This window comes from Cetorhinus maximus, chromosome 8 (genome assembly GCF_964194155.1).
Source record: "Cetorhinus maximus chromosome 8, sCetMax3.hap1.1, whole genome shotgun sequence".
NCBI classification, from domain to species: Eukaryota; Metazoa; Chordata; class Chondrichthyes; order Lamniformes; family Cetorhinidae; genus Cetorhinus; species Cetorhinus maximus.
The window spans coordinates 125,711,606-125,855,784 of record NC_135886.1 but is presented as its reverse complement, the minus strand read 5'-3'; the positions used below and the strand labels follow the sequence as shown (position 1 = coordinate 125,855,784).

At 41.5% G+C, this 144,179-nt stretch overlaps 2 protein-coding genes across 2 annotated transcripts in view; one reads left to right on the top strand and one right to left on the bottom strand.

Annotated features, from left to right (window-relative positions):
* The window catches only part of col4a5 (collagen, type IV, alpha 5 (Alport syndrome)), a 260,823-nt gene extending 252,080 nt beyond the window's left edge, over window positions 1–8,743 (top strand). Inside the window, exons 51-53 of the mRNA XM_078547577.1 lie at window positions 370–484; window positions 2,909–3,081; window positions 5,277–8,743. Coding sequence (XP_078403703.1) covers window positions 370–484; window positions 2,909–3,081; window positions 5,277–5,358 — 370 coding nt within the window. The 3' untranslated portion in view covers window positions 5,359–8,743. The remainder of the gene's footprint in view (window positions 1–369; window positions 485–2,908; window positions 3,082–5,276) is intronic.
* A 58,703-nt stretch (window positions 8,744–67,446) lies between these two features.
* Window positions 67,447–131,104, bottom strand: irs4b (insulin receptor substrate 4b). The gene is made up of 2 exons (XM_078547576.1): window positions 127,280–131,104; window positions 67,447–67,721 (listed from the first exon to the last, which is right to left on the bottom strand). The coding sequence occupies exons 1-2, from the start codon at window positions 130,902–130,904 to the stop codon at window positions 67,717–67,719; spliced, it is 3,630 nt and encodes a 1,209-aa protein (XP_078403702.1). The 5' UTR covers window positions 130,905–131,104; the 3' UTR covers window positions 67,447–67,716.
* Window positions 131,105–144,179: the final 13,075 nt, after the last annotated feature.

Below are 144,179 nucleotides of genomic sequence, written 5' to 3'. Positions count from 1 at the left end.
GAAATCAGTCATCATCTCAGACTTTAAAAGTACTCACTGTAGGTTTCTCCATTAATTATCCTTCCGAGTTTTTTTTTTCCTGCCTAACTTGGAGTGCTACACAGTTGCAGACTTCTGTTCATGGGGAAGGAAAGCTTTCAGAACCAGTCCTTCCTCACAGAAATCTACCAGTCTTAGAAACCTATTCATATTGAATGGCGGAGCAGGCTCAAAGGGCCGAATGACCTATTCCTGCTCCTATTTTCTATGTTCCTAATGTTTTGTCAAATGTGTTGGCCAGTTTGGCCTTATGGCCTTGCCTAAAGGAAACACAGCAAGAAGGAGAAAAACAGGTTCTGCAAATTTTAATCCTGATTTTACTTATTATAGGTGCAGTGTGTGTGAAGCCCCAGCATTAGTAATAGCGGTTCATAGTCAGACTATTCAGATCCCATTGTGTCCAGACGGATGGGCCTCGCTGTGGATTGGATACTCCTTCATGATGGTATGCTTTGACTTGACCTTTTTTTGGTTTTTTTTCTTGTCTACCCATCACACTTACCCCCTTTTTTCAGGACACTCACCACATCTTTTAACAAGGACTGCAGCAAAGACTAGCCTTGAAGCTGGTCATAGTTGTTGAGGTAACAGGGAGCACAAAGAACAGTAAGGACAGCAACTCTTGTTCAAGTTTAAACTGTGTCTGATGTAGGCTTGGCCTAAACCACGATGTACCCATAAAAGGACATCATTGTTTGAGCTTTTTCCCCAACATCTTTCTCATGTTGAGTTACTTTCTATTGGGGAAATTTTCCTGGGTTAAAGCCCATATGGTGTCCAAAAAACAGGCAAATGCAGAAGTGAGGGATATCTAGAACTAGGGGGTACAGTCTGAAAATAAGGGTCTTCCATTTAAGACTGAGATGAGGAGAAATCTCTTCTTTCAGAGGGTCATTAATCTTTGAAATTCTCTTCGCCAGAGAGTAGTGGAGGCTGGGTCACTGAATATATTCAAGGGTGAGTTAGAATGATTTTTGTTCTACAAGGGAGTCAAGGGTAATGGGCAGCAGGCAGGAGACTGAAGTTAAGGCCACAATCAGATCAGCCATGGTCTTACTGAATGGCAGAGCAGGCTCAGGCTGAATGGCGTATTCCTGCTTATTTCTTAAGTTCTTATGAAGCCCCCAACCTGCATCTCTGCACTTGACTGAAGAGCTATGTAGGAGGAAACCACACTGTTTCCAGGCTGCCATAGGGGCAACATTGGTGAGTCAATCTGTAGTCCTTAGAAGCATCATGCCGTGTCTGTAAGAGCAAATGCTTTTATCACTTCCTGAATGAACACCCGCAAACAGCAGAATTGTATTTATTCAGATTATAGAATTCCTCAAGGTTCAGGCAATCATTGATTGAACATTCTTACTTTCAAGCCTCCATGAGTGGCAAAGTACTGCATCATTCTGCAGCAAGTGTGCACAGGTCAAGCAGGTCATTTCCCGCCATGTTGCTGTTATTACAGTATATTTTTGCCTACCATTCCCCCATTGTTTGACCCTTGAAAAGAAGTACGGGGTTGAATCATTGGGCTGCACTGCTCAACACTAGTACTATGAGGTCCATAGTTAGCAACACAGTAGAAGTTGCAACATAGGCTATTTGACCCAACCATTCCTTATCTGCACTTACCGTCCATCTGAGCTAGGATTCAGCGCGTTATGGGAGTCTGTAAAATGACAATTTTAATATTTCAGTGGATCTGGGCCTTTCTCTGGTATAGCTGAACCAAAGCGTTGTGCCTGATCATGTTGTGCTGCATGTGAGATGCAGAGTATACATGGAGCTGTCATGGGAGGAGGGCCTTCAGCCTCCTAAGGGAAAAGATACATGTGAAATTGAAGAGCCAACTGTCAAGATCTGGCACGTTAAATACACCATGCAATGTCCCCTAACACCCTTGCATTCACAGTTTTGTGAAATAGTCCCTGCAAATATGCAGCCTCGACACTAAAAACAACCTGCTCCACACCAGTAAGAAAGAGCAATGTTGCATCTTCCTCTCTCTGGACTCCAGGTCATTTGGTAGACAGAGAGAAAGAAAAGAGAAATGAGCATTAGGATGTAGCTTGTATGACATTACAATAGGCCACTATCCATGCAATATGGTACAGAGGTTTTGGTTGAGGTGACAATATGGCCTGGATTTTCACAGAGTCGTATGAACTCCAGAGCCATTTAAATGGGAGAGGCAATGGCGTAGTGGTATTGTCACTGGACTAGTAATCCAGAGACCCAGGGTAATGCTCTGGAACCTGCGTTCAAGTCCCGCCATGGCCAATGGTGGAATTTGAATTTAGTAAACATCTGGAAGTTGTCATTAAAAACCCCTCTGTTTCACTAATGTCCTTTAGGGAAGGAAATCTGCTGTGACTCCAGATCCACAATAATGCCCTCTGAACGAGGGTAATTAGGGATGGACAATAAATGCCTGTCAATTAATTTTTTTTTTAAATGATGGGTGGGACCCAATTCCAGGATTCCCAGTAAGTTAAGTTCAAAAGAAAGTGGGGGTTCTCTATCTCAACACACCTCGTGAGGCAGCTGAATTTTTTTTCACTGTAGCCAGGTCCTGCTTTATATGTTGTTGGAATTGCATTGGTTAGCAACCTCCTACCAAACATCTCTAAATCACTGTGGGACATACCACCCATGTGATGTCAGTTGTGTAGACTTATTTAACATCCCTGCATGCATTGATGATGCTATGCTTAATTTAAGCAGGTGCAGCTCCTATGATGGTGCTGCTGCCTGAGAGTTGGGCTTAAGTATACACCTTAAGTATCATTCAAAGATCAGCAACATTAGCAATGAGATTTTAAGTGGGTTGAAACGTCAAAAATATTCCTCTGCTTTGTTTTGTTCCTTTTCGCAGCACACTAGTGCTGGTGCTGAAGGATCTGGCCAAGCTTTAGCTTCTCCCGGTTCCTGCCTGGAGGAATTCCGATCTGCACCCTTCATCGAGTGCCATGGCCGGGGCACTTGCAACTATTATGCCAACTCGTACAGCTTCTGGCTAGCTACAGTTGAGGTGGCGGAGATGTTCAGGTGAGAAATAGCTAAAATTGTCGCAATCAGTTGCACCTTTGAATGCAAATGTCCTATTATTTGGTTTTAGATAATGGTACAATCGCTAAACTGCTGCTGCTTAATTTTGTTAATTTTTCATAAACGAAGCTGTCACCTTTTGTTGAGTCGCGTTGCCGCATCACCAGGAGTTCTCTGGTACCTCAACCAAGTGGTCATTCTTTATATGTGAATCTCAACAGCAATTGTTGACCTACTGTTTGGCTGCAGGGCTTTTTATTTTGAAGCTGTATTAGATTTTCCACCGACAGCTAGTCGCAAGTAATCTTGACACTGAAATCTCACTTCCATCATTAAAGTTAAACTGACCCTAGACATTCCTGCATGGGCACTTCTCCAATCAGGCTGGTGAAAATCCTAAAATGGCTGCCTCCCAGGTCCATGCACAGATCTGAAAATTGATCCTGTGATTTCTGAACTTTTATTTTCTCCTTTATTTTTTGATGGGACATGAGCATCACTAGAAAAGCCATCATTTGTTGCCTATGCCTATTGCCTTTGAAAGGTGGTGGTGAACTGCCTTCATGAACTGCCAGAGTCCATGTGGTGTGGGTGCATCCACAGTGCTGTTAGGAAGCGAGTTCTCATCAGCAAATGATAATTCTAAGTCAGGATGGCTTGAAGGGAAACCCGCATGTGGTGGTGGTGGTGTTCCCATGTATCTGCTACCCTTATCCTTCTAGGTAGTAGAGGTCATGGGTTTGGAAGATGCTGTCGGAGGACCTTTGGAAAGTTTCTGCAGTGCATCTTGTTAATGGTATACACTGTTGCCCCTGTGCACCACCGGTGGAGGAGTGAATGCTTAAAGTGATGTATAGGGTGCTGATCAAATGGGCTGCTTTGTCCTTTATGGTATCAAGCTACTTAAGTGTTGTTACATCTGCACTCATCCCTTCACATTTCTGACTTGTGCCTTGTAGATGTTGGACAGGCTTTGAGGAGTCATGAGATGAATTACTCGCCACAGAATTCCCAGCCTCTTACCTGCTCTTGTAGCTATGGTTGGTCCAGTTAGGTTTCAGTGGTAATCCCTGGGATGGTGGGACTTAGAGGAAATGGTTAGGTTCTCTCTTAGAACCATAGATAAGTAATGGTGCAGAAAGAGGCCATTCAACCCATCATGTCTCTTGTTGGAGATGGTCATTGCCAGGCACTAAAGTAGCAAGTAACATTTTCACTACGCATCAGCCCAAGACTGAATGTTGTCCAGGTCTTGCTGCATGCAGGCATGGACTGTTTCAGTATCTGAGGAGTTGCAAATGGTACTGAACATTGTGCAATCATCAGCGAGTATCCTCACTTCTGACCTTATGATGGAAGGAAAGTCATTAATGAAGCAGCTGGAGATGTTGGGCCTTGGACACTACCATGAGGAACTCCTGCAATGATGTCCTGGAACTGAAATGATTGGTCTCCAACAACCACAATCATCTTCCTTTGTGGTAGATATGACTCAAACCAGTGGGGAGTTTTCCCCGGTTCCCAGTGACTTCAATTTTGCTAGGGCCTGGTGCCACACGTGGTCACATGCAGCCTTGATGTCAAGGGCAGTTACTCTCACCTCATCTTTTGAATTCAGCTCTTTTGTCCATGTTTGGACCAAGGCTGTAATGAGATCTGGAGTTAAGTGGCCTAGGCAGAACTACTGGGTTTGCCTTGGCTCAATTATTATATCATTCAAAATATCCAGATGCCACTTCCCAGGGCTCTGATGGGTAGAAAGTGACTGTGAATGGGGCAATTCTAGTGAGGGTGACAGCCACAAATTTAAAATGATTATTGGTGTGCTATTGAGGAATAAAGATCTAGACCTGTAGTGAATTAGCAGCAATGATAGCTACAGCTGGTCTCAAGAGTTTCTGAGCTAGGGAGGGGAAATCAAGAAATGTTCCTCATGTCAGACCATTATGTTATATGCCCTTCTGGAAATGCATGCATGGATATTGCATGGTGCTATGACCTGGCTTCACTGTGGCAGCAATTGTGAAGCTTGCAACACTGCAGGGCCTGTTGCCCAGTGTATGCCAGTGCCTTCAAGAGAGGAGGGGTGTGGTCGTGTTGGGATGTAAACAATGGGTAACTTTATTTGTGTAAGTGTCTCTCTTACTTTTGGTTAGTTAGGTTTTACTTTCTCATTTATCCCTTTTGTACAACAGGAAGCCACAATCTGAAACACTGAAAGCTGGAGAACTCCGAACACGTGTGAGCCGCTGTCAAGTGTGTATGAAAAGGACGTAATGCATTGGCTTCCGGCATTGAGACAACAACCGAGGTCGGCTGAGAAGAAGAAAACCAGCTCAATAAATAAAAAACTGTAGGGCGCTCTGTCTTCCATTTACAATGGTGCTACTGTGCGAAGCAAAAACAAACATAAAAACAAAACAAAAAAAAACTGTTCACACATAATATTCGTTTGTACGTACCTCATGTAAAGAGTAATCAGTGCATTTTGGAAAGTAACAAGCGAGGAAACTGCAGCGTTGTGGAACGAGAAACAGTGGTGCCTCCTATTCTTCTGTTTCATTAGCGGGAAGAGGTGACCCCCGAAATGGCACTTTCTGTCAATTTAAGAGTAATGCACTGAAAACGTTACAACAAGACTGCTTACATCTTCATTTTATTTTTGTTTGTTTTTGAAAGCAATTTTTTCTCATGGTGCTACTAACCAACTACTGCATCCAGGTTCTTAAATATTAATAATTAATAATCAACCTGTTACTTCCTTGGTTTTTTTTGTAAGTACTGAAAAATGTGTATATGATGTATCCAGGCTTTTATCACTTGAAGAATCTCAGCGTCACAATTATCACCAGTAACATCAAGTTGTGCTTCACATATTACCGGCTCAATTAGCATTTTTACCTATTTTGTTAAAAGTAGTAGAATTGTGGAAAAAAATTGCAGTATTTTATACTGTTGGATTCACTTTACGGGATTCCCCACTTTACTATTGAACTACTGATTTGTTTTTTTTTGCAGGCAAATTCAAAATATTCTCTTCTCCCAACCCTTTGTCCTCCCTTTAAAACATTATAAGCTGCAGTTTTCAATTATTAAAAGTTTTTTTGGAAATTGTAAAAAGTTGTATTTGTAGTTATGATCAGGGGTTTTTAATATGCAAAAATATACACTGTGCTACATAATTACAGCTTTCCGGAGGGGCCTTTAAATGTTAAATATACTTTTTTTTTGTATTGTCTAAAATTATGTATAATGATTAGCCATAAGAAGTGCCTGTGAAGAGAGATTAAACTGTGTTTATAAACCATTTGCAATCAAATCAGATCTCACTCTGTCCTAGTTTTCTGCATTTCTCCCACCATCGTTACCATAAAGCGACACAGAAAGGTTACCAAAGGTTCATTTATTTTACTTTAGCAAAGATGTGCCTCTCTCCAAAAGTGTTCTTTCTTGTATATTATCCAGGACAGTTCCAAACGGCTTTATAAAACAAAAAAAAATACAAATCTGAAATAAAAGAAATATTGACTTAAAAATACATGTCTTTTAACTATTCTTTTCATTAACTTATAAAAATGATTTTTTTAAAGTAATTTTATTTTCCCGTTTTAGCTGTTAGGTAGTTTTCCCCTCCCCACCCCCCTTCCACCCCAGATCTCTCCCACCTTCATGCACCTACTTTCCCATGGCCTAGCAGATCTTGTTTGCAGCCTGTTGATGAGTGACTAGAGAAATCCAAAGTCCCACTTCTCAAGACATGGGCCAGGATTTTACAGCCCCTCCCACCCAATGGGATATTATGGTCCCGCCAAACTGAATGGAGATTTAAATGGCTTGCCGCATCCGTTGGGGGGAGACACCGCGTCGGGGCCATAAAATCCTGACCATGATGTGCCAGTCTCATGGTGTGTCAGTCCATAGTGAGCTTATCCAATAGTGCTACTGTTTGCCATACAGCCTCTAACCTGCAGCCTGTCAGAGAGCCTTTGCTGCTCCTTAGTCAGCTGGTTATGACTGTATGATCCAGAAATTGGTTCTGGTCCATTTTTGTGCACGTAGCCATTGATGGTGCACTGATGGCTATCACCTGAAGTTGGGTCTCATTTACATTATTCGGCACTGGTGCTGGCACTGTTCAGTATCCACCCATTTTACAATGTTGCATGTTGAGCTTCTGCCTCAGTGCCACTAACCCTAAGGTAATTCCCATGGGCTGGGTAGAGCTGGAGCAGCAATGGGATGAACTGATAATGTGTAGGTTGGAATCAGTGGGAGCACCCCTGTCATCAGAACAACAGCTTCTGTTTCACACTGCGCTATCCAATTTAGTGCAGGCATCTTAAAACAGACATTAGTCTCCCATTTGACATCTGTAGGGGCCTAATGCCTGCTTTTGGCAGCCACAGGGGATGCCTGAAAGATGACCTGACTCATGCCTAATTCACAGAAGTCACAGCTTCTCCCCTCCACTCAGTTTTAAAAGGTTCTTGAAAAATGCTGTAAATAATCTTGGATATCTTTATATGTAATCATTGTGATGGTGTTTTTAGTGTTGCAGGAGCATCATGAAGATCAAATAACTTCAGGCTACTTGCAAGTCTCATCACAAAAATTAAATTTATCCACCGTTCTTCTGGGCTGTTCTCCTCCAGTGGTGACTACTTTTCTTTTAAAAGCCAAGATGATAAAAACAATTGAAACAAAATAAAGACTTGATTTGAAAATGCCACATAATTTTAACGCAGAGGCAATATGATTATGGTTTGCTACTCACCAAGTTCTCAAACGACATTTAGACCATAGGGCAATTTTCCTCATCTGTGGTTTTCTGGAGACCTGACCTTGCTTGGATCTCTACATTTCTATTTGGAGCCTCCCAGCACTGGATGAATCCAGCCCTTGGTATACTAATGTGTCACCCTGCTTTAAACCGTTTTAATCCAGATCCCAGCAGACACAATTCTACAGAATGGAACTGATTGTAATTCAGGACCAGTTGGCCAGCTTTGCTGGGAGAAACCAAAGGATTCGATATAGGGGTTCCAGACAAGTGCTGTACCAGTCATCTGCTGTTGGAATTAAGATTATATTGTTGTATCTTTTGGCATGCTATATTTGAATCCATGCATGCTTCATCAGCAAAACTGTGAAGTAAAGAGAGTAATGTATATGTGTAGTTGGTTAATCAAGCTAAATGTGTGGAATCAATTTATGGAAGTATGCAAAAAGAGCAATGAAAGCCAGTTCTGTACCCTTTTCATCTATGTAGCCAATTCACTGGGATGAAGGCAGTGTGTTACATGGTTTAGTATACTGACTTTATGCACATCCTCCAGAAGAATGTGGAGCAAATTAGAGGGTCTGGGATGGAGAGATTTCATTTCTTTATTCATTTTTTTCCCCATGCATACTGTTCAATATTGGGGCCAGTAGCTCTATTGCAAATAAGTGTTTCAGGAGGCAGGACATGCTTTCTCAATAAAAATTGGCTTCTGAAATACATTTTACTTAGCAATTCTACATTATAATTGCTACTGATTAGATTGTTCCCATTGTTTAGCCTATGACAATTTGTACCTGGACATACCTTAAGGCTTGTATTGTATGGTAAAGTGTATGTATTTTAAAAAGCTTCAATAAAACTACAGTCTTTAAACGAAAATGGCATTCCGCTCTTCAGCACGTTGTCCATCTCTGCATCAGTGTGCACAGTTTATACAGAAGGATTTTCAGTTGGAAATCTGAATGGAGTCTTGGAAATCCTGACCCATGTTTCTGGCAAAAATGAGTTATCCATATCAGGATTCTGTGGTAATACTCTTCCTCCTACGTGCAAACCTCCTATGAACACATGTAACCTTCCAGTCTATACGATATATCTTTTTCCTTAACCGAAGACTCCCCCACCCCCACTATGGTTGAGGGGGCCCTTGACAGCATCCATTTTATTTCCTACTCGCACCCCTTCCCCCTCCTAGAATCACGATGGGATTCTCATTGTCCTCACTTTCCACCCCATCAGCCTACAAATTCAATGGATCATCCTTTGCTATTTTCACCACCTCCAGCATGATACCACTACCAAACACATTTTCCCCTCCTCTCCCTTTTCAACATTCTGATTTACTCATCAGTCACGCCCACACTTCCTCCCTGTCCTCCACTCCCCTTTCCATGCAATTGCTGGAGATGCAATACTTATTAATGTTGGAATAATGCATGCTTTTAAGTTTGTAATGGAGAGCATCCGCCCACCAATTGGGGAAAGATTAGGGAATTATTGCGAGTGGATAAAAACCAGTTCCCACTGAGTGTAGGGGGAAACAAAAGGATTTTGTGCCTTTCCTCTGTAGTCTTGGGAATAAACCTGGATTAATGAAAAGACTAGCTTCAGGGTCATCACTTGCTCAATGTATGAACACCGAGTTTAACAACACCTGCCCATTCACCTCCTTACCGTCCAAGGCCCCAAACACTCCTTCCAGGTGAAATAGTGATTTATTTATACTACTTTCAATTCAGGCTTCAGTACTGGCCTGGATTTTCATTGAATCGGAACGACTGGGGAGACTTTTAAAAATGGTGGCTGGGTCCCGATTCCAGGATTCCCAACCCCATTCCTGGGGTGTCTAGTTTTCAGGAATGCCTTTAAAGGGTCCAGTTCGGTTCCTCTCAAAAGCTTTTTAAAAGCAAGGTCAAAAGGTCCTCCTCATGACCCCTATGCCAGGTCATTCTCCCCTATCCACTCCTATGGCTTTCATACCCCCAATGCCAAGCACTGTCCTTCCACCCAGTCCCCATGGCCCCTCACATTCCCAATGCCAAGCTCTGCTTTTCCACCTACATCCATGGCCCCTCATGTCCCCTCCCCCCACCAACTGCCAAGCCCTACCCTTTCATTAACCACCCCCCACCCCCTCCATGGCCCCTCATATCCCCAATGCCAAGCTATGGCATTTCCATGTCCATTGACCCACTATACACTGCATAGAACCAATGAACTCTATAGTGTCAGCAGTATGTGTTTTAAAAAGCTTTTTAAAAAGTAATTAATTCATAACTTTCTACCATGTTAAAAAAGTAACTTCACTAGAATGTAATAAAAGTATCAATCATCCAGACCCTTCAAAGTATCAATAACAAAAAAATGACATGCCCTTTGAACCATTTGACCTTGTGTAAATAAGCATTTTGAAATTGACCGCAGATTACTTGATTGACAGCTCAGGCTATGTTTTTCTCTGGGGCACAGCTGTTTCAACAAGAGTAATAGTTGCTTGGGCCAAGCATACATAATGAGGCTTGGATGAAAGCTCAGACGACCATTATTCTTGCTGAAATACCTGCACCCCAGAGAAAGCATTGTTTGATTGACAGCCCAGACTCCTTAACCTCTGTGGTTCAATTTCACAATGTTTATTTACACAAGGTTAAGTGGTTTCAAGCGCTGGGTTTTTTTTTTATTGATACTTTAAATGGTCTGGATGATTAACACTTTCATTGTCTTCTAGTGAAACACAGTAGAAAGTTATGAATGAATTACTTTTTAAAGCTTTTCTTTTACACATACTACTGTTACTATAGGGTTCATTGGTTCCATACAGCATATAGTGGGTTGATGGGCATGGAAATGCCATAGTTTGGCATTGGGAGTAAGAGGAGCCATGGGGGTGGTGGTGGGTGGAACGCCACAGCTTAGCATTGGGGACACGAGAGACCATAAGGGGTGGGTGTGGGGACAAAGCTTAGCATTGTGGGTATCAGGGACAATCGGGGTGGGTGGAAGAGCAGAGCTTGGCATAGGAGTATGAGTGCTATGGGGGTTTTTTGCCATGGTGGGCCGAGCCAGGAATTTTCCTGACTCCCACTCTGCCTAGAGGATGAAAATTCAGGCCAATGTATTCACTGCTCACGATGTGGTCTCTACATCACGATAACCAAATGCATCTGAGTGACTGCTTTGCAAACTGAGATTCCTGTTGTCAGCCATTTTAGTTCTCCACCATGCTTCCACTCTCTGACTTTTCTGTCCTTGTTCCAATGAAGCTCAAGTGTTAAGATCTCTATAGAAATTGATAACTTAAAAAAAAATGAACTTCCAGTTAATAACTAAAAGAATGACATGACACAATTTCACATTTTAAAACATTTACTGTAACACATGACTAAAAAGTACTATTAACTAAACCTTATTTTCTTTTTGTAGGCAATTTATGCTTTAAATTACAGAAAGGAATGTTCCCCTTTTATGCTTGTCACATATCACATTCTCCACAGAATTACAGTCCTTATAGTAGACAGTCCACAGTTGCTCCCCACTTCCAAGGGGTTTGCATTTCTCCATTTCGCCCAGTAGTAACTTTGAGTGACCACCTCCAGGCACTTCTCTTGGTTTTCAGAGAGTTTCCTAAACCAACCACCAGCAGTAAAGCCTGTCCTCCTGAGAGACCCTCTGCCTCCCACATTCAGCAATGATAGTTTGTAAAGCCAAGCAGCCTCATATCTCTTTTGACCACACAAATTTGCTGTCTGTCACTTATATCCTTTGATTTATAGGGAACCCTTAGTAACCTGGCTTGCTCTGCACTCTTCCCCATGGCAATGTGATACACATTAGTTTTGCATCCAGGTAAAAATGCTGATTTGCTATTCTTGACCCCAACTCTCTTTCACCTTGGAACTAAATGGACAGTTTAAAACACAACTGTTTACAAATTAACATTATCAAGACTTTTCTGGGACTTTAGAGACTCACAGTCTCCACTATTAACACACAGACTGCCGCCATTGTCTCCAAGCATAAATACCTTGCACCTTCTTCCCAGTAAAACAATCTCAGCCTTCCATTGATCTCTAATAATCAAACCACACAGGCTCACTGTCAGGCAGCCTTCAGAACAGGACGCACAACCCTCTTCATTTTACCTTAAATTTAAAGACACTGTCCCAAAACATAACAATCTTATAAACTTTATAATTCTAACACAACGCAAGCACAACAGCACCTTGTCTTTCCACCCAGCACTCTACTGCTTTCTGGACTCAACACTGATTTCAACAATTTTAGATCATAACCACTGCCCCATTTCTTCTATTTTTCTTTCCTGGTTTTTTTTCTCTTATTTCTCTCTTATACCCTTTGCTTTTCTTTTGTATGGCAGCCATTCACACCTCCTCTAGACACATCTTTGTTTCTTTATCACTCACTTTGGCCCTGTACAATAAAATCTTCTGTTATTTAATCTCTCCTGCTCTCCACCCTATCACAGACCTTCCCTTTTGTTCTTCATCCATGACCGCCTGTTTCACATGCTCAAAAACCTATTATATTTCTAACTTCTCCCAATTCTGATAAAAGATCACACCATTAACTCTGATTCTCTCTCCACAGATGCTACCAGATCTTCTGATGTAATGAAAATATAATAATTTTCATATTATTGTGATTTATTGAAAAGTGGGTTAATAGTGGGTCTAATTGGATTGGAGACAGCTGGTCTGGAGGCTTTGAGTCATCAAAAAGGAAGCTAGGTTTGAAATACTAAATACGTAAACATGGATGTTTTAGAATGAGAAGTGTAAACTAATTTGCATTTTTAGATAAAACAGAGGAGTTTGAATTTCAAAGAGATGGTAAGATGTTACATCTAGCCAGAAGGAGCTAAGCCAAACAGTGTGTTTACTTTTCCCAAAGGTTACTGATAAAATTAGTACTAAGAAAGATTTATATTATGAGAAAAGTAAAATTGCAAAAACATATGGGAGCAATGGAATTTTTATTAAAAGGGAGAAACATGTATAAAGATGAGGCTATGCGTAAGAAGGGAAGGCATTCTAAGATCTAACACAAGTGTGAAAAGCCTCCAGCCTCTGTGCATCAAGTTGCTGTCTACAGAAACTGAAGCTGAGAAAACTCATTTTGGATGCAACTGTCTAGGGCATTGTGTTGCTTTGCCTGGGTCTGTTTAAATCTAAAACAAAAATAAAAATACCTGGAAATACTCAGCAGGTCTGGCAGCATCTGTGGAGAGGAACACAGTTAACATTTCGAGTCCGTATGACTCTTTAACAGAACTAAGTAAAAATAGAAAAGAGGTGAATATATTCATCTCTTTTCTATTTTTACTTAGTTCTGTTGAAGAGTCATACGGACTCGAAACATTAACTGTATTCCTCTCCGCAGATGCTGCCATATCTGCTGAGTTTTTCCAGGTATTTTTATTTTTGTTTTGGATTTCCAGCATCCGCAGTTTTTTGCTTTTATCTGCTTAAATCTATTTGTTTTTACTGTTGCCTTAACAGAGGTGTAATTGGGAGCCAGTTACTTAGGGGTTTTAGGAGTTATTATAGTAGTAATTTGTAGACCTATATATGTGCTTGAAATCTCTTCTTTTGTTAATAGACATTTAATTTAGTTTTGTTAAAAAAAACCTCTAAGGCTGGGTGGACTCATTACCATTGAATTCAAGGCACGCATCTCAAAAAATAACAAATTGCAAAATCATTGTGACCACGTGATCAAGTTTCTCTTGTGGGTTTGATCCGCTTGGCTCACATCATCTGCCACATCATAACCCTGACTATTTCCAGAGTTTCCTGTTTTTATTTCAGATTTCCAGCATTTGCAATATTTTGCTTTCCTGTTACTAGAATCGTTAAGCTTAAGGGTGAATAGTTCAATATTCTCCTACTCTATAACTCATGAGGGTAGGTTTAACTCCTAGTCATGTCTGTGGAGCACTCGGTTCCGAGTGACCGTGAAGAGGAGATGCAAGCGAAGCCCTGCTATGGCGGGGTCTCACAATACTGCCCTGGGATTTATGCATGTTTCCAAAGAGAGCAAACTACACAAGTAGGCGCAGTTAGAATATAAAGGAAATGGGTGGGATTGTTCTTAGCCTCCCATCTCACTTGTGGGCCTACCATACTCCATCCAAATGGAGGTGTGCTCCAAAAGGCTGGCATTGAAGTTTGCACTGGGGTGTCTGCATGAGTCTCATAAATATTCCAAACGACAGTCAGTGCCTGCAGATGAGTTCTTTACCTACCCACCCCACCCTGTACTGTATAGGTTTTGGGTCAAAGGGCCTGGCAAATACCAATAGCTAAAATGTAACTGCAGGCCTCTCCCAGCTGAAACTGTACTCTTGTTTCAGTGCATGATCTGGCCAGGACCTAGGCCAGGAGTTTTAACTGCATTGATCCTACGTGCCTCATCTCCCAGGTACCTTGCATTATGGCCCCAAAGGAAGTTTGGCCCTAGTCTTCCCCAGAATCTTAAAATTGTGGAACTCCACACATCTCCTTAGTCTTAACTTTCCTTTACAATTTTCAGGCTTTTAAAAGGTTAACTCAGGATTCTTTAATCATTACTTCTTGATTTATTTCTTCTTCAATTTTGGTGATGGCCTTTCACCTACATTTCTCAATAGTTGAAAAAGCACATGTGAGAGGAATTCCAGAAATGAAGTGGTATTTTCTGCAAAACCAATAACTTATAGGGATAAATTTTCTGAGTCTAAACCGGCAGCAAGTTACCTCATCAACAACATGGCCTTAGAAAAGTTAGACTTTAATACAAACATTATTCATGCACAAACCCTCCAAGGAATTTTGGTAAATGAGCAATCTGTCTGAGTCATTCAGAAGATTCAAACAAAATGTAACATCAGTGCCAAAAACTTGCTACATTCGGAATGAAACCTTGTGGGATGTTGCAGTGCAGATTTCTTAGCATTTGTGTGATTCAGCACTTAGCCAGGTTCTGTTCCTTATCATCTGCCAAGGACAAATATGAACTTTACTCAAGTTAATGAATGGTAACAGGGGTCTGTGGAATTGTATCCAAAATGAACTGGCATTTTCAAGAGAGAAGAATCGAAAAGTTCGAAAAGAGAAGTGGAAGTTTCTTCAGAAAGTGTTTTCAGTTTCACTCATAGGATGATGTCACTTGCCTCCAATATCACGCACTCAAAATAACAAGAGGCAATCGAGTTCTTCACCTTGCAATGGACACAGTATCTATCTGAAAATGTCAATTTTTTAAAATTGGAGCATTAAAAACATTTCAAAATGCAATGTGATTTACCTAAATTTTTACTTCTGATATAATTGAGTACAACCAAACCCAAACATGGAAGCTGATCTAGCACCCGCGATCATGCATTCCAACGTATAAGTCAGGATGTAATAATGAAATATGCCCCAATTATTTGATTATTAACATTTAGTATGGGTGTGAGCAAATTCCAGGGATACTTAGCCTTTGCGTGAGGAATATTTTTCGGTATTTTCTTCTAGATTAGGCTGAATTGCTCATACCATGATTTATATATTAGACTTTTTTGACTTATTTGCAGTTTACATAAATCCTGGTTCACATGAGGTTGCTTCACAAATCAATTGTATATTTACCAAGTTTGAGCTGTACTTGGCTACACTTAATTCAACACTGCATTGGGTTTATACAGGACAGCTGAGCAGACGTACTAGAGATTTCAGCTAAGGGGCTCCTGTGTCCTATTTTGGCTCTTTACTGTTTTGGTCTCCTTAAATGGCAGGCTGATTGTGTTTGGAAAGGGAACAGGTTTAGGGTGAGCTATTTTTTTTCTAAAACATTAAGAGTCTGAGTTTGATAGGTGCGGAAGGACAGAATGGCCTATTGTAGGCCAAATATGCTACAATAAATGATGGAGATCTTCCACACATTGCATGAGTCACTGTCACTGGGTCAAAATCCTGGAACTCCCTCCTTAGCAGCACTGTGGGTGTACCTGCACCACATGGACTGCAGCGGTTCAAGAAGGCAGCTCACCACCACCTTCTCAAGGGCAACTAGGGATGAGCAACAAATGCTGGCCCAGCCAGCAAAGCCCACATCCCGTGAATGAATAAAAAATAAAAATGATGTTTAAAAGTAAAATCTGTTTTGAAATGTGGCCTCACAATCAAGATCAGCATCATTTTTGGTGTGAGTTATTACTTCTTTCACTTCTTTGCATTGCATGTGTCTCACTGGAGGAGTTGCAACAGTGACTAATTATGACCTGGCTAAGCCCAACAGTACATGAGATTGAATTAGCATAGAGATGGCCATGAACCTGGGTTGATTCAATATCGCTGGTCTGGATTAGCTGAAATTTCCATCCTACTAAGAACGACAGACAGGTTCCTGAGACTGGAGGCCTAATTGGTTGACTTGCAGTAATGTCAAGTGGCATCCCCATTGGGAGAGGAAGGTGCTGCTGAGGCAGGCAGGCGCAAGGGCTCCTCACCAGGGAGGGGCCCCTGGTCGCCTGCAATGAAGTCCTCAAATAATGAGGCCTGAAGCCAATGAGGCCATCAAAGTGCAGGGGAAACTCCTCCACAGGATTGTTTTCAAATACAATTGCAGCCTTTCATTAGCCCTGTCATTGGGGCATGGAACCTCTGACCCCAATATCCACCTGGCCGTCGGATAGGCCACCTTGATTAATTTGGCAGACTCTGTACATGGCAGGGGGTTGCTCTGACTGAGGGAATATGCCACCGGCATCACAAAATGAACCCTAAATGGGGCCTTAATTGGCCGCCTACCTCTGTGGAGAGAGCAGCTGACCTGATTCCCAGGTTGCCCCTGGGAAAGCCCCCGAAGTAAGAATGCATTGGTGAGTCATCCTGACGTGGCTCCCCTCATCCCCTCCTGACCCCCCACAACGCCCAACGCCTCCCCCCCCCCCCCCCCCCCCCCCCCCCCACCACCACCACAACCACAGCCTCCAAACTTGTTTCCTCAGGGCCAGGAGAATTCAGCCCTCTTCATCTCTACAGCCATCTCCAGCAACCTTTTGGGCCTAATCACTTTCACACCAGGACCTTTGGGGCTACTTGCAGATTAAACAAAAATATAAACTGAGACAAGGAAGAGCTTGTATGTGAATAACACCTAGGATGTCCTAAAAAGCTTCACCGCTAATTCATGCTTTAGGAAGTGTAGCCACTGTCGTAACTGAAATTGTGGAAACAAAGCAAAAAGAAATTCAAAACGAAATCAAATATTTTAAAAAATGCAACTGAGATTTAAATTATTGTACAAATGAAGCAATAAAAATTAAAAATTGAAGAATATTTTTAGTATTTAAGTTTTGATGTGTTCGGGGATAAAGAAATCTTAGTAATGTTAAAACTGCTGCCACTAAGTGGCAGATACGGGTGGCTGATGACTGAATTGACACGTGCTGTACAAACCCAACTTCACTTGTTACCCAATAATTACGGTTCCTTGTTTTCTTCTACCCTCTTAAGTCAAGGAGGTCACAGATTCAATCACTGGTTTGCAAAGGAATTGGTGTATGTAGGAATTTAGTTGCAGCCCTCCAGTAACTCACCCAGTAAACCACTCTTTGTGTTTGAAACCGGATAGTGAATGAAGGTCAGTAGGCCATTTAAACATCAAGGCATCACAGCTGGCCTTGACACTTAATATTCGCGGAACTGGAGGGGATCAGTGAATAGAAATCACCATCAACAACTTGCATCTTTAATGTGGTAAGATGTCGCAAGGTACTTCACAGGAGCATTATCAAACAAAATTTGATGGCAAGCCAGGTAAGGAAATATTAGGATAGGCAACCAACAGCTTGATCAAAGAGCTAGGTTTTAAGGAATATTGTACGGAGGAGAGGAAGGTCAAGAGGCAGAGAAGTTTGACAAGGGAATTTAGAGCTCAGGGCCCATGCAGCTGAAGTCATGATCACCATTGACAGAGCGATATTAATCAGGGATCTGCAAGAGGCCAGAAATGGAGGAGTGCAGAGATCTTGGAGGGTTGTAGGGCTGGAGGAGATTACAGAGCTAGAGAGGGGCAAGGCCATGGAGGGATTTGAAAACAAGAATGAAATTAATAAGGCATGGGAACGTGTTGATTTCTTCACCCTCCTTAGCACAATAATGCTAACCTTCGTATCCCATTGCTATCCTGACTGAGATCAGCTAGCTCGGCACAAATCAGAGGTTGAATCTGTGACCCTCTTGAGCTGTCTGTCCAAAAGCAGTGCTATAGTGCTGGTTATTGCAGGATTTTCCAAGAAAATTATTGACTAATTCAATTAAACATTGTTGCAAATCCTTAATTACTAGCACTAGATCATCAACACTAATGCTAAAACTAGCCCAGTGAATCATTATCAACACAAGGCTGTTTAACTTCAACTGGTACCTAGCTCTTCACCTGGGACAAGCAATCATTTTCCAGAACTTGCAGCTAATTATCCCACCTTCTCTGAAGGTGAAACAGAAATGAAGGCAAGAAGATAATGTGTAGATTGGCTGCGCACCTCAGCAAACAGAGGAATCTGACATTTCCATGTACTGGACTCAGTGCATTTCCATTGACGAATTGAACATTGGCAATGCTAGCTAATTGAGTATCTATAGATTAATGGTCTCACTAAGAAACCCAAAACAGTGCCACAACCACATGATGAGGGGTAAAAATTACTCCCCTATTCTACCACTCCAAAGACAGCTGCAAACAAGATATGAAGATGGCAGCCACCAATTGATATGACCTCTGGAGGCTGACTGTTTAGAGAGGCATTGGAAAAGGTGAGGAGGACTGAAAAACTGAGCCAGTTGAGAAGAGACCCAGAGTAAAAAGAGGCCAGTGAATCATGCACCTTCTCAGTCCAATGTCTTCCTCTGCAGTAAATGTGGCAGACATTGCTATGCCAAAGTGGGACTCCTGAGCCACACCTGGAAGTGTTCAACATAGAGTTGGTCACCAAGGTGCAAACTGTCATATCACGAGATGGAAGGTGCCAAAGAAATGGAAGAAGGACTTGGACCTACAGAGCATCATTTCAAAGTTTGTGGTTGACATAAAACTCAGAAATATAGTAAGCTGTGACAATGATGTCAACAGTTTTCAGGAGGACATGGACTGCTAAAATGGACAGTCACGTAACAGATGAAGGAAGAAAGTGTGAAATTATTCATTTTGGTGGAAGAATGTGGAGGGGCAATATCAATTAAATAGCACAATTTTAAAAGGAGTGCAAGAACAGGGAAAGTTCAGAGGAAAATTACTAGAATGAAACCAGAGATGAAAAATGTCATTTTTGTCATGGAGAGGCTAGACATCCTGGGTCTGCTCTCCTTAGAGCAGAGAAGGTTAAGAGGAGATTTGATAGAGGTGTTCAAAATCAGGAAGGGTTTTTAGAGAGGAAATAAAGAGAAACTGTTTCTATTGGCAGAAGGGTTGTTAACCAGAGAGCACAGGTTTAAGTTGATTGGCAAAAGAAACAAAGGCAACATGAGGAAAATAAATGACACAGTGAGTTGTTATGGTTAGGGATGCACTGCCTGAAAGGGTGGGGGAATAACTTTCAATAAGAAATTGGATAAATACTTGAAGAACAAAAAATCCCAGGGCTATGGAGAAAGAGGAGGGGAGTGGAACTAATTGGATAACACTTTCATAGACCTGGCACAGGCACGATTGGCAAAATGACCTCTTTCTGTGCTGTATGCTCTGTTATATCAGTGAGTTTGGTAGCACATAAATGGTCTGGTTCATGGCTGCCCAAGTATTCCCAAAAACTCACCATATAGGAAGAGGGAATTAAAAGCCAGAATAACCTTGTTCAGCTTCCATGGGCAGAATCTTTGGCTCAGAGAGCAGGGGGTGGGGCCCGCTCACCAAGGCGTAAAATGATGCAGGGTGACGTTGGGCGTGCGTCCCAATGTCACCGTGCCTCATTCAGATTTTCAGTCGGCTGCGCGCCCACTGAACTGTCAAAGGCCTATTAAGGCCATTTAACAATCATTGACCTGAGCTGCCAACCTTGAGGTTGGCAGGCAGGCGAAGAGCCCAGGCGGCCTTTGCATTTTTCATGGAACTTCATCCAAGGGTGGGATGAGGTTTCGTGAACGTTTTTAAAGTGTTGGAAATTTTTTTATTAACATTAATGGACGTGTCCCAGCTCATATGACAGTTTCAAATGAGGGGACATGTCCTCAAAATTTTTTTCTCCCTTTATTCCATGTTTTATATGTCAAACTAATCTCCCTGAGGCACCTCTGCCTCAGGGAGATTTCTGCGCTCTTTCGCGCGCATGCGTGAAAGAGCGCACTCCCCAACTCAGACTACTCCCCCCACCCACACAAGAGGCGCTCAGTGCTTCCGGGCACGTGTCACGCTGGGTGGGCCTTAATTGGCCCGCCTACGTAAAATGGCGGCACCCAGCCAATCGGGGGCACCGATCCCACACAACCCCCCCCAAAGGGGAGAAAATCCTCCCCCATATCTATTATTGTCATGGCATCATCAGTGTAGAGAAACTCTGACGAGTATTTGCTCCACATTTGTCTTGAATCTCAGGCAGACGAGGCTGAGCAGCTCTCCATCTGTTCAGGTATCTAAGTACAGACTAGCTGTGGATGCACTGAAGGCGTATGACAGAAGCAAAGAGAAGAATATGCTAAAGAGGGTCAGCACCAGAACACAACCCTGCTTGCCCCCACTGAGGGTCTCAAAGGGTTCCGATGCCTCACCATCATAACTGACCTTACCCGTCATATTATCATGGGAAGAGGAGATCACATTGAGTAGCTTCCACGAGCAGGCAGTTTTCTTCAGCGGCTTAAATATGCCACCTCCGCTCATATGGTTGAATGCCTTGCTGAGATTGATAAAGGCAATATATAATGGTCTCCTTCGTTCATGGCATTTTTCTTGCAGGCAGGAGAAGATCATGTCAATTGTAGATCTTCCAGTTCTGAAACCACACTGGGATTCGGGATAGATGCATTTAGCCAAGATCTGCAGTCTGACAAGGGACAACACAAGCAAATACTTTTCCCACGATGCCCAGCAGGAAGATACCTCGATAGTTGTTGCAATCGCCCTTGTTCATGTACATCACAATCCTTGCATCACACACATCCGAGTGCACTTCCCCTTCCCCTTTCCTCCAGCAGAATCAGATGCTGGAGTGCCAGTTTCCTGCTTGATGAATTTAGATGGTAAAGCATCAGCACCTGGAGCTTTGCCAATGGCAAGTGAGTTCAATATCCAGCTTTTCAATGACGGATGGGCTTTCTATGGTGTCCAGAGCATCATCGGTGACAGTGTTCTCCCTGTTTAGGTGCCTGGGGGCAGGCACCCAGCAGCAGGCCATGGTGGTGGGGGAAGGGAGGAGGTGGGGGGGCAGTATTTCAGGCACATCTAGGACCCCTGTGCATGCGAGAGCAAACAGATGCCACCCTGTAGAGGGATTCCCATCTACCGCACCCCCCTCTTCTACCACCCCCACAGTGGTGGCCTGGCTACAAGAACCATTTTTAATTTAAAGATTTAAAAAAGTTGGTGGGAAGGTACCTCCATATTAAAGCACCCTCTTTGTTACTTAGCTGTCATCGCAGCCTGCTGCTCCTGTCAAGCTGGGAAGCCTCTAATCAGCCCTCCAGCTTTTGCAACTTGTCCACCACCCTTAATTTGATGGAGAACTTGTCTCCATGCCAATTAAGGGACACCCCCTTGAAAACCCCAATGAGTGATTACATCCCCCCAGGGGAGGTTCAGGATCCCTAAACAGTCCCGACACCTGTTACCCACCTCGAAGGGAAATCCAGCTTGAGATGCCTGTAACTTGTGAGCGAGGGAGAAAGAGAGAGAGAGAGAGAGAGAGGGAGAGAGAGAGAGAGGCAGAGAGAGAACACACAAGCAAGGGAGGCAAAGGTAGTGGATATATGGGAATTAAGAACAGAATGTGCTGGAAAAACTCAGCAGGTCTGGCAGCATCTGTGGAGAGAGAAACAGAGTTAACGTTTCAAGTCCAATATGACTCTTCTTCGGAACTGAAGAGAAGTAGAAATGCAATGGTTTTATGTTGTTGGAAAAGTGGGGAGGAGCAGGTGGAGCAAAAGAGAAGGTCTGGGATAGGTTAGAAGGCAGGTGATTAAATGACAACTATGTCATGGAACACAGGTAAAGGGAGTGGTAACAATGGTATTAAAGACACAGGGCATTGGTTAGAATAGGTGTCCATAGCAGAATAAAGGTCAGTGCTATCTGAAAGTAAAAACATGAGAGTAAGATACAGGTTGGCACTTGGGGGAAAGAAATTCAAAATGGATAACAGGATTCGTGGTCTGACGTTGTTGAACTCAATGTTGAGTCCAGAAAGCTATAGAGTGCCTAATCGGAAGATGAGGTGCTGTTCCTCCAGCTTGTGTTGGGCTTCACTGGAACATTGCAGTAGGCCGAGGACAGGAATGTGAGCTTGAGGGCAAAACGGTGAATTAAAATGGCAAGCAACAGGAATTCACTGTCGAGCGAAGGTGTTCTGCAAAGTGGTCACCCAGTCTGTGTTTGCGGTCCCCAACGTGGATACATGGAAGTTACCCTCTGCATGGAAGAAATTGCTTGAAGAACAGGATGAAACCAACAATTCTATGCCAGTATGATACCAATGAGTCCAGCTCAGAAACAGTTCTGGCAGCCATCTCACACATAATGGAAAAGAGATACAACCTCTTTTTCACATTAAGGAAGGCTTACCTCAGTTGTCAAAAGCAACTAACGCATAAAAAGAAACAGAAATGAAAGAAGCCACAACTTTAGTTGACAGTATAGTGAGCATCCTTTGTCTTTGGCTTTCTGAGAAATGAACACTTCTAAGATTGTCTCTAGACCACACAGCTTAGATACTTGTGACACACAATCACCACCTTGAACTTAAACCTTATTTTTGGAGTCACAAAGTCATCCTCACACAGCTTTCTTAATCATTCACGCTTTATCAAGCACAAAAATAAAAACAGAAAATGCTGGAAATATTCAGCAGGTCAGGCAATACCTGTGGAGAGAGAAAGAGTGTAAAAGTTTCAGGCTGTTGACATTTCAGTAAAACTGAAGGAACAGCAATATATTTTCAAGTCAGGGTGGTGAGTGGCTTGGAGGTGAACTTCCAGGTGGTAGTGTTCCCATCTATCTGCTGCCCTTGCCCTTATTGATGGTAGTGGTCCAGGGTTTGGAAGATGCTGTCTAAGAAGCCTTGATGAGTTCCTGCAGTGCACCTTGTAGATGGTATACACTGCTGCTACTGTGCGTCGGTGGTGGGGGAGTGAATGTTTGTGGATTGGGTGCCAATCACGTGGGCTGTTTTGTCCTGGATGGTGTTGACCTTCCTGAGTGTTGTTGGAACTGCACTCATCCAGGCAAGTGAAGAGTATTCCATCACACTCCTGACTTTGTCTCAACAAGAGCTAGTTCATCTGCTAGTCAATTTAAAAGTAAAGCTTATACAACTGATATGTGTGTGTGGGTGTATGTATACTTGTCCTGTGAATGTAGTTATGGACTCTCCAGGATAACTTTTTTTATTATTCAATTGTGGAATGCGAGTGTGCTGGCATACTCGATGGAGTTTAGAAGGATGAGGGGGGATCTGATTGAAACTTACAGAATACTGAAAGGCCTGAATAGAGTGGATGTGGGGAAGATGTTTCCATTAGTAGGAGAGACTAGGACTCGAGGGCACAGCCTCAGAGTAAAGGGAAGACCTTTTAGAACTGAGATGAGGAGAAACTTCTTTAGCCAGAGAGTGGTGAATCTATGGAATTCATTGCCACAGAAGGCTGTGGAGGCCAGGTCATTGAGCGTATTTAAGACCGAGATAGAAAGGTTCTTGATTGGTATGGGGATCAAAGGTTACGGGGAGAAGGCGGGAGAATGGGGTTGAGAAACTTATCAGCCATGATTGAATGGTGGAGCAGACTCGATGGGCCGATTGGCCTAATTTCTGCTCCTATGTCTTATGGTCTTATGGTCTTAAGGCCAGAATTTATTAATGATCCCTAATTGTCCTTGAGAAGGTGGCCTTGAACCGCTGTTCATTCATGAAAGTAAAACTAACTCTGGCAAACTTTGTTCTGTTTGAAAGCCATGTTTACATGGCAATTTTACTCATTGAGTCCAGAATGTGAGGGAACTGAAGAATTTTCACCACTTTATGTAGGAGAATAATTGCTGATTGGACACAAATGTATATTTAATTTTCCACAGAGAAGGTAGGGTGCTATGTGTTTGTTGTAGGGTGGCCAAGTTGTACTATTAGTGATAGAGTTGATCAGCAGACACTTCTTGGGCGGAAACTTTAAGTTTATTTACAATATACTCAGCAGCAAATACATGTGTGCTTTCAACTCCAACTCCATCTCTGCACTGACTGCTGAGGTAGCCTGCGCTACTCTCCTATTGGTTACTACAGATCATGTAACCTTCCTTAAAAAATATTATTCTTAAAGGTACATTACACAATAAATAAAACCATAATTATTACATTCCTCCCCCTTTAACTTAGTTATGCAAATTATATTTAAAAGTACATATTTTTCAAGACAACATAATATTTACACTGGGTAAAGAATTTACAAGTTCAGTTCTTTCAGGCAGTTTCCTGGTACCTGTGGAATGTCGCAGCTCCACAACTTCAGATTCTTTGTCAGGAACCTCCTTTTCCGGAGTTGCCTGAACATCAGGTGCTTCGGTGGGCACTTGCAGTTCTGTATCCTCAACTCTTACAGGAACATCAGACATGTCAGTCCTGGGTTGAGTATCCTCAACAGCAAACGCAGACCCGGTCTCGATCACTGGTGGAACCAAATCTTGATGATTTGTCTCTCTCTTCCTTAAATGGTCCACATGTTTACGAATGATCTGACCTTCCACCTCTACGTGGTAAGATAGAGGTCCAGGCACCGCATTTATTTCACCCAGTAACCACTTTAATCCTTCCCCAAAGTTTTTCACATATGCTGGCTCTCCCACGGTAAATTTCCTCTCACGACTATGCCAGTTGTGTCTAGTTTTCAGGCTTCCCTGACTCCTTTCCACCTTCCCCTCTAAATTCAGCATTATTAAGCTCAATCTCGTCCTGAAACAGCGTTTCAATAATAACTCCACAGATGTGACATCTGTTGTTGTGTGAGGGGTAGTCCTGTAATGTGAAAGAAAGCGTGCTAGCTTGGTTGCTAAGGGATCTCCAGTTAGTTTTTTCATGCCTGCCTTAAATGTTTGAAATGTCCTTTCCGCCAGTCCGTTTGAAGAGGGGTGGTACGGTGTAGTTTTCATGAGTGATACCGTTGAGGCTGATAAACCGTTGATACTCAGCACTTGGAAGTGCCGTGCTGTTATCAGAACTGACTTGCGGTCCGTGAATGACAAAACTCTGATGTAGTTTCTCAATTGTAGCAGCCGACGTTGGTGACTTCACCTCATATATGTCCAACTATTTTGAATGGGCATCAACAATGAGCAGAAACATTGTTCCCAGGAAAGGTGCAGTGTAGTCAATGTGTAACCGCACCCAGGGTCTACCCGGCCACTCCCATGGGTGTAATGGAACTGTCACTGGCAATTTTTGCATTTGCTGACATTGCACACAGTGCTTTACTAAACTCTCTATTTCACCATCCATCCCAGGTCACCATAGATACCTGTGTGCTATGGTCTTCATTCGGGAAATTCCTAGATGGGCACTGTGTAGTTCAATTAAAAGTGGCTCCCTTCCCTTTGGAGGAACTGTCACTCGTGCTCCCCACAATAAGGTACCATCCTGGCTGGTTATTTCATGTCTTCTGTTGAAGTGCGGTTTCATTCATTTCGTCAGATACAGGCTCCTGTGACCAATCATGTAGTGTTCGTTCTCATACCGGATATAGGACTGGGTCCCAACTTGTCCTGTCTCTGATCTGTTGAGCACATATTGGCAAGGAATCTAAGAAATTTAACAGTAAAACAAGTTTCTGTGGAACTGGGATGTGCTCATCATTTTCTTATAAAGGCAAACGACTAAGGGCATTGGCGTTTGCAATTTGATTGCCAGGCCTATGTATGAAAGTGTATTCGTATGCTGCCAGAATTAAAGCCCATCGTTGTATTCTTGCTGAGGCTATGGGTAGTATAGGCTTGTCCTCACTAAACAATCCTAGCAATGGTTTGTGGTCTGAAACAATTGTAAAATGGTGGCCATGTACGTACTGGTGAAATTTCTTGACATCAAATATGATAGACAGGCCTTCTTTTTCTAAATGCGAGTATCCCTTTTCCTCTGTGGTGAGCGTTCTTGACATGTAACCTATTGGCCGTCATCCATCCGATGAGAGAGCACTGCTTCCACTCCATGGGGAGATGCTTCACATGTCAGAACCAATTCTTTCATCTGGTCATAATGCACTAATAGATTGGACAAGTGCAACAATTGTTTCACCTTTATGAAAGCTTCTTTCTGGGGCACCTCCCAAGACCAACATTGGTTCTTTTTGAGTAGAGAATGCGGGGGGGCCAGCACAGTAGACAAATTTGGTAAGAACCACCAAATTACTTGATCACTCCTCGGAATGATTTGAGCTCTGAGACATTCCTTGGCACAGATGCCTCTCTTATTGCTCTCACTTTCTCCTCATCCAGGTGGAGGCCCTGTGAATCTACCCAGTGACCCAAACAGATCACCTCTCTTGCTTGGCACTTTTCTTTTTTCCAGCACAGGCTTTAATCTTGGCCTTCATTTTGTCTTCACTGTTGGCCAGATTTCTCTCAAATCCAAGCTCAACTTGTCTGAGCTCAGTGGCTGAGTGTCCCAAAATTTCATTATCTGTCTGCTTCTTGGGAAATTCTGCAGCTTTTGCTTCCAAAGCCTCTTTGACTTATTTTAGCTGATTCTTCAGGTCTTTGCTAGACAGCTAGTTTCACTGAGCTGGCACTGCCTTGGAGTTATCCAAACTCATGTTTCCTGGCTGTATCCAGCTATACATGACTCCCAGGGCTTCTTCTGAGCACTCTCTGATTACCAGGGCTTCCCCGAGCCCTCTCTGGCTACCAGGGTTTCCCCTGAGCCCTCTTGGATCACCAGGATTTCCCCTTAGCCCACTCTGAATACCAGGGCTTCTGCTAAGCCTTCTTCAATTACCAAGGCTTCTCCTGAGGCCTCTTTGCATTTCTTCTGCTGTGCTTTCATTCTACTGTTTGAGACAGCCTTCATTTCTTCATATTGCTGAATGGTTATGCATTCCTTTTGCATTTGATCTCGAAGAATATTCAACTGTTCTTTCAACCGTTTAATTTCTTGCTGCCCTCCCTCTGGGGTCTCTTGTTGCCTTCCACAGAGTTGTCCTCTCTGTGGAGTCTCTTGTTGCCTTCCACAGAGATGTCCTCTCTCTGGGGTCTCTTGTTCCCTTCAGCAGAGTTGTCCTCTCTCTGGGGTCTCTTCTAACTTTCTGTCCATAGCCATTTTTCTTGCATTTATGACTTTAAATGTATTGCTGCTTTAAGAGCAGTCACCATTTCTTTTTTAACTCAGGCTGTCTCTGCAGCTGTTTGCTTTTCTGCACTGTGTTTCCCATGCTTTTCAAGTTTTGGTGGGATCCCCATGATCATGGGCCTTCTTCTCTTTTATTTTTGTAAAACTTTGTCCCTGTTCGGAAAAAACACAGCAGAGATTTCTTCTCCCTTTTCTGGGCATTTCTGCAGGAGTTTTTTTTTAAATTTAAAACTGCAGCACTGCTTTCTGCTCTGATGGCCCTTTTATCTTAAACTTGCAAGATGTGTGCCAGCTTCTCTAACCTACTGAGCCTGCGGGGCCGCTGCCCATTTTACAATTCAAATACAGATTCTCTTTTTTTTTGTTTTGCTTACCCCACCTTGTGGATTCTCACTCAGGCATCTTGCAATTTTGGTATTATTTTCCAAATGTCAAGAATGCTCCAGGAGATTTCTTAGCCATTTGGATCGGGGCCTATTTTTTCTTTAACTTAAAGCACAGCATACCTGGTGAGTATATCTTTCTTTCTTTTTAATTATCTTAAACACTGACAATTGCCGGGCGAGAGAGACAGCACTGGATAAGATCCCTTCCTCGTTGCGAGCTTGTGATAGGGTGGCCGAGTTGTACTATTAATGACAGAATTGATCAGCAGACACTTCTTGGTTGGAAACATTAAGTTTATTTATAAAATACTCAGCAGCAACTATGCGTGTGCTTTGAACTCCAACTCTATCTCTACACTGACTGCGGAGGTAGCCCGTGCTACTCTCCTATTGGTTGCTACAGGTCACGTTATCTTCCTTAACAAGTATTATTCTTAAAGGTACTTTACACACTAAATAAAACCATAATTACTAGAGTGTACTTGTTGTCTTTTGGTTCCCAGATGTTGTTAATAACCACACTTTAAATTTGTAAAGATTAGAAACATGTTTAATTTTGCCACGCTGTCTGGTTCAAAAGAAAAAACAGATTGAACTGCTTATGTCCACATCACTTCAGTCTCTATTGCAGCTGTGAAATGTGGCCCCCTGGAATATCTACACATAACACATTAGTACCTAGCTAAGTAGCTCCTAGCTTTACAGATAATACAACAATATATAACATATGGAATAAATCAATAGACTTTCACATTCATGCTAGTTTGAGTGAAAAGTGCAATGGTGTGAATCATGCTTGCCCTGCTCTCACTATCACCCACACAAATTTGTTATGTCATTACTGGTTATCCCTTACTTGTTTCAGCAAGCAGATCTCTATGGCAACCTGTGCAGAATTATGAGGAATGTCATGGAAAACATTTTTGCATGTCTGAACATAATGTACAGGATCACACCATGCCCAATATCTTGCGTAAATGTTTCCTAGTATTAAAGGGGAATATATGAATTTAACCACAAAGGAAACAAAAAAAAAAAAAAAAAATTTTTCCCAGAAAATGAATTAAAACTCACTGACTCATTCAATGTTTTCAATGTAAAATAAAGGGTCATGAGGCTGAATTGCTTTTATTTGCACTTGGGCATAAAGGGTTTGTCTGGGCTTGGTACATAGTGAAAAACTGGGCAGGTTCCATTACAAGAATATGATCATCCCTGCCCAATTTCCCTCTATGTATTTCATGTCCAAACATAAGAGGAAAATCTGACTCCAAGGGCAGAATTTCACCCATGTCGGGCTGGCTCGGTGGGGGCGGTCGGGAATCCAACTACTGCCCGCGATCGGGGCCAGAAGGCAGTTTCATGCTGGCAAGCCCATTAAGGTCCGCCCAGTGTGAAACGCGAGCAGTAGCGCTCAGCGCTGCCTGTGCGGGCGGGAGGGGGAGGAGGGCGAGACTGGTGAGCATGAATGCACGCTTCATAATCTCCCTGAGGCACAGAGCTGCCTCACAGAGATGAAGTGTTATACAAAAAAAAAGAAAAATCTAATGAAACATCTCCCCTCATGTGACTCTGTCACATGAGCAGGGTCATGTTATTAATTCATTTTTAAATTTTAAATTTTATTTTTATTTGCTTTAGGAAACCTCATCCCGCCTGTGGATGAGGTTTCCTAAAAAGTGCAAAGGCTGCTTGGCCTTTTCACCTGCCCGCCAATCGTGAGGTTGGACGGGCAGCGAAATATTCAAGTTAATTGATCATCTAATGGCCTTAATAGGCCTTTTAATTGTTGGTGGTCTCCTGCCAAGCGAGTGCATGATGACATCAGGATACTCGCTCAACGTCATCGTGCGCTATTTTAGGCTCGGTCGGGTCGGGTCGGGCACGCGCCCCTGCCCCCACCCCCGCACCCCCCCGAGCTAAAAATTTTACCCCAAGTGTTTTACACAATTGTGTAAATTATGCATGTTAAAAGGCCTTATATAACTGCAAGTTGTTTTTCTGTTGTTGTCAATGATGCTAATTCATTTTGGCATATGATTCCACAGCCACTGGTGTTGCATCAGGGTTTTGATCATGCTAGTGATCACAAGAGGGATGGCTGATCATTTCTGCATTCTAGCCCAAAAGCGCTTAGGCCAATTACAGTACTTCTGCTATTGCCCTGGCTGAGATCGGTTAATCAATCATAGACTACGGTTCAAACCTGGTCTGTATGGCTGAGTGTCATGTTGGGCAATGTATTTACTCATTGATCCATTACTGGTGCTCAGCGGATTGGTGTTTTTAACCCCTCACCAATTCTGATATCTCATGCTGTTAAGGTATCTGTTACCCAGGCACCTTGAAGGCCACTTATGTCGCCTGTTCAGACGCCTCTATGTTTAATGCGTGGAAGAGAAGACAAAAATGACAGAAATGTATTTAAATGTGATTAAAACAAGATTTATTAACAGTCATATAATGCCACTCAAATGGGCCTTGCTCTGTTAGACTGTTTTAGTTTGGCTCCTTCACACATGATGCATTGTTTGTTCGGTATTTTTTCTGTTCGAGTGTGCTGGGAGACACACCACTCATGTCTTGGTGCATTCAGTGGGGGTACCCAAAAATCAGAGAAAAAAATGGCCAAGGTTAGGGCCATTTTGAACTTGGTGTTGAATTTTGAGCAAGTTAAGATAATGTGGGAAATGTTCTGTCGGCAACTTTTTAAAAAACTCATTAATGGCATGTGGGCGTCACTGGCTAGGCCAGCATTTATTGCCCTCATTCAGAGGGCATTTAAGAGTCAATCACATTGCTGTGGGTCTGGAATCACACATAGACCAGACCAGGTATGGACAGCAGATTTCCTTCTCTAAAAGACATTAGTGAACTAGATGGGTTTTTACAACAATTGGCATATGGTTTCATAGTCATCATTAGACTTTTAATTCCAGAGTTATGAATGAATTCAAATTCCACTATCTTCCATGGTGGGATTTGAACCTGGGTCCAGAACATTACCCTGGGTCTCGGGATTACCTATACAGTGACAATGCCACTACACCACCACCTCCCCATAACTTACTAACATTTAAACTTTAATCATTATTTTGACCCCATTGAGATTGATTCTGTACATGTGTGTAAGTATGCATGTCCAATCTCAATTTTATCCAAGCAGAGTGGATTAGGCAGTTTAAATAGTCATTTTCAACTCACATATATGGAGGAAGCTTTTTAGTTGTTGGTGGGGATACCAAAAGAGTTACTGGACATTCTGTCAAAAGAAAAAATACTTAACTTACAAGGTTACTTAATGTTTATTTAATTTTTTTAAACCAGATCTAGCAAATTCCATATTTACAAATCTGTCCAAATTCAACCTCAGCCTCTGAGTCAGGTCATAAACAGATTCTAAAGTAAGTGATGAAAACAGTGCACAAATTTAATGAGGAAAGCCAATGCATTTTATTTTTAAATGACCCCTGTTCTTCAACCTGCAGATCCTGCTGCTGCCGTCTGGAGTACATTCAGTTTTGGGTACCATACCTCAGGAAAGAGATATTGGTTTTGGAGGGGAGCAGGTTCACGTGGATGACACCTAGATTAAAGGGTTAAGTTATGAAGACAGGTTGCATAAATTTACCCTGTATTCCCTTGAGATTAGGTTAAATGGTAATTTATTTGAGGCAAATGGATTTGATGGATTAGATATAGAGAAGCTGATTCTTCTGTTGGAGGGCAATCCAGAATGAGGGAGTACAATCTTAAAATTAGAGCTAAGCTATTCGGGAGTGAAATCACGAAGCACCTTTTCACACAAAAGCTAATGAAACTCTGGAATTCTCTCCTCAAAAAACTGAGGTGGCTGGGGGGGTCAACTGAAATTTTCCAAGCTGAGATCGACCTTGTTAGGTAAGGGTATCCAACAGATATGGATCAAAGTGGGTAAAGATGAGGTACAAATCAATCATAATTTAATTGAATATCAGTACATACTCAAGTACCTACCCCTTTTCATACAAATGCAGGAACATAGGAGGAGGAGTAGGCCATTCGGCCCCTCAACTCTGCCATTCAACTAGCTCATGGCTGATCTTCTCACTTAATGCCATCTTCCCGCACTATCCCCATATCCCTTAGTGTCACTGGTATCTAGAAATTTATCGACCTCTGCTTTGAACAAACTCAATGAGTTGGCATCTACAGCCCTCTGGGGTAGAGGATTCCAAAGATTCACCACCCTCTGACTGAAAAAATCCTTCCTCATCTCGGTCCAATGTGGCCTACCTCTTATTCCGAGACTGTGTTCCCTGGCTCTAGAAACCCTCCCCCCCACAAGGGGAAAACATCCTTCCTGTGTCGACCTTGTCGAACCCTGCAAGAACTTTGTACACTTCAATGAGATCACCTCTCATTCTTCTAAACTCTAGAGAATACAGGCCCAGTCTCCTCAATCTCTCCTCATAGAACAATCTCGCCATCCCAGGGATTATTCGGGTGAATCTTCGTTCCATTCTATCTTTTCTTAGGTAAGGAAACCAAAACTGCACACAATACTCCAGGTGTGATCTCACCCAGGTTCTATACAACTTCAGCAAGACTTCTTTACTCCTGTACTCAAATCCCCTTGAAATAAAGGCTAACATACCATTTGCCTTCCTAATTGCTTGTTGCACCTGCATAGCTTTTAGTGATTTATGGACAAGAATACCCAGGTTCCTTTAGACATCAACACTCCCCAATCTCTCCCCATTTAAGAAATATTCTGCATTTCTGTTTTTCCTACCAAAGTGGATAACTTCACATTTTCCCAAAGTATATTCCGTCTGCCATGTTCTTGTCCACTCACTTAGTCTGTCTAAATGCCCTTGAAGCCTCTTTGCATCCTCCTCAAAACTCATTTCCACCCCAAGTTTTGTGTTGTCAGCAAACTTGGAAATATTACGTTTAGTCCCCATATCCAAATCATTGATATAGATTTTAAACAGCTGGGGCCCAAGCACTGATCCTGGCGGTACCCCACTAGTCACAGCCAGCCAACCTGAGAATGATCCATTTATCCCTACTCTCTGTTTTATGTCTATTAACCAATCCTCTATTCATGCCAATATATTACACCCAATCCTCTGTGCTCTAATTTGGCTTACTAACCTCCTGTGGGACCTTATTGAAAACCTCTGAAAACCCAAATATACCACATCCACTGGTTCTCCCTTATCTATTCTGCTAGTAACATCATCACAAAATTCCAACAGGTTTGTCAAATATGATTTTCCTTTCATAAATCCATGTTTCCTCTGCCCAATCCTACCATTTTCAAAGTGCCCAGTTATCACATCCCTCATAATAGGTTCTAGCATTTTCCGTACTACTGATGTCAAGATAACAAGTCTGTAGTTCCCTGTTTTCTCTCTCGTTCCTTTCTTAAATAGTCAGGGTACATTTGCTACCTTCCAATCCGCAGGCATCATTCCAGAATCTATAGAATTTTGAAAGATGATCACCAATGCATCCACAATCTCTACAGCCACCTCTTGCAACACTGTGGGGTGTAGATCATCAGATCCAGGGGATTTATCAACTTTCAATTCTATTAATTCCTCCAGCACTACTTTTTTACTACATACTAATTTCTTTCATGTCCTCAAAATCACTGGATCCTTGGCTCCCCAATACTTCAGGGAGGTGTTTTATATTTTCCTCCATGAAGACAGACACAAAGAATTTGTTTAGTTTCTCTGTCATTTCCATATTCCCATGATACATTCTCCATTCTCTGCCTGTAATGGGCCCACATTTGTCTTTACTAACCTTTTCCTTTTTACATACCTTTAGAAACTTTTACAGTCCGTTTTTATGTTCCTCACGAGTTTATTTTCATATTCTATTTTCTCTTCCTTTATCAATTTCTTGGTTCTCCTTTGCTGAATTTTAAAATGTTCCCAATCCCTCAGGCTTACTAGTTTTTTGGCAATCGTATATGCCTCTTCCTTTGATCTAATACAATCTTTAACTTCTCTTCTTAGCTTTGATTGGATCACTTTTCTTGCTGGCTTTTTGTGCCTTAAAGGAATGTAAATTTGTTGCAAACCATGTATTAATTCTTTAAAAGCCAGCCATTGCCTGTCTACCATCATATTTTTGATGCAGTTCTCCAATCTATCTTAGCCAATTTGGCCCTCATCTCACTCACTAATGTACTGATCCCACCCTTTATTAATAGCGTGACACTGTCTATTTTTCTTTTTGCCCATCCTTCCTAAATGCCAAATGTCCTTGAACTTTCAGTTCCAAACATGGTCACCCTGCAGCCATGGTCAATCATGGTCAACCCAACCATGGTTACTCTAATGCCAATTGGGTCATATCTGTTTACATCTATTTGTGCCATCAATTCATCTACCTTGTTGCGAATGCTCTGTGCATTCAGATATAGTGCCTTTAATTCTGTCTTATTATTTCTGCAATCTCTAACCTTAAGTCTTATATTTGTATGCTCTGTCCCTTTCTGCCACACTCTGATAACCATTTCCCTTATTGCTATCCTGCTCTCTCATCTTCTCTTCTCTCTTTAGTTTATCACATCTTCCCTCAACCCCAGTGTTTAGTTTAAAGCCCTCTCTACTGCCCTAGTTATACGACTCGCCAGAGCACTGGTCCCAGCATGGTTGAGGTGAAGGCCATCCCAGTGGGGTACAGCTCCCACTTTCCCCAGTACTGGTGCCAGTGCGCAAGGAATTGAAACTCATTTCTCCCACACCAATCTTTGAGCCATATAGTTAACCCTCTAATCTAATTTACCCTACGCCAATTTGTTTGTGGCTCAGATAATAATCCAGAGATTATTACCTTTGAGGTTCTGCTTTTTAATTTAGTCCCTAGCTCTTCATACTCTCTAAGCAGAACCACGTTCCTAGTCCTCCTATGTCGTTGGTACCTATGTGGGCCATGAGCGCTGGATCCTCGCTCTCCACTGCAAGTTCCTCTCAAGCCCAGAGCAGATGTCACGAACCCTGACACCGACAGGCTACATAGCCATCTGGCCTCTCGCTCTTAAGTATAGAGAACTCAGTCTATCCTGTTGTAGGGTGGCTGAGTTGTACGATGAGTGATAGAGTTGATCAGCAGATACTTTTTTGGTGGAAACATTAAGTTTATTTGCAGTATACTCAGCAGCAACTACACGTGTGCTTTCAACTCCAACTCCATCTCCATCTCTGCACTGACTGCTGAGGTAGCCCGCGCTACTCTCCTATTGGTTATTACAGTTCATGTGATCTTGCCTGACAAGTATTATTCTTAAAGGTGCATTATACACTAATTAAAACCTTAATTACTATATTCTTCCCCCTTTAACTTGGCTATACATATTATATTTACAAGTACATATTTTTTAAGACAACATAATATTTACACTGGGTAAGGAATTTACAAGTTCAGTCTTTCAGGTGGTTTCCTGGTACGTGTGGAATGTCGCAGCTCCACAACTTCAGATTCTTTGTCAAGAACCTCCTTTTCCAGAGTTGCCTGAACATCAGGTCCCTCGGTGGACACTTGCAGTTCTATATCCTCAACTCTTACAGGAACATCAGACATGTCAGTCCTGGGTTGAGTATCCTCAACAGAAAACGCAGACCCGATCTTGATCACTGGTGGAACCAAATCTTGGTGATTTGTCTCTCTCTTCCTTAAATGATCCACATGTTTATGGATGATCTGGCCTTCCACCTCCACGTAGTAAGATAGAGGTCCAGTCACTGCACTTATTTCACCCAGTAACCACTTTGGTCCTTCCTCAAAATTTTTCTTGTACACCAGCTCTCCCACAGTAAATTTCCTCTCGTGACTATGCCAGTCGTGTCTAGTTTTCTGACTTCCCTGACTCCTTTCCACCTTCCCCTCATATATGTCCAACCATTTTGAATGGGCATCAACACTGAGCAGAAACATTGTTTCCAGGAAAGGTCCAACGCAGTCAATGTGTAACTGCACCCAGAGTCTGGCCACTCCCATGGGTGTAATGGAGCTGTCATTGGCAACTTTTGCAGTTGCTGACATTGCACACAGTGCTTTACTAAACTCTCTATTTCACCATCCATCCCAGGCCACCATAGATAGCTGCGTGCTATGGTCTTCATTCAGGAAATTCCTAGATGGGCACTGTGTAGTTCAATTAAAAGTGGCTCCCTTCCCTTTGGAGGAACTATCACTCATGCTCCCCACAATAAGATGCCATCCTGGCTGGTTATTTCATGTCTTCTGTTGAAACACAGTTTCATTTTGTTAGATACGGGCTCCTGTGGCCAATCATGTAGCACTTGTTCTCGTACTTGAGATAGGACTGACTTGTCCAGTCTCTGATCTGTTGAGCACATACCGCCGAGGAATCTAAGAAATTTAACAGTAAAACAAGTTCCTGTGGAACTGGGACATGCTCATCATTTTCTTGTAAAGGCAAACGGTGAATGGCATCAGCGTTTGCAATTTGATTGCCAGGCCTTTGTATGAAAGTGTATTTGTATTCTGCCAGAATTAAAGCCCATCATTGTATTCTTGCTGAGGCTATGAGTGGTATAGCCTTGTCCTCACTAAACAATCATAACAATGGTTTGTGGCCTGAAACGATTGTAAAATGGTGGCTGTGTATGTACTGGTGAAATTTCTTGACACTGTCATGAAGCTATTAATGTACAAAATATTTTGGAAAATATTTTTCTTTTAAAATAGAGTTTTAGTCTGTGGGTGTGTCTTAATTGGACTAAAGCCAGCTAGTCTGGGTGCTTTGATATGTACTAGTTTTGATATGTAAGAGAGATAGTGTGCATTTGCATTTTTTGAATAGAGCATTCAAGAAGTGGGGTGAAAACCTGACGCCTTTCTAGCAGCTACCAAGCAATATGTTTATATTACTAATAAAATCATTACAATGAATGGGGTTTCATTGTTAAAAGATAAAGTTCAAAGAGACTGGAGAGACAATGAGAATTTGAATTCAATCAGTGGTGGTAGGTATAACCTCAGTAGTTTTCGGGTGTGCAGAGCAGAGGCAATGTAAGATCAAAAGGCAGCTGCAAGCCTCCAACTGGCTCCACAGTGAAAAGAACCTCATGTTGAATTTGTAAGGTGAAAATGCTTTGCCTGGTGTTTGGTTAAGTCCATGAGTTGCTGTTGCCTTAATGGAGATTAGTTTGGGAATTTGTTAAAAGTTATGATAGTAGTAATTTGTAGCCATGTGTACATACATTTTAACCTGTGTAAATTAATAAAATGTTTCATTTAGTTTAATGTAAAACCTCGAGAACTAGTGCCTGATTCCTGAGTGTCAAACACAAGATTTAAAATTATTGGTTATGGCAGTTGTTTAAAGTTTCCCTCTAGGATTTTTTTTTTTAAGTAACTCCGCTTTACCAACTGCATTGGTCATAAACACACCAAAGATGATGGACAGGCCTTCTTTATCTATCTGCGAATATCGCTTTTCTGCTGTGGCGAGTGTTCTTGATATGTAACCTATTGGCCGTTCCATGCTGTTGTCCATCCGATGAGAGAGTACTGCTCTCAATCCGTAGGGAGATGCATCACATGTCAGCACCAATTCTTTTGTCTGATCATAATGCACAAATAGATTGGACGAGTGCAACAATTGTTTCATCTTTATGAAAGCTTCTTTCTGGGATGCCTCCCAAGACCAATGTTGGTTCTTTTTGAGCAGAGAATGCAGGGGGGCTAGCACTGTAGACAAATTGGGTAAGAACCGCCCATAATAGTTGATCATTCCTAGGAATGATTTGAGCTCTGAGGCATTCTTTGGCGCAGGTGCCTCTCTTATGGCTCTCACTTTCTCCTCAACAGGGTGGAGGCCCTGTGAATCTACCTGGTGACCCAAATAGATTACTTCCCTCAATGGTACGTGCACTTTTCCTTTTTTAAATACAGTCCAGCTTGCAAGAAACATTTTAAGACTTCTTAAGTTTGCCAAATGCTCTTTTTCAGTGAATCCTGTCACCAATACATCGTCTAAATAAACAACAACCTGGGGCAGTCCCTGCAGTAAGCTTTCCATTGTTCTCTGAAAGATGGCACAAGCTGAGAAGACACCAAAAGGCAATCGTGTATATTGGTACAACCCTTTGTGGGTATTAATTGTGACAGATTCCCGGGAGGCATTATCCAATTCTAGTTGTTGATAAGCATGACTCATGTCAAGCTTTGTGTACATTGTCCCTCCTGCCAGCTTGGCATTCAGGTTTTCAATTTTTGGAATGGGGTGTCTGTCTAGCTTTATTATTTTATTAACTGTTAATTTGTAGTCTCCACAAATTTAGATGCTTTGGTCACGTTTAAGGATGGAGACTATGGGTGCTGTCCATTCTGAGAACTGAACAGTATATCACCCAGTTTCTCTAGTCTGTTCAGTTCAATGTCACCTTTTTCTCGCAGGACATTTGTCACTGGTCTCACTTTCATGAAGTGAGGGGTTGCTTCCGAATCCACATGAATTTTGGCCTGCAGGCCCTGGATTTTCCCCAGTTTGTCCTTGAAGGTGATGGTGTACTTTCTAAGTGGCTCTGGTAGCCCACTTGCTTGCAACTGGAAAACTTCAGATCATTCTAACTTAATTTCCTGTAACCAATTTCACCCCAAGAGGCTTGGCCCTTCACCTGCTACTACCATCAAGGGTAGCTTTGCCGACTGGCTTCCATAATGGACAGTTACTCTGCTCATGCCTTTTACTTGAATGTCTTCACCCGTCTATGTTTTTAGCTTGGTGGCTGTTTCTTCTAAACCTAATTGATGTTCCCCATTATTCAAATATCTGAAGGTATGTTCACCTACTACTGTAGTGGAAGCTCCTGTGTTGACTTCCATCCTAACAGGTTTGCCATTTACTTTCACTGTGACAAATATTGGTTATGTCTTTCCAACTTTCAAATTAAACAATGAGTAAATGTCTGAATTTGTTGTTTCAGGCTCTTCTACATTGTAGGTTTCATTGGGCTTCTTCTCTTGTTTACAAGCCTGCTTGAATCTTTCCTTGCATTGCCTCATCATCTGTCCATTTCTGTAACAATAGTAGCATTTGATTTTTTTTAAACTGCCAATTGCTAAAAGACTGATTGTTTCCACCTCTATTAAAATTATCCTTCAATTTCACTGCTAAGTTATTTTTCTTTATTCTTCGGCTAGCTATTTCCCGCTTTTCGGCAGAGTCTCGCTTTTTTGCGCCTCCTTCGGCTGAGGTTTCCCACCCAGTGTGGAGGACAGTGCCATTTTGTGCACCTTTTATTGCTTTTGAATCTCTTAGCACTGGCCGTGGAAAGCACTATCTTTAGCACGTTCTTGAAATCCAGATTCACGTCGGACAATAATCTTTTCAGATTGGAGTCCCCTTTCACACCACACAATCTCTGAGCATGTCGTTCAGAGTCGTACCGAACTCGCAATGTTCCATTAGCTGCTTCAAATTTGCCACGTAGCTTGCAATTGTCTCACCCGGGGCTTTATTTCGCGAATTAAACTTGAACCTCTACAGCTTGAAAATGACCCTTCACGAGGTCCACCAATTTTCTGAAATTCTTTGAATCTGGGGCACTGGGTGCCATCAAACTTCGAATCAAGCTGTAGGTTTTGCCCCATAAATACTCAAGAGGATTGCTCACCTCTTCTCTTCCCCCATGATCTCATTTGCTTAAAAAAAGGACATGAGGCATTCTATGTATTGAGACCCATCGTCTGTGATTGGTTCAAAAGGATCAGTTTTCCCTAATTGTGGCATTTTGAGAGGGAATAACTTCTTCAATTCCAATGGAGCTTGCTACTTACAATCACTGGGCGAGGTACAATGCTGATTCCTTGCTTGATTTCTTCTGTTCAATCCTGCATTATCCTCATTGCCAGTTTGTTATAGGGTGGCCAACTTGTACTATTAATGATAGAGTTGATCTTCAGACACTTCTTGGGTAGAAATATTAAGTTTATTTACAATATATTCAGCAGCAACTACACGTGTGCTTTCAACTCCAATTCTACCTCTACACTGACTGCTGAGGTAGCCCGCGCTACTCTCCTATTGGTTATTACAGATCATGTGATCTTGCCTAACAAGTATTATTCTTAAAGGTACATTACACACTAAATAAAACCATATTTACTACAATCCCCCTCACTATACTGTCCCCTACTACCACTACATTCCTGTTAGCTCCCCCTCCTTGAATGGTTTCTTGTACCATGGTGCTATGGTCAGTTTGCTCAACCATCCTGCAGTCTTCACTCTCGTCTGTACAGTTTCCTGTTGGGCAATTGTAAGGGCTGAGGCTCCTCCACTTAGACCTTCTTGATCCCCTTATCTGCCTCACTTCTTATCCAGATCAGTGACCAAAACAGAAGACCCTATACTAAGGGATGTGACCACCTCCTGGAACAAAGTGTCTAGGTAACATTCCCCCCGCCTTATGTGACACAGTGTCCACAGCTCGGCCTCCAGCTCAATGACTCTGAACCAAAGATCTTCAAGCTGTAGACACTTACTGCCTACGTGTTTGCCTTGGATCATACTGGCATCTAGGAGCTCCCACATCCTACAGTTGCAGCACATCACATGCCCTGCCATCCTTATTGCATCTTAATTAAGTCACAAAGTAATTATTTTCTTAATTAATTTTGAAATAAGTTAATGCCTCCTCTCACTCCACTTGCTGCATTAATTTAAACCTTAGTAATTCAATAAGCATTATCAGTTAAGAATAAAAGAAATATTAGACTCACTAGTTTCTTACTTCCCTTCTGCTAGTGTGTCTACATTAATTATTAGGTAGGTAATTTATGGTTATTTAAAAATTTACCTTTTTCTAAATTCCTGCTTGATACACACAGCCCCTAACGGAGTTACTCACCAACCCATCGACTTATGAGGTCACTATTCTCTCAGCTCCCTCTGAGTCAGTGACTTCTTAATAAGGCCTCGGCCTTTATTCCCCGCTCTCTTTGCCGAGGTCTTGCCCTTTATTCCCTGCTCTCCTTGCTGAAATCTCTTCTTTACAGCCCCCATGCAACTTCCTATGCAGTTTGCTTTCCAGAAGGTTCCTTTGCTCTGGGCACTGTACAGGAGCCAGTCGATGAAGGCTAAAAGAAAAAAAAGAATAAGAAAGTCATAAAAGGTTTCTTTGTGTGCAACAAATCCTACAATTAAATGGGTGAAATTCAATGCAGAAAAGTGTGAGGTAATGCAGTCTGAGAAGGAAAATGAGGAGAAACTATACAAATTAAATGATGCAGTTTAAAGGGCATGCAAGAACGGGGAGACCTGGGGGTAAGTGTACACAAATCATTGAAGGTTACAGGACGGGTTAACAAAACAGTTAACAAAGTATATGGAATCCTTTAGGACAGACATGAAGCTTTGGTAAGGGTACAGAAATAAACTACTAGAATGATTCCAGGAATGAGATATTACATTTACACAGGTAGGTTGAGAAGCTGGGGTTGTTTTCCTTAGAGTAGAGAAGGCTAAGAGGAGGTTTGATAGAGGTGTTTAAAACTATGAATGATTTATGCAGAGTAAATAAAGAGAAATTGCTTCCAATGGTAGAAGTGATAACTAGGGAGTACAGATTTAAAGGACAGGATATTCCCATCGGCGATTTGGGGGCAGGGCCCGCTCGCCGATGGGAAAATGACGCGGAATGACGTCGGGAGGAACCCCCGACGTCATCCAGGTCCCTTTAAATTTTTAGGAAGGCGGGCAGACAGCGAAATCAGCTGTCCGCTCACCAACCTGTCAATGGCTAATTAAGGCCATTGACAGGCTAATTAAGATCATTAAAGACCTGCCCGTCCTACCTTAAGGCTGGTGGGCAGGCCAGGAGCCCCAGCGGGCTCCTGATAATACATGAAGCCTCATCCACTGGCGGGATAAGGTTTCATGTTCGTTTTTAAAAAGTGTAATAAAGTTTATGTCATTTTTATTAACATGTCCCATCTCGTGTGACATTGAGGGGGACATGTTAATAATATTTTTATTTTTCTATTTTTTAACTTTTGTACACTGTCACTAATCTCCCTAATACAGCACTTTGTCTTAGGGAGCAGTGCGCTCTTTTGTGCGCATGCGCGAAAGAGCACACTTTGACAGTTGGGAATTCCCTCCCCACCTCGCACAGGAAGCGCATAGCGCTTCCCGTCAGATGGGCCTTAATTGGCCCGCCCACTCAAAATGGCGGCGGGCCCCGTTTTGGCGGCGGGGGTTGGCTGTCCGCCCGCCGCCGAGCCGGTGGGGCCCGCACGCCCACCAAGGGCAAAATTCTGCCCAAAGCGATTGACAAAAGAATCAGAGGCAACACCAGGAATTTTTTTTTTTTTTTTAAACAGAACGATAATTAGAATTTGGAATGCACTGCTTGATAGGGTGGTGGATACAGATTCAATTGTAGTCTTCAAAAGGGAATTGGATAAGTATTTGAAAGAGAAACAATTCCAGGGATATGGGGATAGAGGGGGGCTGTGAGACCAACTGGATTGTTCTTTGAAAAAGCCAGGGAATGGCCTTCTTCAGTCCTGTGCTATTCCAGGTTTCTTTGTCTTCTAGGAAATGATGGCATAATGTGCCAAATTGGAATGTTTGATCCACATTTATTGGCAATTCCCATTGGTCAAACCTGTTATATCAAAAATAGGATACGGGGAAGGGTAATAAATCACATTTATAATTAACTGCAGTGTATTTATTATTTCCTCAGCTTACCTTTTATTCATCTAATCACTGGAAAAATATTACTATGCAGGAGGTAACTGTGATGATTCCATGCATCAGGAATTTAAGTTATGAGGAAAGGTTAAGGAAATTGAATTTGTTTTCTTTGATAAAGAGAAGACTTTGACCTAAGCAAGTTTTCAAAACTATGAAGGGGCTTAACAACATTGGTGAAGGGTTTAAATATGACCGGTCATTAAGTTAAAAAAAAGTTAGGAGTAAGAATGGAAGTCAGGCAAATTTCTTGTTTACTACAAAAGGTATTAGTCAAATGGAACAGTCACCTTTGAAGAGAGGATATAATGAGCTCCATGTCACAATTAGATGTATGGCCGGAAAGAGATGGAATTGAAAGATATGGTGAGAATATTGATAGTTGGGTTGAGGTCTATGTAAAAAGGGTGCACTTCTTGGATGTACTGTTCTTCGTCCAAGAATTTTTTTAAATGATTTCTACTTAGATAATATTGTAGACATACCTTTGAGGTTGGCTGCTGCTGAAGTCTAATTCCATCACCAGTATGAAGAACATATGGTAGCTAATGAATGCCATTAGAACAAGGTTACACATTTGTTTCCCCTAGCCTAGCACAAGGAAAATTTATATTAATCTAGTGGCCATTTCTTGACAGCTACTTTTATACTGAAAGAATGTTTTGTACTCCTGCAATTGAGGAATTGAAGAAAATCAGTATTAGTAAAAAAAATGGTGCTAAAGAAATGAATGGGGTTAAAGGCCGAAAAATCCCCAGGGCCTGATAATCTACATTCCAGAGTACTAAAGGAAGTGGCCCTGGAAATATTGGATGCATTGGTGGTCATCTTCCAAAATTCTATAGACTCTGAAGCAGTTCCTACAGATTGGAGGGTGGCAAATGTAACCCCACTATTTAAAAAATGGAGGGAGAGGGAAAAAACCAGAGAATTACAGACCAGTTAGCGTAACATCAGTAGCGGGGAAAATGCTAGAGTCTATTATAAAAGATGTGGTAGCAGAAAACTTGGAAAGCATTAACGGGATTAGACAAAGTCAGCATGGGTTTATGAAAGGGAAATTATGTTTAACTCATCGACTGGAGTATTTTGAGGATGTAACTAGTAGAATAGATAAGGGAGAACCAGTGGATGTGGTGCATTTGGATTTCAAGAAGGCTTTTGATAAGGTCCCACATAAGAGGCTAGTGGGCAAAATTAAAGCACACAGGATTGGGGGTAATATACTGGCATGGATTGAGAGTTGGTTGACAGACCAGAATCAGAGAGTGGGAATAAATGGGTCGTTTTCTGGGTGGCAGGTTAGTGGTGTACCGCAGGAATCAGTGCTTAGGCCCCAGCTATTCACGATATATATAAATGACTTGGATGAGGAAACCAAATGCAATATTTCCAAGTTTGCTGATGACACAAAACTGGGCGGGGTGCTGGATTGTGAGGAGGATGCAAGGAGACTTCCAGGTGATTTAGACAAGTTGTGTGTGTGGGCAAACACGTGGCAGATGCAGTATAACATGGATAAATGTGAAGTTATACACTTTGGTGTAAAAAACAGAAAGGCGAAGCATTATTTAAATGGTGATATATTGGGAAATGTGGATATATAAAGGGATCTGGGTGTTCTTGTACACCAGTCAATGAAAGTAAACAGGCAGGTGCAGCAAGCACTTAGGAAGGCAAATGGTATGTTGGCCTTCATTGCAAGAGGATTTGAGTTCAGAAATAGGGATGTCTTACTGCAGTTATACTCCATACCTGGGCCTGAATTTTTCCCACATCTGGCAGGCTCGGCGGGAGTGGTCGGGAAGCTGACCGCCGCCCATGATTGGCTCCGCACCGCAATTTCACACGGGCGGGCCAATTAAGGACCGCCCTGCGTGGATCGCGAGCGGTAGCTACCTGTAAGGGCAGGGGAAGGAGAGTGAGCCTGGCGTACAATTTGCACATGTGTGCGAAAGAGCGCTTCAATCTCCCTGAGGCATGGAGCTGCCTCAGGGAGATTGAAGCGCTTTTTGAAAAAATTGATAAATACAATAAAAATTCAATGCAACATGCCCCCTCGTGTGTGACTGTGTCACATGAGATGGGACATGTTTTTAATTTCAAACGAAAGTTTTTATTCAATTTGTAATACCTTTAGGAAAACTCATCCCGCTCGTGGATGAGATTTCCTAAAAAACGTAAAGGCCACTTGGCCTTTTCGCCTGCCCGCCAACCGTTAGGTTGAATGGGCAGCGTAAATTTCAACTCAATTACCTTCTTAATGGCCTTAACAGGCCTTTCAATTATCGGTGGGTGTGCAGCCGTCTCCAGTGTGCGCCCGCCAAACGAAATATTGCGACGGTGCGTGGTAACGTCAGGATGCACGCCCGCGTCATCACACGTCATTTTACGTTCTGAGAGTATTGCATGCTGTTTTGGTCTCCCCACCTAAGAAAAGATATACTTGCCTTAGAGGGAGTGCAGTGAAGGTTCACTAGATTGATACTGGGGATGATACAGGACTGTCGTACGAGGAGAGATTGGTTTGACTGGGCCTGTATTCACTAGAGTTTAGAAGAATGAGAGGGGATCTTATTGAAACGTATAAAATACTAACAGAGCTAGCAGACTGGATGCAGGGAGGATGTTTCCCCTGGTTGGGGAGCCTAGAGCCAGGGGAAACAGTCTCAGGATATGGGGCAGGCCATTTAGGACTGAGATGAGGAAAAATTTCTTCACTCCCAGTGGTGGTCAACCTGTGGAGTTCTCTGCCACAGAAGGCTGTGGAGGCCAGGTCACTGAGTACATTCAAGAAAGAAATTGATAAATTTTTGGATATTAGGGGCATCAAGGGGTATGGAGAGAAAGCAGGAATGTGGCATTGAGATAGAGAATCAACCATGATCTTATTGAATGGTGGAGCAGGTTTGAAGGGCCGAATGGCCTACTCCTGCTCCTCATTTCTATAATTGGTTACATACCAATGTAAAGCAGAAAAGCTTCCCAGCTCCACTAGCATTTGGGACACATCACTTGATGGGTACCAAAAGCAGAGGTCTGGGGCATGGAAAACAAGTGCTTCAATCTCTTTGTCCTTCACAGGACGAGGATGGCACACAGGGACAGTGTTTGGAGATTCTGGGTCTCCACCTGGAACCCAGCCCATGGGCATGCTCTATGTGACAGTAACTGTATCTGTTCTAAATTGGACATAGGGAATTAAATTGAACCACAGACTCAATCTAGTTCCTAAAATAAAAGCAAAATACTGCAGATGCTGGAGTCTTTTTGAAATAAAAGCTAAGTGCTGGAAAAACTCAGCAGGCCTGGCAGCCTCTGTGGAGAGAGAAACAAACGTAACGTTTAGTGGCCAATATGACTCTTCTTCGGAACTGAAGAGAGGTAGAAATGTGATGCTGTTGAAAAGGGGAGGGGCAGGTGGAGCAAAAGACAAGGTCAGGCTTAAGTTAGAGGGTGGGGGAGATTAAATGGCAAAAATGGCATGGAACACAAGGCAAAGGGAGTGGTAATGATAATCTTAAAGACACAAAGTAATAGACCAGACTAGGTGTTAACAGCAGAATAAAGGTCAGTGCTGTCCAAAAGCAAAAACAGGAGAACAAGATACAGAATAGCACGGTGGTGGTGGGGGGAAATAAAAATCAAAATGGAGGACAGAGTTCACATGGCCTGAAGTTGTTGAACTCAATGTTGAGTCCAGAAGGCTGTAAAGTGCCTGATCAGAAGATGATGTGCTATCCCTCCAGATTGTGTTGGGCTTCATTGGAACATTGTAGCAGGCTGAAGACTAGCCCTAGTCCTCAATCTAGCCCCTAGTGGGCATGAGTCCAATGCATGCAATCTGCACAGTTTTATTTGGACCGAGCATTGGAATGGCTGGAATGAAAAAGAAAAATGTTAAATTAGTGGAAAGCAGATCAAATAGCTTGTTGATATTGTAACAATAATACTGATCCATTTCCATTGCCTTTGTAAGTAAATGCACCAACCAGTGCAGTACTGAGCTATACAAAACAGGAAGGTCTCAGGTTTAATATCCAACTTGTATTTTTAGCTGAGTACAGCCATAGTTTATTCATTTTTGGCACTATCAGTTTAATGTTTGACTCCCAGAAATTGGGTGTGGGTTACTGAATGGAATCCAGCTTTATTTGTACATCAACCAGACAGGTTTTCTTCAGCAGAGCACAAAACAATGGGGTCAACTTCTGAAACTGCCACGTTAACCATCAGTAAAAATTAACTTATGTCTTTACTATCTTAAGGAACTTGTAATCTTTCACTAAACTTGTTTCCTTAGGACTGTAACAATCCTAGTCATGTTCTCATGTTGATGCTCTGAAATGGATTTGAGAATGGGGCAGAAGAAGTAATCGGACTGGAAAGCAAAGTTAAGGCCAGAACAATGGGAAATAGAACCAAATACCACGAGCGCAAAGTTAGCTAACAATTGTGCAAATTCAACAACAGCTAACAGTTATATAGCGACTTTAACACCTAAAAACATTCCGAAGTGCTTCACAGAACTGTAATCAGACCTATGTACACAACAGAGATGGTGATATTAAAAGGCGCAATCAAAAGCTTGATCTAAAAGGTGGGTTTTAAGAAAAGTCTTAAAAGTGTTGAGGGAAGTGGAGAAGTAGAAGTGTTTAGGGTGAAATTTCTAAACCATGTTGCCTAGAAGGCAGAAGGCACAGCTACCAAAGGTGGGGTGCAGTGAGTTAAGGATGCACAAAAAAAAGTCAGCGGAACAGAGTTATGGGAAAGAAGTTACAGAGATAAGGTGGGCAAGGCCCCAAACTGATTTAAACACAAGAGTGATAATTGTAAATTGGAAGCATGGAGTCTGGCAGCCAACAGAGGTCAGCAAGGACAGGACTTGGTGCAGGATAGTATATGGGCAGCATGAGCTAAAGTTTACAGCTGAGGATTGATGGTTGGTCAGGAGAGCATTGTCTGGATGTGATGAAGGCACGGATGAGTGTTTTAGCAGCAGATGGGTTGAGGCAAAGGAAGGTTGATTTCTGTCAGGGTCTAACACAGCAGCAGCTCAGCGGGCTACCAGCAGTAGGTGGGAGGGTGGGTTCTTTAAGCTGAAACTGGTTATCTTGAATTTGGAAATGATTGAATGAATGTAATGTGATGAAGCTGAGGCATACAGTGTAGTGCAGCAGAGCTGTATGGTGTTGGTGACAGAGGCTTTCAGGAGTCCAGTAAATCAAATTATGTCCATAGATCCATGAGTTCTGAACTCTTCCCTCCATATATTGAAAGTATTGTCAGCTCTTATGTAGTGCTAGCCCACAGATCTTTCTACATTTGCATTATTTTACCCACTGAACATATCAGGGCACTTCCTTTTTTAAAATTTTTTCTCTGGCACACAACGTACAATGTTGCTTTGCCACCATGCATAGCATCACAGTGGCGCAATTTCTGAATGCTGTGACTAGAAGTTTAATAAGGTATGAGAACCAAGCTGAATACAGAAGGTTCAGAGGAAAGGTGAAGAAGCAAATAAGAGAAGTGAAGAGGGGTTATGAGAACAGACTGGCAGCCAACATATAAAGGGAATCCCAAAGTCTTCTATAGGCACATAAATACTAAAAGGGTGGGAAAAGGAGGAGTAGGGCCGATTAGGGACCAAAAAGAGGATTTACACATAGAGGCAGGGGGCATGGTTGAGGCGTTAAATAAATACTTTGCATCGTCTTTACAAAGAAAGCAGATGCTGCCCAGGCCTTGCTGACAGAGGAGGAAACTCTGTCACTAGATGCATTCAAAATTGATAAGGATGAGATATTGGATAAACTGTCAGTACTTAAAGTTGACAAGGCACTGGGACTGGATGAGATGCACCCAAGGATATTGAAGGAAGTGAAAGTGGAAATTGCAGGGGCACTGGTCATAATCTTTAAGTCTTCCCTAGACTCAGGAGAGGTGCTGGAAGACTGGAGAATTGCAAACGTTACGCCTTTGTTCAAAGAAGACTGTAAAGATAAGCACAACAATTACAGACCAGTCAGTTTAACTTTGTTGGCAGGGAAGCTTCTAGAAACAATTGTTCGGGATAGAATGATTAGTCACATGTCAAATATGGGTTGATTAGAAAGAGCCAGCATGTATTTGTTAAGGGAAAATCATGTTTAACTAACTTGGAGTTTTTTGAAGAGGTAACAGAGAGGATTAATGAGGGTAATGCTGTTGATGTGGTGTATATGGACTTCCAAAAGACATTCGATACAGTGCTGCACAGCAGACTTGTGAGAAAAGTTATAGCCCATATAATAAAAGGGACCGTAACAATGTGGATACAAAATTGGCTGAGTAATAGGAAACAGCGATTAATGGTTATTGGATATTTTTCAGGCTGGAGGAAGGTTTGTAGTGGAGTTCTCCAGGGGTCGGTATTGGGGCCCTTGCTTTTCCTGATATATATTAATGATCTAGATCTTGGTGTGCAGGGGATAACTTCAAACTTGGAAGTGTTGTAAACTGTGAGGAGGACCGTGTAGAACTTCAGAAGGGCATAGACAAGTTGGTGGAGTGGGAAGATAGGTGGCAGATGAATTTCAATGCAGAGAAGAGATGATTCATTTTGGTAGGAAGAACATGGAGACACAATGTAAAAAAGGGGTACAATGCTAAAGCTGGTGCAGGAGCAGAGGGACCTGGGTGTACATGTGCAAAAGTCATTAAAGTTGATAGGACAGGTGGAGAGCAGTTAATAAAGTATACAGTATCCTGGGCTTTATTAATGGGGCATAGAGTACAAGAGCAAGGAGGTTATGCTGAACTTGTATAGGACACTAGTTAGACCTCAGCTGGAGTATTATGTACAGATCTGAGTGCCACACTTTAGGAAGGATGCCAATGCCTTGGAGAGTGCAGAAGAGGTTTACAAAAATGGCTCCAAGGATGAGAAACTTCAGTTATAAAGATAGATTGGAGAAGTTAGGGCTGTTCTCCTTGGAGAAGAGAAAGCTAAGAGGAGATTAGTTAGATGTGTTCAAAATCATGGGGGGGCTGAACAGAACAGACAGGAAGAAACTGTTCCCGCTCATCAAAGGATCGAGAATGACAGGGCACAGATTTAAAGTGATTTGCAAAAGAAGCAAATATGACGTGAGAAAATATTTTTCACAGAGAGAGTGGTTCAGGTCTGGAATGCACTGCTTGGGAGTGTGGTGGAGGTAGGTTCAATCGAGGCATTCAAAAGGGCATTAGATGATTATTTTAGTAACAACGTGTGAGGTTACAGGGAAAAGACAGGAGAATGGCACTGAGTCATAATGCTCATTCGGAGAGCGGATGCAGACATGATGGGCTGCATGGCCTCCATCTGCACTTTAACAATTCTGTGGTGTTGGTCGGATGTGAAACTTTTGTATAATATTAAATTGTGCAAAATAACAAGCAGTAGAATTAGAGATTTTATCCTCCCAAAGTTGGGCAATTTCTAGAAAGAGCATTTTAAGCACCCATGTTTCCATGTGTTAGATTTTTCATTAATAGTGATAGCAGTCCTTGGAAGAACATGCTTAAAAACGGAACTGCATATTTTAATAACATGGTAGAGGGTCGCATTTTCCATTATTGCTGCCTTTGTGGTGGTGCACATTAACATCTGTACACAACAGGCATCCAACATTGGTAATATGGAACAGAACCAACATTTTAAATGGAAAATGTACTGGAGTGACAAATCTACATTTATCCAATGATTTCTTTTTGCACAGGACTGCCTGTCCTTTATGATGTAGTGAGTGACCGACAATGGCAAGTGTGCAGCTGCAGATAGGAATGCTGCAGACCACCCAAAAAAATGTAACATTGGTGTGAAGCAGGATCCATTTTGCACTGACACTATATTTGTATGATGCAAGGTCCATCTGCTGAGGTAGTCTTACTTTGCCCTGATTTCTGATTTAGGTTGTATCTATACCAACTGGAGCACCAGTGAAATTATTTCAGAACAACATATACAGCGGGATTTTTCAGTCAGTGTGCGGGGGCGGGGCTGACGTGTAAAATGACGCACGATGATGTCGGGCGTGCGTCCAGATGTCATAGTGCTGAGTTACGATGTTTCATTTGGCGGGTGCGCACCAGAGTCGGCTGCGCACCTGCCAATATATAAACAGCCTATTAAGGCCATTAAGGAACTAGTTAAGGTAATTGTAAACACTGCCCTTCCATCCTTAAGGTTGGTGGGCAGGCGAAAAGGCCAAGCGGCCTTCGTGTTTTTTAGGAAACCTCATCCATGAGCAGGATGAGGTTTCTTAAAGCTTTTATTAAATAAATTTTAAAAATTCATAAATATAAAAACCTGTCCCATCTTATGTGACACAGTCACATGAAAGGACATGTTTAAATAATTTTTTAAACCTTTTATTCAAACATTTCAAAAACCCTTCAATTCCGTGCCTCAGGGAGACCGAAGCGTTCTTTCTGCGCATGCCCCGACTCTCCCTCCTCCCCCCGCCCGCACAAGTAGCACTGTGCTACCGCCCGTGTAAAATGGCGCCGCAGAGCTGATCGCAGGCGGTGATCGGTTCCGCGACTGCCCCTGCTGAGTCTGCCCACCGCTTTTTTCCCTATGTATTTGTAAATAAACTGACAATACTAGACAAGCATCCCTTAAAGTGACAAATTCATTCCCTCCACCAGGAACGGCAATGCTGAAAAACAGTTAGCTAAGGGGATAAACCAACTCTAAAGATTTTTATTTGACAAGGACTTTGGTGTTGCTTTGCTGTGTTTCTCGATGACAAGAAGTTTGGTTTGTAAACTATCAACACTTTCTTGATAGAAGTCTTTTTCAGAAGGGCATGGTTGAACATTGTTCCTTTTTTTTATTACAGTTAACATGTTTGTTTAAAAAATGAAGCACTCCTTTTTATTACTTTTTTGTAGACAAGTGGTAGATTTTGATCCTAAAGCAAATAAAACAGTTTCTCTCTAAAATAAACTAATCTGGTTTGATTTACTTGACTCCAGGCATAATGCCAACTACAATCAAATTAGTCTTGGCCAAGCTGTAACTTCCGAATCAGATTGACTCAATTTGCTAAATGGGAACAGGAAGGGAGTTCCAGCACTCAATGACTTCCCTGTGTGCTCTAATCTGGAGTGGAGTGCAGAACACAGGATACAATTATCACTTTACAAGATTAGTAAAGAGAAGTTTGCCAGGGCCAACTTTGGTTGGTTCTGTCACGTTTATAGCAGTTTTTTTTTAAGGTATCATAAAACTTAGGACTGCTGAATGTCTGATGCTCCTTGCTGACTGCTAGATAACATGAACTGTAGGAGTTTGTGCACATAGAATGTTGGAAGTATACACAGTTACCAATTTTTTGGGCCAAGCGGTTCCTATAAACAGACATTCATGGACGCTTCATTCATGCAAAGGGTCTCCATCCTTCTCCACTTATATTTAGGGGCTTTAGAGGACTTTGACAAGACTACTTGCAATGGACAAGATGCTCTTCAAGTTTTAGGGGCAGGGGGGGTGAATTAGGTAGAACCCTTTGAAGAATTAATTGTTTTAAAACGTGTATAAGTGTAGATACTTCACAGCAACTTAAATTTTCCTTAGCCTTGGATAGAATTATATTAAGTTTACAGCACAGATACAGGTCATTCAGCCCAACTGGTTTATGCTAGTGTTTATGCTCTGCATGACCCTCCTCCCATCCTATGAGCATACCCTTCTATTCCTTTACTTACCTAGATTCCCCTCAGTAGAGTACATCATGAAACAAAAGGCAATTTCATGGAAAAGCTCGTTATGGATTCTATGCACTGAACAAGGCTAGTTATGGATTCCCTCAAACCATATTTTCATTTGAACAATTTTTAAAACTTACATATTTTTACTCATGAGGCAGCATTCACAGCATTTCGCACTTGGTAAGGTTTCCAGGGAAAGTTCAACAGATTTTCCTTAAACGAATCCTTAAAGAGCTTGGACATTAAAGTTTGTGGATGGTTGTTCGACTCCTCAATTGTTAATGTGTGTGTTGATGTTTATGGACTCAGGTCTCTTGACCTAGTGGCCAAAGAGAACCCAAGGGAGAGAATTTCTATAGCAGTTGTTGCTTTCTGTTGGCTAATACATCCATGATTGTGCTTGGGAGACAATTTTCAAGTCTTGTTGGCCCAATTCTTTAAAGGGTAAAATATCCCAAATTGTAATTACCTTTTCTTTCTCTGGTTGGTGCACATTTGAAGCAGAGGCACTGAGTTTTGGGGCATCAGCATGCCAGGGTGTAAAAGGTGTAGGCTTGAACTCATCCTGCTCAGTTCCCCATCTTGAACCACACAGGTACCAAGCAGCGATTGCATGTCTCTTGCCAAAGAGGTGAAACATTGGGGTAGTGCTGTGAACTGGCCAGTAGGACCATTGGCAGAGGACAGCATCCTTGCCAGTGGCATATCTGCTAACATGGCAACTGAGACATGAGTCTGGTGGCCGGAAGAAAGGGGAAAATTTACTGGCCAATATTAAAAAAAACTTGGAAAGAAGATAAGTTAGAACAAAATACCTCATTCTGCACCTGAAATACTAATACTGGAACAAGCACAAACCTATAATTTTGAACTATATTCTTTGATTTTATTAGGAAGTACAGCAATTCACTGTTGCTGTTCTAATTAACACCAATAGGTGGCAAGATTGATAACATCACCAGTGCATACAGTATTGTGCACCAACTGTACAGAGACTAGGGATGGTTGTGTCCATAACTTTGGAAACACAAAATTATGGTTTCTTTGAAGAAATTGGAGAATATTTTTCTCTATATTTCTTAAGCAAAAATAATTGTCTAACCCCATGTCTAACTTGTGACTACATTGAGAAAATTTGTAATAGTGTGTTAAGATTAATCTCATCGCTTTGCTTCCTTTGAATCATTACAACTGAATTTCATTTTTAATCAAATATTGTTGAAAATAAATTTATTTTAAAACAAACATTATAGCAATGAAGAGGGCAGAATATTAGGTGGAAAGTACTCTTCCTCCCACAGATCACCCATAAGGGAGCTTTTAAATGAATTACAGGGTAAGCTACCTTGCAGAATGGATTACACACTTTTCACTCCTCTGTTACATGTAATTCTTAATGGAACAAGACCACAACCCCATTACTCAGTATCAGGAATGTCCTAAGACAAACTCACCACATATTTTAAAAAAAATTCTTGGAATGTGGCCACCGTTAGCAACGTCACATATTAGACAACAACCTAGACTGTAAACCGGTCTTTTTTCCACTTGCTGAACACTCTTCCGTCGAAGCGATGGGAGAATCCATCGTCATCATTGCCTATCCCAGGTTGTCCTTGAGAAACTGGTGCCGAGTTGTCTTCTTGAATTGCTGCAGTCCACGTGGTGAAGTTACTTGATGTGGTAAAGTTACTCAGTGTTGTTAGGCCCAGAATTTTCATACAGTGACTGAAGAAACGGCAATGTATGTACAAGTCACAATGCCACACAAATAAGGGTTTCCCTATGGAGATGCTCAGAAGAAAGTGCTAACATTTATTTTTTAAAAGCTATTTTTCTTCCCAACAGGTCAATGGGAAACGGAATTGAATTGAGCTGTCCAGAGTAAGAAGGTCCCAGATTCATTCCCTTATCTGTGCTGGGTTAACAGATTCAACCAGGTGGCAGTGGACATGCTTTGACTGAGCTCTGTGCCCTAATGCTAGGGAATGAAAAAAGCCAATGAGGATTTCCAATCTTCAATAATGAACAGAAAATGCTGGAAACACTCAGTAGGTTAGGCAGCATCTGTGGAGAGACACGGTTAACATTTCCGGGCTGTGGCCTTTTACCAGAACTGGGGAAGTTAGAAATAGTAATACTGTAGGTTTTGAGTAAGGCGTGGTTGGGACAAGGACAAAAAGGAAGGCCAGTGATAGGGTGAAAGACAGGAAAGATTGAATGAGAGGAGTTAGGCTTCCAGGGCCAAAGGGAATGATAACGGGGCAAGAAAAGAAACAATCTGCATTTGATTTCCCAAATATAGAGTTGGCCCACATTGTGAGCAGCAAATAAGTAGACTAAATTGAAAGAAATACACAGGAATCGCTGCTTCACCTGGAAGGAGTGTTTGGGGCCTTGGACAGTGAAGAGGAGGTAGTAAAAGGGCAGGTGTTACATCATGCTTTTGCATGGAAAGGTGCCACAGGAAGGGAACAGCATGTTGGGGGTGACTGAGGAGTGGACCAGGATATCACAGAGGGAATGTTTATTAATTAGACACTTTACCGCCTTTCAGACTCAACATTGAGTTCAATAGTTTCAGACCATAATCCCTGCCTCATTTTGCTTCCTTTGCTTGTTTTTATTTTTCTTATTTTTGCTTGAAGTCAGCATTACACCTGCTGTAGGTACGTGTTTTGTTTTTCTTGCCCCATCGCCATTTCCTTTGGCCTTGGAAGACTAACACTTGTCATTTAATCTCTCCTGTCTTTCACCCTCTCACAGACCTTCCTATTGTCCTTGCCCCTTCCAGATGAAGGGGTGATTTATGTGTGGGTCTCCTCTATATTTGGGGGATAAAACGCAGATTGGGTGACTGCTTTGCGGAACACCTCTGTTCAGTCCACAAACATGACCCTGAGCTTCCACTGGCTTGTCATTTTAATTCTATACCTTGCTCTCACACTGACATTTCTGCCCTCTGCCTACTGCACTGTTCCAATGAAGCTCAAAATAAGCTTGAGGGACAGCACCTCATCTTTCGATTAAGCACTTTAGTCTTCCAGCCTAAACAAAGTTCAACAATTTCAGACCTATAATCTCTGTACCATTTTGTTTCCTTTTCATTACATGTTTTAGTTTTTCTCTTATTTTTTGTTTTCAGTCAGCAGCACACCAGCTCCATGCACATCTTTTGTTTCTTTTCTTGTTCTGTCACCATTCCCTTTGGCCCTGGAAGCCTAACTCCTGTCATTCAATCTCTGCTGTCTTTTCGCCCTATCAGACCTTTCTTTTGTCCTTGTCCCACCCACCCCTTGCTCAAAACCTACAGCACTGCATTTCTAACTTCTTCAGTTCTGATGAAAGGTCACAGACCTGAAACATTAACTCTATCTCTCTCCACAGATGCTGCCTTACCTGCTGAGTGTTTCCATCATTGTCTGTATTTGTTTCAGATTTTCAGCATCCACAGTATCCTGCTTCCTAATCTTCAAAATTGGGTATATCTAAACATCAACAAGGATAGGATCTTGGTGTTAGCTTTTGTGATCAAATAGCTTGCTGCCAGTTCTTGGTCTAACCTCAGATAAAACATTGGACACTCTAGTTATTAAAGAGCTTCCAGTTTATGAGTATCAGCATTTTGGGCAAAGGAGGGTAAAATCTCAAAGAAAATAATAGAAAATCTCCCAGAAGTACTTATTTCTTGCTCCTCTCCCACTATAATAAAATCAGGGAGGGAGGAGGTCAGGAGTCGATGCTTTAACTCACTATGCCACAAAGTGCAAGCTTGAATCTGCAACATCCTGAGTGAGTTTGTTCCTAATCTTTGCCAATTGGTTCTCTTCTACAGGAAGTTAGAACATGGTGAAACTGGAAACTTCAAATCACCTTGTGACATCACATACAAAGATATAAGGTGGTAAAGAAAATATATGGAATGCTTTCCTTTATTGGGCAAGGTATTGAATACAAAAGCAGGGATGTAATGATGGATCTGTATAAAATGCTGGTTAGGCCACAGCTGAAATCTTGTGTATAGTTCTGGTCGCCACATTAAAGAAAGGACATAATTGCTTTGGAGGGAGTAGAGAGGAGATTTACAAGAATGTTGTCAGGGCTGAAAATTGCAGCTATAAGGACAAATTAAATAGGCTGGGGTTGTTTTCCTTGGAACTGAGGAGGTTGAGGGCTGACCTGCTTGAGGTGTACAAGATTATGAAGGGCCTAGAGTAGACAGAGATGCCCTGTTTCCCTTAGCAGAGAAGCCAATTACCAGGGGGCACAGATCTAAGGTGATTGGTAGGATTTTTAAAAATTCATTCATGGGGTGTGGGTGTCACCAGCTGGGCCAGCATTTGTTGCCCATCCCTAATTGGCCTCAAGAACTGAATGGCTTGCTGGGCTATTTCAGAAGGCATTTAAAAGTCAACCACATTATTGAGAGTCTGGAGTCACATGTAGATCAGACCAGGTAAGGGCAGCAGATTTTCTTCCCTAAAGGGCATTAGTGAACTAGATGGGTTTTTACGACAATCGATAATGGTTTCATGTCATAATTAGATTTTTCATTCATTGAATTCAAATTTCACCATCTGCCGTGGTGGGATTCAAATCTGGGTCCCCAGGAATTTACCCTGGGTATCTGGAGTACTAGTCAAGTGACAATGTCACTATGCCACCGCATGAGGAAAACTTTCTCTACCCAGGGGGTGGTGGGTGTCTGGAATTCGCTGCCTGGTTTGGCGGTGGGAGCAGAAACTCATTTAAAAGATACCTGGATCTGCACCTAAAATGCTGATATTTGCAAGACTATGGACCGGGTGCTGGAAGGTGGGATTAAAATGGGCAGCTAGTTTATTTTTTCTTTTTCAGCAGCAGCAGACACAATCTGACTGGCTTCTTTCTGTGCTGTAACCTTTCTATGATATGGATGAGGGCTTCAGCAGGAAAAAGGATGCCAGGATTGTAAATAGTCCGACTCAGTCTCAGACAGTGACCAGGGGGATGCTTGGAGTTGGGGGCTAGAAAACGGGGTTTGTGTCAGGGACCAAAACCAATAATTTCAATTATCTCAATATTCATTGAAGGAAATTTCTGCTCATCCAATACTGCATGTCAGGCAAGCAACATGACAAATCACAGGCAGTGGAGGAGTTGAGAAAGCTGGGGTTAGTCAGCATACACATGGAAGCTAGTGTACTTTCAAATGTTGCCGCTGGGATACAATATGTAAATGATAGATAGGAGTGGTCCAAGGATAAATTTTTCAGGGGCTCCAGAGACAATGGTGTGGGAGTGGGAAGGAGAAGCCTTTGCAGGAGATTCTCTGGCTACAACTGGATAGGAATAAAACCAGACAAGGGCAGTCATTCCCCAACAGGCAGCAGAGGCTACAGGGGTCAAGAAGAACGGGAAGGTATATTAACACTCAGTCATGCAGGATGTCAAGTAAAGAACAGGATGTAAAGAACGAAATCGAAAATTTTTAAAAATTGAGAGTAAAGGAAAATGGGAATTGCAGCAACAATACGACGTTTGCAATAGCTGCAGAGTCTGACCTGCCTATAATCGCTAAGGTCAGCATACTGGTGATTTTGTAAAATATTTTTTTTCGATCACAGTCTGTGGGAGGCAAAACAATAAAGGGGATCTTGTAACTTCAGTTTCTCTAGAACTTTTGGAGGCCAGTCCTCATCCTGCTTCTTGTGCTGAAACAAAGAAAATGCTTGTCTCCATAGGAAACGACATCAGTTCCTTGTTATCTAACAACTTCGGTTACCAACATGTCGTTACTACAGCTTCTTCTACAAGCCAAGGAGAAATTACGTGGTTATATAAAGTTTCATAAATGCCACAACACAAGTGGTACATAACAAAATTACATACAGTACAAGATGTGCTGCTGATCAATTTCATAAATGTTCAGTGAGAATTGTTTTAACCCTTTGGCAGTACTAAAATATGTAGTTAAATCTGTGCTTGGTCACCACTGCACAGCAGTCGTTTGTGTACTGCTGCCACCCATTGTGATCACAAATGGCAGGTATGAATAGGAATTTTCTATTACAAAATGGCTACACTGTACACTGTATTGTGGCCCCTTAAGCTACATATTAAAATAGAACATTCAGGAATTACACAATTGGCGTCTGTAGGCTTAATAGCATTGAATAGCTAATCCTGCTAGGTGTTCACATTTACACCTGTTGACTTGGGGGAATGAAGATAGGAACCACAGCTCGGGAAATGACTGGGATAGAAGACAGTAAGAGTTTTGCAGAGGATGAGAGCATCAAAAAGGAGAGATGAAGGGCTGGTTCAACAAAAGCTGGTGCAGAGAAGATATTGTGATAAATGAGCAAAAGTTTTAAATTATATCTGCAAGGACTGTGGAAAGGCCTCTGGTCTTGCATTTTTCATTTATTCTTTCATGGGACATGGGCATCATTGGCAAGGCCAACAAGTGGCTTGCTTGGCTATGCCAGAGAAGAATTAAGGGTCAACAATATTGCTGTGGGTCTGGAGTCCCATTTAGGCCAGACTAGGTAAGGATGGCATATTTCTTTCCCTAAGGGGCATTGATGAGCCAGATGGGTTTTTACAATCGATGATAGTTTCATGGTCACCATTACTAAGACTAGGTTCCAATTTCAGATTTATTAATTGAATTTAAATTCCACCAGCTGCCATGATGGGTGGTCCCCAGAGCATTAGCCTGGGCTTCTGGATTACTAGTCCACTGACAATTACCACTATACCACCATTTTCTCCCCACCCCCCTTACATTGACATCTTAAATTGCCATCTACCTGGCAATGCGGAAAATTGCCCAGGTGTGTCCTATATGCAAAAACAGGACAAATAAAACCCAGCCAATTACCACCCCATAAGTCTAATCTCCAACATCAGTAAAACGATGGAAGGGGTCATCAACAGTGTTATCAAGTGGCGCTTGCTCAGCAATAACCTGCTCACTGACGCTCAGTTTGGGTTCCGCCAAAGCCATTCAGCTCCTGAACTCATTACAGCCTCGGTTCAAATATGCACAAAAGAGCTGAACTCCCGAGGTGAGGTGAGAGTGACTGCCCTTGACATCAAGGCTGCATTTGACAGAGTGTGGGATCAAATTGAAACTGGGGTAAATGGGAATCAAAGGGAAAGCTTTCCGATGATTGGAGACATACCTAGCACAAAGGAAGATGCTTGTGGGAGGTCAATCATCTCAGTTCCAGGACATCACTTGCAGGAGTTCCTCAGGGTAGTGTCCTAGCCCAAACATCTTCAGCTGTTTCATCAATGACCTTCCTTCCATAAGGTCAGAAGTGGAGATATTCGCTGATGATTGTGCAATGTTCAGCACCATTCATGACGACTCAGATACTGAAGCAGTCCCTGTCCAAATGCAACAAGACCTGGTCAATATCCAGGCTTCAGATGACAAGTGCCAGCAATGATCTTCAACAAGAGAGAATCTAGCCATCGCCTTTGACATTCAACGGCATTACCATTGCTGAATCCCCCACTACCAACATCCTGGGAGTTACCATTGACCAGAAACTGAACTGGACTAGCCATATAAATATTGTGGTACAAGAGCAAGTCCGAGGCTAGGAATCCTGCAGCAAGTAACTCCCCAAAGCCTGTCCATCTACAGGGCACATCAGGAGTGTGATGGAATACCTTCCGCTTGCCTGGATGAGTGCAGCTTTAAGAACACTGAAGAAGCTTACCACCATCCAGGGCAATGCAGCCCATTTGATTGGCACCCCATCCATAAACATTCACAAGGGCAGCAGGCATATAGGAACACCACCACCTGGAAGTTCCCCTCCAAGCCACACCCCATCCTGACTTGGAAATATATTGCTGCTCCTTCACTGTCGCTGGGTCAAAATTCTGGAACTCCCTCCCTAATAGCACTGTGGGTGTACCTACACCACTTAGGCTACAGCGGTTCAAGGCAGCAGCTCACCACCACCTCCAATTAGGGATGGGCAATAAATGCTAGCCTAGCCAGCAATGCCACATCTGATGAATGAATAATAAAACTGAAACGGTTGACTAGGAATCAAATCACGAGAGGTATTAAGTTTACCTGCCCACCCTCACTTCTTGAAACTTGTGAAAAGGAAAGCAATGCAAAAATGAATAAAACATGCTAAATTACACAGGAGATGTAAGCAATAACATGAACACAATTTTATTGCATGTAGCTCTATGGAAAGCATTTGTGATAAATATAAACACTATACAGAACTCTAAGCCAGTCTCCCATTCACAGACATGGTGGATTAACATTAAACTGCTAAACAATATTTACAGTGGAAGACACAGCAAGATAAAGTTAGATATTTTTAAACTTCTGTCATGTGTGGTGCAGGAATAGCAATATATAGAGTATCAACTGTCTGCTTTTCTGTACAGCCAAAAAAAAAACTATGTCCATTTGTCAAATTAATTTACAGAAGGAATACAATTGTTTCATCTTTGTTTTATTATACAGCAGCATACAATTGTCTGGAAGATGCAACTTTTATTTTGCATGTATGAGATGAGGGAAGATACCTGCACATGCCATAGTGGGAAAGGACATAAGCAATTCTCCTTCTCCACCAATGGTTCATAATAATTTTTTATTTTAAAATTAAATGCATTTTATAGCCAGTGACAGTAATTTTGAACAACATTTGAATAATGATCCTGGTGATTAATGAGAATTGTACTTCATTCCACTCCGCCCATTCACTTTTCCAGGATTTGTGTAATTTCCAACATAATGGGAAAAAAAGGCACCTTTTCATGCTCAAATATGAAAGGTACTGACCAACGTACTAAGAAAAGGATGCAAAAGTTACCAGACTTTGATAAAACCTACAAATTACTGACATCACTTACACCTTTTCCTCCACATGGAAGCAGGTACCTGCCCTCATTTGCTTTTATGTTGCTTTCCACCACTAATTTAAGAAATTATTTCTTCCGTACCTATCAAGTGATATGTAAATCCTTATCCGGAAATAGTCTTCCAGCACAATACTGAATAATTTAGTAACTCTAAACTACAAGTAGACTGAGGAAAAAAGAATTGCATATTGTGTATGCCATACCTATTTAGCCAGAAACTGGCTTTTGAGATTACTGTATGAATTCAGAACGCAAGGTAGTCAGTGCTCAGTTTCGTACACTAGTAGACTTCAGGATCTAGGTGTTTGATTTATTAGCTAAATTGCATGATGATGCTGGTAGTCATTTTTCAGCGTACGTTGACTATTTCATAACCATTAAAGAGAACTCAAAAAAAACATTAGTACCAAAATGTATCAGTCCAGTTAGATCTGCTACATTTTTCATTCAGTACCCATTGGTACTAGTATATTATCTCTACCTATACTAAATTTAGGAGACTAAATAGAATTCAAAACTCCTCAAGTTAGAACTATAGTGGTCTTACAGTGAATGCGTAGTGTGAACCCCATAAACCACCCCCCCACTTTTTTTTTTAAAAACCAGTATAGATCTCCTAACAGAATGGTATTCCTATCTCTATTATTACAGATTCATGCAGTATCTGGTGTCTATAAGTATCACTGAACCGTAAAGTACTCATTGGGATGGGTCAGTATCTAGAATTCGTAATTCCCTATTACAATCCACATAGTACTGTCTTGTGGTACAAAGCTAGCATGTATATTTGTACCTTTACCACAACTTGTGCAATCCTGCGTCACTGGTACAAGCCATAGAGCAGCACTACCCTGATAGGTCTAGTATCGGTTATTTGTACCAATAATATATACTGTAAAATTTACCAGTAATGTGATGCCAGAGAAAATAACTTAATTAACTTTGTTGCACAATGCAACATTGTTTCCCCTACTTCATAATTACTGTAACCACCTTTATTACCTCCAACAACAGATCTGCCTCTACCATGCAGTCTCAATTTAAAAATTACTCAGTACACATATATGCAGCAAGGAGTTTAAGTAAACAAATCTTACGGCACTGCTGACATTCACAGCAACTTTTCTCTCCATTATATCATCTGTACTGCTCAATTAAATGTAGGTTACGTTTTGCTATATGTATATAATATAAAATCCTTATTAATGCATAGCACTTACAACAACATTCTTGGTGGTTAGTTGAGGCTTGAATGGGAAGGCAAGTGTTCAATGATCACATTTTTAATTTCTAGTTGTGGCTGTGATGTAGAATACTTTTGTTTCTTCAATAGCTGTGTTGTTTCCATCTGAGATTTTCAGCATGCAATTTTTCTTTTCATTTCCTGTTGTGGACTTAAAACAATAGCGTGGACAGGTTGGCTGACACAAGCCATGGAGATGGAAATATATGAAATATCTAAATTTCCTAATGGAGAAGTCATTGCAATCAATCTACTTTCAGGCCACTCCATCACCCCTGATTGTAAAAAGTGCGAGTGGTAGTGATCAGTCTGGAAACTGCCAGATCAAAATCAACAACATCAGTAAAACAGATGCTTAAAAAGCATTAGCTTAAATAACTTTGGTGTGCCAATTTTGATGAAATGAATGGAGATACAAGATATCAGAAGGGAATCCTAAAAAAGAAATTTTTAAAACAACTAGACATAATAAAGACCCAAACTGGAGCATGCAAACTGGAGTATCCATTCCTGGAGCTACATTCCTCTAAATTGAAAAGCTTGGTACAGCTACTTCTAATTGGAAGTTATAATAATCATTGCAAAAGGTGACGATAATAGGTAAATATTTTTGGACCATTTGTTCCAATATGAAAATATTAAATACAAAAAGCAAGTATTGGAACATGGGGCAATGAATATGTTGCAGAATGGCTACACACTCTGAACAAGACAAAATATTAATAGAAATTGGTCATGTCAGATTTGACTGGCTGAACAAACCATATTTCACCTTAACAGTTACTAAGGAGTATTACTTACAATAAAGTTAATTTTATTCAGATCTGTTTGCAGTATTCTGAAACGTAGCTCAACACAGTAACGCCCAAATTGGTCAATTGTGTCAGTAGATAATAGGTTATCAATACAGTCAGCATGATACTGTAAATAGGTACAGTAAAGGGTAAATAAATTAAAGGTGGCCAATTTCCCATTTGTGGATATAACAGAGACAAGTTACTTAATCCTTTGCTAATCATCCAAATTGTTCTCCATATAATTTAAATAAATATTGCCTCCCAACCTATATACTATTTGCAAATCAAGGGGGCAAACAAATAGGGTATGTGCACAAGGTATGTACTACAAATGTGCAAAAAAGGGTCCACAATTCCAAAATTCCCTTTCCCTCCCTCTAGAGGAAGGGCTTCAGTTTTCCAGGCATCCAATGGCAGGACCATAAACCTCCAGTGCAGCTGTGTGGGGAAGTAGGGGAATCAAAGAGTATTAAAAAAATGAGAAAACTAGGCTCCTATAGCTTTATGACATGATAAACCGACTTATCTTATACCATGAAACAGCCAAACTCTCCTCCCCTTCTCTATATGCCCTTCCCTTCCAAATAAGACTAGCTTTCTTTATAACTAAACAGTAAATTAAAATGAAAATAGTCTACTTTCAGCAAGGATTTTGATGTAAACACCTTCAACTGGATAAATACATTGCTTTGAAACAAAAAAAAAATGCTGTAAATACCCAGCAGATCTGCGGAGAGAGAAGCAGTTAATATTTCAGGTCGTGACCATTCATCTGAACTGGGAAATGTTAGATCTATAAGTGAAATGGGGGAGGTGGGAAAAAAACAAAAGGGAAGGTGTGTGATAGGATGAAACACAGGGGACGTTAAACAAGAGTTGGTGGGGAAGAGTGAAATGGAATGGTAATGGAACACATAAAAAAGTGAATGATGGATCCTGAGGGGGTGCGAACAGCAGAATAATGAACAGCTGCTGTTCAAAAGCAAAAATGGAAAAACAAGATTAAGACAGACACATACAAAGAAAGGAAACAAAATGGGAAGCAGAGATTATGGTCTACAATTCAGACCATAATCTCTGCCCCATTTTGTTTCCTTTTCTTTGTATGTGTCTCTCTTGCCCCATTACCATGCCCTTTGGCTTTGGCCACATCAACTCCTATGCCATTTAATGTCTCCCACCTTTCACCCCATCACAGGCCTTCCCTTTTGACTCTTTCCACGTGTCCCCCACTTTACTTACTTAAATATTATTATATTTCTAACATTTCCCATTTCTGATGAAAGGTTACGAACTGAAATATTAACTTTGTATTTTTCTCCACAGATGCTGCCAGAGCTGCTGATTATTCCCAGTCTTCTGTTTTATTTCAGATTTTCAGCACCTGCAGTATTGTGTCTTTGGAAACATATTGTTTTGCTGTGTATCAGAATATTCCCAACTGAAACTGTGGGCCAGATTTTCGCCAAGGCAGGAAGCTTGAGTCAGGAAATTTCCTGACTCAGCAGACGTATCTCCTTTAAAAGGGATATTTTTGTGCCAAGGTGGGGCAGGTTGGAGTCACACCCTCCCCCTTTGGAGGCAGGCAAGTGCCAAGAAGGGCTGGTTAGAAGGCTCACCTTGGTTCTCTGGGGCTTAGTCCCAGTTGTATTAAAGGCTATTAAGCCTGCTGGCCCTCATTCCTCACAGCCCCCACCATGCCCCTTCCATGACCCCCTGTATCTTCATGCTCACTCACCCAGTATGTAGCATAGAACTAAATGAACAGATTTCCGAATGGGTGCTTTTTAAATGCATTTCAAGACTCGCCATTATTATATGGCTCATTAGCTCTATAGTGCATAGTGAGTGAGCATGGAGGGTGGGGAGGTACACGGAGTGGGCATTGGTAAGACCCTTTATGTACACCTCTGGAAAGGTGAGAGAATCCAGACTATGGTTCACTATTCACTTCTCTGAAGGACTGTGAAGTCCTTGTCCTTGGGAAAATGGTCCAACTCCACAAAAGTTACAGGGGCCAGTGTGATGTGCTTACTCCTGCAATGGAGTCGGCCAGGTTAGGAACGCAGGGTGCTGGCTTGTTACTTGTGCCCTTACCCGCACCAGTGAAAACTGCCGACACTGGGAATGGGGGCAGGAATCTTAGAATCAGGTCCCACCCGCCATTTTTAAAGGCCTCTGAAGTCAGCCCGACTCCATGAAAATCTGTCCCTGTATCTTTTGCTGACCTGGATTAATTGGATTTAATAAAACACACATACAATTTTACAGAAACCATAATTAAAATGCTGGATAATTATGTGTACATACGAACTATGAATTTAGAAATAACAAGTGTGAAATGAATATTACACCCAACAGCTTGGATTAATTTGAGCTTGGCGGGGAAATCATTGGTTGTTTAGACACGAGTGTTAATGCACCTTTTAAAAGCAGCCAGGGGATTCCATATTTTCCTATAGCTCAACACACTATTGAAGGGTTGCGATCATGGTCCACAATCTCTCAATATCATAAAAATAAACACCATGTCTCAATGGCTGGATAGGAAAATAACTAGATCTACTAAACACGATTTAAAACATTTTGATTGTTATGACTATCTAAGTGACATCCAGTATCTTTTGAATAACTGATGTATTTAAAAAGTGGCATTTTCTGCATTGGGCAGAGCATATCTTTTGTAGCTGCTACTTCAGAGCAGTCTATTGAACTTCTGTTTCAATTATACCCTTTATTACAGGCACTGCTAATGTGTTTTCTTAAGCAGTATTTGAAAGCTGCAATAAAGTTTGGGTGCAATTTTATTTGGAACCAAAATTTATTTTTCTAACCTAGAATAAATATAGTTCATTGTACTCCAGTAATTAAAGCTGCATTATTCCTTTACACAAAATACATACAATTAATTGCTTAAGCTTTCTCACAGTTCCTAGTTTTATACATTTAGAAGCATTTCTTCAGCCTAAGCTGTCCAAGACTGCACCCAATGTAAAAATAAATACACCTTTAAAATGACTAGCTACTGTTCTGACAAATAAAAAGGAAAGCAAAAATAAAAGAATGAAATCACACACTGGTCAAACTGAGTATATGAGAAAAGTGTACTGTGAACAAACTTGGAGGAACATGGAAAAGAAAATCACTGTTGATGGATATTTGGCATCATTCACTCTGCAGCTGTGCAGAGGAGGATGTGGAGATATATCAATGATATTACAAAGGCAGTGTGTCACAAAAGTTAATTAACCCTACAGAGGGCAACACAAGGAATACTATAACTGTTAATGATTACTTTTTAAAGTCATGCACCATGATAACTTCTGGGAGAATAAAATTTGCATATTCATGAAAGAGTAAATTCTAGTCAGTTGGGGGGAGGGGGGTGGAAAAGGATACTGAAAGTGGATTTTCATTTGCATTCACATAATGCCTATGTAGGTCAAGTGTCAACAACACCATAGCTTTAACATGAAATTAAGCAGCTTTTAAAGAACAGAAAATGTATCCTGGTAAAATTAAATTCACTGAGGTATAACTGGCAGTGAACATGTCAAACATCTGATAAAGGAAACTTAAATGGGTTTACAAATATTTTCATAGTTTGTAACATGGAGAAGTTATAGCTTGCCGATAACAGTTTAAACTTTGGGTCAGCCTATGCTGTATTCAGACTAGGTTTAACAATTTGGCCTACTTGGCTGGTGGCCACACAAGAGTTGCAACATGACTGCTTTGAAACCTAGCACAAGTTAAAGCACGGAAAGAAAGCAATGAACTATGTACAGCTGGCCTACCTTGGGGATCTGCTCAATTATCCCATCTTGGTTTTCCAAAGGTGTAATGCAAGAACTTAAAGAAGGTCTATAAACTCACCGGTCCTTTGTAAGGACTAGCTTCCAAATGTGCTACCCCTCCAAAATACTTAAATCTGGATGCATAGCGAAACAGAATATACTTATGGATACCATGGAACATTGGTGTTCCATGGTTGAATACAATGTTGTTTACAAACCATTTGTGAAATGTTTTTCATGCTCCATCATAGATGGGTAGCAGTCACACCGAAATGATTACCTTATAGCACTAGTCAAACAAAAGCCTATTAGTGTTTGAACAGGGGAACATTTTAAAGATGATTTTTAGCAGGTATTTCTTTGTGAACAGCTGTATTAAAAAAAATGAACATTTAACTGTTACTTAACATTCAAATGGATTCAAAACACTTCAGTAAATAGGTTCACATTAGCTATGGCTCTTTTTTTTCTTTTTTGCTCAGCTGAAACTTGCAGGAAGAGTGTGTCTTTTTGTTGAAGGAAGTACCAAAAAGGCAGCAATTTATGTTCCTGTTGAGATTCATGTGTTGGCTTTTCCCACTCATCCGCATGGGAAATAGGTCTGTGTATATTCTTGCAATAAGGTGACTGCTTCAGACAGTACCAGTTCCATCTAGTGAGTTGTACAACTGTAAGGTAGGTACCATGGGAAAAGGTGCATTCAACCCTTTTCTCTGTGGACACGGATTTAAATCACGTCGATGTACTTAGTCTGCAGAAAACAGAAAATTAAAAATGGTTAAAAATGGAATACTAAAAAAAGAGCAGCAAAACCCTACCTTGTCCAGTTCAATAATCAAGTCTAGTTTCGAGTATCAAACACATTCCAGGTATGACACTGGTCGATTACATGAAAATCTAGTCATCAGACTAATACTGTTGCAACGCAAAACTAGCCAAGTGACTGGTTGCGAAGTGCTCCACTATAAGCGAAGGATAAACAGGGCAGTCTGATTATTTCGTACTTTTGCAAAACATCACTTTCACATTAAAGTATACAGAACAAAATCTTCAACTATTTTCCCATGCTATTAAACTAGCTTGCAGGTGGTGCATAATACTGATCTTTCATGACTCTCTCTATGTCTCTACAACTACATGACTGTTTTGCAGAACCACCAACTTATTTCCTGGCACAGCATATTTGTACTTCTATCCTTTGTCTACTTCTTTGTCCATGGTGTTCCTCTCCATACCCACATCCTTATTTCTTTTTTATTGCCTAGTGTTTTGATTTTATGGGCATCTGCAACATTTTTCTATCTTATCAGAGCATTCATGCAGAAACTTTGATAATATTAGCAGACTTGTATCTGGAGGGCATCAAAACCAAGTGTGATTTTCCCTCATTTCAACAGCCAAACGAATACATGTGGCAGGGATCACTAGATACATACTGACCAAGAGTGGAAAAGACATTTGATTTTCCACCTATATATTACCAGGACATTAAAACTAATTACAGTGCTGCATGCAGCATGAATAGCGCATAAGCCCAGAATTGTACCCCAGACCTTTATAGGTCTGTTTGGTTCAGTGTCACTTGGGCTGGGCTGCAAGTACTTTTTTCTTTTGCTTTGAAAATACAATATACCATCTCTCTCACAATTAATATGCACTGAGTTATGAACTGTTTACTCAAAACATTAATCTTACATATCTAACAAAGCATCTGTTGAAGAGTCATACAGACTCGAAACTTTAACTGTATTCCTCTCCGCAGATGCTATCAGACCTGCTGAGTTTTTCCAGGTATTTTTATTTTTGTTTTGGATTTCCAGCATCCGCAGTTTTTTGCTTTTATCAGACTCAGACCTCTTGCGCAACCTCTATTTTGCCACACCACTGGCTGCCATGCCATCAGCCATCTCGGCTCTTGAATTACCTTTCTAAGCCTCTTCAGCTCCCCCTCTCCCTGCAAGATCCAGCTTTACTCCATTTTTGACCAAACTGTCGGTCATCATTCATAAGACAAATTGCAGCACTGTTTAATACGCATCAGCATTTTTGTCCATTACTAATGGTTTGGCTATAATTGGTCTAAAACTACCAGATTTAATGGCTTATTTTCAGCAAGAGTAAACCTTGCAGTTATATAACTCCCAATCAAACCTTGAAACTGCATAAATTTTTTAGAATGTTAGAATTTAAAGAGTTGCAAAATATTCTTGAGAATCTTAAAATTACATATATTCTAACAACATTCCCCACCTGAGAAGGAAACAACCTGTTACTTTCAGACCTCTGAATATAACTTTAATCATGTTAAAATTTTTATTTCCATGACATGGTAGAATTGCTCTATTTCTAAATATGCCAATGTACAGCACAGCAACAAAGTCTCAGGACCTGTACTTGCGTAATGTGAACTCCCTCACCACCCCATATTTAGTGTAAAATCCTGCACTTGTTGAAATTAATTTTTCAGCAAAGTATTAAAACTGATCAAGTATAAAATGTTCTACATTTATACCAGAATTATTCACATTTAAACATGCTAAAGTTGTATTTTTGTACCGAATATAGAAGACTAGAATTTTGTAGGGGGTCATTTCTTAAATATTTCTCATGCTCCTGTCTGGTATTATCAAATGCAAAGGACATTTTAATTGATGCATCCATTTCTTTAGATAGAAGCAAAATGCTGTAATTTGCTTTCTCTGGTTCCTTTTTGATGGTTGTTAGTACTCCATTAAGACAAGGGCATCAGTATGTGGAATACACGTTTCCCAGCTGATATACCTAGATTCAGAATCAAATATTTTTCAAACACAACTCAAATCCCACTTTCTACTGCATCAATACATGTTAATTTCCTACACCAGCCATCTCTTTGATGGTTCAATTTTTGATGTTTTTTGGATTGGGCTGTGTGTCCCAACTGCCTTTATTGTTGTAATATGCTTCTCTTAGTTCCAGACTTCCATGTTTATATAAATGGTAATGACAGTAACCATGTTTCACAACAAATATAATACAAAACAGAATTAAGTTCACGACCTCAACATTTTATGTTGAGCTAACAAAGTGTCTTATAATATAGTAAATTCACATTCTGGCATGTTGATGCTGAACTGGCTAATCCACACATTATGTACAGTAAAACAGGATGTTTTTATGGAGCAATTTACTGTAAGGTACAAAAGATTGACTAAATAGCACATGATACTGTTCTTAAGCAGGAACTGTCCTACTCAGAAAACCCAGATAATAAATGTCACTTTGAAAAATTAGGGCTCTGCAAATTTGACAGTTCACCATGCAGAGATTAATTTTTACTGAACTAGTTTGTGTTACTGCAGCAACCTAGATCTGAAAAATGTTTGTTTATTGCCTCAAAAAAGCAGGTTTTACAATATACACTTATTTTCTATTAATGTTCTGTATTACAGCCAAAACTTTTAATCCCGTCACCAAATTTACAAGTGTTATTATAAAACCACAAGCAGTATTTATTAATAGATACTGATGAGCGGTGGCTGAAATTGTGCCCAGATTGGGGATAAAGAAACAGCATTCCTTTTGTTTACTGAACAGAAGCTATTCTTCAAAATCCACAGCCACATCGACCATCAGTAGTTAAACACTCACCATACAATCTCACAGCTGTAGATTTGAGATTAAGAGGAAAGGGGGACAAGGAGGAAAGAACTTGTATTAATGTGGTACCTTTCATGGTGTCCCAAAGTACTTTATAGCCAACCTTTGAAGTGGAGTAACTGTTGAGATGCAGGAAACATGGCAGCCAATTTGCACACATGATACCACCACAAACAGCAACAAGATAAACGATCATTTCTTTTTTAAAAAGTCATGTTAGTTGGGGAATAAACATTGGCCAAAACATAGGGGAGAACTCCTCTGTTCTATATAAAATAATGCAATGGAAACCTTTACAAAAACAACTCTCATTTATATAACTTTGTTTAACATAGTAAAACATCAAGGCACTTCACTGGAGCATTATTGTACAAAATTTGAACAAGAGACAAAAGCAAAATACTGCGGATGCTAGAAATCTGAAACAAAAACAAAAATTGCTGGAAAAACACAGACATATTAATTTGGGAGCCAAGGGGTAGGTTTTAATGTGCGCCTAAAAGGAGGCGAGAGTTTCAAGGAAGGAAATTCAAAAATTTAGCAGTTGTAATTTCCAGCCCTAATGATGGGGCAATGGAAAGTAAGGACTCTCAAAAAAAATTGAAGTGATGCAAGAAATCCAAGGGTTGTAATACTGAAGGAGGTTATAGAGATGGGTGGTGGGGAAGGGTTGCCAAACTATGGAGGGATTTAAACTCTGAGATGAGAATATTAAGATAAGAAATAGGAGTGTTGGCCATTTGGCCCATTTGAGCCTGCTCCACCAATTGATATCATGGCCGATTTGATTCCTTAACTCCACTTTCCAGCCTATAACACTCGGCTCCCTTGATCAATCAAAAATCCGATCAACTCAACCTTGAATATATTCAATGGCCCAGCCTCCACTGCCCTGTGAAAGAAAGTTCCAAAGACTAATGGCCTTCAGAGATGAAATTCCTCCTCATCTCAGTTTTAAATGGGATCTCATTTTTAAACTGTGCTACCTAGTTCTAGATTCCCCCCACAAGAGGAAATATCCTCCTAGCATCCACCCTGTCAAATCCCCTCAGAATCTTACTTGTTTCAATAAGATCACTGTCATTCTTCTAGACTTCAATGAGCATAGGTCCAACCTGCTCAACCTTTCCTCAGAAGACAACCCCATAATCCTTGGTCAGCCTAGTGAACCTTCTCTGAACTGCTTCCAATGTAAGTGTATTCCTCCTTAAGGAAGGAGGCCAAAAGTGTACAGTACTTCAAGTGCCATATCACTATTGCCCTGTGCAGCTATAGCAAGACTTCCCTACGTTTATATTCCAACCCATTGCAATAGAGGCCAACATTCCATTTGCCTTCCTAATTACTCGCTGTACCCGCAGGTTAAGGTTTTGTGATTCGTGTACAAGGGCACCCAGGTCCCTCCGTACTGCAGCGTGTCTCAATTTGAATAATATTCTGCTTCTTTATTCTTCCTGCCAAAGCAGACAATCTCAATTTTCCCCACATATACTCTATCCATACTCCATCAAATTTTTGTCCACTCACTTAACCTATCTATATCCCTTTGCAGACTCTGCATCCTCCTCACAATTTGCTTTCCAATCCATCATTGCAGCATCAGCAGATCTAGCTACAATACAGCCTGCCCTTTCACTCAAGTCATTAATATAGATCTTAAATAGTTATACTAGTTACAGATCTTAAGTAGGCTCCAGCACTGATCCCTGTGGCACTCCACTAGTTACAATTTGTCAATCTGAAAACGTGTCATTTATCCCAACTGTTTCCTGTTAGTTAGCCAATCCTCCATCCACGCTAATATATCACCCCTAATACCCTGAGCTTTTATTGTGTGTAATAACCTTTTATGTGGCATTTTGGAAATCCAAATACACTACATCTACTGGTTCCCCTTTATCCACCCTGCTTGTTACACCCTCAAAGAATTCTAATAGACTTGTCTAACACTTATTTTTCCCTTTCACAAATTTGTCTGATTGCATTATGATTTTCTAAATAACCTGCTACTAGCACCTTAATAATGGATTCTAGCATTTTCCTAATGCCAGATGTTGGACTATCTGGCCTATAGTTTCTTGCTTCCTGTCTCCTTCCTTTCTTGAATAGTGTTACATTTGTGGTTTTCAATCCATGGAGACCTTTTGAGAATCTAGGGAATTTTGGAAGATTACAACCAATGCACCCATCATCTCTGCAAATACTTCCTTTAAGACCCTAGGATGCAGGCCATCAGGTTCAGCAAACAGCCTTTAATCCCATTAAATATCCTAGTGCTTCTTCTCTAATGAAGATGATTGATCCTCTCCCTTTTGCCTCTTGATTTTCCACTATTCTTGGGATGCTTTTTGTGTCTTCTACTGTGAAGACAGATACAAAATATTTGTTCAAAGTCTCTGCCATTTCTCATATCCCATTCTTAATGTTGCTTTTCCAGCACAGCTACAACATTGGCATCCAGCCAGCAATGTGGAAAATTGCACAGGTGCATCCCATACACAAAAAGTAGGACAAATCCAACCTGGCCAATTACCGCCCCATCAGTCTACACTCGATCATCAGTAAAATGATGAAAGGGGTCATCTACAGTGTTATCAAGCAGCACTTGCTTAGCAATAACCTGCTCACTGATGCTCAGTTTGGTTTCTGGCAGGGTCACTCAGCTCCTGACCTCATTACAACCTTGGCTCAAATATGGACAAAAAAGAGTTGAACTCCAGAGGTGAGGCGAGTGACTGCCCTCGACATCCAGGCAGCATTTGAACAAGTTTGGCATAAAAGCACCCTAGCAAAATGGGAGTCAATGGAAATTGGGGGAAATCTCTCCGCTGGTTGGAATCATACCTATCACAAAGGAAGATGGCTGCGGTGGTTGGAGATCAGTTATCTCAGTTCCAGGACAGCACTTGCAGGAGTTCCTCAGGGTAGTGTCCGATGCCCACTCATCTTCAGCTGCTTCATCAATAACCTTCCTTTTACCACAAGGTCAGAAGTGGTATGTTCACTGATGATTGCACAATGTTCAGCACCATTTGCAACTCCTTAGATACTGAAGCAGTCCATGTCCAAATGCAGCAAAACCTGGATAATATCCAGGTTTGGGCTGACAAGTGGCAAGTAACATTCACGCCACACAAGTGTTGGGCAATGACATCTCCAACAAGACGGAATCTAACCATCGTCCCTTGACATTCAATGGCATTACCATCGCTGAATCCCCCACTAACAACATCCTGGGGGTTCCCATTGATCAGAACTGGACTAGCCATACAAATACTGTGGCTACAGGAGGTCAGAGGCTAGGAATCCTGCGGAAAGCAATTCACCTCCTGACTTCACAAAGCCTGCCCACCATCTACAAGGCACAAGTCAGGAGCATGATGGAATACTTCTCCACTTACCTTGAGTGCAGCTCCAACAACATTCGAAGCTCAATACCATCCAGGACAAAGCAACCAGCTGGATTGCACCCCATCCACAAACATTCACTCCCTCCACCACCAACGCACAGTGGCGGCAGTGTGTCCAATCTACAAGATGTACTGCAGGAACTCACCAAGGTTCCTTAGACAGCACCTTCCAAACCCACTACTGCTACAACCCAGAAGGACAAGGGCAGCAGATACATGGGAACATCATCTGGAAATTTCCCTCCAAGCCACTCACCATCCTGACTTGGAAATATATCACCTTTCCTTCACTGTCGCAGGGTCAAAATCTAGAAACTCCCTCCCAACAGCACTGAGTGTACTTACACCACTAGGGTTGCAGCGGTTCAAGAAGGCAGTACACCACCACTTTCTCAAAAGGCAATTAGGGATAGGCAATAAATGCTGACCTAACCAGTGATGTCCACATCCTGTGTGAATAAAAAAAAAATCCCCAGTTTCACCCTCTAAGGGACCAATGCTTACTTTAGCTACTCTTCCTTTTTATATACATGCAGAAGCTTTTACCGTCTGTGTTTCTATATTTCATGCCACTTTCTCACATACTTTAATTTCCCCCTTTTTTTTCCTTAAATCATCCTTTGCTGGTTTTTAAAATGTCCCCAATCTTCTGGGCTACCACTAATCTTTGCAGTAATGTACCCCTTTTCTTTCAATCTGATACCATCCATAACTTCCTTCATTAACCACGGATGGTGCATCTTTCTCACAGCATCTTTCTTTCTCAACGGAATATATCCCTGTTGGAAATTGTGAAATATCATCTTAAATGTCTGCCACTGCCTCTTGTCTTACCCTTTAACTTATTTCCCCATTCCTCTTTAGCCAGTTTCTATTTTTTAAGCCCTAAACAAATAGATTCCGCCCTTCACTCCCTAGGACATTCTCCCTACCTATCCTTAATTACTACTGCCATCTCTCCTCCTTTCTTTTCTTCCCTGAACATCTTGCATTCAGGAATATTTCATACCCAGTCCTGTGTTTTTTTGAGCTAGGTCTCCATCATCACATCATGGGCTGTAACCTTCGGCTAGTGTTTGAAAGTGCTGGCCCGCAGAAATGAGAAGAAATCAATACCTACTTACCTGGTCTTGAAAATTACATTGCCACTTCTGTTCACCAGAGTTGCTTAGGTTCTGCATCGAAAGACTCCTTGCAGGCACCAGCGAAGACTAGCTCCAGCGTATTCAAGGAGGCCATGCCCCCTTTTTACAGCACTTGCTTGGGGTGGTGGGGGGGGGGGGGGGGTGGTGTGTACCGTGGGGTCGGTCTGGGTCTTTACAATAATTACTCAGAAGTTGGAAGAGGTTTTAATTCTTATCTTTTCTCGGTAACTATTGGTAGAACCCTGGCAGAACCATCTGAAGTTTGCGATTCAAACTGCATCTTTGGATGGTTCCCAGTGCAGTGCAATTGTCCAGAGGAAGTGTACATTTCTGGGCAATTGCCATGCAAACGCTTACCTGGGAATTTCCCAGGTGGATTCCCCAGCACATCTTTGGGGTACCCCCCACAAATCCAATGCTGGGGAGCGCAAAAGTTACAGGCCCATATTCCCAAGTGGCTACCTGTGTCTGCAGCTCAACAACTTTATTTGCCACACTCCATGCATTCACATATATGCATAGTAAATTTAATTTAGGGCTTATTGCTTTTATTCTTACTCTGACCCCCATCTAATACTTCACTCACTGTTCTTGCTCTGGTGCTATCTTTCTCCAATTGTGTTTTGCCTCTCTAATGTTACATCCTGGTTCACAACACCCTACCAAGTTTAAACCCACCCAATAGCACCAGCAAACCACCCCAAAAGGACATTGTCCCAGCTCTGTTCAGGTGCAACCTGTCAAGCCTGTGCAGGTCCCATCTACCCAGATCTGATCTCAATATCCCAGGATTGGAATCTAAAGCACTCCCTCCTTCAGCATCTCTCCAATCACACATTCAGCTAGGCCAGCCATGATGCCATGAACTTGGTTCTGGTTGCACTCCCCAGAGGAAGCATCACTCTCACCAGTATTCAAAACAGATTGCTGGTTGGAGAGCAAGATTCACTCATGGGGCTCCTGCACTATCTGTCTGGTCTTCCTTGACTGTCTGGCGGTCACTCATTCCCTCTGTCTGCACACTCAAGTTGTGGGGTGACCTAATCCAGATATGGGCTATCCACACAAAATTCAGTCTTGCGGACGCTCGAGCTGACAACAGTTCCCATCCACCTAGTTGCCCAGGACATGAGAAGCATCCTGAAGTTCCCACATGGACTTGCAAGTGCACTCCAAGACTCTGAAGCACCCTGCCATGCCTTTATTTAGAAAATTAACTGATTTAACAGAAATAAACAAAGATTTGTTCACGAGAACAATCCCAGGAATGAAAGGCTTAACATATGAGGAACGTTTGAGGATTCTGGGTCTATACTCTATGGAGTTTAGAAGGATGAGGGGGGGATCTGATTGAAACTTACAGAATGCTGAAAGACCTGGATAGAGTGGACGTGGAGAAGATGTTTCCATTAGTAGGAGAGACTAGGGCCCAAGGGCACAGCCTCAGAGTAAAGGGAAGACCTTATAAAACAGAGATGAGGAGAAACTTCTTTAGCCAGAGAGTGGTGAATCTATGGAATTCATTGCCACAGAAGGCTGTGGAGGCCAGGTCATTGAGGGTATTTAAGACAATAGGTTCTTGATTGGTAAGGCGATCAAAGGTTACGGGGAGAAGGCGGGAGAATGGGGTTGAGAAACTCATCAGCCATGATTGAATGGTGGAGCAGACTCGATGGGGCGAATGACCTAATTTCTGCTCCTATGTCTTATGGTCTAAATGAATAAACACTCACTAGCTACTCAATATTTGTTACAAAGCAGATGTTAAAAGCATAGCCAATACAAAATAATTAGACATCGCGTAAATGAAAAGAAAATACTGCAGATGATAGAAATCTGTAAACATAAAAACAGAAAAGACAAGAAATTACTCAGCAGGCCAGGCTTTATTTGTGGAGAAACAGAAGCCAATCACTGTTGACATTTCAGGTCTAAGACCATCATTTAAGATACCAGAGTGCATCAATAACCAATGAAACCACCCAATGTTGGTCACTGCCCTAAGAAATGGGAGAGAACAGAGTAAAGAAGAAAATATGACTGGTACTTGGTGGAAGGGGAAAAATCTGGCTTTGTCACAAAAATAATTTAGCATAATAGTTTCGGCGTACTCCCATCACCTTGAACTGAACTGAAGGCATTCACAAATACACACAATTGTAGACTGATTTTAGGAGGTGAAAAGATTGAGCCAGATAAACTTCAGCTTCATCAACCTGGGATTCCAAACCAAAAGTCCTAAGGTACGGTCTTAGCTGTAAAAAATCAACTAACTGAGTTCCATTTCTCCACAGATGCTGCCTGACTATTGAGTATTTCCAGCTTTGGTTATTGAGCAAGTTAGTTGGTCTTTCTAGCTGCAATTTCACAAATGATCTTTGACGGTGTCAGAGCCAACTAAGACTATCTGGTAATAGAAAAAACCCATGTTCTGACAAATCCAAAAGAGAAACACAAATTTACAGGCAAGTAAATCAGCAGAGGCGTTAGTGGAGTACAGACAGTGCAGGGTGGAGCTTGAGAAAGCAATTAGGAGAGCAAAGAGGGGATATGAGAAAGCTCTCGCTGGTAAAAGTAGGGAAAATCCCAAGATACTCTATAAGTATATCAATGGGAAGAGGATAACCAGGGAAAGAGTAGGGTCCATAAGGGACCGAGGGGGCAATCCATGGGTGGAGCCAGAGGACATCGCTATAGTGTTGAATGAATACTTCACATCCGTCTTCACCCAAGAGAATGAGGATGAAGGTATCGAACTTGGGGAGACAGACTGCGAGGTTCTTAAGCAAATTGATATAGGGAGTGACAAGGTATTGGAGGTGTTGGCAGGCTTAAAAGTGGACAAATCTCCAGGGCCAGATGATTTCTGTCCCAGACTGCTGAGGGAGGCGATCGCAGGGGTTCTGACCCAAATTTTTAATTCCTCTCTGGCCACGGGGGAGGTGCCAGAGGACTGGAGAACAGCTAATGTGGTTCCACTATTTAAGAAGGGTTGTAGAGATAAGCCAGGGAACTACAGGCCAGTGAGTCTCACATCAGTGGTAGGGAAACTACTGGAGAAAATTCTGAAGGAGAGAATCTATCTCCACTTGGAGAGGCAAGGTTTGATCAAGGATAGTCAGCATGGCTTTGTCAGAGGGAGGTCATGCCTAACAAATTTGATTGAATTTTTTGAGGAGGTGATCATGTGTGTAGATGAGGGTAGTGCAGTTGATGTAGTTTATATGGATTTCAGCAAAGCCTTTGACAAGGTCCCACATGGGAGACTTGTAAAGAAGGCAAATGCGCATGGGATACAGGGTAATTTGATAAGGTGGATTCAAAATTGGCTTAGTTGTAGGAGGCAGAGGGTGATGACAGAAGGATGCTTTCATGACTGGAAGCCAGTGTCCAGTGGCATACCACAGGGATCCGTGCTCGGTCCCCTATTATTTGTCATTTATATAAACATAGATGACTATGTGGGGGGTAGGATTAGTAAGTTTGCGGATGACACAAAGATTGACCGGGTGGTTAACAGTGAGGCTGAGTGTCTCGGGCTACAGGAAGATATAGACAAGACGGTCAAATGGGCAGATAAGTGGCAGATGGAATTTAACCCTGAAAAGTGTGTGGTGATTCACTTTGGAAGGAGCAATTTGACAAGGGAGTATTCAATGAACGGCATGACACTAGGAAGTTCTGAGGAACAAAGGGACCTTGGCGTGTGTGTCCATAGACCTCTGAAGGCAGAGGGGCATGTTAGTGGGGTGGTGAAAAAGGCATATGGGACACTTGCCTTTATCAATCGAGGAATAGATTACAAAAGTAGGGAGGTCATGTTGGAGTTGTATAGAACCTTAGTGAGGCCACAGCTGGAGTAGTGTGCGCAGTTCTGGTCGCCACATTATAGTAAGGATGTGATTGCACTGGAGGGAGTGCAGAGGAGATTCATCAGGATGTTGCCTGGGATGAAACATTTAAGTTATGAAGAGAGGTTGGATAGACTTGGGTTGTTTTTGTTGGAGCAGAGAAGACTGAGGGGCGACCTGCTCGAAGTGTACACGATTATGAGGGGCATGGACAGGGTGGATAGGGAGCAGCTGTTCCCCTTAGTTGAAGGGTCAGTCACAAAGGGGCATAAGTTCAAGGTGAGGGGCAGGAGGTTTGGGGGGGGGGAAATGAGGGGAAAAACGTTTTTACCCAGAGGGTGGTGACAGTCTGGAATGCACTGCCTGGGAGGGTGGAGGAGGCGGGTTGCTTCACATCCTTTAAAAAGTACCTGGATGAGCACTTGGCACATCATAACATTCAAGGCTATGGACCAAGTGCTGGTAAATGGGATTAGGTAGGTAGGTCAGGTGTTTCTCACGTGTCGGTGCAGACTCGATGGGCCGAAGGGCCTCTTCTGCACCATGATTCTGTGAAGTCATCTCAAGTATTATAAGGCTAGGTCATTGCAGCTAGTTCTGAAGTTACATACCTCAACAGCTTTACAAAGGGGCTCCAGGTTTGGAATTCCCGAGTGTATAATGCTGAAGGATAAATTTAAAGTTGAAGGTTAAGTTTATATGGAATTGAAAATGAAGATCTTTGCTAATACATATGCAATGGTAGATTAAAGTCATTTTTTTAGTCTACTAAAGGCACTTGTATGTGTATTCACAATGATCTTTATTTCAGTTAAATGTGATTTGTTATAAAAATGTACACCAAATCATTCATGTTTGTGAATTTAGATGGACACTACTTGACAGGAGAAGCATCCAGCCAACTGAATATGGTAATCATTCAACAGCTACAAATCTGCAAATTTGGACAGGAGTCACAGCATAGGAGTAAGGAGAATCTCGGATTGGAATTATTTCCTTCTGTGTAGTTTAGAGACATTAAGGATTATTGTAATGACATTACTGCTCAAATGGGCATCAGGCACCTCCAAGAGCACATGCCAAACTTTAGACTATACTTGCATGAGAACCACCTTTTTTATTCTTTCACAGGAGGTGGGCGTTAATTGCCCTTGAGAACTTGAGTAATCCAAATATCTGCATTCACAAAAACTTAATTCACTTCATTTTTATTCAAGCTTCGGTTTCCTCCAGTTAATAATCACTTCAGGCGTTATATATTTTAGTAATAATTAAAATCTTGGCCCAAATTTTAAGACAAAATACATATTGCATTCTTCCCTAATGCGCTTACTTAAATTACGTAAAAACAATTTCTAAATTACACATTCCTTTTTAAAAATAAAGTGTAAATTTTCCACTTCTGTGTACCTGTTGCATGGCAGCCACACAGTATACAATTGTGCAGGCCTAACTTGCAATTTGACTTCATCCAAGCACAAAGATCATAGGGATGTACAATCTCAGAATACACCCTTGCTGCTAGCAGAAGCCTGGAAAACATTTCTGCAATAGTGAATGTTCTTCGATACAAAAAGTCTGTCTGTACTGGGTTTTGGGGAGAGGTGGGGGCAGCGCAGTGGGAAGCATGGGTGGAAAGAAGAAAGAAGAAGAGGAAGGAAGGATAGAAATAGAGGCTGTTTAATCACGAAATTGAAGAGAGGCAAGAAGTCTTGTGAAAGAAAAATTCAAGAGGGAGAACCAGAGAAAGTCTTTAAAGAAAAATGAAAGGAAACCATGAAACAAAGGCCATTTAGCCCACAAAGCCACATAGCGATGGCCTATAGCTCAACCAATCCAAAATTCTTAAGTAATGTCGCCCATACCAGGCAGAACTTCAAAAAAGCCAAAACAAGTTTCTGCAACCCATTCTTAATCATGTATTGAACATACCACAGGATTTCATGATAACTCAATCAATCTTTATTGTAATCTTAGTCCCACTTCCTGTCAGATAATCAATTTATTAGTGAAAGAAAGAGTGATTGAGAATTGATAAGAGGCTATTTTGCCTGAGTGGGCTGACCACCGAAGTGGCCACATGATTGAGGTTCTGGCCTTTTTAACATTCATCTGATATATTGCACAGGCTCTGACCAGTTCCTTCCTAAAATAATAATCTGGGCCCTACTCACATCACAGGACCTCAATTTCAATATTAAAACAAGTTTATCGCCCAAATTAGATGGGCGCTTTGGGCACCCAGAGGTAGGCCCTCTTTAAAATGGTGTCTCTGCATTGCTGGTGTTATCAGGGAGGTAAGGCTATGAACCCCATTTTCAGGCCATTACTGCCTCTTTGACACCAGGCAAAAAGAGCAGAAGTTGACCACATCAACTCTGATGAGAGTCCACTTTATATAATCACAGGTGGAAAACAATTCCTACAATTTTCCAGCACTGTTTCAGGTTTAATTATGTCCTATAATCTTGCGACAACTGATGGCAAAATTGTAATATCCATGTTTTAGCATCACTTTAAAGATATGAATTGTATTGCCTCTCTTGCTTAATCCAGTGAAAACAAATTCAGTTTTTCAGTCTGTTGTTATAACTTAAATTTATAGTTTTAAATCCTATCATCATTCTTATTTTTAATGTTTTGGGCCAACGAAACCATAATCCTTAAAGGCAAGGTTGATCAAAACTGGGCGCCATGCTCCCAGTGATATCTCTTTACTAAGATACAGTTTAAATAAAAACTTATATTGAGAAGCACCTGAATTCACCTCAAATAACCTTGCAATGACTGGACATTTTCCAAATATTAAACAATCACACTCAGACCTTTTTCCTTTTAGATTTGTCAGTAGAATTCCACCCATTGTGCACATTTTAGTCATCCTTCCTTGTACCAATATACACTATCTTACATGCATTCACATTAAACTCCACGTTCCTCAACACTGGATATCTAAATCATGTGTCATTAATTCTTTGATGAAGTAACAGATGAGTTGGTGTTGTGTAGATGGACTTTCAAAAGACATTTGATAAATCCAGCGTAACAGACCTGCTAGCAAAATTGGTCCATGCGACTAAAGGGCAGTAAGTGCGTGAATAAGAAATTGGTGAAGGGACAGGAAATATAGAAGTGGTGAACAGCTATTCTTCGGACTGGAGGCAATTGTGCCTCCCCAGAAGTTGGTATTGGTACCTCTGCTCTTAATTGACGTGGACTTGGGTATATAGGAAATAATTTCAAAATCTGCAGATGCTATTCAATTGAGAAATACAGCAAATATCGAGAGAATGGTTAAAAGACTTCAGGAAGATATATATCTGCCCATTTCACCAGTCTGTATTATATTAAAATATAATACAGAAGTGTGAAGCAATTCACTTTGGTAGCAAGTGAGGAGAGGCAATATAAACTAAATGATACAATTTTAAAAGCGTGAAGGAACAGAGGCCTGGGGATGTATGTACATGAGTCTTTGAAATAGCAGGATAAGTTGAAAAGGCTGTTAAAAGACATGAGATCCTTGGCTTTATAAATAGAGGCAGAGTACAAAAGTAAGGAAGAAATGTTAAAACCAAACACCGGTTAGGCCTCAGTTGGAGCATTGTGATCAATTCTGGGCACCTCACTTAGTAAGAATGTCAAGGGTGCAGTGGAGATTCACTAGAATGGTACAAAGGATGAAGGAATTCAGTTACAGAAAGATTTAGAGAAAAGCTGGAGGTATTCTCATTAGAACATGGGTAGTTAAGAGGTTTGATAGATGTTCAAACTCTCAAAGAATTCAGTCGCAGAAGGTGCAGTAACCAGAGGACACCAATTTTTAAGGTAATTGATAAAACAAGCAGAGACAAGAGGAGGAAAAAAACCCACATAATTCCAGATGATCTGGAATAGATTGCCTGAAAAGGGTGATGAAACAATAACTTTCAAAAGGGAATTTTAAATATTTGAAAGGCAAAAAATAACAGGGCTATGGGGAAACTGCAGGGGAGTAGGGCTAATTGGGTAGCTCTTTCAAAGATTTACCACAAATTCAAATGGGCCAAGTGGTCTCGTGTGCTGTATGATTCTATGCATCTTAGTGTCATTTGCAAATTTTGCATAATTATTAACAATGTCCATTCAGCAAATCTAAGACATAGAAAAGTGGTCCAGAATCCTTGGATAGAGCTCTTCTAGCTACTAGCAGGCAGAATTATCACCTCCAGCTCTCTAGTACTTAGCAAATTTGCTAGCCATCTAATCATTTTACTAGTAATACCATGCAGTTCCAATTTAACTATAATAAAACGCAGATCAAACATTTCCAGAAATCAAAATATTATAGCCACAATATGACTCCTTAGTCACCTTCAGATAACACCAACAGATGCGCTGAGATATGATTTATGACTTTGAAAAATCATCAACTTCCTTTTATGCCATGAGTAGTCTTCAGATGGATATTTATAAGATCTTGTAAAAAGTCTTTCAGAAATTTCCCTAAAAGTCAGGTGAATTATAATAACAAAAATGCAAACCAAGGTAATAAAAACGATAAATCAAAGCTTCTACTGTCTCAAAAGATATTGAGGCAGTACTAAATAGCAGATAGAAATTGAGTAAAAACTTCCTCTAGGGCCATTCAACTGGCAGAAATTGAATGCTGGCAGAAAGTGAATGCTGTCAGTACCCCTTTCCAGTTTGTGATGTCACTGGAAGGGATCTTTTCATAAATTAAGTCCTGACATTAACCCTGCCTGACCAGCATAAATGGATAGTTAAAGTGGTTGGGGTGGAGAATTCACACCACCCATGCCACTTTAGCTCCTGAGAAACTTGTCAGGGAGAATAGCCCATGTCAGGAAGGTGGGGGCCTACTTTGCATGCAAAGGCCAAAGTGACTCGATGACCAAAGGGGATTTCTTTATCTGCCCCAAAGGTGCCCCAGGTTAATATTGAGGTTAAAATTACAGCAATTGCCAAACAGCTTTAGAACATGAGAATTGGAAGAAAAACAAGTCTACAGGTTTTAGTTTGCAACATTTAAGATTATGTGGCCACCCTTTAAGCCTATGTAGTTATTTTAATATAAACTATGCAATGTATTTTACCCTCTACTCCACAAACCTGATCCAGAATAAAACAAACACAAACCACCACACTTAAACTTCCTCTGCCAAATTCTTCAGGAGATATTTGCTGAAGCTTTCCTGTTACATTGTTTGATTCAGTCTTATCTGTCCTCCAATAAGGTTCAGGAAAATATGTCTCTAGGAGCAGTTTAACATTTTAAATGGGGCAGTAAAGAGGAATATTGAAAAAAAATCAACCGTACTAGAAAGCTTGGCAGGAGTCAGGCAAGATAAAAAAAAACAAGATCAGAATACTACTTCTGGAACTGTAAAACCTTAATATTAATTTCACTTAAAAATCTTCTCTACAAAAACTTTTGACAGTTTTGATTCACAAGTAGGAGGCTGAAATGCAATTTGTGTAGTGATGGGATTATGTAAATTCCTTGCATTAGTTGCCCTCAAAGCCACAATCCAATGATTTTTCTTGTTTGAATGTACATACTATACATAGGGACCAAATCATGATCAACAATGTGATGATGATGCTTGACAGGCTTGTGACTTGCTATTGAGAGGCTATTATCTTATCTCAGCGTAACCCACAGATTCAACAAATATGGCCAATGCCTCTGAGCAATTTCACTGACTAACTGCGACCACATTTTGGCTGCATCACTTCATAACATAATTGGATGCTGAAAGACACTTGTTTGATTTCTGACTGTGGTCTAAAGCCCTGGCAAGGGCAAATCAGGGAGGGCAGGCATTTGGTGTGTTCTAGTGTAAACAGGCCTGGCAGCTGGGTTAGAAAAAGGAAGCAGACAGTGCTACAGGCAGGTTGATAATACCTTTTGGGTCATAGGTGGCAGTTTTGGGTAGCAGCAAGGATCCAGGCTTCAGGATACATTTTCAGGTGTTGAATGCAGAAAACAGGTGAATCGGACTAGGACAGGACACAGTAAAAGGTAGGCAGAGATGTTTGATGCAGTTTGGGGGGGGGGGTGGGGCAGGCAAATAAATGGAGTAGCATGTGCTTGCAGGAGTGAGACAAACAGGGAAATTGGAAAGGATGCAAGAACATGCGATGAGAAGCTCCTATCTCTGAAAAAGGTCCTGTAATTTAAAGTTATAGCTGTTCAGCCACCAGAAGTTCCCAAACCCTTTAACAGGAATCCTCCTTGTAATTTAAAAGCCCACTACTCACTTTAAGCAGAAGTTGACTTTTGAAGTGCAAGAGCAGGATTCTTTAAGTAGCACCCAATGACTTCAGAGAAGACATGACAATCAGAGGCATCCTCATTATTAATGTCCAATTAATATTTTACAATGTACAATATTCTGTTATAAAATTATTGAAAAATTGTGACTTGTAGAAATGGTTTGTGGACAGAAGGTACTATATTCAAACTTGTTTCTATACATCTTCAGGTTTGCATAACCGAAGAGCCCCACTTCCGATGACAAAATGGGGATAAAGAACCTGTGGGAGAACTGCCAATCAAGTCAAGCAATGCACAAAATTCATTTGGAAGTACAGGATTTGTGGACCCTTTTCTTGCAGAACCAACTTATCCTCCATCACCTCTGTGCTTGCTGATCCAGTTTTTATCCATCTAATATCTCTTTCACACAATGCCATTTTTGTCTGATTATGCTCCTGTCTAGCACCTTGTGACATTTTACTCCATTAAAGGCACTATATAAATCAAAGTTGATGTAATAAGTGGCAGATTCTCCCCTCTTAACATAGGAATACTTTGAACACTTGTAGTATCCCAGAAAAGCCCCAGTGGAAATCCAAGTACACACCAAGGTCAAACCCTATACCTTGCTCTTTTATACAGCTAAACTACTACCTAAACTTTGCAGACATCTTGGGGAATACGGGAAAAAAGAGATGGCATGAGTGGTGAACTGTAATTGCTCCTTTTGACTTTAGAACAAGGCCTGCATTTATAACTAATCAAACTAACTTTGTGTTTATTTCATGCTAAATCTGGCAAGTTAAAACCACCAAATAGATGGCATTTGCTGCTCATCACAATCGCATGGCTTTATGGTACAATCTGTTATAATCTGAGTTTTGCTATTCTTTACAATCTGGTCTTCAAATTTGACCCAAGACTGGTGGTACGAGAAACCTGTTACACTTCACCGATTTATTTTATTCCAGTTAGTTCACTTCTATTACTGATGATTGTTGCCAGCACCTTTTGTGATATTTATATAAAGTACGAAAGGACTTTACTCATCATAGACACCCCATCATTTGGCTGATGTGCTTTTGTCCCATAAAGTTCCCCAAATTGTGCACTAGTTTAGAGATCGATTAATTTTTGTTTGTTTCATGTATTGAATTGTAATGTGCAGACAAAAGGCAAAACCTCAAATAAAGCTGCAAATAATCATTTAGCCATCAAGAGACTTGACATTCTTTGTGCCAAGAGAAGAAGTGTGTGAAAAGAAGGGATTTGGGCTATGTTTGGTCACTGTCCTATAGCCTCACTAAATTCTGGCATTTTGTGCTAGGCTACAAGATATTGAAATTAAACATTTGTAATTTATAGCTTATGAGGAAGTCACATCATTTGTAGCAGTTAAAAGCATGCAAGTGAATTACATTCTGTTTTTATTCAAATAATCTAACTTAAATGGCTGATCTCATTTTGGCCTCAACTCCAATTTCCTGCCCTCTCCCCATAACCTTTCAACCCGCTACTGATTAAAAATCTGTCTATCTCCTTCTCAAATTTATTCAGCGCCCCGGCATCCACTGCATTCTGAGGTAGTGAATTCCACAGATTCATGACCCTTTGAGAAAAGTAATTCCTCCTCATCTTGGATTTAAATCTACCACCCCTTAGCCTAAAACTATGGCCTCTCGTTCTAGAATGCCCCACAAAGGGAAACATCTGCTCCACATCTGCTTTGTCTATCCCCTTTAGCATCTTGTATACCTCAATTAGATCTCCTCTCATTCTTCTAAACTCTAGCGAGTATAGGCCTAAACCACTCAATCTCTCCTCATAAGACAAGCCCCGCATCTCAGGAATCAATCTAGTGAATCTCCTCTGAACCGCCTCCACTGCAACTACATCCTTCCTCAAGTAAGGGGACCAAAACTGTGCACAGTGCTCCAGGTGCGGTCTCACCAATGCCTTGTACAGTTGCAACAGCACTTCCCTATTTTTATACTCTATTCCTTTAGCAATAAATGCCAAAATTCTATTTGCCTTCCTTATTACCTGCTGTACCTGCATACTAGTTTTCAGCAATTCATGCACGAGGACAACCAGATTCCTCTGCCCTGAAGCATTCTGAGGTTTCTCTCCATTTAAATAATAAGTCGGCTTTTTATTCTTCCAACCAAAATGGATAACCTCTCACTTATCCACGTTAAACTCCATTTGCCAAATTTTGGCCCATTCACCTAACTTGTCCATATCCATTTGTAAATTTCTTATTTCTTCATTGCAACTTACTTTCCCACCTATTTTGGTGTCATCTGCAAATTTAGCTAAAGTACCTTCTATCCCTGAATCCAAGTCATTAATAAGATTGTAAATAGTTGGGGCCCAAGGACCGAACCCTGTGGCACCCCACTAGTTACAGCTTGCCATGCAGAAAAAGACCCATTTATCCCGACTGTCTGCTTTCTGTTGGTTAGCCAATTCTCTATCCAAGCTAACATACTACCCCTAACTCTGTGTGATCTTATCTTGTGTATTAATCTTTTGTGCGGCACCTTATCAAAGGCCTTCTGGAAGTCCAGATATACTACATCTGCAGGATCCTCATTGTCCACTTTGCTTGTCACATCTTCAAAGAACTCGAACAAATTAGTCAAACATGATTTACTCTTCATAAAACCATGCTGACTCTGATGGATTGCATTTTGACTTTCCAAATGCTCCATTACTACTTCCTTAATAATGGATTCCAACAATTTCCCAACAACAGATGTTAAACTAACTGGTCTATAGTTTCCTACTTTCTGCCTCCCCCCCTTTGTGAATAAGGGCATTATATTAGCATTTTTCCAATCCACTGGAACCTTTCCAGAATCCAGGGAATTTTGGAATATTATAGCCAATGCATCCACTCTCTCCGCTGTCACCTCCTTTAAGACCTTGGTATGTAGACCATCAGGTCCTGGGGATTCGTCACCCTATAATCCCAATAGTTTGCTCAATACTTTTTCTCTAGTGATGGTGATTGTTCTAAGTTCCTCCTTCTCTATACCCTCTGCACTACCTGTTACTATTGGGGTGGTACCAGTGTCCTCCACTGTGAAAACTGAGGCAAAATATTGATTAAGTGTCTGCCATTTCTGCATTCCCCACTATTAACTCCCCAGTCTCATCCTCCAAAGGGCCAACATTCACTTTAGCTACTCTTCCCTTTTATATATTTGTAGAAGCTTTTGCTATCAGTTTTTACATTTTGCGCATTTTCTTTCATCATTTACCTTTGTTCCTTTTATTATTTTAGTAACCCTTTGTTGATCTTTAAAAGTTTCCCAATCTTCCAGCCTGCATCTGACCTATGCAATTTGGTATGCCTTAGTTTTTGCCTTTATGTTATTTTTAACTTCCTTGCTTAGCCATGGATGCTTTTTACCCCTCTTACCATCTTTCTTCCTCTTTGGAATATATTTTACTTGGGAGGAATTGAATATCTCCTTAAATATCTGCCCTCATCAACTGTCCTACCTTGTAGTCTTCCTGCCCAGTCCACTAGGGCCAAATCTGCCCTCATGCCTATGTAGTTACCTTTGTTTAAATCCAAAACACTAGTGTGGGACTCAAGTTTCTCACTCTCGAACTGAATTTGAAATTCTAGCATGCTATGATCACTCTTCCCTAGAGGATCCTTTACTATGAGATCATTAATTAATCCCATCGCATTACACAAAACCAAATCCAGAATAGCCTGCTCCCTGGTTGGTTCCACAACGTACTGCTCCAAGAAACAATCCCTAATGCACTCTGTGAACTCTCCCTTGAGGCTACCCTTGCCAATTTGATTAGTCCAGTCTATATGCATATGAAAATCACCCATGATTATTGCCGTGCCTTTCTTACATGCTCCCAGTATTTCCTGGTTTACACTGAGCCCTACTGCTGAACTGCTGTTTGGGGACCTACAGATTACTCCCGCCAGGGGCTTCTTTCGCTTGCTATTTCTTATTTCTACCCAGTCTGACTCTACATCTTGCTCTCCAGTACCTATATCATTCCTCATTATAGCACTGATCTCTTTCTTTACTAACAAAGCTATACTAACTCCTTTTCCTTCCTGCCTATCCTTCTGAAACACTGAGTACCCGTGGATATTCAACTCCCAGTTCTTCCTGTAACTACGTCTCAGTAAATCGCCACCAAATCATACCTATTTATCTCTATTTGCACTGTTAACTCATTAGTTTTATCCCGAATGCTATGCTCATTCAGATACAAGGCAAATACAAAACAAATACAAAAAAATAAAAAAATGTTACCTTACTACACAGCCCATTCGCACCAAACAGCTAATGTAAAAATCAATCTAAAACTAAATTACGTGATTATACTATTTGCCTTATTTGTTTAGTATCTGATTATCGATAAGATGGTTATTTATGAGGAAAACCATTTGCCAAATCTTAATTGATCCATCCAGAAATGGTTGAGAACCCTCGCTGTTGATTACTCAAGTATTCAGAGGATTTGGGCTTCATGGTTCTATATGGAATTTCATTCCAAGTGTCGACCATTACATGCAGAATATCCTTACATCAGTTCTGATATAGTTATCTTGATGTCTGATCCACTTCTTAGAGGCCTTATTTCCATGGCGAGAAGCCCACTTTTCCCAAGCTTGACTGCCACATTGGTTTCTCAGTGACCAGGTCTGGAAAGAGTGCTCAAAATGTTCACTGACTAGAACATTGCACCATTTAATTAGTACTTCCTCCAATTTTTATTCTACACTTTCGACTATATAGCTCAATATTCCATTTGATTATTTGATTGTTGTTCTTCACTGGTTAGACCTGTTGGGTGCCAAATCTGCCAAAGCTCTTGGATTTCTTTAACTTCATCCTCAGTTACTTCTGCACCATTCGTAGAGTATATGTGCCACCAAATTTTCCTTTCTATATGCACTACTTTGCATTGGTTTGCATTAAATTTCATCTGCCACTGTTTGGCTACTTATTTTATTCAACGCATTCTGTGATTTCAAAGTTGTCTTCTGCAATTGCATGGCTGTTCCTAATTTGATATAGTCTATAATTTCACCAATTTTCAGAGAGTTTCTGAATCATAATCATTGATGTAAATAAGGAACAGTAACCAACCCAAAAATTAAGTCTTCGAGATTATCGCAAACCATTTCCGTAGCTAGCCATATTCCCTTTCCCACCTCCTTTCAAAGCCACTACCTTCAACGTTCACCTGTAGAAACAAAAGCTTTTCATGAGCTACATGTTTTTCTCCCCCCTCTACTTTACTATTTATTTATCCCACAATTAGCTAGGAGATTTCTGTTGTCATCAACCTGCAAAGCCATTCCCTCATTTCCACCTTTGGCATCTTTGCCCCCAGCAAAATAATCCTCATCTGTTGACCAGCACATCCCACACCTTCACCTTTTAAATGTGGAGGCAGAAACAGAACTGTGCTTGGTTCACCCACAATTGATTACCAGATCTAATTCTACCATTTAAACATTTTACCGTGCCTCAATCTGTGCCAAAATTACCTGCTATTCAAGAAGCATTCTGGAGGGCATGAACACTAAGTCACCCTTCTCCATAATAAACCATCTCTTTTGCCCTTCAGTCCCACCACCAATATCAAGTAGAAGGAACTTAATTTTTTTGGTCTCCAAGATCAAGGCTATTCATGCAAATATTTCTGCTGCTTCCTTCCCTTCCCTCCTCTCGATCTGGACTTCCACCATTTCAATTCCAACCCCTCAGCAGCTCCTACTTTCATCCCCATTTCCACCCTATTAGCATATCTATCTGCTCCCTAGATCCTTTCCCGACCCAATTCATATTTACACAAATATCATTCCTGGACCCCATGCTGGCCGACAATTCATGATAGCTCAAACTGTAAACTGTATTTTCTATAGGCACCGTTCCTGTTTCTTTCCAAACTCGTCTTCGGGCCCTTAGTCAAAACTTTAACTCTCGGTCCTTCAGTCTTCTCTACTGTTCACTCATTGATCTCCTTCACCACTGAAATCCTACAAGGTTATTGCTTTCCAAATCTATGCTCATCTCCCCAGAAACTCCGTTCAAATCTTTCCAGTCCTACTTTCATCTATGTCACACTGAGACTACCCTGGCCAAGTTATAACAGGGGATATTTTATAATGGGGAAAAAACAAATCATGTCTTCATCTCACTCATATTTGCTACAGTAAATTAGATAGAATCATTTTGTAAGGCACCAGCCTTGGTGTAATGGTGGCACTCTCATCTCTGATTCAGAGGTTGTGGGCTCAAGTCCCAGAGATTTGTGCACACAATCTAGGCTGAGAGTGCACTGTACTAAAGGTGCCAACTTTTAGAGATGTTGAAGTCTTCCCTCTCAGGTGGGCATAAAAGATTCTATGGTGCTATTTGAAGAAACGCATATGCGTTGCCCTGGCCAATATGTACACCCCAACCTATATCACTGAAGAAAAATAAAAGATTATTTGATCATTATCACATACTGTTCGAGGCCTTGATGTGCATAAATTGGCTGCTTGTTTCCTTCATTACAACACTTCAGAAGTACTTCATTGACTGTAAAGTGCTTTTGGACACCAAGTTGTGAAAAGGGCCTTTTCAAAATCTATGGCTGGAATTTTCCAGCTCTGCCATGGCAGGACCCACGGTGAGCCAGCCAAAAGTATATTGACTTTTGGTGGGACTGGTTGATCTCAGTAGTGGGCAGGGCTAGAAAATCCCACCCTAAGTTTTTTCTTTCACTTTTTGTCCTTTCCCATAGCTGCTAATATTCATAGTGCAGGGTATTTCTTTTTATATACACATATAAAACAAATCAGTTGACAAAACTAGCAATAATTTCTCTACAACAAGTCTTTCTCTTCTGAATCAATTTTCCACATCACACAGCACAAGGTGAATATTTGAAATGATTATACTTTTCACACACCAATGAATGATTCTAAAGAGGACTTAGTCCATCTGTGTTTTCACTGTTGCATTCAGAAACCATGAATTTCAGGTTTGATCCACTAATGAGATTTTTCCCTGAGTGCATTAACAATTCCATTCAAATTTGTCCTAAGCTGAAACCCTGTATGTCATTTACCAAAAAGTACGTGTAGCTAGATTCTGAAGTCAAGTCGTTTAGTGCTTCATTGGTTATTAGATCCCGACCTTAACTTAGTGGTTGTTTTTAGCTGGCTATATACGAATTGGCAGAACAAGACGAATACCAATATAAATAAAATGTGTGTTTTTCCATTTTGTTTAAGTCACCCAATAACAAGATTTAATAGATGGTGAATGTGCCAAAGTAGATTATGGGTTACCATTCTTGAGATATTATATACAGATGTTTCTATAAGCAGAGTGAGTAGTTTTGTTGTATACTATATTTTCTCAGAAAATTCTTCACATGCAAGTACTCTATCTCAACAGTAACCAAATGAAAGATAAAAATAAAAATGGAGAAAATCAGTTGTTCTCCTTTGATGTGATTCATAGCAACTAGTTCAGCATCAGATGCTCATAAGGCATGTACTTGCCCCACTTAACTTGGTAATAACTCATCATCTGATGCCACGAGGAGCAGCAGTTAGAATCATAGATTGGTTACAGCACAGGAGGCCATTCAGGTCCATACCAGTTCACTGCAAGAGCAACTCAGCTAGTACCATTTCTCCCACCTTTTCCCTTTGGCCCTGCAAAACTCTCTTCAGGTGCTTACCCAACTCCCTTTTTAAAGCCCTGCTTATATCGTCTCCACCAGATTCTCAGGTAATGCATTCAGATCGTGTGAAAGAAATTTTCCTCACTTTGCCTATGGTAAAAGAACCAATCACCTTAAATCCGTGTCCTCTGATTCTCAACCATTCTGTCAATGAAACAGTTTCTCTCTATCCACTCTGCCTAGACCAGTGTCGCCCACTAGGATTTCTATGTTTGCCAAACTTGTGACAGTCACCATATGATACAAAATATTGCAATATTAATAAAATTAATGCATACTGTGTTGTGTTTCTAACAGTGTGCTCCAGTTTATTAAAAAAAAACAGATTTCTTCAAGCGTAAGCTATTTCTATTTTATCAGAATTGATAAATTAGGACAAAAACAGAATTACCTGGAAAAACTCAGCAGGTCTGGCAGCATCGGCGGAGAAGAGTTGATGTTTCGAGTCCTCATGACCCTTCAGCAGAACTGAGTAAAGTTAGGAGAGGGGTGAAATATAAGCTGGTTTAAGATTGGGGGTGGGGGAGAAAGGGCGGTGGTTGTAGGGACAAGCAAGCAGTGATAGGAGCAGATAATCAAAAGATGTCACAGACAAAAGGAACAAAGAGGTGTTAAAGGTGGTGATATTATCTTAATATCACCACCTTTAACACCTCTTTGTTCCTTTTGTCTGTGACATCTTTTGATTATCTGCTCCTATCACTGCTTGCTTGTCCCTACAACCACACCCCCCCCTCCCCCCCCCCACAAACCTTAAACCAGCTTATATTTCACCCCTCTCCTAACTTTACTCAGTTCTGCTGAAGGGTCATGAGGACTCGAAACGTCAACTCTTCTCCACCGATGCTGCCAGACCTGCTGAGTTTTTCCAGGTAATTCTGTTTTTGTTTTGGATTTCCAACATCCGCAGTAGTTTTTTGTTGATAAATTAGGAGACTTGTGGACAGAAAATAAAATTGGCAAACCTTTACATATTGGCTTCCGCACTGATTTTTGCCCTGCTTCTGCTCTGTCCCCTGCCATTTCCAAACACAGCGCCCAGACATTTTTATATTTATATGTATTCATTCATGGAATGTGGGAGTCACTGGATAGGTCAGCATTTATTGCCCATCCCCAATTACCCTTGTTCAGAGGGCATTTCAGAGTCAACCACATTGCTGTGGGTTTGGATTCACATGTAGGCCAGACCAGGTGAGGACAGCAGATTTCCTTCCCTAAAGGACATTAGTGAACCAGGATTTTTTAAAAAAAAAAACACTAGTCATCGCCAGGCGTTTAATTCCAGATTTTTACTGAATTCAAGTTTCACGATGTTGGGATTTGAACCCGGGTTCCCAGAGCATTACCCTGGGTCTCTGGAATGCCGTCCAGTGACAATATCACTATAGTGACAATACCACTATGCCACTTTTGGCTGATGGCCAACCTCTTTGTAATACCTCCTTTTATACCAATAACATTCTATTCCTTTCAACTTCTAGTTTCAACAGGTCTACTAAGATGAAGGCTGAACACATTTGGATGTTGCTACACTGCTCCAGCTGTGTCAAAATTGCACATTTCAAAAAGCAGAAAACTGCAGATGCTAGGGATCCAAAATAAAAACAGAAAATACTAGAAATACTCAGTGGTCTGGCAGTCTGTGAGGATTGAAAAGCAGTTAATGTTTCAGGTCAACGACCGCTTATCAGATTGCACATTTCAACCCTCAGTGGCAGCCATGGATTGTCCACGACTCGTGTATCACAACTGTTTTGTGATAACCAACTAAGAGGTAAACAAAACCAAGTTCTTCACTTGACATTCCGCGTCACTAGATCCCCCAAGAAAACTTCGAGGATCATCAGACTGCTATCCTTCTGAATGCCAGCCCTCCTTTCACAACACTTCACAGAGCAGTCCCACAAATCTACATGGAATTACATAAGATATATGGCACATAAACAGGATATTCTGCCCAGTCTATGCAAGTGTACATGCTCCACTCAAGCTTCTTCCCATTGTAACCATCTATTCTCTTCTCCCTCACATGTTTGTCTAGTTTCCACTTAAATGCATCAACACTATTCGGTTCAAACACTTCCTGTGGTAGCGGGCTCCAAATTCACCACTCTTCGGGTGAAGATTCTTCTGAATTCCCTATTTGATTTCTTGATGGCTACTCTATATTGATGGTATCTAATTAGGCTTTTCCCCCCAAAAAAGTAATATTTTATCTGTATCCACTATCAAAATCATTTCTTTAAGGCCTCTATTAGGTCACCCGAGCCTTCTTTTGCCAGGAGAGGAGAACACCAGCCTGTCAATGTTTTCCTGATATGTATGCTCACGCATTTCTGGTATTTTTGGAAGGTCTAATACAGACAGGAATTATACAGTAAATGGCAGAACCCTTAAGTGCATTGACGGGCAGAGGGATCTGGGTGTACAGGTCCACAGGTCACTGAAATTGGCAACGCAGGTGGATAAGGTAGTCAAGAAGGCATATGGCATGCCTGCCTTCATCGGCAGGGGTATTGAGTATAAAAGCTGGGAAAACATGCTGCAGCTGTATAGAACCTTGGTTAGGCCACACTTGGAATATTGTGTGAAATTCTGATCGCCACATTACCAGAAGGATATGCAGGCATTGGAGAGGGTGCAGAGGAGGTTTACCAGGATGCTGCCTGGTCTGGAGGTTATTAGCTATGAGGAGAGGTTGGAGAAACTCGGATTGTTCTCACTAGATCGACGGAGATTGAGGGGCGACTTGATAGAAGTTTACAAAATTATGAGTGGCATGGACAGAGTAGTCAGAAGCTTTTTCCCCAGGGTGGAAGAGTCAATTACCAGGGGACATAGATTTAAGGTGAGAGGAGAAAACTATAAGATGTGCGAGGCAAGTTTTTTACGCAGAGGGTAGTGAGTGTCTGCAATTCGCTGCCAGAGGAGGTGGTGGAAGCAGGTACGATAGTGGTGTTTAAGAGGCAGCTTGACAAATACATGAATAGGATGGGAATAGAGGGATATGGACCCCGGAAATGCAAAATGTTTTAGTTGACGGGCAATATGATCGGCGCAGGCTTGGAGGGCCGAAGGGCCTGTTCCTGTGCTGTACTTTTCTTTGTTCTCTGTTCTTATTATTCTTGTTAATCTTCTCTGCATCCTCTCCAGTGCCTCTGCATCCTTTTTATAATATGTCAACCAGAACTGCACGCAGTACATTAAGTGCAGTCTAACAGCGGTTTCATACAGGTTTGGCGTAACTTCCCTACTTTTCAACTCTATCCTTCCAGAAATAAAGCTATGTTTGGTTTGCTTTTTTCAAAAAAAAAAAGCCTTGCAAACCAGTGACAAAACTTTTAGCGATTGATGCATTTGTACTCATGTTACGATCTGGTTAGGGCCCTGTAACATTTTTGTTTAAAGTAGGCAAAGTTTGAAATGCCAGGTACTTACTAAGGGAATAAAGCCATGAGATTCCACAGTTTTAAACAACAAAATAAACTTTACTATACGAAGTCAGGAAGGTAAAACAAAAAACAACACAAATAGCTTTTACACTAATGTGCAAAATTATCAAGTAATATGAATTAACAGGCAAACTGTGGTCAAACACACCATGCTGCACATTAAATGGCAGATGCTACAAAAACAGATCCCACAGATTCTTCAGCAAACCACCCAGACATCAGTATCACTGAGTTACACAATCTCATTAAAACTCTTCTCCCTCATGAGGGGTTGCAAGTTTCTACTTTCAAAGATTTAGACTCCTAGACTCCTCAAACGCTGGTCCAACTTGGGCTGCCTCGATGATTGCACACCTCCGAATGGTATGATCGCTTCTCCTGGATTCACAAAGCTGCATTCCAGCATCTAATTGCTGGCATAATTTCAGCTTTTTTACAGACTGCTAGCTTCACTGTAGGTGCTGCCCTTGTATTGCTCTGAACTCCAATCTCCCGGCTGCATTGAGCTATAAATGGTTCGCAAGGCTTCTTCTGAGCTGTAACTTTATCCAACACCCAGCCAACTTCTTGGCTCCCCAGGACTTCTCCCAAACCCTCACTTCGTGGGGTCTACCAACAGCAGCACTTTTGCTGCCTGAAGCCTCTTCTTTTGCCCCTCTCCCAGTGTTTTCTCCCTCTGGGTCCTTCCTCCCCATATCCTCTTTTTTATGGCACCACCTTGGCTCTCATGATTACTGCTTTTTTCCATGCCACAGAGGTGCATTGCTCAATTCCTGCAGCGGTCAAAAGAATGCCACAAACCAAGCATGCTTGGCCTGTTGCCCTGCCGTGGTGTAAGTGCGCGCCAGAACTCTTCGACCTGCCAGGGAACGGAGCCCTCAGCCTCCACCCGGAACAAGGCAAGTTCAATATTTCTTAAAACTAAGATACCTTTGTTCCTCCAACTCACCTAGACTTGCGCTTCCAAGTAATAAGTAATCTTAACGTATTGTCATTTAGAGGCATCCAGAGAGAACATGGTAGGTAATAAATGGCAGAGGATCTCTCTTGTTTCACTGAGCAAGCCTTCAGCTTCCAGGCCATTAGAAGTTGAACGATATTTTGATAAACATAGTCGTAGTTCAACTGATACATTACTCCTGTCTAACAGCAAAGTGGTTGATCATTTTCTTTTAATTCATTCATAGGATGTGGGCTTCGCTGGCTGGGCCAGCGTTTATTGCCCATCCCTAAATGCCCTCAAGAAGGGTGATGGTGAGCTGCCTTCTTGAACTGCTGCAGCCCATGTGGTGCAGGTACCCAGCAACAGTGAAAGAACGGCGATATATTTCCAGTTAGGATGGTGAGTGACATGCAGGGAAACTTCCAGGTGGTGGTGTTCCCATGTGTCTGTTGCCCTTGTTCTTCTAGTGGTTGTGGGCTTGGAAAGTGCTGTCAAAGGAGTCTTGATGAATTCCTGCAATGCATCTTGTAGATGGTACACACTGCTACTACTGTGCTGTGGTGGAGGGTGTGAATGTCTTGGATGGTGTCAAGCTTCGAGTGTTGAGGGAGCTGCACTCATCCAGGCAAGTGGAGAGTATTCCATCATGCTCCTGACTTGTGCCTTGTAGATGGTGGATGGGCCTTGGAGAGTCAGGTGGTGGGTTACTCGTCACATGATTCCTAGCCTCTGACCAGCTCTTGTAGCCAGTATTTATATGGCTAGTCCAGTTCAGTTTGAGGTAACCCCCAGGATGTTGGTAGTGGGGCATTCCGTGATGGTAATACCATTGAACATCATGGGACGATGGTTAGATTCTCTCTTGTTGGAGGTGGTCATTGCCTGGCACTTGTGGTGCGAATGTTACTTGCCATTTGTCAGCCCAAGCCTGGATATTGTCCAAGACAGTGATGTCCTGGAGCCGAGATGACTGACCTCCAACAACAACAATCTTCCTTTGTGCTAGGTATGATTCCAACCAACCGAGAGTTTTCCCTGATTCCCGTTGACTCCAGTTTTGCTCGGGCTCCTTGACGCCACACTGACTAATGTGGCCTTGATGTCAAGGGCAGTCGCTCTCACCTCACCGTGGGAGTTCAGCTCTTTTGTCCATGTTTGAACCAAGGCTGTAATGAGGTCAGGAGCTGAGTGGCCCTGGCGGAACCCAAACTGGGCGTCAGTGAACAGGTTATTGCTAACCAAGTGCCACTTGATAGCACTGTTGATGACCCCTTCCAGTACTGTACTGATGATCGAGAGTAGACTGATGGGGCGGTAATTGGCCGGGTTGGATTTCTCCTGCTTTTTTTATGTACAAGATATACCTGGGCAATTTTCCAGCCTGGTAGATGCCAGCATTGCAGCTGGACTGGAACAGCTTGGCTAGGGGTGTGGCAAGTTCTGGAACACAAATCTTCAGTACTATTGTGGGGATATTGTCAGGACCCACTGCAGTATCCAGTGCCTTCAGCTGTTTCTTGGTGTCACGTGGAGTGAATTGAATTGGCTGAAGACTGGCATCTGTGATGCTGGGGACATCAGGTGGAGGCCGAGAAGGATCATCCACTCAGCACTTCTGGCTGAAGACTGTTGCGAATGCCTCATATTTTGCACTGATGTGCTGGGCTCCTCCATCATTGAGGGTGGGGATATTTGTGCAGCCTCCTCCTCCAGTGAGTTGTTCAATTGTCCACCAACATTCACGAATGGATGTGGGAGGACTGCGGAGCTTAGATCTGATCCGTTGGTTGTGGGATTGCTTGGCTCTGTCTATCACTTGCTGCTTATGCTGTTTGGCATGCAAGTAGTCCTGTGTTATAGCTTCACCAGTTTGACACCTCATTTTTAGGTATGCCTGGAGCTGCTCCTGGCATGCCCTCCTGCACTCTTCATTGAACCAGGGTTAATCCCCTGGCTTGATGGTAATGGTAAAGTGGGCAATATGCTGGGTCATGAGGTTACACATTGTGTCTGTATACAATTCTGCTGCTGATGGCACACAGCGCCTCATGGATGCCCAGTCGAGTTGCTAGATCTGTTCGAAATCTATCCCATTTAGCACAGTGGTAGAGCCACACGACACGATGGAGGGTATTCACAATGTGAAGGTGGGACAATGACTGTGTGGTGGTCACTCTTACCAATACTGTCATGGACAGATGCATCTGTGGCAGGCAGGTTGGTGAGGATGAGGCCAAGTATGCTTTTCCCTCTCGTTGGTTCTCTCACCACCTGCCGCAGACCCAGTCTAGCAGCTATGTCATTTAGAACTCGGCCAGCTCGGTCAGTAGTGGTGCCACCGAACCACTCATGGTGACGGACATTGAAGTCCCCCACCCAGAGTACTTCCTCCAAGTGCTGTTCAACATGGAGGAGCATTGATTCATCAGCTGAGGGAGGGCAGTACTTGGTAATCAGCAGGAAGTTTCCTTGCCCACGTTTGACCTGATGCCATGAGACTTCATGGGGTCCAGAGTCAGCATTGAGGACTCCCAGGGCAACTCCCTCCCAACTGCATTCCACCATGCCGCCACCTCTGCTGGGTCTGTCCTGCCGGTGGGACAGGACATAACCAGGGGTGGTGATGGTGATGTCTGAGACATTATCTGTATGATTCTGTGAGGATGACTATGTCAGGCTGTTGCTCGACTATTCTGAGAGACAGCTCTCACTAGTCCCCAGGTGTAAGGACGACTTTGCAGGGTCGACAGGGCTGAGATTGCCATTGTCGTTTCCTGCACCTAGGTCAATGTCAGGTGGTCCATCCAGTTTCATTCCTTTTTATGACTGTAACAACTGAATGGGTTGCTACAACTACAGAGGGCATTCAAGAGTCAATCACATTGGAGTCACATGTAGGCCTGACCAGGTAAGGATGACAGATTTCCTTCCCTAGAGGACATTTGTGAACCTGATGGGTTTTTATAACAACCGACAATGGTTTTATGGTCATCAGACTTTTAATTCCAGATCTTTATTGAACTCAAATTCCACCATCTGCCATGGTGGGATTCAAACCCAGGTCCCCAGAGCATTAAATAACAAAAAACTGCGGATGCTGGAAATCCAAAACAAAAACAGAATTACCTGGAAAAACTCAGCAGGTCTGGCAGCATCGTCGGAGATGTTGAAGGGTCATGGGGACTCGAAACGTCAACTCTTTTTCTTCTCTGCCGATGCTGCCAGACCTGCTGAGTTTTTCCAGGTAATTCTGTTTTTGTTTTGTGTCCCCAGAGCATTACCCTGGGTCTCTGGATTACTAGTCCAGCAACAATACCACTACGCCATCACCTCCCCCTAATTCTTCATTACTCACTTAGGAAGAGAGGACAAATGACACCCATACTAACTCCCACTTCGGCAACTTTAACAACTCAGTATTGTTTGGTTCTAAAACTGAACAATTTGCCACATATGTGGCCATTTGCCATATGTGGAGAATGCACTGGATAACACTGATCTAGACCCATGATTTTGAGCATCTGTATCAAATCTCCTCTCCGGTCTTCTCTTAAGAAAACAGCACCAGCTTCTCAAATTTAGCCCTAAAATGAATGAATTTTAAGACAGCTGAGAAATGAGAAAAAGTTCTTACTTTGCAGAGTAACTTTACATGACAGTATAAATGTCAGGTATTTGATAAGTTACATTTTTCTGTTAATTTAAATACTGACCCAAGAAATTCCAGTTTCAGCACTGCCAAATTGAATCACATTTGCTAAATATTTTAGCTCTGTATGTCCAAAGTTTTTGGAATTAGGTTGTTTAGAACTCTACTCAAATGTCTACCCTTGGTTACCAAACTGTTTAAAACTATAAACAGAGCAGAAAAACCAACAGTAAACCATTGTCTGCAATCTGTCACCAACTCTGGCAATCCATTTCTTTTGTTTAGCTACCCTGAAATAAACCAATTTCATACCATGCATCAATAAACAACCTCAAGGAAAATATATTGGCTGTAGCTGCACTTTGCAAAATGTGAGGATTTCCCAATAACCCCATTTCACTAACTAAAGTACTACTACACAGTTCGTTGTCTTGCTACCGAGGAAGCATGTTACACCTCTCTGTAAATTTACCACTTAAGTGAAGGACTACTGGCCCAGACCTTCCGGTCCCCAGAGGGTCGCACTCAAGATGCTTCGGAAAATGTGCTGGGGGACTCCTCGGTAGTCCCCACACAGGGTTTGCATGGGAAGTTTTAATGCCCATTGGGCAATAACATACGTCTGAAACCCTCCAAAACATAGACTTTGGATGGTTCTGACTTACTTAGCAGAATGGTTACCCAGGAAAAGTTAGAAGGATTAAAACCAATTCCAACTCCTGGGCAACGAAACTACTGACCCTCCCACCATGCCCCATTGCAAAGGTTTTTTAGCCAATTTAAAGTGAATGTGAGAACTTACATTGCTTCTATTTAAAGTTAGATTTCAAGCAATTAAAAACATCAGAAATTGGTTTTAAACATTCAAGACACTGAAAGAGTAGAAAATGAAGGCACTCAACAGATAGGACAGAACCTGCAACAGTTAATGTTCTGGTGTTATCTCCTTGAACTGAAGACAGGCATTTATCCTTTCACAAATTTAAGATGGATGCTAGTTATATTATCTCTGTCAGAGAAAGATCTCAACATAAAACTTAGATCAGAAATGGAACTCAAGGTTTCTAAATGTAACAGTAAAAGATACTTTATTCTTTACTGACTAATCTGCTCTGAATTTCTGGAATTTTGTGTTATTTCAAATTTCTCAGCGCTCAGTTTTTGTCATTACACAAACTAAAAAACCTGGAAACCATAGCGGACAAATGTTTCAATTGCAGAATGAAGTGACAGATCAAACCTCTATGATGGAACAGCACAACTATAAACTTAAACCATTTGTTCAACTGCACCTCACTTTCTGCAGCACGAGAAAACTGATTTCTACTTGGACATTTGATTGGCAAGAGAGAAGCATTGGGGAGGTAAAAACTCTTAAATAACAAGCTCAACTGCATCGCTGGTTGATTGAAATTCAATGTCTTAATTGCACTAAATTTTATGTTGGTGAAAAATGAATAGCATGATTTTGTAAGAGTTGGTCTTTCACTGTTAATGCCATCAATGCAAAACTACCAATGTAATATACCACATGACATTAAGAAACAAAACAGCTACAGTGTTGGGGATATTCTCCCTACTGCCCTGCTCACTGATCCCAATCCAATAGACTTGTCACTTAGGCAACATACTTGAGGGCTCGGTATCTCAAATTATAGCACAAGTATCCATTTTTATATGGAATGTGAGCACACACACACACTTGGAACCACAGGTTACTGTTCAGATTGTGTTAAAAAGTGTACATGCACATGACTTTAAGGAATGCAATCAGCAAAGATTAAGAAATACAAAGATGCTCTTCAATGTCTATTTGCACCACTGCCAGGCGATGACCATCTCCAACAAGACAGAATCTAACCATTGCCCCATGACATTTGATGGAATTACCATCACTGAACCCCCCCACTATCAGCCATCCTAGGGGTTTCCATTGACCAGTAACTGAACTGGGTTAGCCATATAAATACTGTGGCTACAAGAGGTCAGAGGTTAGGAATCCTGCAGCAAATAACAACTCCTAACTCCTCAAAGCCTGTCCACCATCTACAAGGCAGAAGTCAGGAGTGTGATGGAATACTGTCCACTTGCCTGGATGAGTGCAGCTCCAACAACACTCAAGAAGCTCGACACCATCCATAACAAAGCAGCCAGCTGGATTGGCACCCCATCCACAAACATTCCCTCCTTCCACCACTGATGCACGGTGGCAGCAGTGTATACCATCTACAAAACGCACTTTAGGAACTCACCAAAGTTCCTTAGGCAGCACCTTCCAAACCCACGACCACTACCATCTAGAAGGGCAAGGGTAGCAGACACATGGGAACACCACTACCTGGAAGGTCCCCTCCAAGCCAATCCTGATTTGGAAATATATCACCATTCCTTCACTGTCACTGGGTCAAAATCCTGGAACTCCCTCCCTAACAGCACCCGGTGTACCTACACCATGGACTGCAGTGGTTCAAGGAGGTAGCTCATCACCACCTCAAGGGCAATTAGGGATGGGCAATAAATGCTGGCCTAGCCAGCGACACCCACATCCTGTGAATGAATTTTTAAAAATTGGTGTGAAGTTAGAGTCACATAGACCAGACTTTATTTCTTAAAGTATGTCAAGAAACGAATTGTGTTTTTGCAGCAACTGTACGGTTTTATAGTCACTTTTACTGATAACAGCTTTTTATTTCCAAGCCCTTTTTGAAAACCTAAATTCAAATTCTCAAACTGCATTAGTCAAACTTCAATTTACATTTTCTGGATGATCATCTAGGCCTTGAGACGAATGTTTTAAATGACCCATAACACAACTGTACCCTATAGCAATTACAGAACAATGATACAGGCAACACAGAAATTGAAGGCAGCAGTTATCGCCTTGCTGAAATCCCTAAAATCTAATCTGACGGGAAGGTAGAAACTCCATTCAAAGACATATATCATCTACTTTGGGACCAAGAAGCAATTCCTTTTTTCTAGAATAAGATCAAGCAGCATGGCCTACAATCTTGATGAAAAGGTCATGTGAAACAGTATTCCATCAGCATCTGAATGAAAAAGTCCCTGTAGTGCATTTCCAACATTTTTACTTTTTATTTCAGCATGGTTTACATATCAAACAACAAGGTAATCACTGTTATCATGCCCTAGGATTCAAGCCCCAATATTCACTGTACAATGGCTGGTAATCTGGTAACTTCTCACTGTCTTGCAAATCAAGAGCATAAATGATTCTTTGAAAAGGCTGAAGTTGCACTGCAATCTACATTAAGATCTAATGGTGTGCATGGCTCTTTTTTAGGGTTTAGGGTTTAGGCTCTTGATATCCTGAACAAAGGCTTTATCTGAATGATCTAGCAATTGCTGGCTAATAAACTGACTTTAGGTTAACCATAGAACTACCCATTTTCATTTTGAGAAAGAATAATAGTGAATTCTGAAGTGCCACTAAGCTAGCTACAGGAATGTCCCCCCAATAATTTGGTCATATAATAACTGAGATACACTCTGGATCAATGGCAGAACAAATGGGAGCTGTGGAAGATTACATGGCCAGAATTTTTAGGAAGATTATTTATCTGTGCCAAAACAATTTAGTCATACAATAAAATGTTAGGAGTGGGGATAAATGAAGAAAATCTAATTTCAGAAGGACATGACGCATCAGAACAAATTCAAGCAAAAGAATTACATAAGTAGCTTTGCAAAGTCAGTAAGGGTACAGGTAAATCATTTTCTTCAATTGTAAGATAGCAAATGCACACATGCAGCTTTTGTATTCACTAAGCACGCATGAAGGCAGCAGCTCATCACCAAGTGTATCTAGTCAGAGTGTGAACCTAGGAATTGAGTGTGAAAGAATTTGGTGCAGAGAGGGAGGAGGGAAAAGGTAAGTGATTGATTGGTGGGTATTTTGCTTGTTAACTTTCAAAACTCATGCAATTTATTAGTAATTGTGAGTTTTCATTAGTAGTGGTGTTTACTAGCAGAAGCAAAGGTCATTGGGAGTAGCAGAGTTTATTAATTATAAATTAAGAAAATAATAAGTTAATACAAAAAAAAATGGCAGGGCAGGTGATATGTTGAGAATGCAAAATGTGGAAGTGCCTGGACACCAGTGTGATCCAGGGCAAACATGTCTATAGTAAGTGATAGCGGCTTGAGGAATTCAGCTCAGTCATTGAGCTGGAGGCCAAGCTGCAGACACTGATTTTTCACCGGGGAGGGGGAAGTTACCTGGAAACTTTGTTCCAGGAGGTGGTCACACCCCTTAGGTTAGGGTCTTCTGATTTGGTCAGGGACAGGAGGGTGTGACTTCGAGTGAGGCAGGTAAGGGGATTGAGAAGGTAGAAATGGGGGAGCCTTAGCCCTTGCAACTGTCCAATGGGTTTGAGGTTCTTGCAGCTTGTGGGGATAAAAACAGGGGCTGATGGGTGAACTGAACGTGGCACCATGGTACAGGGAGCCATTCATGTGGGCAATAGGAATGTAATCATAGCAGGGAACAGTATAATCAGGGGGGTTAACACAGTTCTCTGCAGCCAAGAGCGAGAGCACAGACAGCTACGTTCCCTGGCTGGTGCCAGGGTTTGGGACATCTGCTCAGGCTGGAGAGGAACCTACATTTGGAGGGGAAGGACCAGTTGTCGTGGTCCATGTTGGTACCAACAACAGATAGGACTAGGAAAGGGATTCTGCTTAGGGGTTTTGAGCAGCTAGGGGCTAAATTAAAAAGCAGAACCTCAAGGGTAATAATTTCTGGATTACTACCTGAGCCACGTGCAAATTGGCGTAGGGTAAATAAGATTAGAGACTTAATTACAATGCTCAAAGTCTGGTGTGGGGGAAATGGGTTGAGTCATGGGCAGCGGCACCAGTACTGGAGAAAAAGTGGAAGCCATACCGTTGGACAGGCTTCACCTGAACCGTGCTGGGACCAGTGTTCTGGTGAGTCATATAACTAGGGCACAAGAGAGGGCTTTAAACTAAGTCATGGGGAAAGGGATCACATGAGAGGGAATGTAGTAAATCAAAGGGTAACAACTAGGTATAGAACTGGGTAACGATTTGGGTAAAGGTAATCAAAGAGTGGTAGGATGGGGTAGAGTACACAAACTTAAGAGTGCACCAACAGATAAGGCCAGAGATTGCAAAAATGGTAGAAAGACAGGTGAAACACTCTGTACCTGAATATGTGCAGCATTCGTAACAAAATGATGAATCGCTAGCGCAGATAGAAATAAATGTGTACGACCAGAGAGCCATCACAGGGACATGGTTGCAGGGTGAACAGGGCTGGGACTTGAATATTGAAGGGTATTTGACATTTTCAAATGATAGGAAGCTAGGGAAAGGTGGTGGGGTAGCTCTGTTAATTAAGTCATTAGTACAGTACTGAGAGATGATCTTTGCTCAGTTTGGGCAGAGATAAATAGGAAAGGTAAGAGGTCATTTGTGGGGGTAGTTTATAGGCCCCCTAACAGTAGTTACACAGTTGGACAGAGTATACAGGAAGAAATAAATGGAGCTTGTAAGAAAGGTACTGCAATAATCATGGATGGCTTAAATTTACATGTAGATTACACAAATCAGATTGGCAAAGGCAGCCTGAAAAATTAGTTCAGAGGGTCTACGTGGGGCAATTTCCTAGAGCAGTACATTCTAAAGCCAACCAGGGTGCAGACCTGGTAATGAGCAATGAGACAGGATTAATCAATAACCTCACGGTAAATGAGACTTTGGGTGACAGTGATCCTAACATGATAGAATTTCATGTTCAGCTTGAAGGGGAGAAGTGTGGGTCTAAGACTAGTGTTTTAAACCTGAATAAAGGTTTAAAGGGTATGAAAGTAGAGCTGGCTAAAGTGAACTGGCAAACTAGGTTAAAAGGTAGGACAGTAGAGATGTAGTGGCAGACTAACTCTCAGCAAAAATCTGTCCTAGTGAGAAGACAGACACCGAGAAGTTTGCATCACCCGTGGCTAAATAAGGAAGTTAAGGATGCGATCAAATTGAAAGAAACACTGTACAATCCTTAATCCAAAGATTAGTGTTAGATCAGAAGATTGCTGGTTCTTAAAACCCGACCAAAGAATGACAAAAAGAAAGAAAGAGAGGAAGAAAGCTTGAGTGTAGAGAAAACTAGCAATATAAAAAAAGATAGAGTTTCTACAAGCATTTAAATAGGTAAAGAGTAACTAAAACTAGTGTTGGTCCTCTAATGAGGGAGAGTCTGGGGAATTGATAATGGAAAACAAGGAAATGGCAGAGACATTGAACAGGTATTTGTTTCTGTCTTCACTGTAGAAGACTTAGAAAACTTCCCAAAGATACTTGAAAATCAAAAGGTGAATAGGAGGGAGGAAATTAAAACAATCCCCATTATTAGGGAAAAGGTGCAGGGAAAACTATTAGACCTAAAGTCTGACAAATCCCCAGGACCAGATGGTCTGCATCCTGTTTTAATGCAATCAGCGGCAGGATGAGGCCCTTCAGTGGGCATTAATTGCCTACTTAAGGGCCTCAATTGGTATCTAGGTGGCAAGGCCACCTGCAAGCATTCCTGCCCAGAACTTAGAGGGTAGGTGGCAGGGTCATCACCTGGCACCCCCCCACCCAAACAGCCCCATTTCTGTTGGAAGCTCCAGATTGACAGTTGGTTATCTTCAATGCATTACCAACTCCCTTTAGGTCAGAAAACAGAGCAGGAAACTGATACACTTTTTAAAAAGCATGTCCAGTTGTAATTTGTTAGTGTTCTGCAAAATGTGGCATTTGCACTCTAGCAAGATATTAAAAATGGGGCAGTGTTTTTTTTTCCCCCCACGTTAGTTCGCACATGCAGCTCTATTTCTTGGATTCCAAATAAAATAAAGAGTACAACTCTAAATGGGGTGCAGGAGCAAAGGGACTTGGGTGTATATGTGCATAACTCATTGAAGGTGGCAAGACAGAGCAGTTAAAATATACAATATCCTAGGCTTTATTAATAGGGGCATCAAGTACAAGAGCAAAGAGGTTATGCTGAACTTGTATAAGTCACTAGTTTGGTCTCAGCTGGAGTATTGCATCCAGTTCTGGCGCTGCACCTTAGGAAATATATGAAGGCACTGGAGAGTATGTGGAAAAGATTCCCCAAGAATGGTTCCAGGAATGAGGAACTTCAATAACGTAGACAGACTGGAGAAGTTGGGACTGGGAGAAAAGGAGGTTGAGAGGAGATTTGATAGAGGTATTCAAAATCATGAGGGGTATGTATAGACCAGATAGGGAGAAACTGTTCACACACGTGAAAAGATCGAGAGTGTGAGGGCACAACAGTCCCAACTTCTCCAATCTATCGAAGGAAAATTGATATGAGGAAAAACTTCTTCACATAGCAAGTGGTTAAGGCTTGGGAAGTACTGCCTGACAGAGCGTGGTAGAGGTAGGATCAATCAAGGTATTCAAAAGTCAATTAGACGGTTATTTGAAAAGGGAGAATGTGCAGAGTTATGGGGCGAGGGCATGGGCATGGCACCAGGTCAGCTGCCCAGAGAGGCAGTGCAGATACAATGGGTCAAATGGCCTCCATCGCTGCTGTAAAACAAGGAGATTTTCTATGAAAGCAAATCATGTGGAATGAATCTAGTTGAATCTTTTGAGGTAGTAACCAAACTGGCACATAAGGGAATTCCTTTGGTTGTTATTAATATGGATGTCGAGAAGGCATTTGATAAGGTTAGCAAAAAGGAGTGCACTCACAGTAGGGGAAGACAGTGGTGTAGTGTTAGTGTCAATAGACTAGTAATCCAGAGGCCCAGGCTAATTATCTGGGGACACGGGTTCAAATCCCACCACAGCAGCTGGTTGAATTCAATTAATAAATGTGGAATTGGAAAGCTAGTCTCAGTAACCATGAAACTATCATTTGTCATAAAAATTCAGCTGGTTTATTAATGTCCTTCAGGGGAGGAAATCCTTACCTGGTCTGCCCTACATGTGACATCAGACCCACAGCAATGTGGTTGACTCTTAACTGCACTTTGAAACGGCAAACTACCCAGTGCAAGGGCAATTAGGGATTGGCAACAAATGATGGCCTTGCCTGTGATGTCCACATCCCATGAAAGAATTAAAAAAAAAAGATAACTTATTCCCACGGATAGGAAACGGGTTAGGAGGCAGTCAAATTGACAAAACGTGACTAGTGGTGTTCCCAGGGACAAAAACAAAAATAGCTGGAAAAACTCAGCAGGTCTGACAGCATCTGCGGAGAGGAATACAGTTAACGTTTTGAGTCCGTATGACTCTTCATCAGAACTAAGGAAATATAGAAATGAGGTGAAATATAAGCTGGTTGAGGGGGGTGGGACAGGTACAACTGGATAGAGGGCCAGTGATAGGTGGAGGCAAAGAAGAGATTGCCAAAGATGTCATAGACAAAAGGACAAAGGGGTGTTGACGGTGACGATATTAGCTAAGGAATGTGCTAATGGTGACATTAAGGGTAGAAAGCAGGACATACGGACTCAAAACATTAACTGTATTCCTCTCCGCAGATGCTGTCAGACCTATTTTTGTTTTGTTTCAGATTTCCAGCATCTGCAGTAGTTTGCTTTTATCTTGGTATTCCCAGGAATCCGTTCTAGGGTTGCAGCTTTTTTAGACGAAGGAATAGAGAGCTGTATTTCCAAGTTTGTTAACGACACTAAGTAGTGCTTTAGATGGGAGCAGAAAGTTGCAAAAGGACACTGTTAAATTGAATCGGCAAAGCTGTGGCAGATGGAGTTCAGTGTAGGGAAGTTTTAGGTCATCTATTTTAGACCCATGAAATATAGATGCGAGTATTTTCTGAATGTTGAGAAGCTAGGAACTGTAGATGATCAGAGGGTCTAAGGGGCTCATGTATAGGAACCACAAAGCAAAAAATCATTTTAAAAGGATATGGAATGCCTTCATCTCAACTGGGTTGGAATACAAAGGGGTAAAATATTTGCTACAGTGATATAAAGGTCTGCATTCAGTTCTGGGCACAAATCTCAGGAAGGATATACATTTGCCCTGGAGGAAGTGCAGCACAGATTCACCAGAATGATACCAGGGTGAATAGGTTCAAGTAAGACATGAAGTTGCAAAGTGGTAGGCTTGTAAGCCCCTGAGGGTAAAATATTAAGGGATAATCTAATTGAGGAATAAGGTTATTAAAGGATGTGATTGGGTAGATGAAAAGAAACTATTTCCTCTAGTGGCAGAATCCAGAGCAAGGGGGCTTAACCTTAACATTGCAGTTGAGCCATTCAGGAAGCACTTCACACAAAGGATATCGTAAATTTGGAATTCTGCCCCAAGAGCTGCTGAGGTTAAGTTAATTGAAAATTTCAAAAGGGGTGGATATAGCTGGTATATTAAGGAATAAGGGATATTAAAGCATGTGGGACCAAGACAGGTAAATGGAGTTGAAGTACAGATCGGGCCAACATTTAAATGAATGGTAGAACAGGCTAAGAGTTGAATGGCCCTTTCCCGTTCCTACGTACCTAGAGGTTATTTCTTAATAAAGTAATAAACCTTGAGACTAGACTCTTGGACCTATTAATGAAACAAGAAAAATTATTCTGAATGACTTGAGATTTACATAATTTTGATATACTTATTAAAAGCAGTTGTCAATTACTGAGGTGCATAAGCAAATTTTAAGTAACTGAAGAAAATGTTCTTCAGATCTGTTGGTGGTTAGTGTGGGAGGTAGAAGGAAACAGTTGATAACTGCTTCAGGTTATTAAACCACATTCAGTTACAGTACTAACTGTTGAGAAATACTGCACTTTCATCTGCACAAGCACGTACAATACTGAATATTGGCAATTAAACATTTTCACAGAATTTATTAAGCAGTGTCCTAATGTGATCTGCTTATTTATTCATATAAATAATATATGGAAATATCTCTTTTTCTTGTAGCCACACTATTTTAAGATGATTTTATCAGATCTTCAGTGACATTCCTCAATGAGTTGTGGACGCACACTTAAGCAGCTTTTTTACTGGTTCACTTGGTTAACCTTTTACTCAACAGGTTAATATAGGACTAAGCACCAATGATAAATTTACATGTCACCCAGTTAGCTAGACAATTTGCAATCATGGTCCAGTTTGTAGCATTATGTCAATAAAATTTGACGATTATTAAATCTGGTAAAACTATTGAGGATGGGTGTTATGGAACATTTGCACCAATAATGCTATATGCGATTTGCTTAAGGTTTTACAATAGATATAAAAAATCCACACGCAATTTACATCTACATCTTACTTCCTGTTACATTTTTATCACACTTGTGTGTTAACTCTTTTTATTAGCAATTTCTAATATTCACATTTATAAAGGGAATTGTCTAGGCGAGGTGAGAGTGACTGCCCTTGACATCAAGGCAGCATTTGACTGAGTGTGGCATCAAGGAGCCCTAGCAAAACTGGAGTCAATGGGAATCAGGGAGAAAACTCTGTGCTAAGTATGACTCCAGCCAGCAAAGGAAGGTAGTTGGGTGTTGGAGGTCGACCATCTCAATTCCAGCACATCACTGCAGGAGTTCTGCAGGGTAGTGTCCTAGGCCCAACCATATTCAGTTGCTTCATCGGTGACCTTCCTTCCATCATTAGGTCAGAAGTGGGGATGTTCGCTGGTGTTTGCACAACGTACAGCTCCATTCACGACTCCTCAGATACTGAAGCAGTCCATGTTCAAATACAACAAGGCCTGGACAATATCCAGGCTTGGGCTTACAAGTGGCTAGTAATAATCTCGCCACACAAGTGCCGGGCAATGACCATCTCCAACAAGAGAATCTAACCATCACCCTTTGACATTTAATGGCATTACCATCGCTGACTCCACCACTAGCAACATCCTTTGGGGGTTGCCATTGCCAAAAGGTAAACTGGATTAGACATATAAATACTGTGGCTACAAAAGCAGGTCAGAGGCTAGGAATCCTGTGGTGGGTAACTCAGCTCCTGACTCCCCAAAGCCTGTAAACAATCTAGAAGGCACAAGTCAGGAGCGTGATAGAATACTCTCCACTTGTTTGGATGAGTGCAACTCCAACAACACTCAAGCTCGACGCCATCATGTTCTGATCCAATACAGCCTTCCGTTCTAACCCCGTTTCACCTGCAGACTATACTTGGCTCCGACTTCCCATCGGCAATGACAAGGGAGATTAACTAGTCGGATATAACTGAAAGCTGATAGAAGTGTTAATTTAAAAATTGAAATCTTTCTAAAAATTACATCACAATATCATTGTTTCCCCCTCCCAAAAAAGCCCTCAGCTTTTAGCCATCACTCTGTCCTCCAATGGGGTGCTCATATACCGTATTTTCCAAACTCTCTGGCTTCTTCATTATTTCTCAACACTGGACAAAAAGAGACCAAGCTCCCAGAGCAATGCTGGGAAACTGGCAGAAGGTCCAATAAGGCAGGAGTAGCAGCAGGCTTCCGTTGAGGGTAGTGGTCAAGAGGCGAGAGGATGAGGGTGAAGGGCGGATGATGGGACAGGCAAGTAGAAAGCAAAAATGAATGATCATAAGCAGGATAGCCTCCACTGTTCTCCGTCCCCAACTCAGCACAGTATCAGTAAAGGAAAAGTTCATTTCCTCCAATGGGTAGTGTATTTGTCAGAGGCTAATTCCACTCACCTGACCTACCTTATACCCTTCAATGGTCCTTTTTAAATCAAGCAGCAATAGGATTCCCTATTAAAAGAATTCATGCACTAATTTTAACAACAGTTTCTAACAGAGAATCCTACATAAAGCTATGTACAGCACAGAATAAGATCATTCAGCGTATCAAGTCTATGCTGGCTCTCTATAGATAATCCTGTCATTGTCATTCCCCACTCTATCCCTGTTACCATTAAATGTGCATCCAGTTTCCTTTTCAAATCATTGATTATCGCTACATTCCACACTCACTCCAGCAAGTGGCAATGACCTGAAACTTGCAGTGTAAAAAAGTTCTCTCCCCTGCACCTCTGCCGAAAACCTTAAATGTGTCCCCAGCGTTTTCTTTGTCTATCTTATCCAAACCCGTCAATCTTGTATACTTGAATCAAATCTCTTCTCAATCTTTGTTCCCAGGAGAACAAGCCCAGCTTCTGGAGTTAAAAGTCCTTATCGCTTGAATAATTCTGGTAAATCTCCTCTGCACTCTCTGAAGGACCCTCACATTTTTCCTAAAGTGTAGAGGCTAGAACTGGAGGCAAAACTGCAGTTGTGACCCAACCAGAGCTTTATGATGGATAGCATAACTTCCCTGCTTTTGCACCGTGAGTGCTTGGTCACCTTACTCAAGGAAGGAGATACTCTCATTGGAAGCTGTTCAGAGAAGGTTCACTTGGTTGATTCCTGGGATAAGGGGTTTCTCTTCTGAGGAATGATCGAGAAGGTTGGGCTTATACTAAGTGAAGTTTTGAACAACAAGAGGTGGTCTTTTGAAATGTACAAGGTTCTGAAGGGGCTTGATAGGGTAGGCACTAAGAGATAGATTCACCGACCAGTGGAAACAAATAGGCAGGGGCACAGTCTCAGAAAATGAGTCATCATTTAGGACTGAGATGAGGGGAAATTACTTAACTTTAGAATATTTGGGATTCTCTGCCCCAGAAGGCTGTTGGTTCTCCATCAATGAATACATTTAAGGCTGGGATAGATAAGATTTTTGGTCTCTCAGGGAATCAAGGGATATGGGGGACAGGCAGGGAAGTGGAGTTAAAGCCCAAGGTCAGCCATGATTGCACTGAATGGCAGAATCACAGAATTGTTATGGTGTAGGAGGCCATTCGGCCTATTGTATCCTCACTGGCTGAGCATTTTAACAGTGCCAATATCCTGCCTTTTCCCAGTAACCCTGCACATTGTTTCTATTTAGATAATCATCTAATGCTCTCTTGAATGCCTCAATTGAACCTGCCTCCACCACACTTCCAGGCAGTGCATTCCAAACTCTAATGACTCGCTGTGTGAAAAGATTTTCTCACCTTGCACTTGCTTCTTTTGCAAAACACTTTCAAACTGTGCCCTCTGGTTCTCAATCAGTTTACAAGCAGGAACAGTTTCTCCCTATCTACTCTGTCCAGACCCCTCATTATTTTGAAAACTTCTATCAAGTCTCCTCTCAGCCTTTTCCTCTCCAAGGAAAACAGTCCCAACTTCTCCAATCTTTCCTCATAACTGAAGTGTCTCATCCATGGTACCATTCTCATAAACCTCTGCGCTCTCTCCAATGCATTCACATCCTTCCTATAGTGTGGCACCCAGAACTGTACACAATACTCCAGCTGAGGTCTAACCAGTGCCTTAAGTTCATCTTAACCTCCCTGCTCTTGTACTCTATGCCCCTATTAATGAAGCTTAGAATACGGTATGCTTTAGAAACAGTTCTCTCTACCTGTACTGCCACCTTTAATGACCTACGTGCATATATACCCAGGTCTCTCTGCTCTTGCACACCCTTTAGAATAGTACCCTTTATTTTATACTGTCTCTCCATGTTCTTTGTACCAAAGTGCATCACCTCACACTTTTCCACATTGAACTTCATCTGCTACCCATGTGCCCACTCCACCAATGTGTCAATGTCCTTTTGAACCCATGGGGAAGTTCACTACAAACCTTCTTCCAGCCTGGAAAATAGCCTTAACCATTACTCTGTTTCCTATCCCTCAGCCTTTTGTATCCACATTGCTACTGCCCCTTTTATTCTATGGCCTGTAACTTTCCTGACAAGTCTGTTGTGTGGCACTGTATTGAACGCCTTTTGGAAGTCTATATATGCCACATTAACGGCCTTGACCTCATCAACCATCTCTGTTATCTCTTGAAAAAACTCCAACAAGTTAGCTAGACACAATTTTCCTTTAACACATCCATGCTGACTCTTCTGAATCAATACACATTTTTCCATGTGACTATTAATTCTATCCTGAACGATTGCTTCTAGAAGTTTCCCCACCACCAAAGTTAAACTGACTGGTCTGTAATTGCAGGGCGGATCTTTACAACCTTTTTTGAACAAGGGTGTAATATTTGCAACTCTCCAGTGCTCTGGCACCTCCCCCAAATCTAGGGAGCATTGAAAGATTATTGCCAGTGCCTCTGCAATTTACACTCTCACTTCCTTCAATATTCTTGAATGCTTCTCACCCAGTCCCGGTGCCTTGTCAACTTTAAGTACCGACAGCTTATCCAATACCACAACCTTTTCAATTTTAAGCCCTTTCAGTGACTGAGTTTCCTCCTCTGTCACCATGGCCTGGGAAGCATGTGCCTCGTAGGTAAAGACTGATGCACCTCAGCCACGCCTCTTGCCTCCATGTGTAAATCCCCTTTTTGGTCCTTAATTGGCCTTACTCCTCCTTTTACTATTGATGTGCATATAGAATACTTTGGGATTTCCTTTCATGTTAGCTGTCAGTCTTTTTTCTTAATCCCTCCGTTTCCCATTTTTGCTTTTTCACATCCCTTCTGAATTCAGTTTGGTTCTCAATTGTATTTGCTACCCGACAGCTGTCGTAAGCACACTTTCTTCTTTAACTTAATTTCCATCTCCTTTGTCATCCAGGGAGCTCTGGGTTTGTTTGTCCTATCCTTCCCTTTTGAGGGAACATACTCTGACTGTGCCCAAACCAACTCCTCTTTGAACAATGAGTCCATTGTTCAGCTACTGTTTTTTCTGCCAACCTTTGGTTCTAGTCTATCCGGCCCAGCTCCCTTCGTGCCCCATTGAAGTCCGCTCTCTGCCAGGTGATTATTCTTACTCTGGATTGGCCAATGTCATTTTCTACCATCATCCTAAACCTTATGATACAATGATCACTGTACCCTAAGTGTTCCCCCACTGTCACTTGATCTACTTGGCCCACCTCATTCCCAAGAACCAGGTCTAGCAGTGCCTCATTTCTTGTTGGGCCATACGGCTTGAAGAGCCATATGGTCTACTCCAGCTCCCATATCTCGTGTTGTGAAATATAAAACGGCTGAGAGAACTTGACAGGTAGATGCGGAGGGGATCTTTCTCCTTGTGGGGGAATCCAGAAATAGGTGGCACAATTTGAAAATAGGGCACCTCCCAATTAAGACGGAGGAGGAGGAAGAATTTCTTCTCTCAGAGGGTCATTCGTGCTTGGTATTCTCTTCCCACGGAGATGTGGAGGTTGGGTCGTTGAATATATTCAAGAGATTGACAAGGAAGTCAAGGAAGCAGGCAAGAAAGTGGAGTTAAAGCCACAATCAGATCAGCCACGATCATATTGAGTGGTGGAGCAAGCTCAAGAGGCCAAATGGCCTAATTCTGTTCTTATTTCTTATGTTCTTATATACTCAGTGCCTCTATTTATGAAGTCTAAGATCCCAAATGCTTTGCTAGCCATTCTCTGAATGTGTCCTGCCACCTTTTCAAAGATCTATGCACATGCACTCCAGGTTCCCCTGTCCCTACGCCCTCTTTAGAATTGTGGCATTAAGTTTATGTTACCTCTCCCTATCCCTTCTGCCAAAATGCACCACACCACATTTTTTTGAATTAAATTCCATCTACCACTCCGCTGCACTCAATTTAGATCATCCTCACTGTTTGGCATCATTGGCAAATTTTGGCATTTTACTCTGTATTCCAATAAAAAAACATACACACAGTAATAAATAAATAAAAATATTATGCACTGACCCTTGGGGAACACCACTGTCTATACCATGTTTCAGTCTGAGAAATAAGCATTTACCACGACTCGCTGTTTTCTGTCCTTAAGCCAATTTTTGATCCAAACTGACACGGATCCTCCTATTCACTGAGCCATAATTTTTTTAACCGGCCTTTGTCAAACACTTCCTTAAAATTCATACGGACAACATCCACTGCATTCATTTCATCAGCCTTCTCCGTTACTTCATCAAAAAATTCAATTAGATTGAATCTGTGCTGGCAATCCTTAACTAAATCAAACGTCTCCAAGTGCCTGTTGATTTTCCCCCCTGGATTATTCTTTCTAAAATCTTACCCATCACTTGAGTTAAACAGGCCTATAGTTACTAGGACTGCCCTCATTCCCTTTCTTGAATAAGGGTTTCACGTTTGCCATTTTCCAATTCTCTGGCTCCTCCCCCACAGCTAGGGTAGATGGGAAGGTTATGGCAAGCCTTTCCACTATCACCAGCCTCACTTCCTTTAGCAACCTGGGATGCAAGCCATCCAGACCAGGCGACTTATCCACCCTAAGCATAGCTAGCCTTTCCACTACATTCTACCCATCAATCTTCACCTCATCCATTACCTCTACCATCTCTGCATCTACTGACATATTGTCAGCATCCAATTTATTCCTCAACAAAGTAATTCAAACCTTACCTTGTGTATACCACCCTCTTCGTTCCTAATAGGACACACTCCACCCCTTACTACACACTTACTATTTAAATGCCAGAAGATTTTTTTTTTTTTGAGTTCCCTTTTATCTTGACTGGCATCCTATTCTCTCTTTACCAATCTTATTTTCCTCTTCACTTGCCCTCTCAATCTATTGTAATTGACCTGGTTTTCGTTACAAGAATTCACCTGACATGAAGTACAAAAAAAAATGTATAATGCATTATATTCTCTTTCTCCCTAGTCACCCAAAGAGCCCTGGCTTTGATTCCCCTACTTTTCACCAGCCTGTACTTGAAGCATCTTTAAAGATCACCCATTGTTCCATTCCAGTTTTTTGCATCCATCTTTGGTTCCATTTTATCCTAACTAGAATCCTTCTGATCCAATTGAAATTAGTCCTCAACCAATTTAGACATTCTACTTCAGATTCAAACATTTTAGCCATGTGCCGTTTAATTTTTTTACCCCCATAGACAAGTGGCCTTATAAAGATGCTGCATAAAATCACTAAAACAGCTAGTGCTAAAGCAAGAGCTCCATGCTCACAGAAAAAGAATAGAAGTGGTTGCTGCTGCAGCCTAATAATTTGAATCAATCCGAAGAGTCTGCATAGAACATAAACTATTCAATTTCATAAAATGCTCTCCTGCAAGTGGCAAGTTCTTCCAGGCAATATATTGAACAGTTCAATTCCCACTCCAAAGGCTTGAGCACAAAAACCAAAGATGAAATGTAGTGCAGTACTGAGGGAGTGCTGCACTGTCAGAGTTGTCATCTTTCAAATGAAATGTTAAACTGAGGTCCCTCCTGCTCTCTCAGGCATAAGTAAAAGATCCCATGGTGTTATTTCATAGAAGAGCAGGGGAGCAATCCCTGGTTTTGTGGCCAATATTTATCCTTCAATGAACATCACCAAAACAGATTTTCTGGTCATCATCATATTGCTGTTTGGGGGAGTTTGCACTGTGCAAACTGGCTGAGTTTCCTACATTACAGGGTACAATAGTGACATTTCAAAAGTATTTAATTGGCTGCAAAGTGCTTTGGGATATCTTGTGGTAATAAAACATGCTATATAAATGCAAATCTGTCTTTTACTATAGAAGGGACACGGTTACTGAACTACAGCTTCCAGGACATGCACTTGGTTATGGAATGTCTACAACTTACCCAGTTGCACATCAGCACAATTTCTCTAGACCTTCAACACACAAAATCCATATTTCAATTTCTAACATTTAACATTCACTAAAAGAGGAAAGAAAAAAAATTGCATTTGTATTTGAAACAATGGTTCAGTCCAATTGTACTCTTAATATAGGTTGAGAGATAAAGTTAACCTGAATAACTAGAGGTTAGTTTAACAATTGTGGTAGGGAAAATGATGAAATATTTAATTAAATATAAAGTTACTAAATACTTGGATGAGCGGAAAACAATTAGAAGTAACCAACGCAGGTTGCAAATTGAAAAATTTTGCTTGGCCAGCCTGATACGAGTTCTTTAAGGAAGGTGACAAATATGATGGATGGAGGAGAAATGTAGTGGATGTCATACACTTGGACTTTCAGAAAAGCTTTTAAAGTAGCAACTAATAGAGAATGTAAGAGTTGTGAAATTGTGGAGGTAAGTAGCAAATTGGATTAAAAATGGGATTGCAGGAAGGAAATAGAGGGTGGGTTAAAGAGAGTTTCAAGATTGATTGGAAATGGGTAGCAATGTTCCATGAGTTTCCATTTACCATACCCATTAATGATTTAAATACAGGGCTGAAGGGAGTTCATCAAATTTGCAGATGATACTGAAATAGTAGAAAGTAATAAATTGTGAATTAAAAGTTCCACAGAGATACTGATAAGATAATGTGATGGGCAAAAACAAAAGGCAAATGAAATTCAATGGCAGTAGGTACATTTTGGCATGGAGGTCAGTTAGCTTAGTTGGCTAGATGGGTAGCATGTGGTTCAGAATGATGCCAACAGCATGGGTTCAATTCCCATTCCAGCTGAAGTAGACTTGGGACCTGCCTCCTGGCCCTTGACAGGGTGTTTAAAATTATGAAGGGGTGGGATAGGGTAGATAGCAACAGACCAGGTTCAACTGAAAAATTAAATGAAAAAAAAAAAATTAGACCAGACAAAAAAGTATCAGATTTGAGGAGCTGTGGAATGCACTACTGGAGTCGATATTTGGAAAAAAAAGGTCAGCGTGATAAATATGTTAGAAAGGTGGTTGAAGGAAAGGAATATAAAAACAGTGCAGCCACATGGGATTAGTAAGAACACTGCTTAAGTGGAGGATGAATACCAACACGACTGGTTGGGCTATACAGCATGTTTCACATTGTAATTTCTATGTAATTGAGATCTACTTTCCCTACTCTCTCAGCAGATCTATTATTGTGTAGTTCTTGACATACATTTATGGCTGCTTGATCATGAGACGTTCCACAGGTGGAATGCTATTCATCCTTCTCCTCGGCAGTCCAGTGACACAAAATAAGAAAATGTGACTAAGCTGGCAGAGTTATCTCACCATCAGAATTAATAGAACTAGCGAAATGCCCCAATAATTCTAATATTTGGAATTCTCATACTCCATTTTTAAAAAATACTTAATACTGAACATTGAAACTATCAGCTCATAAATTTCTGTTCTACTGCTATGCTTGGTGATTACAAGGAACCCAACTTTGAACAGTGCAAGCCAGTGACAGGCTGCATGAAAGCTCATACATGAAACCAACACCGCTACAAAAAAAATCACCATCTCAGAGCCACATTTTCATCAATCCCACATCACTATATCGAGGCCCCACCTGCCGGTGAATGCAACGAGTTGGAATTTCTTGCCAGCATTTGCATGCAGATATATTTTAATCACGAAGCGCGTAACAAAAATTCTGCACACTAGGACAGTCACTGTGTATTCAGAGTAAAGGAGGTATCTGGATCTAAGCTCTCATACAAAAAAAAATCACTAGGTATAGCCACACAAAGCATGGGCCTACATTACGAAAGCATTCTACAACAGATCCAAAATTAAAGTGACGGGCAAGAACTAATTTGGGGACATCAGCACAGAAGTCATCGGTGTCCCTCTGAGTGCTGGTCTCCCGCAACTTCACTTAAATATGAATCTGCTCAGTGTTCACAAGTGATAACAATGACAACCTATATTTGTATAGTGCCTTTAACATAGTAAAACGTCCCAAGGCACTTCTCAGGAGAGTAACAAACAAAACTTAACACCAAGCCACATAAGGAAGTGTTAAGACTGCTAAGTTTGAAAGGAGGAAAGACATTATAAAAAGGAAAACTGACATGGTAGGATTCTTTATTTCTGATCAATGTGCTAGCTTTAAAAGGTATGTTTGCATACAAAAATCCAAATTCCTCCAAATAATATGGTAAGAGCAGTTTGAAGATGCAGTGCTAGGTTTGAAACGTATTGGCTCCATTTACAAACGTATTATGTGAATGATGCTTAGACCAGAAAAACAATTTAAAGTGATATAACAGTATCATGCTATTAACACATTTGTTTTCCAATATTTACTAATTATATTCAATGTGTAGTTTAGTGATTTTTTTTTTAAAATTCAAAAAGCCAAATGTGGTTCCAATGGAAAACTACAGTGATGGATCACAGAAACATTAAGGTTTAAGACCTTACAGTTTGGGCTTTTAATCTAAGAGCAAAAAATAAGAAATAGGTGTAGGCCATTCAGCCCTTTAAGCCTGCTCTGCCATTCAATAAGGCTGGCCTTTTACCTCAACTCCACTTTCCCCACGTCATTCCCTCTCAGTGCATGCTGTACACAAGCATCCAGTCATACGTTAGAAACTTTTCTCTATTATTTAAAAAGAGTGATATTAGTGAGTGCTGAAATTTTCATCCATCAATTATGGAGTAAGCTTCCAAAAAGGCATCTCTACTGCATTAATCCACAGATGTTGCAGATTTGGAAGATAACAGGCTCAATTTGTCTTGTGCTTAGCTGGCCAGTCTTAATTTAGATCAGTGCCCCTTTAAAAGCAGAATGGGATGTCAGGGAGAGGAGAGGAGGCATGGGAAGCAGAGCAGGGTACCCGCTTTTGACTGCTAAAAGTGAACTCTACTGAATGAACATACCTAGAGATGCTGAGAGGGCATAACCAAGCCTTGCTACAGAAGTGTCTCATTGTTTATTGACACACTGTCTGATACAAACAAAAAGAGTGATTACTTGAGGAAAGAGGAGCCATGGGTGCTGCCTTTGGTACTATAATCATAAAATTAGATCTCCAATCCATAATGAAGCAGGTGATTTAACTTGAGGGGTGCTTATGTCAGCATTGTTAGGAGCAGGAAGCCAGCCAAAAAAAAGTCAGCCAGCTAGGCTGATTAGCTACCCAGTTTCAGCTGGTGGCCCATTTGTGCACTAATATTGGGCTTGACTGTGATGCTACTCATGGCCAAATAGCCTGCTGGCACTCACTACCTGGGCTTACACAGCAAACTCAAGACATTTGAGCAAAATAATGGCTGATGCTCGTCGGACTGTATTAAAAACAACGGAGATATGAGGAGAAAAAGCTCTCAAAATGCAAAATAGATGTACGAAAACCAATTCAATATTTAATTTTCAGGAACTAAAGAATGCCATCAATTCAAATGGTACATAGCGCCAGATCATCAACACTGCAACATACCTGCATCCCATTATTTTTGCAGCATGCTTTGGCATAGTCAGAATCCTTTCTGTAGTGTCCAATTGGACTATCAACTTTGAATTAGGCAATTAGGCAAGACTGTTAGTCACAGTTTTACCTCCGAGACTACACAATGACCACTATGCTGAGGCACAAATCTTTTAATGTATTTTTCTGAAGATTATCTGGTGCTGTTTTCTAGTACTTGCAGATTAATGGTTCCCACTAAATTAAAATCGACTTTACTTAAGGAAACCCAAGTAATCAATTTTTTTTATTGCAAACTGATAATTTAAGGTAATTCAGTGGGTTGAGGATTGCAGCATAGCAAGTTTGATGTGAGCAAGTGATAATACTATACACAGTTTTTAGGTCAGTTCAAAGCAGAGAGCTTTAAATACCACAATTCAGAAGCTATAAACATTGTAAACTATGTGGGCAACAAATTACTCATATTTAGCCATAAGGGAAGTGGTTATCTAATTTCAAAAATACAATTAAACTAGTCCCCCATCATATCACCATATGACTATTGGTTACCACGTGAAGGTTAGGATATTCTACTTTCGATTGGAGTGGGTAGAACAGAGGTTGGTTGTGATGGTGGTTGGGAGGAAGAAAACAGTGAAGCAACTGCAGGTGAAAAACAGCAAAGAGCCATATGTTAACTTAATCATACCATGGGTTTATTCTTCGAGGCTCAAATTTATTTTTAATTTTGAATCCAATAACTGATGGTACGTTGTAGCTTCTTCTTCAAATAGTAACTCGCCTACACAAAAATGCATGCAAGTCAAATTCATCATGAGCACATTCTAAATGGATACTTCATTACTAATGCAAGGCAAAAGAGATATTAAGTCATTTATCTGGAATCTAAAATGTAAATAGCCTTGGCTTACAATCACCTACAGTTAGCCGTAAATTGGCTATTGAAACCACTTTCTCATGGACAACTTGATCAGGCCTTAAAACAATCACAACCCAAACATAAAACCCAGAGTATTTGCAAGCAATGCCAACGGCGATCTGGCAGTTTTATTCATTTGAGATGTCCAGTCTTAAGCCTGCAAGTCCTAGCTATCCTGTCAGCAAAGCCCCAGTGACTCATTTGTCATTTGCGCCTATGGTTAATGCATCACTTTTTATTCCCTATTTCAACTTTGTGGATCTGGAGGTTTGGAAAGGTCTTCTAAGCAGTGCTCTCCTATTGATGGATCATTCTTATATTCACCAACAAACCAGAGTGGAAAAAAAACATTTTGCATCACCAGACTTCAAGAGAGTTAAAGAAAAACGAGCAACACACTTAAAAAGTAGCCAACCAAGGGAGTGTGCACATTGGGAAGATGAGTCGATTTGTGTGAAAGAACAACATGGTGAATGCACTGACAAGGAAGAGCACATTGGGAAGTGAACACCATCTTAATTTCAGGTAAGAATCATTACAGGCACTTTTTATTGTTAATTTAAAAACATGCTGTGTTTGCTTTTTAGGATATAAACAGTGGAAACATCAGTGCAAAACAAAATAGAACCCCAGCCAAAAAGAGTCAATTTTGTGGAGTAGATGGTAACATTTAAAATTTTGAGCATTCATAAAACTCTCAAAACAAGCAATAGATTTTTTTAAAAAAAGTCAAGCTAAAAAACAATGCACAACAAGTGCATAGACATAGTAAAATTGAAAAAGCTAGCTTTATTGTTGTGGCTTTAGCCATGTAGGCTATGATGGTGGGAGGAAAAATTGTTGGTAATTATATAAGGAGGAACAATTGCAATCTTGTTTATACTAAGAACATGCCTTGATCTGAGACTTAGTGAGCCTTTGATTGATGACCACAGTGTTCAGAGGACCATCAATGTGGTAGGTTGTTAGTATGCTGTTGTCCTTGCTTCATACCCAACTAGAAATGGAAGACAGATGAGTATAAAAGATAATCACAAAACCACAGAATCCCCCAAGAATCCAATTTGCATAGCCTTCCTTTCATTTCCAAAAAACAGATTATGTGCACATCTGTGATGTCAATATGGGATATACATTTGTCCAAGGAAAAAAAAACAGCTGGTTAAAAAAATCTATTGATAAATAACATTATTAATTATAAACCTGCACATCAAAAGTCATGGGTAAATTTTAGTTAGATTGCTGGGAAATTCTTATAGTGAAGAGCTACAAAACACATTCAGTAATATGTTAATGTAGGGCAAAGTGGTCCAGCAATTGAAAATTAATGTCCTAAATTGGAGTATGTAATGAATTTCAACCTCCCATCCTCCACACTCAGTGAACTTCAGTTCATCAAAAATTCTGCTTCCTGTATTCTATTCCGCACCAAGTCCTGCTTCACCATAATTGGTTCTGGCTGACCTACATTGGGACACCAGAACCAACACCTCCAATGTAAAGTTTTTATCCTTATGTCTAAATCTCTTCATGACCGTACTCTTCCCGTTCTCTTCAACGCCTCCTGCCCCAAAAGCCTCCCAGCACACACTGTTCTTCCTGTGCATCTGTTGCCTCCTTTGCCCCATTCCTACCTTCACCACCACCAATGGGCATACCTTCAGCCTTCTGGGCCCTACTCGGAAATTCCCTGCATGCAGCTCTGCATCTCCCTCTCCTAAGGCCTTCCTTACAACCCACCTCTTTGACAGTTAGCTCTAGGTTATCCTTCCTAATATCTCATTCTTTGGCTAAGCACCCATCTTAGTCTGATTATGACTTTGAAGGCACTTGGAATTATTTTTCTATTTTAAGGGCACTGTATAAATCCACACTATTTTGTATTGTTATTGTTTGTAAGCATTCTACTTCATGGTATGCAGTTGACCAGTAAAACAAAAAAGGTTTAATTTATCATGATCTATTAGAAAGAGTGAAGATTTATTGCCCTCCAAGTAATCATTTCTAAGCAAGCAAGCATAGTAGATAGCATTCTTCATTTAAAAAAAAACGCTTACTATATTCTTCAACCAGTACACAAGTTTGACTCACTCAAGTGCATCTATTGTACAAATACTACAAGAACTAAGGTTCTAAAATTAGGAAGTTATTCACACATTCAAATTTGGGGAGCTGGATTTGAAGTAGTGGAGATCAGGTTGATACAACAGTAAAGCCTTCCAAACCCACGACCGCTACCATCTAGAAGGACAAAGGCAGCAGGTGCTTGGGAACACCACCACCTGGAAGTTCCCCTCAAAGCCACACACCATCCTGACTTGGAAATATATCACCAGTCCTTCACTGTTGCTGGGTCAAAATCCTGGAACTCCCTCCCTAACAGCACTGTGGGTATACCTACACCACATGGACTTCAGCAGTTCAAGAAAACAGCTCACCACCACAAGGGCAATTAGGGATGGGCAATAAATGCTGGCCTAACCAGCGACACCCACATCCCATGAGCGAATAATTTTAAAAAATTGTCCTCTAAACAAATGACATATAAAACGTAGTAACATTCACTGGCAAAAAGCAATATCACAGCCTTTGAAATTGGCTTGACTGGTTTGCCTCCCTTCTATAGATACATGACTGAAGCGTCAAGTACTCCCCAACAGTTCCCGATAAAAGGTACAATCAAAACTGAAGTACAACCTTTTTTTTATTACTAATGTCCAAAAATAGATTGAAAGGATACTTTAAAGTGCTTAACCAGTAAACTGAAGACTTTAGCTTAAGCTCCTCCAGACAAACATCACACACCATGACCCTCCTCTTTCACTCATTATGTACAATGTTGTTTCAGTAAGTTGAGAAATTGTTGTGCAACATTTGCTCTCGTTTTATTTATCACTAAATCCACAGTTTATGACCTCTTCATGCAGTTCTCAAGCTCATGGACCAATAAGCAAACAGATCGTCAAGTCAGCTTTTCCAGCATGATCTAGACAACAATTAATTCAGCAGACATTGAATTTTTTTTTAAAAAGTTAACAGCAATGGTGTCATAAGCAGTAGTCTGCAGTTATCCAAAAATCCCACCATGAGAATAGTCATTACCCCACCCCTCGATTATTTTTTACGTTAATTATAACTTTACTCTTAAATCTGCAATAGGATATTGTTATTTGACAAAAAAATTAATACAGCAATTAATTTTAACAGATATTAAGTACAGCAATATAAAACAGTTTGGTACAATATTTGCCCATCCACATTTTCAAGAATAGTGCTCATCATCTTAAGTGAAACACAAATCTCTACAATCACACACTATTTCTTCCCATTCTGAATTAAATGTCTTCTTGTCTATTCAGGAGAAAATTATAGTCTAATCTAGTGACTGCACCCTGCAAGAAAATGACCAATTAATTCAGAATAAGTATATAAAGTCAAATGTTTGTGTTCATCTCCCTTCATTCAAAAATAACTGGCCTGTAGACCACCAACATTTGTTTGAAATTAGTGTCAGTAAATTTAGACAACAAAAATAATCCATTGTAACTATATGCACGCAACTGCTACATTTACCAGACTTCGCAATAGTCTAAAAGAACCTCACTACAAACAGTGGTTCTAATAGGATTAGAAAACAGTAAACAATAAATCTCCAAGTAAGTTTGAACCATGCTTCACAACTGAAAAACAGCATAGGGCTAACAATTAACAGTAACTATGCACTCTACCTGCTTCCAAGGAATTCTCTGTCTGTAAACACTAGATCACAAAAACTTACACTTGCAAATTCCAAAAAAAGCTGCCCAGTGTCCCAATTATGCACAGTATAAAAAATGGACTAGTCATGTAAACCTGTAGTAAAATCAGAGCCAGTACCTGCAATAACACATTCACTAATACATACTCTTACAGCAAATTGCAGTAACAGTTTAATACATCACTTCCAGAAAAATAATTCAAGAGCAAGGTGGTCAGAGGTGGGAGGTTGGGGGCAGGGGTGTGGGTGGTGAAGAGAAAAGAGAGAGAGTGTCATAAAAGGAGAAAGTCAGAATTTAGTTTTTTCCTCTCTATCTATATATATATATATATATCACTTCCTACAACCCGTCGAGTCACTTCTATTTCGTCCAGTTAATATTTCTTAGCCTCACACAACTTTGTACTTTGATCGCCTGAAATAAGGAAAACAAAAACAGAACAAACCTTCAGATGTTGAGGTATATTTCAGCCCATCTGATTTGGTAAAGTCTATGCTGGCATAGCCTCTAGAGTCTGTACTGCTTGCAATTTGGAGGTGATTTGGAGTCTGCACACTTCCATTTGATTCACAACATCCGTGATCTTCCCTTAAGTCCAAAGCAATATAGTTCAATCCATTCTGAAACCCAGCAGATGTATTTCTGCACATGGTACTCCTATGTTCGTCACTAAGGCAGTCATTTGGCTTAAGCCAAACATTATCAAATGAAGCAGAGCTATGTCTTTTACCACCATCAGCAAAAAATGGAGAAGAGGGTGCCACTGTAGGTGTAGAGGAGAATGTCTCTGAGCTGTGTCGCCTTCTTCCTTGTGGATCAGCACGGATCACCTTTGGGCCATGATTGGCATCAGAGGGAGGTTTTGAGGCAGGAAAGGTATTTATACTAGGATACTGATCAATAATACACAATCTCTTCACAATAGCTGTAGGACTGGTCACCTCTACATTGTCAGGCTTTGGCGAAGCAGGACGAGTGGCTGTTACTGTCAAGTTAAATGACATTTCGGTGTAATCATCCACCTCAGCAGGTTTACTGACACAAGTGGCACCAAGAGGAACACTGATGTAAGCATCCTTTGGCTGGCTTCTAGTTATGCTAGAACTTGAAGCAATGGTCATAGTAGTCAAAGAATTTGAAGAATGAATAGCGGGCTTCGGTGATTGTACATCTAAATCTACACTCATATAGTCTGACAGTGGAGACCTTCTGTGTTCACTGCTGGAGCCAAGTGAAGATGGGGATCCTTCTGCTGATAGGGAATATGGTGTATTACTAGTTTTCTCACTAAAAGCAATATTAATGTATTCTCCTGGACTTTTTGGCTCTGGCGGCAAACTGTGCTCAAACAGTCTTGGTAAAGTGTTTACTTCTGGCGTACCTAGGGATAATCTTGTGGGTCTCTCAACTCTTCCTTTTTGTATAGCACGCTCATCTTGGTTTTGTGTCCTTGGAGAATGAGAAGGTTCAGGAACTAAACCACTGTTACTAATACTACCAGTAAACATTGATGTCTCTCCATACATCAGCTTTCCCGGTGAACACATAGGAACATATTCATCATGCTCACCATTTTCCTGTGAAAGAGTTTTGAATGATCGAGGCAGTGAATAATATGAGCTGTAGGATTTAGGAGCATCAGGACTAGTGAGATTATAGAAGCAATCATTGGATAATTTCCGTCTGTTCAGGTTTCTCTGGGACATGTCCATATATTCATTATTAGTGAATTTTTCATTGTTGCTGCCCAGTAGTTTAGAACTGTACTCTGTAAACATGCTTCGCACCGGCGAACTGCTATCATTGGGGGACATCACCATGTATCCCCTAGAGTCCATTTGATTTAATGGCAAAGGCCCAATTTGTTTTGGGGCAGAAATGCTTTTAAGATTCATTGGCATATAATCATGGTTTCTATTATGGCTAGCAGATGCAACACCAGGCATCATTGGCATATAACCATCATCTCTTGTTCTGCTTTGGCTTTGGTTAACCGAGGACCCAATCTCAATATGACTATAATCTTCATGGTAAGGATTACAGGTAAACTTTGGTGATGCAGAACATGATAACTGGCTATTAATAGTCACACAGTTTGAATCGACATTAGACTCATCCAAAGATGAAGTTGTCTGAGTGGTTTTTTGATGTGTTATTACAGCACCGGAGCTGGTTAGAGAGTGGGTCCTTTTTCTGTATCCTTTCTCAGCAACCATATAGTCATCTCTTGTTCTGCTTTCATGATTTGCAGCATTTATATGTTTGTCCATTGAAATATAATCACACAAGCAATTTTCTTCTTGAATTGGTGGGGTGTTCCCAAGTGAATCTGGTGTATTACTCCGAACACGGAAGTACCTAAAGTCCCCGGGACTAGACCCATATTCATCAGAGGAAATAAACCCACCATCACTTGGAGAACCGCAAATGGATGAACTAGATGGACGTGTAAGAGGATCCGATGCAGAACCATGTCCACTGCTGGAAGAAACGCTTACAGGGCTTGTAGTAGATGGTAAGTAAGTCACAGGCAGAGACACTGACCTACTATGATTCGAGGGGCCAAAGGGTGGCTTTACATATCTCCCACCCCCTTCACCCCTGCTTAAGCCCATCCTTGCAGAATTTAAGTGGATTAAACTCCCAGTAACAGATCCAAAGGGTCTCGACATTGTACCTTCACCTTCACTGGATGTTCGAAAACGATATGCCTCACTCCTGGATGCAGAGGTACCAGTCATGCTCTCAGTCCTGGAACGCCTTTGCAATCCAGTCTGACTAGGTGGCAAATTACCAAGGTGCCTTCGAGTCAAAAATGATATGGGGTTTGTCCCAGAGGACTGGCTTTTACTTCTGGGGCGAAACTCAGTAAAAGCTTTTAAAGCTCTCATTGTCTCTAAAATCGTCTCATGCATGTTTTGAGCCACCACCGAATCATCTACCTGCATCCACAGCTCACCAGGGCCAATAGAGGCAGAACGACCAACCTCAATAAAGAAAAAGTTCTCAGAATGACCACACCTCCTGATGTTCATCAGCTGCAAATGCACAGAAGGCACGTCAGAATTGATTTTAACAAAATGGATCATCTTGCTGGAAAGACACAATCTGTACACCCCCGTCAGGTTCTTGGTTTGCCCCAATCCTTTGGGCTTCACATTAATCTGCCACACTTCTTTGAAAACGGTGCCAGGGGTAAAATTACCATAGTTTTCGACTTCGTCGGGCTCCAGCGGTATCTTCTTCCCTTCATTCATTAGTTCACTTATGGCCAAGTACCAGCTCTCTTGTTCCTGGTCGTTCTCTGCCACCATGGCGAAGTACTCATCTTTTGTGTACAGGGCTACGAGGTATTTACTTTTGGCATCTGCTCTCCTGCTGACCGTAAAGCACTGACAGAGTAGAATGACCCTCTTGGGGGCGGTCGATCGGTTTCTCCATTTTTTCTCGCTGTCGTAGTACTCGAGCCTGGCCGGACCCAGGTGGCTCTGCCCCTTCAGGACGAAGAAACGCTTGTGGCCGTGCTTTTGCTTCCTCAAGTAGCCGTATTTCTTCACGTCCTCGTAACCGTCCATAGTCGTCGAGGTGGAGGTGGTGGCGGTGGCGGTGGTCGCCGCCGCCGCTCGCGCCGCCGAGACCTCGCGCCCCGCGGGGGCAACCGTCTCGCGCTGCGTGGAACAAGCAGCCGGCTCGCGCGCGCCGCCGCCGCTGCTGTTGTTGTTGTCGCTGCTGACGGCGGCCGGCGCCTCGCGCACATTGCAAGGCACCGTCTCGCGCTGTGCGGCATAAATCCCCCGCTCGAGCCGAGCCGTTGGCGCGGGGTTGACCAGGTCCTCGCGCTGTGTCAGCTCCGTCGTCGCGTGTCCGCTTCTAACCGTTGACGTTACTACTGCTGCTGCTGGTGGTGGTAATATTGGCGGCGGCGTTGTTGTTGTTGTCACTGTCGCCGCCGTCCTCCTCCTCGTTGCCGTATCCCCGGCGCGTCTGTTGTTTTCATTGTCCCCTCTGTTGGTGTAGTGCCGGTGTAGTAGTAACTGGTCCTGGTGGTAATAATTGGGCGAGCTCGCCATTGTACCGGGTGCTTCCCCCCCACCACCACCACTACTACCACTACTACCACCACCACTCCTCCTCCTGCTGCTGTTGCTGATGGAAGAGAAGCCCACCACCTCTGAATTGCGCGGCTGTCGCTCTTTTTTCCCCTCAAGGTTTTGGCTCCGTATACATCTCTGTGACTTCTCATAAAAATAAACATCCGAATGGACCGATTTCTTCCCCTCCCCCCCCCCCCCTTTCTCAATCACGGTAAAAAAAAAACAACCTGTGACGTACCCTTAATGGAGTGAACCGTACTCGCTTAGCCTAACGTGGGTGGGCGGAGCCTGCCATTGACGGACAGGAGGATCAGCCAGCTGGAAGTGGGCAAATATCCAGGTGAGCTGCCAATCGTATCCCCCCCGACCAATCCAACGTGAGAGGAGGCGGGATATTTTCGTTTATCGTGCGACTGCGCCAATGGCCTGATAGAAGGGAGGGATTTGCTGGTGTGTGTGTGTGTTTTTCACTCTCCCTGTGCTAAGTTTGTCGGACCCGCAAAGCTTTGCTGATGAGGCGAGGTATTGTGTAAACCAGTTTTCTGATTGTGCAATTTCACTCCTTGTTGGCTATTAGGCAAGTGGTCGGTGCTAAAGCTTGAATTGATTATGTGTATTAAAAAAAAAACCCTTCCCTAATTAATATTCATCCAGCACGCAACCGATCTCTCTTACCATCATCAAGAAGACTGAATTGCTTAATGGGGGGGAAAGAAGGTGAATAATATAGTTAATGGTGCAGAGCCAACTGTCAATTGAGCACACGATATATGGGTTTGAAAGGGAAACCCATTAAGAAAATCTGTCTCAGGGTCGCGATGTAGCTTTACTTAAGTTGCTCTATATATGCACACATAATGTATATTGGTTTAATGTTGTTCGGTACATAGCTTGAATAAATAGGACGACGCACTATGTTAAGCTCCCATGGGAGTTGTAGTTGACAAACACGTTTTTTTTTCTCCCCCTCCGCGGAAGGGAATCCTTGGAGAAAACTGCATTTGCCAGAAAGCCGTGCAAACGCGGGCGTGCTGCTGATTGCCCCCACCCCCCTCTCCGCATGCATGTGTTGTTTACACCAAAAATTCGAGATGAATAAGCATTTGGTGTCTTCATGTAATGAAAAGGGATGTTGTTACCACCCTGCGTATTTCAATCTATTAGAAATAAGGGCGATGAATCATCTCTACATTGTTATCCACAGTTTACTGTATATTCTTATTCTGATTTTTTTTTAATGATTAGCGTTAAAGCTACTAATGGGGCGGGGAAAAAGGCGGATGGAATTACTAGCTTCACAAGGGCTATTCAAACATTGATAACTTTAAATATGTCTTGCACAGCACTGGTTTATAAACTGTTACTCCCAAGTAAGCTGCTTAAAAAACGCCAGGTTGATAAAATACAGTAAACCTCCTGAAATGTTTTTTCAGACCTGTGACTCGCAAAAATAGTTATCTTACTGAATGAGGCCTGTATTTCTAAGTCCCAAAATGCATGCACATATGCTACACTATAGAACAGGCTGCTTCGCTCGTTTGCATCAAGGACAGCTGTCAGCAACAGCAACCCTCCTTCAAAATAAGAAGTGAATCAGTAAACAAATAAAAAAATATAAGTTAGCCATTGCACAAAAATGGGAATTATAAGGTAGCAACAATATTTGAGTTCAGATAGTATTGCAAGCATTCCTTTATATCAGCTTATTGTATTTCTTGATATTATTTGTTTACTATTCAGTGACAAAAACGTGTACAGTAACAATGAAAAACAATCTATACCCATGAATAGTTACAATGTAGGCAGAAGAAGTAAATGGTTGCCACATAACCAGCAAGGTGGATCTGAGAGCTCTGGTAGGTAAATGGTAAACAGTTAAGTAAGAGTGGCCTGGGAATCCTAAAGTTTGACTGCAGACTCCATGAAGTTTCACACTTTCAGCTTAACCAAGGTCAGCAAAAGCTCCCGTTGATCACCATCTTCTGTATCACCCCCACCCCATCATATCCAATGGAGATATTACAAGCTTTAAAGCTATATTTTTAAAAATGGACACCAAAAGCTGTTTAAGATGGCTGTAGCATATCATGCAACTTTGGCAGTGTTAGCTCCAGACAGACCTGAAACTCGAATAGATACCTAATTACATATAGACAATCACAGCTACTTGTGAAATTCACACATCTCTTTAAGGATGCACCGTCAACAGAAAGGACCATGGACAATAAAGACATTGAAACTCAATGGGTGTTAGATGAATATGAAATGGATTTCATTGACCTTTCAATGTGTGTGATGGCTCCTCATCCCAAATACAAAGACCTTGGCTGTCTGAAATACTCAGGGTATGAAAAGCCACAACAGAGGATGTTAACTGATCAAACACACCACCTTATTTGGAAAGGACTTCGGACTTGTCACAGGTAACTAGGTAAGGCAACCAGCATTGCTACCTGCTTTTTAAAATATAACAGCAGAAGCTGTTCTGATTTGGGTACCATCAGAAACACCATTTAAGCCATTGAACCAGCTGCAACTATGCAGCCAAGGTCATCTCCAGCTATGCCTTGAAAGTAGGAGAAGGACTCTTTTCCCCCACCCCCCAAAAAAGCCTGTTCCAACTTCAAGTGCACCTGAGAGCTACCCTCCTGGCAATTCAACTGCAAGAAGCTTACTGAGAATCCTCTGTTTCTCCAGTAACTCTACTCCAGCTAAACCATCAATTCATCCTAGAAAAAACAGGCATGCTACGAAAGAGACTGAAATAATTTCAGATTGTAATCATTGTTTTTTTTTGTCATCTGTATCTACTCCTTGTGTGTGTGTGTGATTGCATGTAAGACATTGTGTTTAAACCTCTGGGGTAAGTGTGCACCAATAAACAATCTTTATTTTTAAATTCACAAAAAGCTTGCTGCTGGACTCATTTAAATCGGGACAAATCACTGAAGGTAAGGAAGCACACTAACCTCACACGTTAAACACTTTTATCATTTACAAACATAAACACAAACTCTGTCCGTGACACTGCTAACCTATGAAGCAATGCTCTTACATGTTGAATATGATCTGGAGGAAGCTTTTAGGAAAACAATAGCACAGGATGTATTCTAAATGGCACACTTCGATGTCTACCACTAAGGGCTGAGTCCTGAAAGACATAGGTGTAAAACTGAGCCTGCGTGAAGTGGTAAAGGAGTAAACTACTTTCTCATTAACCTACCTGTTGCAGACATATCTGTCCACTAGCAGTGGTGAGAGTGAGCACCACACAGTCATTGTAAAGACAACATTTTTTCGTCAAATTGAACACCATCTTAATTGTATAGTGTGGGGCAGGCTAAGAACAGATCTAGAACCCCAAATCTGAGCATCTGTAAGGTGTTATGAACCATCAGTAACAGTAGAATACTATCACAATCTGTAATTTCTTGGCTTGGCTTTCACCTTTGAAATACCAACAAACTAGAAAATTATTTCGGTTTCAATGGGAAGTCTAAAAGGGAGTGTCCCCAGCAACACCAGGTATCTGCTAGAATGAGGTACCAACTTAGTGAAGGTACATTGTATGCTATACCTGCATGTGAATCACCAATAGCATCAGGTCATAAATTAATAGATCAAAGCAAAATTCAAATGCTCTTTCATATCCAAAAATTATGGTGGACAACCAGGCAGTTAACAAGAAGAGTAATATGGGAAGGGTCCATCAACATTTCACTTTTAAACCTAACAAATAGGAGTAGAAAGTTGCATGGCACTTCGAGCCTGCTCTATCATTCAATACGATCACAGCTGATCGTCAAGCCTCAACTTCACTTTCCTGTCCACTCCCTATATCCCTTGATTCTTGGAAGGACCAAAAGTCTGTCTATCTTGCCCTTAAATATATTCAACAATGGAGCACCTGCAACACTCTGGAGAAGGGAATTCCAAAGAATCACAACCCTTTGAGTGAAGTCATTTCTCATTTCAGTCCTAAATGATTGGCCCCTTGTCTTGAGACTGTACTGACTTTTTCTAGATTCCCCAGTCAGGGGAAACAACTTCTCAGCATCAAGAACCTTCAGAATCTTGTATCTTTCAACAAAATTACCTATCATTCTTCTAAACTCCAGAGCCTATAGACCCAGTTTACTTAACCAGGAATCAACCTATTGAACCTCTGCTGTACCACCTCCAGTGCAAGTATATCCTTCATTAAACATGGAAACCAAAATTGCATACTGTGCTCCAGGTGTGGTCTTACTAAAGCTCTGTACAATTGTAGCAAGACTTCCTTAATCTTGTGCTCCAGTCTCCTTTCAATAAAGGTCAACATGCCATTTGCCTTCCTAATTGCTTGCTGTACCTGCATGCAAGCTTTCTGTGTTCCTTGAACAAGTGCACACAGTCCCTCTGAATATCGACATTTACAAGTTTCACGCGTGTAAAAAAAAAAATCTGTTTTTCTATTCTTACTACCAAAGTGAATAACCTCACACTTCTGCACATTATACTCCATCTGCCATCTTGTTGTCCATTCACTTAGCCTGTCTATATCTCTTTGTAGCCTCTCTATGTTCTCCTCACAGTTTACATTCTGCCCTAGTTTTGTATCGTCAGCAAACATAGGTAGATTACTCTCGGTCTCTTTGCCTTTGTCGTTATTATAGATTGTAAATAGCTGAGGCCCCAGCACTGATCCTTTCGGCACTCCACTACAACTTCACTCCACTTCAGCCTGCCAACTTGAAAATGCCCTGTTTAACCCAATTCTTTGTTTCATATCTGTTAACAAATCCTCCATCTATGCTAATATATTACCCCAACTCCATGAGAGCTTCTCTTCCATATTTACTTTTTGTGTGGTACTGTGGTCTTTTGGAAATCCAACCACCGTCTATCACATCTACTGGTTCCTCTTTATCTACTCAACTAGTTAATCCTCAAAAAATGGTAACAAATTTGTTAAACCCTCTTTCCCTTTTGTAAAGCTATGTTGACTTTGATCATATTATGATTTTCTAAGAGCATTGTTAATGACCTGTTGTTGAACTACACTACCTATACCTATCCCCTGGGTGAATACTCCAAGCCTGTTTGGCACCCTGGCCTCATGCAAACCGCCCAGATTGATAGATTACAGAAGCATATGCTGAGATTGATCTTAGGCCCTCAATACCAGTTGTATTGATGTCCTTCGTGTCACAAAGCTTGAAACTGCATAAACAGGAAGAGTTAAAATTTGTACAAAGTTTGGAAATCCCTTATGAAATCTACCCAGTTTCAGAACACTTACCACCACCATGCCCTGAGCAATCACAACAACTCGGTACTTCAACTAAATTCAACCCCGTAAGATGCAGGTTAGAAAGGTACCTATGCAGCCCTATTCCTTGCATGGTTCGAGTCCTCAATGAAGTGCTTAAATGATGAAATTCATATGTACTTCAGTGCCAGTAATGTAGGTATGGTGTATTGATTTGTAATTTTAATATAATTTCAATTCAACGTTACCTTTCTTTTAATATCCTGTCTACCGTTTCCCTGTTACCTACTGAATTTGTTCGTCTGCATTTGTTACAATATCATTGTTACATCCTTGCATGATTTTAACCTGATTACTTAGCCCATATATGAATTTTTAGATATAAGCTACACTGCAATTTAGCCTTCGAGCTGCCAACGTGTTTCTTCAATAAAATACCAAAATAACATTACATAATACTTCCTTAATTATAGATTCCAGCATTTTCACGAGGACTGATGTCAGGCTAACTGGCCTGTATTTCCCTGTTTTTTCTTGCTTCCTTTCTCGAATAGAGATGTTACATTTGCTAACTTCCAATCTGCTGGAACCATTCTAGAATCACCACAGGCTCAGACTGCACAATTAACATTCAGCTAATAGTGTCAAAGCTCCTAGCAAAAATATCAAGGCCAAGCTCAGGCTTTAGGAGAAGGTGAGCCTTCTCAAGGAAAATATTTATCAAAGGCATATAAGAAAATTTAATGGGCAGATGTGATCATGTTATTGTGGACCATGTAAGTTTTAAACTTTGTTTAAACTCTCATTTTGGACTTTAGAAATTTCAGTTACTAAGGAAAAATGAGAATGGCAAACATTCAGAAATTTTGAGTGATGGAGAAGAGGGAAATAATACAGTGCCACCCAGTGATCAGATTATGCAATTACTGAGTGCCAGATACACGGTTTCCATTGTAATTGTGGATATAGGAATTTATAAACTGAGACAAAAGTGCAACAGATAAGTGTTTTTGTAGAAGTGCTTGCAGATATAAGATTTTTAATAAACTGATAGATAAATATGTATATTAGTGTTTCACCCACTCAAGTGTTCAGTGAAATGGAGGGAATGTGATTTTAATGTAAAATGAAAACAAAGTGCTGAACAAACTCAGCAGGTCTGGTAGTATCTATGGAGAGAAACAGAGTTAATGTTTCAAGTCCAGTATGACTCTTCTTTGGAACTGGATTTGCTTTTATTTTAGCGATTTTGATGTGATTGTTTTAAAGCTGATGTTCTGTGGTTTTGCTCTTGGGAATAAAAAAAAGCCTTAAAACAAAACTTTTTTGATATTATTTATATTTTTAAGCACCACATCCTCTGTCTTTGTTTTCCACCTTGGTTGGACATGAAGAGGAAAGAGAGGTTGGAGATAGGGCAGTTGACGTTGAAAGTGGGGGTAAGAAGATGCTGTCAGAGCGGTGCAACAAAATAGGTGGTTGAGAGAGGTGCAATTGACAATCAAGTGAGGAAGTGAGTATTGGAGGAAGTGAAGCTTGTAATTCAAATGTGCAATGAAATGGGTTGCCACCTGAAAGACAATGGTGAAGGCTGGAGCTCAGATTAATCATAGTGAAGTGGGAGTGTTTGGATCTGGAACAGTTGATGTGATTGCTCTCTTGACCATGGGAGTACATGGGATGTGAAGGTTGGGAACACTGGGTGGATGGCTGTACTTTCAGCACTTAAGGAGACATTTGAAGACTGTGCGAGCCCAGGAGACTGGCTGCACTCAGCAGGTTTGTGGTCAGTTAGGATGTAGGGTCATGGAGGAGTGTTAAGTTGGAGAGTGGGATGAACGGGGATAGCTGGTTGGTGAAATAAATGGGTTGTGCAAGTATTGAGTACATACACATAGAACACTGAGGAAGTAAATTGAAGCCAAAAGCAATAAGAACGGACAAACAGTTCAGGGCACAGAACCAGCTTCCAAGCTTATGTCTTGAAGTGACTAAAGCAAGGAACAGAGTTTAGTGCTAACTGCATTTACAATAGAGGTGCTATACCAGACTGTGCTAATTGGTGGCAGGAAACTGAGCTTTGGGCGGTGAACAAGTGCATCAACAAATGTATAGGTGAAGAGATGATGAATAGTTTTTAGATAGAGAATAGGTTTATAGTGCTCAAGTCTTGATTAAAATATAGCTATTGCACCTCATTAGGGAAGTATGTCCAATTTCATTGCAAGAAGATATTTTGATTTTTATATGTCTATCTTTGCTAATAAACATCTCTTAAAAGCTATTCAATAGTTCAATGGGAGCTTCACTGAACGGTTATGTCCCTCTTGCTAAGGATAGTGTATTGGTAAGTCTGCAAAGAATTATCTCTTGCTTCTCACTTATTTATTTTATCTCTTTCATATCTGCATCTCTCCTCCTCTACTTCTGTTTGCCTCCAATTTTCTTTTGCCTTCTAGCTTCACATTTCATTGGTCTTTCATTCCCCTCCATAAGCTCTGCCTTCTTTTGATCCAATTTCTACCTCTGCTTCATATCTTGGTCAAGTATGTGAGCTAGATGGAAAGACATCCAAGAAGACAGATCAGGTTGCACTCAGGGAGGGACTCAAATGAAATGGATAACAAACAGGTGTGCTGGGAAGTGCTTGGGTCAGGAGGGTGGGCAAGCAAGCAGGCTGGGAACCATTCTGGCAAAATTGCTGAGTAGTTAAACTGAGAAACAATTTACATTAGAGACAGTTTGAAATATAGAAATGCAACCTCATAACTAGACTTCTCTCTATTTTCCTTTTTATGTGGTAGCTATGAACTTAATGACAGGCTGTTCCTCTAGGCTGTTCATAATAACCATCACTACCCTAGTCATAGAAGCCCAGGACCATAGGAGCTCTACCAGTTCTCTTCATAACATTTCATAAACCAACGACAGGGTATTCGAATAATATGTTCATACTAAATAAACTTTTTAAAAAAGACAGAACCATTTTTGCTTAGGACCTGTAATTCAGACAATTAAAATGTATATCATAAAAAAAAGTGCCTGAATGCAAAGCATGTCTGTCAGGATTTGAAAAGGGAAAAGAAATTTTAATGTTTTGAGTAGAATCCTTCAGCCCACTTCTACTGACGGTTTAACCGTAAATGTAAGCTGTTTCATTGGAAGCTTGAGTGGACTGGTGCATTTTCTAGCTTATGCTGTTTTTATTTCAACATTTATGGTATTACTTTTTTCCTTTAAAATTATCTACTATCTCTCCTTTTAAAACTAGAAGTATATTAAACAAATGTAGGATCAATTTAAATAGCCATTCTGAGAAAATCTGTGATTATTTATGAATTTGGAATTGATCAGTAACATTGCAATGAGGGGGTGAAAACCAAGTTGTAGTCTTCAAGAGAAGTACAGTTAATTGGCAGGATATAATTGGACCAGAGTGCACAGGTTTAATTCAAACTCAGTTTAAAGTCTTGCATTCTTCTAATTTTTAGATTTCTACTATAAACTATTAGGTTCAAACTTATAATGGAAACTCCCTATGCAAACTTGTCAGACTGCAATTACATCTCCACTCATGTAGTGCCACTGGCAGAAAAAGTTTATTTTTTTTAAATCCCCAATGATAATTAAAAGCTGTCGGAATGAGGACCAGGTCAGAATGCAGAGAAACTCGAGTGCCAGTTTTCACACCTTGACACTAAAAAGGGGCAAGTGGTCTCTGTGGACACAGACTCTCAAACTCAGAGACCTTGGAAAGAGTGTGTGTGAGAGAGAGAGAGAGATGATGTGAGAAGCAGAGGGAAAAATACTTGTTTTGTTAGCCCCAAGCAGAATGCTGGCAGAAGATGGCTGTCTGTTCAAAGAAATGGAACTTGTGGAGATTTAAAAACCAAGGAATTGCTGCTGGAAGTGCTGGATGACTGAATGAAGCAGCTTTCAAAAGGATACTAGAAGCCTTGTCCTGACATAGAAGGGAGAAGGGAGCCTACTGGAAAAGTCAGGTGAGTTTCTGCCAAGAGTGTGGTGTAACATATGTGGTGTAGAGTTTTCAATTAATTGGGAAAGTACCTTTTCTATAGTTTAATATATTAGCTGCCTACTAAATAATATTTAGTTGACAATGATTTTAGTTTGTGACAATAAAAGTCTTAAAATGTGAAATTTTTTTGTGTGATTCTTTCCATTGGTCTCTGGAAAATTCATATCTCTTCTTTAGAAGTTATTGGTCTCTACTGAAATTGTAACATGGAGTACCTATGCTAGAATGTACAAGCCCTAATTTTTTGTGGCGAGTTTAGTCCCTATTTGTGACAGCATGTTATAAATTTATTGAAAGATTGCGGGCAGAATTTTTATAAAAATTCACAGTGGCCGGAAATGCATGTCAGCAACATGCATGGCCCACCGACGAGATTCCCTCCTTGATTTACCGGTGGCAGCTTATGAATAAGTTGCCGCCGGGTTTGCTGTCCCTTTCAGGACTGCTGCCCACAGACCTAGAGCTGCCAGCCCAATCAGAGGGCCGGCAGTTCAGCAGCCTTGACAGTGCCAATAGGAGCAGAGGCCTTGCTACAGTATGCAGGGCCCTCCAGCAATCTCCAGTTAGGGCTGAGAAATTTATTTAAAAATAAACATTAAATTGATGGAGGAGAAACCCCTCTTGCCAGATCACTGGGGCAGTGCAGAGTGCCCTGCCTGCCCGTGGCCCCTTCTTTCAATGGAAAAAAAAATGCTTTCCCCCATCCCCAGGGCTGCTGATGTGAGGCCACCTGCGTTTAGCTGGCTGTGCCCCCATCTTGTTAAAGGTCAATCGGCCGGTGGCAAAATACCGGCAGCTTGCTAAAATGGCCTTTAGTAGGGCATTTGAATATTTAGGTTTGTTTCTAGCCTCCTTGTGGTGGGAAGCCTGTCAGCAGACAGAAATCAGCTCCTAATGAATAGGCATGAGATTCTTTCTTATTGGGCAGAGCACTTTAACAATTTCCTGAACTAAGAATCCACAGTGTGCAACAATTTTATTTTTATTCATTCATGGGATGTGGGCTTCGCTGGCTGGACCAGCATTTGTTGCTCATCCCTACTTGCCCTTGGGAAGGTGGTGGTGAGCTGCCTTCATGAACAGCTGCAGTCCATGTGGTGTGGTTACACCCACAGTGCTGTTAGGAAGGGAGTTCCAGGATTTTGAACGGTGATGTATTTCCAAGTCAGGATGGTGAGTGACTTGGAGGGGAACTTCCAGGTGGTGGTGTTCCCATCTATCTGCTGCCCTTGTCCTTTTACATGGTAGTGGTCATGCATTTGGAAGGTGCTGTTGAAGGAACCTTGGTGAATTCTTGCAGTGCATCTTGTAGATGACACACACTGCTGCTACTGTGCGTCAGTGGGCGAGGGAGTGAATGTTTGTTGATGTAGTGCCAATCAAGTGGGCTGCTTTGTCCTGAATGGTGTCAAGCTTCTTGAGTGTTGTGGGAGCTGCACTCATCCAGGCAAGTGGGGAGTATTCCATCACACTCCTGACTTGTGCCTTGTAGATGGTGGACAGGCTTTGGGGAGTCAGGAGGTGAGTTACTCGTCACATGATTCCTAGCCTCTGACCTAGTCTTGTAGCCACAGTATTTATTTGACTAGTCCAGTTCAGTTTCTGGTCAATGGCAACCCCCAGGATGCTGATAGTGGGAGATTCAGTGATGGAAATGCCATTGAACATCAAGGGGCGATGGTTAGATTCTCTCTTGTTGGAAATGGTTATTGCCTGACACTTGTATAGCACGAATGTTACTTACCACTTGTCAGCCCAAGCCTGGATATTGTCCAGGTCTTGCTGCATTTGGACATGGACTGCTTCAGTATCTGAGGAGTCGCGAATGGTGCTGAACATTGTGCGATCATCAGCAAACATCCCCACTTCTGACCTTATGATGGAAGGAAGGACATTGGTGAAGCAGCTGAAGATGGTTGGGCCGAGGACACTACCCAGAGGAACTCCTGCAGTGGTGTTCTGGAGCTGAGATGACTGACCTCCAACAACCACAACCATCTTCCTTTGTGCTAGGTATGACTCCAACCAGTAAAGAGTTTTCCCCCTGATTCCCATTGTCTCCAGTTTTGCTCGGGCTCCTTGATGCCACACTGTGTTAAATGCTGCCTTGATGTCAAGGGCAGTCACTCTCACCTCAACTCGTGAGTTCAGCTTTTTTGTCCATGTTTGAACCAAGGCTGTAATGAGGTCAGGAGCTGAGTGGCCCTGGCAGAACCCAAACTGAGCGTCAGTGAGCAAGTTATTGTTAAGCAAATGCCGCTTGATACCACTGTTGATGACCCCTTCCATTACTGATGATCAAGAGTAGACTGATGGGGCGGTAATTGGCTGGGTTGAATTTGTCCTGTTTTTTGTGTACAGGACGTACCTGGCAATTTTCCACATAGCCGGGTAGATGCCAGTGTTGTAGCTGTACTGGAACAGCTTTGCTCGGGGCGTGGCAAGTTCTGGAGCAGAAGTCTTCAGTACTATTGCCGGAATATTGTCAGGGCCCATAGCCTTTGCAGAATCCAGTGCCTTCTTGATATCACATGGAGTGAATTGAATTGGCTGAAGACTGGCATCTGTGATGCTGGGGACCTCCGGAGGAGGCCGAGAAGGATCATCCACTCAGCACTTCTGGCTGAAGATTGTTGCAAATGCTTCAGCCTTACCTGTTGCACTGATGTGCTGGGCTCCTCCATCATTAAGGATGGGGATATTTGTGGAGCCTCCTCCTCCAATCAATTGTTTAATTGTCTACCACCATTCACGACTGGATGTGGCAGGACTGCAGAGTTTAGATCTGACCCATTGATTGTGGGACTGGTTGGTTGCTTAGCTCTGTCTATCAATTGCTGCTTATGCTGTTTGGCATGCAACTAGTCCTGTGTTATAGCTTCACCGGGTTGACACCTAATTTTTAGGTATGCCTGGTACTGCTCCTGGCATGCCCTCCTGCACTCTTCATTAAACCAGGGTTGATCCCCTGGCTTGATGGTAATGGTAGAGTGGGGGATATGCTGGGCCATGAGGTTACAGATTGTGTTCGAGTACAATTTTGCTGCTGCTGATGGTCCACAATGCCTCATGGATGCCCAGTCTTGAGTTGCTAGATCTGTTCGAAATCTATCCCATTTAGCATGGTGATAGTGCCACACAACACGATGGAGGGTATCCTTAATGTGAAGGCGTGATTTCCACTCCACAACAACTGTGCAGTAGTCACTCATACCGATACTGTCATGATAGATGCATCTACGGTAGGCAGGTTGGTAAGGATAAGGTCAAGTATGTTTTCCCCTCTTGTTGGTTCCCTCACCACCAGTCTGGCAGCTATGTCCTTTAGGACTCGGCCAGCTCGAACAGTAGTTGTGCTACTGAGCCACTCTTGGTGATGGACATTGAAGTCCTCCACCCAGAGTACATTCTGTGCCCTTGCCACCCTCAGTGCTTCCTCCAAGTGATGTTCAACATGGAGGAGCACTGATTCATTAGCTGAGGGAGGGCGGTACATTGGTAATCAGCAAGAGATTTCCTTGCCCATGTTTGACCCAATGCAATGAGACTTCATGGGGTCCGGAGTCGATGTTGAGGACTCCCAGGGCAACTCCCTTCTGACTGTATACCACTGTGCCGCCACCCCTGCTGGGTCAGTCCTGCCGGTGGGACAGGACATACCCAGGGATGGTGATGGTGGTGTCTGCGACATTATCTGTAAGGTATGATTCTGTGAGGATGACTATGTCAGGCTGTTGCTTGACTAGCCTGTGAGACAGCTCTCTCAATTTTGGCACTAGCCCCAGATGTTAGTAAGGAGGACTTTGCTGGGTTGACAGGGCTGTGATTGCCGTTGTCGTTTCCAGTGCCTAGGTCGATGCCGGGTTTCAGTCCTTTTTTTTGAGACTTTGTAGTGGTTTGTTACAACTGAGTGGCTTGCTAGGCCATTTCAGAGGGCATTAAAGAGTCAACCACATTGCTG

Excerpts from the sequence above, each read along its gene's own strand:
- irs4b (XM_078547576.1), bottom strand. The coding sequence starts at position 130,904 with ATGGCGAGCTCGCCCAATTATTACCACCAGGACCAGTTACTACTACAC.